Source organism: Amborella trichopoda, chromosome 1 (genome assembly GCF_054954075.1).
Source record: "Amborella trichopoda isolate Santa Cruz 75 chromosome 1, AtrichopodaSantaCruz75HAP2 v2.0, whole genome shotgun sequence".
Classification (NCBI taxonomy): Eukaryota; Viridiplantae; Streptophyta; class Magnoliopsida; order Amborellales; family Amborellaceae; genus Amborella; species Amborella trichopoda.
In genome coordinates, this window is record NC_142336.1 from 1,728,135 (window position 1) to 1,850,030 (window position 121,896).

The window sequence follows — 121,896 nt, forward strand, 5'->3', positions numbered from 1 at the left end:
TTCCAGAATTTGATCTCAATACTATTGAGAGTCAGTATCAAACCTTTTATACTACACAAGGGGAAGAACTGGACTCCATTCATCTCCCTGAAAGAAGCCTTCAAATGAAAGGAAAATCAGAAGATAAACCTGAGGCTAAGGCTTCACCTTATAAAATTACCCCAAAAGACAATGATCACCATACTCATAAAATAGACGCAATTCCACATATAATTGAGCAAAATAATTACACTAATCTCTGTCTACAAACCATTGAAAGGCAAACAACTAGGATTGAAAATATAATTAATAAACCCCAGAAAAAGGTGGTAGATCATAAATCTGAGGGGAAGAAAAGCTTTATTATTCAAACCCCCTCCAATAATCAATAGAGAACAGTTCAGCCTTCAAGGGATAAAAAAGAAAGATGATAATAAAGAATTGGTGGATGAGCTAATTAAAAAATTAACAAAGTTAAATATAAAAGAAAAGGGGGTAATTTTCAAGACTAATCCTGATCAAGGAGCTATGGTTCTTCAAGAAGAATCTTTTTCCAATAGCGAACGTAATGAAATAGAACATGCTTTCAAGACATAAAGCCTTGAAATAAATAGAATAGATTATGGAAAAAGTTTAGGCGTACTTCTCAAACAAGAATGTATTATCCTAGACCTACCCCTGTAGATCTCCAGTTTGAAGAAGATCTAATTACCAGCTCTATATCTTATTCTGAGAGATCCATTGTAAATTGGACTATTGATGGGATGTCAGAAAATCAGGTTCTTGATCTAATGAAACATATGACTATGTACGCAACTGCGTACAAAATAAGTGGTAACCAAGACCAAGAAATAGTTAAAGCCATCATTTATGGATTTACAGGATGGTTAAGGGGATGGTGGGATTTTCATATGGAAGAAAATACAAAAAATGAAATATTAACTGCTACAAAGCAGTGGCCGGTCAAGAATGAATTTGGCCAATATATAATAAATAATGAAAGTGATGCAGTTAATACTTTAATATATATTATTACTCTCCACTTTGTGGGAAGTACTGCACTGCTCGATTCTAGATCAGAAGACCTACTTTCCAATCTCAGATGCCCAACACTATCCCATTATAAATGGTACGAAGATGTGTTTTTCTCCAGACTCCTTTCTAGAGAAGATAGTAAATCTGATCACTGGAAAGAAAATTCATTTCTGGTTACCCCATCTTTTTCCCGAGAAGGTCAAGACACGATTGAAAAATAAACATGGAGGATTAATCTCATATTCTCTATATACATTGAGAGAACTATCAGCCGAAATTTGTGCAGAAGGCATTGCTCTCTGTACAGATCTAAAGCTGAAAAAACAGCTAGAAAAAAAGAGAATGACTGAAAGAAAAGAGTTAGGAGAGTTTTGTGAACAGTTTGGATTTCATACTCTACCTTCTTCCAAAGATTATGATAAGAAAAGATATAAAAATAAGAAATATAGCAATAAGTCAGGATCCAATAAAACTGCCATCCAAGATAAGTTTTTTAAAAAAATTTCCCTTAGAAGTAAATTTTAAAAGGGCCAAGAGAAAAAGGAGAATACTTGTTTGCTATAATTTTGGTAAAGTAGGATATTATAAGAATAAGTGCAGAATCAAGAAGAAAATAGATGCTTTACAATTAGATTATAATATTAAAGATCAACTATTTAATATATTACAAATTGATGAAGAATCTTCTAATAATTCTTCTGATTCTGAATCAGAGATACTAACTGGAGAAGTAGTAAACAAAGATTTAATCCTTAGCAGTTCAGACTCAGATTATAATAATCTTGATAGCACTTGTTTCTGTAACACTCTTACCGAAGAAGAAAATTTAATTATAGATATAATTGATAAAATAACTGATCCTGAGACTAAGCGGGAAGCCTTAGTCCAGTATCTAAATATAGCCAAGATGAATCAAAAACCTTCTCCTCCTTTAGTTCGTACTCAAGAATACTATAGTTTTGCAAAAATCCTTAGGAGAGTTGAGGATAAAAATAATAATCACAAGGAACCTTCTGTCTCTAAATTAAGGCAGGAAATTAACGAAGTTCGTAATGAATTAATAAGCCTAAAAAATAGAGTACATATTATAGAGTTAGCCTCTAACCCTCTAGAAGATAGTCCTATTAATACAGATGATGAAATAGAGTTTAATAATATTATAAATAATTATAAAAAACCTCTACCCCCTAAGGCAAAAGAATTTCTCTCTAAAATAGTTAAGGATAAACCAGAGTCTTCTAATACAACACAAGATTGTAATTATGTTAGTCTTCTTGACAAAGTAATTACTCAAAAATGGTTCACTATGATAAAAATAATCATCCAAAAAGAATATAGTTTTCAAACTCTTGCTCTAATAGACTCAGGAGCAGATTTGAATTGCATAAATGAAGGCTTGGTCCCTACTAAATATTTTAGTAAAACCACACAAATCTTAAGTACGGCAGATGGCAGTAAAATGATTATAAACTACAAACTTTCAAATGTTGTAGTTTGCAATAATGACAACTGCTTTGAGTTCCCCTTTATTATGGTAAAAAGATTAAGCCAATCTGTAATTTTGGGAACTCCATTCCTAAATATGTTTTACCCAATAAAAATTGATAATACCGGAATAGAAGCTAATATAAAAGGACATGACGTGAAATTTGAGTTTTTTGAAAAACCCAAGACTCGAGAAATTAATAATATAAAAGAGAAAATCTCTAATAAAGAAAAGTGTTTATATTACCTTAAAGAAGAAATAAGATACAAAACAATAGAAACTAAGCTTCTACTTCCCGAAAATAAAAGGGTAATGGAAACCTTCAGAAAAAATATTGAAACAGAAATATGTGTTGAACTCCCAAATGCTTTTTGGAGTAGACAAAAACATATTGTTCATCTACCTTATGAAGCTAATTTTCGTGAAGGGAAAATTCCTACCAAAGCTAGATCAATCCAGATGAATCCCAAGCTCTTGAAAATTTGTAAAAAAGAAATTACTGATTTACTTCAGAAAAGGCTTATTAGAAAACGCTTCTCTCCTTGGAGTTGTTCAGCATTCTATGCAAAAAAAGGGTCTGAAATAGAAAGAGGGGCTCCACGATTGGTTATAAATTATAAACCACTCAATAAAGCTTTACGATGGATAAGGTATCATATTCCCAATAAAAAAGATATGTTAGATAGACTTGTTAATGCTTGTATTTTTTCTAAATTTGATCTAAAGTCTGGTTATTGGCAGATCCAAATTGCCGAAGAAGATCGGTATAAAACTGCTTTTAATGTGCCTTTTGGACAATATGAATGGAATGTTATGCCTTTTGGACTAAAGAATGACCCTTCAGAATTCCAAAATATAATGAATGATATCTTCAATCCTTACACTAAATTTATGATTCTTTATATTGATGATGTCCTAGTATTCTCTGAAAATCTAGAAACACATTTTAAACATCTAAACATTTTTGTCAAAGCAATCAAAGTGGTTGGGTTAGTAGTTTCTGCCAAAAAAATTAGTCTTTGTCAAACAAAAATAAGATTTCTAGGGCACAATATTTTTCAAGGCAGAATAATTTATATTGATAGAGCCATTGATTTTGCCAATAAATTCCCGGATGTGATTAAAGACAAAACTGAGCTTCAGAGATTTCTAGGTTGTCTCAATTATATTGCTGATTTTTATACAGATTTAGCTATTGATGCTAAACCGTTATTTCAAAGATTAAAAAAGAATCCTTCTGAATGGACAGATGTCCATACTTCAGCAGTAAGAAAAATAAAAATAAAGGCTAAAGAGTTACCCTGCCTTACACTCTCCGACCCTACTGCTTTTAAAATTATTGAATGTGATGCTTCAGAAAAGGAGTTGGGAGGAATATTAAAACAAAAAAATTTTAATACTGAACAACTGGTTCGTTTTACTTCCCGAGCCTGGAATCCGACCCAGCAAAACTACTCCACCATTAAAAAGGAACTTCTGGGCATTGTTCACTGTGTCGCAAAATTTCAAAGTGACTTACTCTAACCAAAAATTCTTAATCTGCACTAATTGTAAAGCTGTAAAATACATCCTTCATAAAGATGTAAAAAACCTTGTCTCAAAGCATATTTTTGCCCCCAGGCAAGGTATTACTCTCTTCCTTTGAATTTGAGGTTGAACGTATCAAAGGCACCACTAATTACCTTCCTGATTTTTTAACACGAGAGTTTTTGCAGGGGGAACAAGAGGAGTTTAACAAAAAGGGGAAAATGGAAATAGTTCCTATGCCAGGCAAAGCCTTGGCAATATCATCATCACCAATAACCCCAAACCAAATAATTAAAAAACAAGCTCAGGAAATAACTTTTTCTCCTGAACCAATACCAATAGCTATAAATGCAACGGGAGAAAAAAGTAGATTCATAGAAACCTTTTTTATAACTATTACTATAATAGAGGACACTCGTAAAACCAAGGACCCATGTGAAATAGCCGCTATATACTTGAATAACCATTTGCATCCTAATAATGGAGATAAAAGCCGAGAATGGTATGAAACCATCCTTCTTGAAACAGGGTCGATTACCTTAGTTCATTTTTATAAAAAGAATACTAATATGATAGCATATTCCAAATTTCAAATACATAAAATAATTTCATACAAAGAATGGTGCATGGACCCCTTGAAACCTAGAAAATTACAAGCAGAAGGTTTCAACATAAAATATTTTCAATATTTTGAATATATTAAAGCATGGCATGAGGTCTTTGCTTTACAAAATAATACGAATTCCCATACGTGGTTTATACAAATAAAAATACCAGTACTGAGAGAATTCCTAAATTAGTTCAAGAATTGGTTCCAATTATGGGGATCCGGAACAGAAATACTCCCACCCAATATTCAAGCTTCTCAAAGGAAGTTCATAGATCATAACAATAATAATCCCAAAATAGACCTCCATATGTATTTTATGGCTTTATACCAAATTCTATGGATCATGAAGTAGTCCTATATCAGACGATTACACCAATAACTGGGAATACATCCCAGAACTAGGCAAGCAAATATATATAAAATGGTGGGATGTGTACGAAAATGAAGCCCTGAACCCTGAAAAAATAAAAATCAAAAAAATACCATTTTCACCCCCGAAGCAAAAGTTAATATGGCAGATTATGTAAATAAATTTTGCCAGCAGAACCCTAATGCCACTAAAGAAGAGCTCAAAAAGAAGCTGCTACAAATATTCGATGAAGAAGAAGAAGCCATGTCTACGTCTACTCAGAATGAAGAAAGCTATGCGCAAGAAAATGAAGACATGGATTTCGGAATATCACTATAAGAGATATCACAATACACAGGATGGAACGACTGCAACTCAGAAAGCACACGAGTCCTAAACTGCCGACAAAATAGTAAAAAGCTACCAAAATAGTTACTAATGGCATCTTTCACCCTTACCTTTTTCCTATTCACCCCGACAGCATCTTTTACTTTTTCCTATTCACCCCGACAGCATCTTTCACCTTTTCCTATTCACCGACACCTTTAGGTCTCATCCAGAATCACCGACACCTTTAGGTCCCTTCCTACATCACCGACACTTTAGGTCCCATCCAACATCACCGACACCTTTTTCAGCGGAATTGAAATAAAACTTTGGCGTCCGCAAACTATAAAAGGGGACAGGAGGCCATTCAGATGGGGGGGGTCATTCGAAGGAGTTGTTCCGAGTACTCTCTCTCTATAATCTCTCTATAATTTCTCTGTAATGTCTCTGTAACTCTACTCTCTCTCCCTTGAATATCTGGTGGTATATCTAGTCAACCAGATCTCATTTCTATAAAAGGAAAGAATGTTTGTGTATCTAAAATAGTAAAGGTAGGTGTGCTACATGTGTGATTGTAACTGGGACTTGTTACCCGACTACTGTCCGGACGAGTGGAAGTTGTTTCCCAGTTTCTGCAAATGTCATATGTAAGTTATTTGTTTTTCTTCTCTCATGCAGTTCAAAATAGTTATCTATATAAAATTCTGGCATGCTATTTATGTGTATTGTATATTTGTGTGGTTTGTATAAGGGAAAAGGTTTCTATACTTCCCTACAACATACAAGTTTTATCTTTTCCCTCCCATCCAGCTGTTCGAGTCACTCACCGTTTGATCTTAGATTTGATGTCTTAAATTATTTTATTTTTAGTTTTTTAATACAAATTGTATGATTATGAATTTTAGTACGTGCCATCTTCTCATTGGGGCGCACCTATAAAAAATATTAATGATAATTTTTTATAAAAAGGTAATGACCAAAATACCCCTTTAAACTTTCAGGAGTATTTTGGTCATTTTGTTTTATTGAAAATATTTTTTATATCTTTTATTAGTGCAAATTTAATGGAAGAATGGATGTCCAAAATTTTGGTGTCGAAATAGTTTAAAGAAAAAAATAAAATAAAATAATGTAGATACGTGATATTGTAATTGAGGCAATCTTATCCCCCCATTCAGAATGAATGATTGGATAAAGCGGAGGATAGAACTTCTATGCTGTAGGGGAAGCATAGAAAGCTTATCCTTGTATAAGAGTGCAACTCTAAATTTTATTGGAAGATGTCATTTGGTGTGGGGAATTTTTTAGATGGCCTCAAAGTCTATTTTCGAGGTCGAGATGATTGATTTAAGATTTTTCTACTGTTGAAATCACCTTTCTTGATTGATTTTTTAGCAGTATTTTATTTATTTTTAATAACGGGTGAGGCTTGTGTAAGATGCTGGATTTATACTATGCAAGTAAGGCATGCTTTATTTTCTTGTAATATGTAATTCTAATGTCGAAACCTTATGATAACTTGAAAATTCATGTTTAAATGTATTTATAAAATTTAAAATTTTAAAAGGGGAAAATATCATCATACCTCTCATTTTTTGTTTTTGTATCTCAATACACCAAAATATGGACAATACATCTCCTAATCCCCTAACTAAGTTTATCCACCCTTAACTATTTTTTAAATCCTAACAACAATAAAAAATACATGCTCATTCTAAACCCTCTCTCTTTGCATGATATATTCCTCCTAAATTTTCTCTCTCTAACTTTCACCCTCTTTGTCTCTCTAACCGGGGATGAATTCGTGCAAAGATGAAATACATCATTGAAGGAGCTTTAATGAAGGAAAAGCTTTTTGGTCCGAACAATATTTTGGTACTCCCACAGCACAAAGGACTAAATTTCCCTAAATAAAACTCTTTCAATTTATCAGAATTGTAAATTATAAAATCATTTATTTTTGGTACACATAACTCACATTGACTGTTGGCCATTGGATGTTAAGTGCACCACAACATTGGAAAAAGTTTATTTTGAACTCTATGCGCCCTTAATGATGCATCTTCAACCACCCAATTTTGCATCCAACGGTGAATAATGATTATGATCATCTTATATCAAAAATTAATGATCTCATTGTATACATTTCGCAATTTATATTGCCTTACTGATCTGATTATATATCCAATAAAACCATTTACCTTTGATACAAGAAGGTAACAATTAGTAATAACCATTTGAAATCTAATAGCTTGAGTGCGCCACAGTTCAAAAAAAATTATTTTAAAGTTTGAACTTGGTCAATAGAATAAATACGGCCATCCAATTTCATATCAAATGGTCAACATTAATTGTGACCACCTCATACTAAAAGTCAATGGTCCCACTGTACACTTTTTCTTTATTTAATGCTCTTGAATAGCTTCAAATTTCCTGGAATCCTTTCAGAATCATAGGCTATTTCCAATAACACAAGCTAAATTTTCGTTAATAGCAATTCATTTGAAAAATCACTGATCCGTGAGAATGATTGGCCTGATTAAATGAATCCGAGTTGGCCCATGTAATTTACACAAGGAATGACCTAGATCCATGTTTAAATCTTTTTCTTTTTTTTTTAATATCTTAAATTATCAAAGCACCAAAAAGATTTTTCCTTCATTCTCTATTTTTTTTTTTTTTTTTATGATTGTTTGTTCAGATTCGCCGAATCTATATCACCGATCAGGATCAAGGGAACAAGAATCTCAATGATTTTCATTAATGGTGTCTCTTGTTCAGTTACCAGGTAATTTCTCTCTCTGCATTGGGATATCTTACTTGTTTTCACCCAATCTCCTAGCATTTGTTCTCCCACTTTCACTTCTTCATGCTCAGATCTGAATACAAATCTGATTTCCTTAGGCCACCATGTCTGATTCCCAGATGGCATTTAAAACCAGACATTGACTCCAAAGGCCTAACACAGGCCACTTATCTGAAATAGAGATAAGAATTGTTGTATAATATTTCAAGCCTCTCAACTAAGTCAAATAATTTGTGAAGACATTCATCAGTGTATGAATTTATACTCTCTTTAAAAGTAATGCTATGGAAAAAAAATCATCCTACGACAAATATGGTACAAAACCAATTTTAAATTAAAGGTTACTCGCACTTGATGCAGGAGAAACTTACAACTTTGGTGGAATCCCAAAACTTTCAACTTTCAACTTTCAACTTTCAACATTTTCAGACAACCGTTTTCTCTTTGCTTTTCCCATTTTATGGGAGTTTGAATCTTCTCTTGTATCCTCTTGCATGGAATCATGATCTTTGGGCTTTCTCTCATTAGACTTATGTTTCTTGTGACTCCTGAAACACTGACAGGTATCAGCATGAGATAAGAAGACATTAGACTTCCTTATGCAAATATTATTATTGTGTAAACATTCTCAAAACCTTCGTGGAATCGAGGCACTTTCTACTTCATGAGAAGATAACCAACGAACACATCCTGTCTTAGATGGCTTCAGGGACCCAGAAATTTCTATGAATATATCCTCGGTCACACTGCACAGTACAACCCATTTTTTAATACAAGTGGCTGGCAATGCAAAGTATACTTGTGTGCATGTATGGTATTCATGTACATATTAGGAAAATTGAATAGCTAACGACATTCATGTGAATAACATCCAAATTATTCGAGGCAAACATGACCACGAACAAAACAATCTTACCTCTCAACCAAGAAACGTAACACTGTTCCAGTTCTAATAACATGGTCCCCATGATCTGTACTGACCCAAATTGGCTCACCATCTTCCTGTCAAAACAACATAAATGTGCAAGAACACATGGGAAACATATCAATCCCTGAACAAGTAAGAAGCGAGTAAAAAAATATGGCCTATACTGCCTAAATAGCTCAACATTTTGAAATTTTGTCATCACAAAGTACATACATCTTTTTCATAATGGAATTCTTCACGAATGTCTGTGATGGCAATGGCTGCATTGAAAATCCCAAGGACAATGACACCAATGTAGTCTTTTCCAAGCTTATTTACCGTTCCTTCTGGAATTCAACCGTGAGAGAGATACATGAGCATCAATCAAGCATACAGTCCTTTATTTCATGAGTCCACATTTAAACCTCCTAAAAAGTTCAAATTCCCAGCATTCTTCTGTAAATATCACAATAAATGGTGGTCCTAGTGTAGTATAATCATATAAAAAATCATGGGAAGGAACTAATACAGTTCCAACAACAATGGATACATCCAGGTGTAAAACCATTTCATTTTTCCTTTTGCAAAAATCACAATAAACAGAAAAAACAAAAGTGAAAAGTATATAGTACAAAAGAAAAACAGAGACCAATGAACAAAGAGAGTCAATGTTACATGAACAGATACGGGTGTTGTGTCTATTACGTGTCTTGCATGTCTAGTGCTTTGGTCTAAAAACCTAATAGGCCCAAACAAGCCCGTACAACTCTCTCTCTCTCTCTCTCTCTCTCTCTCTCTCTATATATATATATATATATATATATATATATATATATATATATATATATATATATATATATCATCATAGCCTTTTCCCAATTAATTGGAGTCGGCTATACGAATCCTAACTCTATTAAAGGTTATACCCTCAGTGATGGCATAAGTCCCAATATCCTTTCGAACCACTTCCAACCACATCCTTTTGGGCCTATCCCTTGCCTTTTTAAGTCCTTCCACTTGAACTAACTTGCACCTCCTAATAGGTATTATACTTGGTCCGCACCACACATGTCCAGCCCAGCTAAGTCTACTCCCTTGCATCTTATCGCCTATTGGTGCCACATTTAATTCTCCCAAATGGACTCATTTCAAATTATATCCCTTCTTGTCTTACCACTCATCGATCTCAGCATTCTCATCTCCGCTACACTCATTCTGTGCGTATAATTTTATTTTTTGTCCGCCCAACATTAAGCCCCAGAGAGCAAAGAAGGTCTCACAGTTATCCTATAGAACTTGCCCTTCAGCTTAATTGGTAGGTGGCAAACACATAAAATTCTAGTTGCACATCTTCACTTCATCCACCCAGCTCTAATTATATGTGTGACATCTTCCTCACTCTCCCCATGCTCCTAGAGTATTGACCCAAGATATCAAAAGTGCGGTCTTTTTGTACATCTTGGTCGTCAATCTTAAGTCCTTCCTCGTCTCTACTCCTATTATTACTAAAATTGCAGTCATATACTAGGTCTTAGTCCGGCTAATTTTAAAACCTCTGGATTCTAGAGCATCCCTCCAAAGTTCTAACTTTGTGTTGACGCCAATTCGGCCTTATCGATCAAAACTATGTCATCTACGAACAACATGTACCAGGGTACCTCATCTTGTAGGTGCCTAGTTAAGTCATCCAAAACTAAGACAAAGAGGTACGACTTAATGCTGACCCTTGATGTAGACCTATTGTCACTGAAAACTCACTCATCGTTCCACTAGTTGTTTGTCACTAGTTAGTGTACATATCTCTCACTAAGTCGATGTAGTGTCTGGAAACCCCTTTCTTTTCCAACACCTGCCAAATCAAGTCTCGAGGTACTCTATCATAAGCTTTCTTTTAATCATTTATTGACCATGTGAAGGTCTTTTCCCTTTACCCTAAACTTCTCAATCAGTTGCCCAAGTAGGAAAATAGCCTCAGTTGTTGACCTTCTTGGCATAAAACCAAATTGATTTTAAGATACACTCGTTTCATTCCTTAATTGTTGCTCAATCACCCTCTCACAGAACTTCATAGCATGGCTCACAAGCTTGGTCCCTGGATAGTTCACACAATTTTGTATGTCTCCTTTATTATTGTAAATAGGTACCATAATACTTTTCCTCCATTCATCTGGCATTTTTTTTGTTCTCAACATCTTGTTGAACATCTTCGTCAGCCCATCAATGTCAATCTGCCCCATGCACTTACAAACCTCTATCGGGATACCATTTGGTCTTAAAGCCTTTTCTATCTTCATCCTTTTCAAAGCTTATTTCACTTCTGATATCCTAATCCTACAAATGTATCTATGACCTCCACTCTCATTTGTACCACTAGTTCCTTTTACCGCTATGTTCCCATTGTGTTTGTCATTTAAGACTTTTTTAAAATAAACTCTCCACATTTTGTTGACATAGTCATCTATCACGAAGACCCTTTGATCCACACTCATAATGCATTTAATTTAGTAGATCCTTACATTTTCTCTCTCTTATTTTTGCTAATTTACTATAGTGCTCTTCCATAAGGTTACTTCTCTAGTAACTTTTTGGGCTTCTACCCAAAGGGAATTCGCTGGGATCCCCACTAATATCTTTCTCAGTCAGTGGGAGAATATCATTCACCTACAACCTCACAAAAACCAAAGACCTCACAATTGGCAGCCCCCTCTTGAAAATACTATGAAACTGAACTTTGATGGTTGTTCGTTGGGCAACCCAAGCCCATCAGGTGCCCGAGGGGTCTTTCGTGATCACAACTGCAATATCCTTCCAACTTATTCGAAATATGTTGGACATGGAGACTCCCAATTAGCAGAAGCTTTGGCACTTCTTATGGGCCTCAAAAGCTTTAACCCTTCATGAGGCCAAATCTTGATGGTGGAAGGAGATGCTCAAAATGTCATCTCTTGGGCGGCAGGCATTACTTCTCCCCCTTGGTACCTCTCCAGGATTTGTTTATGAAATTTACCACATTTGCAGGGATATGAACGTCTTACGGAAGCATATCTGGCGGACGTCGAACGAGCTCGCCAATCTGCTTGCTAAAGACGGAGCACGAGCACGTGTGGAAGACCCCGACCGGACCATCTCCTTTTTTGATCTGGACCACAGACGGCTTCTAGGACTGAAGTCAGCCTGTCTTTTCACCTTGTAATCGGGCGTACTTATAAGCCCCATTTTTTGTTACACTATTTTTTCTAATCAAGAAAGTGACAAGGCCAATTTTTTGTATAGGGTCTCGGGACCAATTTTTTTAGCGAGACACCTGTCCCGTGGGTTTTCTCGGTCCTCTTTACCCTCTAACAGTTGTATTCTTTCTCTTTATAGCAATACAATGTTAACATTATAAAAAAAAAAAAAACATCTTTTTCACCTTCTCTTGTTCCTAGTTTATTGCATAGATTATCATATGCCTTAAATTTAACTTTACTTACTATTTGTTTATCATTTTTCTTAGCATTTTTATATTCTTGTAAGTTTTGATCATTTCTATCACACTGCCAAGTTTTATAACATGATCGTTTTTCGCTTATAGCCTTTTGAACCTCATCACTCTACCACCAAGTTTCTTTATCAAAGTTTTTTTTTCTCTTTAGACTCTTCTAAAACTTCTTTTGCCACTTTCTTGATACAATAAGCCATCTCATTCCATATTACACTGACATCATGTTCAAAGTTCCATTTTCTCTCTTCAATTACTTTATCCTTAAATAAATATATTTTCTCACTTTTTATATTCCACCACCTAGTTCTAGGACCCCCATTACTTTCACCCCTTCTCTTCCATGTCTTTATGGAGAAATCCATACTCACAAGCCTATGTTGGGTAGTCAAACTCTCTCCTAAGATAACCTTGCAGTCTTTACATGATGGTCGATCTACCTTCTTAACTAAGAAGAGATCTATCTGACTTTTATGTGATACACTTTTATAGGTTATTAAATATTCATCTAGCTTTTTAAACTAAATGTTTGCTATTGCTAGGTCGTAGCCCAAAGCAAAATCTAGAATAGCCTCACCCATCTCATCTCTTTCCCCAAACCGATATCCCTTATGTACTCTTTTATATCGTCTACTATCCTTCCCTACATGACCATTTAAATCCCCTCCTAAAAAGGCCCCCTCTCCATTTGGTATGTCTTGGACTATTTTATGTCCTCCCAAAATTATCTCTTAATTCTACCATCTAATCCTACTTGTGGTGGATAAGTACTAATTATGTTAATTATCTCTTCCCCTAATACAAGTTCAAGTACTAAGAGCTTATCACCTACTATTTTGACATTAACTAATTTATCTTTTAAATCTTTGTCTATTATTTTGCCCACGCCATTTCTAATATTATCCTTTTCTGTATACAAAAGTTTATATCCATCTATTCTTTAGTTTTTTCTCTTTTCTATTTAGTTTCTTGTATAAATAAATAAATATATATATATATATATTAGCCTATGGGCGAAAATAAACAGTATTTTCACCCATAGGCACAGTGCCGTTTGAAAAATCATACGGCATGGATTAAACACCCGTGACGAGATTTTTTTCATGCAAAATTGATGCAAAAAATAACTTGGACCGCCATAGCCCCCATTGGGGGTTTTAGGCAATACGCATTTTTAAGACTTTTCCTATATATATATATATATATATATATAGGAAAAATATGGGAGTAGCCCACTAGCTCATATGAACATATGAGCCCAACAGCCCAGATTGAATCTGAGCCGATTTGACGATCACGGATGTCTTGTAGTGTTTGAATTTTATTTTATTTTTCTACAAATCCAAATCACTTGAAATTTTAGGCATGTATTTATCAAAAATAGGTGAATCTTCGAAAAATATCAAAAAAATATTTTACATGAAATAAATTGACCAAAATGCTCCGGAAAAGTTTTGAGGGGTAGTTTGGTCTTTTTTTTTTCACGAATAACTTTTTTTTATATTTTTATTAAGTGCGCCTTGATGAGAAGAACACACACCTAAAATTTCAAGTAATTTGGATTTGTAGAAAAATAAATAAAATTCAAGCACTAACAAACATCCGTTCGTCAGATCAGCCCAGATTCAATCTGGGCCGTTGGGCTCATATGTTCATATGAGCTTGTGGGCTAATCCAAGCTTTTTCCAGAATCTGGGTCGTTGGGCTCATATGTTCATATGAGCTAGTGGGCTAATCCCAGCTTTTTCCATATATATATATATATATATATATTCATTTCCTAGTGAATAACTATGTTTATACTATAACTTTTATTAAAACTTTCAATTAAAGCCTTTTTTTTTCCTATATTATATCATATAACTAATGAAATTGTGTGCACAAGTGTTAGCATGGCGTGGTGGTAGCACTTGCAATCCCTTTGCAAGTGCAACACGTCCAAGGTTCCAATCCCAAGCTGGCATTTTATGCAACGTACAACTTTTAAAACACATTATAAGTACTTTAAAAAGGGAGCTACTTTTAATTTAAGAGAAGCATGTCCACCACTTGGACAGGAGGCTTTATGTGTAACAATAAGTGAGGGTACTTTTATAAAAAGTGTAAACACGTACATCATCACAATAACCCGACATGTACAATTACCGTGTCGAGGCTGTGTCTATGCAAGTGTTTAGGTGTCGAAATGTCTCAACTCTCGACCGCCACACCCAGCCCCATTTGAAGCATCAAGGTAGCTCTGCGAAAAGTATGGAAAAGAAAGAACAAAGCAGCTATCCATAAAGTCTTTTCATGACCCCCAAAACCTAAGGGGGTACCTAAGCAGCAATTGGGTCTACTTGGTCAACAAAGAGAGATGATAATGCACTAGCATCTAGAGGAAAACAAGAAGCCCATTTGCTTTCATGCGACGGATTATCACAAAAGAAACCAAATTAATCTCTAATCAAAGATCAAATCTTTTTTTTACTTTCGATAAGTGATCATATCCACATGATAGCACCAGTCAATAAAAAACTCGGGGAGTCGATCTCAGATTTGCCCAAATTACTCCGAATCCGCAGGTTACGGAATCTGAAACCAAAACCATGGGAACTGCTAGAGTCCTTGATAGACTTGGGCAAGTCCAAGTTTCCTGACTCGGGTTCAGGAACCTAAAGAGTCCTGGTTTTAAACAACTAGATAGAATCATTCAATGTCATAGATTCATTTAAGTTAATTCAACATTGATCACCATCCATAAAAAAATTGTACTTTCTAATCATCCTCATGAGTTTTCGTTTGCTTCGACGTATGTAACATAACTACAAACACATACATATCATTATTTCTTTTGCAATAGGAAAGACAACAGATTAGTAATTTTCTTTGATAAATCAATGAAAACCAGGCCTAGCATGGCACTTCCCTAATAAAGAAATGTACTTAACTCCATGCACGAAAATCATACAATGGCAAGATATGCCAAAGATGGAAGCATCTCAACCCATAAACACATGAAGCACTTCTACATAGTGTAAATTAAGAATCATAAAAGTTACCTAGAAGCATTCCTGGCTTTGGGGAGAAAAGTAACAGTTTTGCTTTCAATTTCACACCAAAATATGGAGACAGCCCTGAAAGAACCACGGCCTTTTTATCCTTTATTTTCAAGTCATGAAAGGACAATACTACTCCATCAAATTTTTCATTAAACCTGAAAATAAGAAACAATAGATGAATCCCTTCAAGAAAATAAACACTACTTTCTTTTTTCTTCATCATGAATGAGACGCAATAGATCATTCCAAAATACCTAAATGAACACACTTTTTTTTAGCAAAATTATGAAAATTTAAGAGTTCATGTGAGCTTATATATATATATGGTGCGGTTTCGATAAGGTTGCAACCTTAAACAATCCAATTAAGGTGGTGCACCTCCAAATTTTATCATAACATGTAAGGTTGGTGTAAAGAAGTATTAGGATTATCTTAAAATCTATTTTCAAATCTAATTATAAAATTTTACAACTACAAAAATGATAAAATCAAGTATATCTATAAACATATGAAAATCTTGAAAATGGACGGTCTAGATAATCTGTTGCAAGATGCACTACTTTTTGGACTCAAAATCTTTTTTTTCCCCATATTCATACATCTCGATGTCAATATGATCAATTAGAGGGTTTGTCAACATTAAAACATTTTCTGATGGATTTTTGAGACGCATATGTAATTCTACATATATATATATATATATATATATATATATATATATATATATATATATATATATATATATATATATATACATATGAGTTATGTTAGTTATGTTAGGGTGCTCACACTATGGAATAATTTATTATTGTACTCAATAATTTTAGACACTTCTATAACCTTGTTTTGTACATGGAGCATTTTTTTAATAAGGGTATTTTTTGTCATTAGGAGGGGTGGGATGTCATTCACATGGGGGTGATGTCTCACCCCAATGTAGATGATGTTACACTCATCCTAATTACCAAAAATGCCCTTACTAATAAAAGCTCCATATACAAAACAAAGGTCTATATGTGTCCAAAAATTGTTCGATACACTGATAAATTACTCCACAGTGTGAGTACCTACACACACACACATATATATTCTCAAATTTTTACAAAATAAACAGCTTTTTATTTCATGTACTGTTATTTTCATTTCTTTTCCACCTTTCACCAAAATTAGATGGAAGGAATCAAATTCTTTATCCTTTGTAGTGCTTTGTTTCTATCAATAATTGAATTCAAAAAGAGTATTAATTTGTACCACCAATATTCTACTAAGACATAACATGCTAATTTTGATCACATTTTATCAGAAATTGCAATGTTCAAGTAGAAAACACATATAAAAGAGATAAATCACAAAAAATGCCTTAAAAATCAACACAATCATAAATCGTCATTTAAGTTTGCAACCACAACCAAAAGCAAAAAAAAAATACAGAAAAAGAAGACAAAATACCTTAACAATATGGAGCTCAGCTGGTGCAAAAGCCCTTTTTGTACATTAGATGAAGAAGGGGGCAAATAAGTAGTCAAATCCACCTTCGAAATCTTCAATCCCTCCATTAAAACCTTTAAAAAACACAGCTTCTTCAATGTTAAGCATCTCAAATATCTTATGGAGTGATGAATAAATCATAGGTGGAATAAATCATTGGTGGGATCCCTAATCATGGTACGAGCTTCTAGGGTTTTTCTCAAAGATTTGGGTTCTCAAGTCATGAAATTTATAGAGAGAGAAGTTTGGTTTTAAAAGGTCGAAGTTCATTGCTTGTAGCGAGTATAAAGTGATTATAACTAAAGTTATGTTTGATAACTTTGTTTGTAGCTTCCCTAAGGGCCTATTTGATAACTGAAAGCAAGTTCAAGAACTGTAAATTGGAAGTTCCTCCTTGCTGGGAAGATAGAAGTTATTGTAAGAAGTTCCTCGTTTCTGTGTTTGATAACCTCCTGGGAAGTTAAAGAAGTTCTTGGTTTTTGCGTTTAATAACCTCCTGGAATGTTAAGTAAGTTCTAAGTACTTGTGTTTGATAACATGCTGAAAGACTAGGAAGTTCTGGGTATATGTATTGGATTAGCTATAGAAATAATAGGCAAGATGTAAAATGTTAAAATTGAGACCTAGATATAATTATTTTTTTATTAATTTTTAGAATTTTATCTTTTTGAGATAAAATATCAATTGAAAGTAAAGTGCGTTGGATTGAGAGAGAGAGAGAGAAAGAAAGTTTTATTGATAAGTGAGAGAAGCGTCCTAGAGAGATATATATTTGTAGAACAATTGAAGTAGATGTTGCATGATAAACTCCATTGCACCTCAAAAAAGCACAACCTCAATTCAATATTGTGTACTAAATCACTATAGTAATCAATATATTTTCTTGACTATTGTGGGTATACAATTTGTTGAGTCTTTTTACAATTATAAAGTGGAATAGGTGTTTCAATCTCATAAGTAGGTAGTCGATGACTTTCTTCTTAAACCGAATATAAACTCTCGTGGTATTTCTCACACACACATGCACACTCATATCAATCGCCAGTCATGGCAATTATGGATTTGCTTTCATGTATTCTATTGAACTGTGCTATAATAGCTTCAGCACAACTTACAAACACACATGCACAATTAATGCATCCATATGCAAGCAATAAGAAACCAGGCCATTCAACAATAACCTGTAAAAGCTCGAACACTACTTAGACATACATTCACCACTGATGCATCCATATCCCAACCTAAAAAATATATTTCATTCAACAATAAAACAACATTGTTGTTTGTTCCACTACTCTAAGTAGGCATTCAGTGAAGCTTTAATAATATTCGTTTGACTAGAAACACTACTCTTTATAGCATGAAGTTCTAGCATTACCATCACAATGAAGCCTAGAGATAACCGAAACTATATATTAGTAGGTCTACTTCACCCTAAAATAAATATTGCAAATGTGAATGAAGCACTGATAATATGGCAGCATTGCACGGAAGAATTTGAACTACTATTGCAAAATTGGAATAGAACATAGATAATATTGCAGTACTGCACTAAAGAATTATGACAACATATATTGGTTGACATAAACCAAAAGCATTCACTTCTATAGATTATGGAACTCTAGAGTCGTTACCATCTCCAATGGTCTATGCCTGATTTAGTAGCCTCACTTGGTAAGGCATATTTAAGAATTCTTCCATCTTTCTGTTTTTCCCCTTTAATGAATCAGATTATTCCATAACTTTTATAGTGATTTTATTTGTTTTGGGAGGTTAACAATATTCAGGCTTTTCAAAGTCATGCTATTCTTCTCTTAACAAGAGTAGTTTCTTAAAGAAGAAAGCATGTTTACTTGATTTCTATATAGTTTTACTTGGATCAGTGTCTCATCATATGAAATAGGTTTTTCTCTGTGTCCGTGAAAGCTTGAAAGAAGCAACCAGCACACTACACACTACACACTCTCTATTATTTCACACAAAGAAGCAACTACTGCTTTTTGATCCCTCGAAGATTAAAGACCAATATTCTACTTTCCTAAGACCATTATTTCTCCCTGCCCCAAAACTGCATTTCTAAGGTCGTACCAATATTGATCAAAGTAGAGCAGCTTTATTTTAATAGAACTTTGAAGGAGCATAAAACTAGGCCATATACTCACAAAATATCCTAGATGTGGAGAAAAACCACCAGAAACCCTACAGAGAGAGAGAGAGAGAGCTGAAGCAATTCTCAAGAGAACAACAACATAAAAACAAATTATAAGAAAAGGCATGTTTCAAGTAATAATTCTACACAAAATATCCCTCTGACATGAAACACAAACAACAAAAGACAAAGAGAAGCAGAAAGAGAAAATATGTTGTGCACCACAACTGACAAGTCTATACACAAACTTACACTCGTTGTAACAACAAGAATCTGTTAAAATGAAACGTATCATCAAAATTAAATTAGAAGGAAATGCTCCTTCAAGCTTAGTCTCCTCTATTGCAAATATCAAACCCAGTCCTTTCTCAAACCCCATTCAATCATAACAAGATCCTTTAATTTTTATATTAAAAATCCACCAATGCTTTTCGGTCTCTAAAATAAACCCGAAGATCAAAACAAAAATAAATTCCAAACCAATTATTCAGAAAATTCCTAAATGGATTACCCTCATAAACCCGTAAGTTCATCACATGCGAACCTTGACTAAGCCACATACAACCATAGTCATCACAAAGTCAAATAAAACCCAATAGTTTGCCCAAAGATAACAATGAGCACAAGGTTCAGTCTAGAAGCCCCGAGGCACCATCAATCATGAGAAAACCCTAACATACGTAAAACCAAAAGACACCATGGATCGCCAAAAGCATATCAGAATGAATAGAGAGAGAACAAACCTCTGATATATATAGAGAGAGGAGGGGGGTCAATTAAAATCGTGAAGAAAGCATTCGAGTAAGGATAAAATGGCTGAAGAAACAATCAAAACTTCACACGGGACTAGCCTGCTCTATGGTAGATAGGGAATATATACAGTTATAAATGTGACAAGCAAATACCTCGAGAAAGATGAAGAACACAGAATCAGAGCTCAATAGCAAGGATCAGAGCTCAAAAGGAGATCCAGGGGAAAGACAGAGAAAGATGAAGAAAAATTTCATCTTGAAAACCTTGAAATATCAAAACAGGAAAACCCAATTCTGAAATATCAATCAATTTCATCCTTGAGATCTTATCAATTTCATCCTTTCAATTTTCAAATAAATAGTCAAAACAAAAAAATTCATGAAACATCACAAAAGAAGAGTATCCAAAAAAAAATCCTAGCACTCTGGAAATAATACACCGAATTAATAGATAAGCAACAATCAAAGAGAATGATTCATAAAATATCAGTACATATGTTTTGCCCTTATTCGGTGTTATAGGGTTGTTGTTTTATGAAAACCCCCAAATTTAGGGCAGAGCTACAGGACTTAGGAAGAGAGAGAGGGCATCATGCTTGGGGCCATAGGGTGGGATAGAAAGAGAGAGAGAGAGAGTGTGTACCTGAAATTTTGAAAGAGAGAATCTTGATCTTGAAGGTGGAGGGTGGAGCACTAGAGTCCAGAGCAGAAAGAGAGAGCCAAGGTAAAACGTAAAACCCTCATTTCAGCGAAGGGTCTTCACGCAGGAACGTCCCCTTTGAAGTTTTCAATTTAAGTTCCGTATAAATCAACGGAACTTTTTTTAAGCGTAAATGGGGGAAGTTCTACTGTAATGGGTAAGTTACCACTTTAACCTACTCACTTTTATCAAACACGGAACATCTACAGTAACAGGTAACTTCCAAGTTCTGGGAAGCAACGTCCTGCTATCAAACACACCCTAAGAGAATCCTAGCTGCTGACTTCCTGGATTATGGGAGGGAAGTGAAAATTGGTAGCCTGAAAGATGGGAGCCTTGTTTGATGAACTGTGGTGCTGGTTTCACCTGTTTGGTATTGAGAAAGTTGGAAACTGCCTATTTTAACTGTACATTATGCATTTCATAGATTTGATGTGAAAATGCATATTTTGAATAAGATTTTATTTCTTGTCCCATCTAATGCATTTCTTATTAATATACGATTGAGATTGAAATTAGTTCTTATAACTACATAACCAGAAACGATAAAAATATATCCATATCAAAAGGTTGCCACAAGAAATGTCATATGAAATACATAAACAAAGAAATTGCTATCACACTAGTACACCACCTAGAAAGGCATCTGTATCCATACATAATAAATTAAAGCAATTGTTCACATGGGATTCCAATAAATATGAAACAAATGCAGCACCAATAAAATAACATGTGTGAACTAGATATCAAGTAGATATGGTAGTACCAGGCACAACACAAGGCTGCTACATATGCAACATAATATCTAACATAGATATCATATAGATTAGATAGATCCATACTAAGAGCCTATCCTGCATTCAAAATACATAACTGGTCCATTTTAGTTATACACATTATTTTATCCTTCCTAATTCAAATTAAAAGGAAAGTAAAATTCAAGGCTCAACGCAATTCAACCAAACCAAAACGCTATTCAAAAAATTCACTTCACCACAAGGACCAGAAACTTCAGTTTCCATGGTAACAAATTTGATCAAGATTTGGTGCCATGAGGACCAAACAGAACAGTTTGCACATTCAGTCAAGATCTAGGCAAACAAAAGCCATGATGCCTATAAATTACCCATCAAACAAGAAATATTTCAATTTAACAAGGCTCAACAATCAAATCAAATAGAAAAACCCATCTCAGAAAGATTTAGACTATAACATCATCTACCAAACATGAACCAACAAAAAACTCACAAGAAGTCAAAAAAATCATGAAACATCAAAAATTTCAGAAAAACAAGAAGGAAGAAGAGGCCATACCACCAAAGAGACTTGGTTTCTCTCCCTCCTAAGATCCCAAAAAGGAAGACGAGGCCATACCACCAAATCGGCACATTTCAGAAAGGCTAACTTTATGCTTTAACAAAATCAAGGAGAACTATGAGATCACAAAAATCCAAAAATAGAAGTTTCGATAGCAAGCATTATCTTGATAGGAGCCTTTTAATTTAAACTCTATTGATTCACAACATGCTATTTTGCCATTCTACAAAAAATAGCTGTTTCTAACTCTTTTGTAAAACCAATGTGGATTCAACTATAAACACAAACGAATTGACCACTCCCAATTGTCAGGAAAACCACTTCAACTAGTTTCGTACATACTACGAGATATTGCAATGAGATGGAATACATGAGAAGTCCATGACAAATAGAGGATACACATACAAACAACAAGATAGAACTCGCCATGAGCTGACTTACCATATACAACCCATGCATAATATCCAACCTAATGATATTCAAGTGTTGTAACCAGAAAACAAACTCAAGACAACATTGTTATTCAAGATAGTATGACTCACGTGAAGATTGAGCCAAGTTGAACCAGGACTTGGGTATGCTGAGTACTATTCAAGCCTTAATATTCATTAATTACGAAAAGATAAAAATAACAAAAAAGATAACATGGATAAATAAACCAACAAAAAAAGAACCAGAAAGACCAGGGATGCAAGTCCACAAAAATTTAATCATGGTGTAGAGGTAAGGTGCCCTTCAAAATTTAATCATGGTATATATTTTGATGTAAAATGTTCTTAGGATTATCTCAAAATCTATTTTTATATCTAATTATAAAATTTTAAATTTAAAAAATGGTTAAAATCAAGTAGATCTATAAACCTATGAAAATCTTGAAAATAGACGGTGTAGATAATATATTGTAAAATGCAATATTTCTGAGACTTAAAATCTTTTTATTTTTCATAGTCATACATATCGATGTCAAGATGACCAATCAAAGGGTTTTTCAACATTAAAACTACCTTTTTCGATAGATTTTTGACGGGCGTCCGTAGTTCTACATTATAAGGTAGCATCCTTATATAAACTTTTTCCTATCACAAAACATGCATGCAAAAACTTATCAAAGTTCATATATAAACACAGAATTAGCCTAGCAGCTTCAATTCTAACACAATTAATCACCAAATAAAATTGAACTTTTTAATCCTTATAATAAATTCCCAGACAAGTTCTCCAAATCAAGTATCTTGTTCACTCTGCTAATACAAAGAAAAGCAAAAATCAAAGATACCAGCAAGATTCATTTGAGCCTTATCCCAACTATTTGGGGTTGGCTACACAAATCCTGTTCCGCCACTAGGTTCAGAATTCATGAAAGGACAAGGCAAAGTTTTACACTAGTTGCCTACCTAACACAACCCTCCTCTTTTACCAAGGCTTGGGACCAGCACGACCAGCATGGGGCCAATCAAGGCGGAGTTAGGTACAAGCATACTTAGGCAAAGAAACTAGAAGAGAGCATAATGAGAAGACACAAGTAATGGTATAAAAGGAATACCGGGCATACAATAATTAAACCATCTATTGTAATGACAAATCCAATTTCTTTTGAAGAAACGAATGTCATAAAAATAACCATTAAACTCGTAGGTAGGTACACATCTCAATTTCAACTTCTAAATCCCATGCACAATTTACTTTACCAGATTTTGAGCTATATCGGTTCTTGAAGAATTTTCTTCAAAAAATTTGATAAAACCGCATAATGGCTTAAAGAATATAGTATGTAATTTCACAAATTTAGGAACAGAGAAAACACTACAAGTCACAACAAAAGAAAAAACGAGCTATAGCTATTTTTTTTATCAGAAAAGATTAGCGTCATCCAACGAAAAAAACAATCCATGAACATAAAATTACAAAGGGCATAAAAATAAATAACTCATCACAAGAAATAGAGAAACTCATGAAAGCAAGAATGGACAGTATATAAAGAGAAAAAGAGATAAGGAAAGAAAAAAATCCATATTGACCCAGCACAAATGCATAACAAAAATCTAAAGTATCCATCCACAAACTCCCTGCAGCAAATACTCCGAATTAAGTGCTATCAAGTGAAAATAAATCTCAAAATCAAGTTGCAGTCCGCACTATGGATTCTTTTTAAATGCCCGAAGTTTGAGAATTCTACTAAAAAATGCTCAATTAAACCCTCCAAAATGAAGATAAAAACCTCCCATTCTTGCATTTCAATAAAAGTATAACAGATATTTGTATAAATTGGGCGACATTAAGTGGGAACAACAATGGATTTCAAACACAAACAAAAAAAATCAATGGAAGAAGGCCAATTCAGTACCCAGTCCAAGTTTAAAGCAATTTGATGCATATGTTGAAACTCATCGATACTTATATACGAAGCAAGAAAAAACGAAATAAATATAATCAGCAAGAAAAGAACATAAACTCATATAACCAGCAAGGGAAAAAAAAAAAAAATATATATATATATATATATATATATATATATATATATATATATATATATATATAGAACCAACAACAAAAAAATGCAGCAATGAACCAGGGTTAATACCCCAAAAAACCGGCTAAAAACCATTCATCCTACACAGAAAAAAACCAGCAAGAAAAAATAAATAAAATCATATAACCAGCAAGAAAAAAATAAACAAACCATGTAACCAGGAGGGGCAAAAACACAGCAATGAACCTAAAAAATAAAGACATACTCTTGCTGCGCATTTGGGAGTTTTCTTGTTTGAGCATCCCCAGGAAAGAAAGAAAAAAAATACGAAAAATAAATATAAATTCTCTCTGTAGATTTTGGATTAATTTTCTCTGAGTTTAACCAAAAAAAAAAAAAAAATCTTTTTTGTAAATTTGGGGGTTATGAGAGTTTAACAATATACAAAAAATAAAAATAAAAAAACTCACCGTATTTTTATGAGTGGGGAAGATGAAGGAACGCGAGGGTCGAGCTTGCGTGAGAGGCGGCAACTTTTCTTTTTAGGGTAACAGTGATGGAGGAAGTATAGGAGTTCCGACTTTCTGAGTTTTAGGGCGCGTTTGGTACCTGGAATCCGGAGTTTTCTGGACTCCTGAAGTTCGATATATTAATGTCTAGAATCAATAAATATTGTATTATAAAGACCCTGTTTCTATGCGGCCCCGCATATGTAGAATGCATGCCTTTTGATTTAAGACATAATTTTTAAAGACAAGTAATCTCTAACAGGGATATCATGAATATGAAAAAAAAAAAAAAAAAAAATTAAAAACTAGAAATAATAATTTTAATAAGAAAATATTTGGACTGTTAATTTCTATTGTTTTTAAATAAAACACCTACTTGCATCCATCTTTAAGATTGATGCTTTACGCTTTCTAGGCTATTATAAATGCCATCCTGCCGACATGAAACAATTTTCCTATATTAATGTCTAAAAGATTTCTAACCAATCATTAAAGATTTCTTCATGACATGGTCGCATGATTACAAGTACCAAAACTACTACTTGCATATAGGGATGGTCGAAAGTGGTGGTATCCTCCTTATGGGGATAAAGAACTTCCAATTGATATATTGTAACATTTCCGGTTATCAAACACAAAAGTGCTATAAAAAGGAGATACCTCCACGTCCATAATACTACGTTTCATAAATTAAACACACGACACTATTCTCAAACTAGGGGCTTTCCCATGTTTTCTCTGTTATCAAACACCATCTTGTTCTTATACTGTACAAGTAACACACACATCTAAAATTTGCAAGAAAAGGTAGTTCCAATGCAAGGGGGACTTTACAATGGCTTGAAAAACCACATTCAACCCTAAATGTAAAATTAAAAATTGTTATACAAATCTATTCATTGTTCTAAAACTAGGGGTTTTCTCATGTTTTTTCAGTTATGGAACACTATATAAGGTTTGTATAAGGCACCCATCTTATACTATACAAGTAATGTGCACCGCTAAAATTTGCAAGAAGAGGTAGTTCCAGTGCAAGGGGAACTTTCCCATTGCTTAAAAATACACATTAGAGTATTAGACCATTAAATGCAAAAATTAATCTTTTAAAAGATTATGCAAATCAAGCAAATATATAAATACTTGAAAATAAGTCATCTAAATAACTTCTTACAAGCACTGTTTTTAGGTCTTGAATTTTTTTTTCTCTTTTTTTATATCCATACATTTGTAGGTCGAAATGATCAATTAGAAGCTTTTTTAAAACAACATCGGATGCAAAATCTGATAGCTTGGATATGACACAAAGTTCAAGAAAAATTTTTCTGAAGTTTGAATATGGTCAATACAATAAATGTAATTATCTAATTTCACATCTAATGGTCAATATTAATTGTGTCTACCTTATACCAAATATATACTTTTTATTAATTTATTGTTATAAATTGAAAATTCTCCATTTTACTTTAATTCATGGGTTACTAATCGTCCTCTTAACAAATTCCCCTGAAAATTTTCACATATCGGCCCTTCTATGAAATTCGCTTTTTTTAAGGTAAATTCATAGTAATCACATAGTTTGTCAAATTTTTCTTGCAATCCATAATTTTTTGCCCCAGTTTGTTATCACTATTTGGATCAGAATCAATAGAGGACCCATTTTGTTGCTCACAGCTCTCTCTCTCTCTCTCTCTCTCTCTCTTTCTCTCTTAAGTGCAACTATTGTTCGATCTTTTGAGATACGATTGTATTTGCTCTCTCTCTCTCTTAAGTGCAACTATTGTTCGATCTTTTGAGATACGATTGTATTTGCATTACACTGGTTCATGATAAAAAATTTGTACCCTCTCCCTTAGTTTTAAATTTTAGAAAGTTAAAAATATCAAATATAATGAAATAAGGCCGCTACTATGAATGAGATCTTGGTGGTTTGTGCGACAATAGTACCAATCAAGACGTCTTGAGCAGAAAACCCCATCTCAAATCCACACACCGGGTGCCGCTCAAGACGTCTAAAATTCCATTCCTACCATGAGTAGAGAACCCCATCTTAGGTCCACACACTCCACCACCACCACCCCCACCCGCACCCCCAACCCCACCCCAAAAAAACTACAATATTGATATTCAAAACTTCTGCCAAACAACCACGAAAATTATCAATATGTGACCGTATGATGAAATTGTGATTTCGGAAAGTACATCATAGTGCAGTCTTTAATGGTCAAATTTTGAATCCTTTTGCTTAATTTGCTGCAACATCTCATAAAACTCTAAAACCACATATCATCGACATAGCGTCCCAAATGAAGAGCCAAATAACATTACAAATCATGTTATGAAAGAAAAAAAATCTAAAAAATCTAAAAAATTGATCCTTTTTTTTTTTAATAAATCAAATTAGGAATGCTGCTTGCCGATTCAGCGACTATTTAACCACACAATCATGAATTTACAAGGATTAGTTTGGATGCCAACCCAACCATCGTTTTGCACAGCAAGGGCGGGTCTTATCAAGATTATATGTTTTTCTAAATAAAGTTACTTTATTTTGACAAAAAATTAAGGGGAACTATATATATAAATGTTATCCTTATTTTTTGAACAAAATTTTGGCAACAAAATTGAAGGGTTGTTTGAAGATACACCTAAAAGGATCAGTTAAAAGCCTACTATTCATTTGATTAGGCCTAGCCTTAATCGCAATATTACGCTCATTAATATCAGACTCGTAAAAATATGTTCTTTTCTGTTTCAAAAAGCATGTAAATTTTTTGCATATACTTCGTTTTCAAGCGTAGTTTGAAAATACTGATATCCTTTTGGAGTTTTGGAGCAAGCAGTTTTTCTTCAATATGGCACTAAAGCTTTTGAAATGGCACTAAAGTTTTTGTTGTGAAAGAGAGTTTTCTCTCTCCGAAAAGGATAAAAATCTAGAGAGAAATTGGCTACTTTCCATGTCATCCAAATCACATGAGTTTCAACCTCTTGCCATATTTTCGTGATCTCCATCAATCTGGTAAGGATCAACAATGGGGTTGGTACATTATATCTATAGCACTTTCCGACAGTATATGAGAAGCTACAATCAATGCACGAATTGAAAACCAATTTTGAGCAAATTTGTGCCCAAAACTGAATGACAACTAGTTTTAGACTTTGATCCAATTAAAAGGCTCATAATTCGCCTAATAAAGGGTGCTTTTGGTCCATTCTTGAACCGGACCGTTCGTAAGATCGGTATACATCTCCTATCGGTCATGGATTATCAATAAATCAACAAAAACTTCTCGGAAAATTAATTAAAAACAAAAGTTTACGCACTAAAGGATTTTGTTGATTTTTTAATCGATGCACGAGCATTGATCCAGAACTCCCTCGATTTCAAATCATTTGTATAACCAAACCAATCCTTTTTTTGCATATACCCAAGTAGATGAAAGAACGCACAAAAATGCAGTGTTGTGAAAAAAAAAAAAACTGAAAACAAAAATTTTGGCCAAGCATTCCTACTCTTCGTATGAGAACTTATTTTTGCAACTTCCTCATTTGTGTAGAGAAACTCATAATCCTCTGAGAAGAAGTGTAGTAGTAGTTCAAACTACTGTGAGACTGGGAAAGGTGTGCCTTTTCTTATTATGCCCTGATCCCAAGTGTTTCTTTTCCATTGTTTAGATCGTGTGAGAATCTCTCAGGAAGAACACAATCGATCAAGCAGAAGAGCTCTTCTTTCACATTCGTGTGAGGACCAAGCAAAAGGCGGCTGTCAATGTTTGCCCAGCTCCATGGAATTAAGGGCGTTCGCCACACTAACTCTCGGTGGGTGAAGGCGCAGAATGAGGCATGCCCGTGCTCAACATATTTATTCCTCTTTTAATCAACTTCGGGTGACCGGGGAAAAGGGATTGCGAGAGGAAATGGGGAGGCATAGGGAACTGTACGTCTCCAATGAACTAAGAAGAGCATGGTTAGGTTTGGAGGCCTGCCAAAATTCTTCAATCAATTTGGAAACAAGAAGAGATTGTTGCTTATAGAAAAAGTTCAAAGAGGTACTATCCCACTTCCAAAATGCGGCATTTTGTTGATTTCCGCATTGATCAAAATGCAAGTTCCATCCAAACTGGGGGGTTAAGACAACCATAAACATGATAAAAGTGAACCAACACCCGTTTTGAAGCCCACAGATTAGCCAAGAAAACACATGAAATGGACCTTGCTTAAACACAAGCTTTTAAAATTTCAATCTCAAATGTGGTCTTGATCGCGCCTTCATAAACCGTACTTGAATTTCAGGATCAACTTTCGTAGCAAAAAAAAATTTGGGGGCAAGCGAGAGAGATCAGGTAATTGCAAGGCCTAACAGCCACAACGTTGCATCCAACAGCTTCGATCCCAATATAAACACACACAAACACACAATTTATACACACACACACAAAGCCAGAGAGAGAGAGAGAGATCCAATTCATTCAGGGAAAACAGGCTTTGTCAATTTCTGTGTGAGACAGAGGAGCAGGCTTCGTCGGGGTCTCCCTCTTGAGTCTCGACTATAGCCTCTCAAATTCAAGTTACACGACACTGACTCAGCTATAATTTATCGTTATCCTAAAAAATGACCTATAATTAGATCACATCTCTAAAATTTTCTTTCCAAAGGAAGAAATAATGTATAAGGCCAAGAGAACAAAAAGAACAGCGGAAAAAAGGAAAGTCGGGAATGGGGAAGCCGGCCTTTATGTATAGAAGTTTGAATTTAATTTTCTCGCTGTCACAATACATGCGTTTGAGGAGAGATGCTTGTAGCTGCGGCTTTGAGTAAAGGTTCCCGAATATGCTTCAAATTAACTCAAGGCAATACAAAAAACTCGAGCTTCTTCTAGTCAAAGAATGGCCGCCCAGAAACACAAAGAAAAAGACAAAGAGAGGGGGAAAGAAGGGTACCAGAATCTGATACCGGTTTCAGAAATCTCCAACAGAGAAACCAAATCCAAATTTATAATCTTTCTTCCAATGATCGATCTGCAAAGCTCCCAAAACAACATGAGAAACAATGAGAGAGAGAGAGAGATACATAGACAATCCCCAGGAGGGGGAGGGGGACGGGTGAGAGAGAGTATAGAAAGCAAATTGCACTCACCTCTGCTGAGAGCATAAAATTAATTCCACTACTTAATCTCTCCTCCAAAAGGGCACCAAAGCACCAATTCGAATCGAACTTCCCTCGAAGACGAGCCTGGCATATCAAACAGTCATAATATTACTATTAAATCATAGAATTATTTCTCATTTAGACGGAACAATCAAGAACAAAATAATGGACACTAATCTCCTCCTCCTCCTCTCTCTCTCTCTCTCTCATGCACGCACATGCATGTGACTGCATGCATGTGTGTATCTGTAACTAGTCTCTTTTTAACTCTTTTAAGCAAGACAGGAATATCTGTCATCAAAAAAAAAAAAGCAAGACAGGAATATCAGCACCCTCAACAAAATAACTTGATAAATTCTGCTTTTCTCAAGGGTGTGACTAATGAGCAGGTAAAATCACACGTAAATGGTTAAATGGTTCATCAAGGCAAAATATAGCAGAAGGCATTACCATTCGGAAAAAATAATCATAACCAACAGTGGCAAGGACATCTTTCGACATAGAGTTGTACACGAACTCAGTTGCTAAAGAAACCTGCAAGCATTGTCATCTATACATAAAAAACTCTTAAATACTAATTTCAAGTTCTATTTGAAGCCTTCTTTTTGCATCAAAGAATAGTTTTCTCACATGATTATATCATTTGAAGTTTCTTTGATAAGCAACTATTTAAGAAATATAAAGAATAAGAGAGTTAACTTGTACTATAAAAATCATATCATATCTTGTACTATAAAAATCATACTACCTTCTCAGAGACCTTCCGAACATAGGTAAGAGCAAGCTGTCCTGAATTTGCAAGTTGTGCTGTGGCAACCTGGTAATGCATTCAGCTTTTACTCTTAATCTCTCATTAAATGACACCGAAATCAATCAAGAAGGAAAAGCAGTGAGCAGCTTCTGATATTGCAGTGAAAGTGTTTCTAATGAAACTTCAACACCTCAAAAATTTTCTTTTTCAAGTGTTAAACAATACCAGTAAATTGTATCATAGTCTTTCATACCCTTAAAACATGTGTAGCCACTTTTTATGAAATTGGACATGGATGGGGGGGCTGCAATTATCTCATTATATATTCATGCATTTCTTGCAGGAACTTTTTTTTTTAGTAAATCTTGCAAGAGAACTTAAGCCTCAGTTTATTGAAAAAAAAAAGTTAAAGCACAACTATCAAAACAAAAAAAACGTAAAGCATATGCGATGAACAGCAAACAAGTTTTAGGCCTCGTTTGGATGGCCTTTTTTGGCCAAAAGCAGTAAAACTCCCCTAAAGTTGCTCTGTATTAGGTAGTGTGCCAGCTTGGGACACTACTATTCAAGGGTACAATACAGGGAACGAATCCCATGTATCCGCAATCGCTGCCAATAGCAAAGTAGCGACAAAAGAATCAAGAACCTCTTCACCGCTACTGGCCAAAAAACTGGATACTGTTGGTGGTGATTATGACCATTTCTCAATGCATATTTTCAATATTGCCGATTAAGGCAAGATAAGCCTGGGATGTTGCTACCAGGGCATCCAAATGGGGCCTTAGTGTAACGACTAAATGATACAGCTATATGCTGTCGACTGAGCAATAACATACAAAATCTATGAACATATGAAGAGTTTTGTTGAAAGTCAATGAACGCCACACTCAGACAATAAGAAACTTTTTGTGGGAAGTGCACAATTGTGCAGATGTTACATCAATGTAACAACCAAAAGGTAGACGGATGAGAAAACCTCACGAACAACATAAAATCATTAAGACCATAACGGTTATTCAACAAGGAAAACATTTTAGAAACAAAGGGAGTCATCATTCCTTCAAACAATATGTCATCCTCGTTTCTTTCAACAGCACAAATGCTAGTATCTTTTGTTGAGAAGTTCTCTTGAATTCATACAAGCTTCTTAACAAGACCTAGTAATGACACATAGGAGTACTGCGATGAAATATACTAAACAAACAAAAAAGGTAACTTAGTATATACAAGTACAGAGAGGTAAAAATGAACCAAATAATAAAGATTTGATGCCAGGAATGGATGACGAGAAATGAACGACTGACCATCTTATCTGAATTGTATCGAGCAGCAACTCCAAAGGCAGACCTCCTTTGATGGCCAAGCCAAATCACTTCACCACCAAGAGCCAGATTAGGAGTGATGCTCTGTGAAAAATATATGAAGAAAAAAGCTATATAAGATCCAAAAGAAAGGGACAGGCTTCAATTTCCAGTGTAGTTCTTATTTTCTTAATAATATTTAAAATCCAGTCACAGCTGATCGGAACAGAAATAGAAAATATTACAGCCATCTGCCATTAGCAATGCTCTGCTAAAAGTACAAGCATTTTAAGGGTTTGATATATTTACATATCTAGAATCAAGATACACAACTGAACTAATATATTTAACAATAGAGAACCTTGGCAAAATAAGCAATAATTTTATAGCATGGCAGTGGTGAACATATGAAGCTGCTGTGCTTCTCTGGTCCCAAATGTATCTTGGATATCCTCTAGCCATTAGTTATTATTAAAAAAAAAATCCTCAGAAGGATATATAAATAACACTCAAAAGGAAGTGATCTAATTTATTAAAAAAAATTCCTCAGAAGGATATATAAATAACACTCAAAAGCAGGTGATCTATACCAGTAAACTCCTTCCAGAACACAAAACTTCCAATAAGCTACAAACGCATTAACAAGTATCTGTTAAAAACAATTTTTCCAATAAAATGCAGGACTCATAGCAGGCTCGGATGAGAAGGTGCTTCACATGTAACATTTTTCTTTCTCTACAAGGGATGAGATAAATGATATCAACGATACATGAAATGTTGGGAGTGTGAAGGTAACGGTATCACCAGGACTCGCATAGAATTCCTTTTCTTTCTTTTTTGCTTGGTACATAAATGCTTTCTTCCTTTTTTTCATTGCACATCTTGCACCGTCCATATAAAACACTTAAAGATATCACGTGAATATATTGATTATCGGAAGCTTCAACAGATAGATCTCCAGTAACCATACACCCATTTCAAAATCTCCTCGTAATTCACTATCGGTAAAATATAACTTTCTCTTATTGCCTCACTTCCACATTCTCCAATTCTCATGCAAATCTATAAGCATGATGAGATGATTACCACGTCCATACAATGCATATGTTACGATCTAGATTCCCAAAGGTTTGGGGTCGAGATCCCAACCTTTTAGGTATCTTGATCCCGACCTTTTGGGATCTTGCTTACAACCTTAAAAAGTATGTATAGTCTAGCACTAAATGTATAGTCTAGGACCACATATACTCTCTTTTTAAGCGGAAAAAAAAAGAGTATACATACTTTTAGTGCTAGACTATACATACTACTTTTAAGGTTGACCAAACAAGAAAAGGTCGGTGGCAAAGATTTTTCTAATGCCAAAACAGCCCCTAGCCCAAGAAAATTTTGGTAGAATTTCCCCTTGTAAATGGGATTGCTGAACGTGAAAAAGGAACCTAAAACAAAGCCGAGGAACTCCAAAGGGACTCCATGAATGGAGTGTGAGGGGATAAGCCCAGCCAATCACTGTCTAGGAAGAACCTCCTTTTAAAAAAGAAGAGATTCCAAAAGCCCCCCAAAAGAAAAAAATCAAAGAAAAAAAAGTGGAAAAAAATACAAATATGAAAGACAAATAAGGGAGCAACTCACCATGATCGAGCTTCGGTGAAGAAACCGGCATGTATAGCATATGAAGTGGATGTGCCACCCTTGGAAGCTCAAGCCTCTCTTAGAAGTTAGAGAGAGAAAGCAAAAACCCACTTGAAGAGAGAGGTTTCAGGTTAGAAAGTGAAAAATAAAAGTTACAAGATTAACAAGCTTGTACAGATTGGATGTGCAAACTGCGAAGAACTATGCTTGAAAGGGAAGCATGATACATGAGGCACCACATATAAGAGCAGTTCCCAAAACTATTTGCCATGGACCAAGATGTGGTCGTGACAGAAGCCATTCAACTTCGTGGTAATAGTATGGTATGGAGTCCATATTTCAAAAGGGAATTAAAGGAGAAAATAAGTGAGTTCATTGCGCTATACTACCTTTCACAATGTTACAGTGGGTAGACTACAGACCCACAAGGGGAATTCTGAGTAATCCACGCCCCACCCAAAATGATTGCCTTCGGCTGGCTAGTTCTCCTAGATAAGGTCATAACCATCAACCACTTAATACTTTGAGGAACACCTAACCCAAATCAAAGTATTATGTGTTAGGGTTTGTGGCCTTTAAAGGCTGTGAGATCATGTAATTAATATTTATAGTGGATTATACAATTCAATGGGAGTGCGTGATGTTTGACTGACCAAGGGTTAAAAAGTCCATGGCCCTAATCATGTCCAAAACCCTTACCCCTAGGTATGTAGCACTACCGAAAAGAGTTTATAGAGGGTCATCGCTTGTTGAGCTCGAAGAGATGCTCAAGGAAGGATTGCAGGCCAGCAGAGTTGTGTGGCCTCTTGTGTATGGATGTAGGACTATGTGAACAAAGGTTAAATCCTCAACAAACTTATGATAGCCACACTACCGGGAAGCAGCCATGAGAAATGATACATGTACATGTGCATAGAGAACCCCCCTTTGCACTATAGTGATATGTGCTTAGCTTGCTCTTAAATGAGGAGAACTGTAATCCACATTCTGGGATCATGGTTCTACTGTTTATTGGTCAGTTTTGACAAACCAGTCATGAGCCCCTGCATGAGAATGTGGGTCATGTGCCACACCCCATGAGTGGGGCGTGGTGCCCATGAGGCCCACATATCACCCACAGGGTTGGCACGGCCCTCTACTTTCTTGGTTTAGAACTTTTATTCTAATTAAAGTATGTTTTCAAGGTAGTTAAATAACCTTTCATGATAAAAGATTATGTGTCCCTATTTTGTGGGAGTTATTTTAATATATATTTGACCAAGATATTTTATTTTGACTTCCTACAATTTTAAAGCAATAAATAAGTTCTAGAAGGTTTTTAGATTGATCTAATCCTAAATGAGTCTAGAAGTGCATATGGTTCAAATATAAAGGGGATAAATTTCCTAATATTCCTTTCTAAATCGTGATGGCTGATTTATGAGAGGGATGGCTCAGATTTAATCCTCTCACCCCATAGATTTCCCAAATTCTTATTGGTCAAGGCGAGTCATAATTGAATAGGCATACCTAGAGGGCTTGAGGCTAAGGAAGGACCTTCCCCCAAACACACACCCCCCCCCAAAAAACAAAAAAAAAATCTACACAATTCTCTCTCTCTCTCTCTCTCTGTGAAAGGCCTAACCCTAATTAGGCTTTAAACAGAGAGGGACAAGCCTAGCCCTAAAAAAGGGAGTTGCCTTTGAGGCATGCCCTAATTTGTTCCAAAGGGGTTCTACAAACCACAAATGTCTTTATGCTCTATGAAACCCGAGTTTAAGAGGTATTGCCCAAGGAAGCTTCCTAGCTCTGAAAATTCAGCAAGACCAATAGGATCAAAGAGCTCCATCAGTTAAGAAATAGGGTGCAAGGTGTACTAAGTCCTATGGGGTTGACCCTGGGCATAATCTAATAAGTATTCCCAGCTATTTAGTTGTATTTTTTAGTCATATTCGCATGTTCATTCTGAATTTCCGACAACATTATTTGTACCTAAATTGTTAGTAGAAGCATGTTTTTTATTCCTGAATCGTGTTTATAAAAGGAAAGGTTTCAATTTGTATTTAGGGTTTTAATTTTTATTTACAACAGTGTATTGTAACACTTGTAAGTGGAATTCAGATTCAATAATAAAGAAACTAAGGAAAAAAAATGGATTTGATAGTCTTGAACTCCACAGCAACATCTTTCATTATGTGCAAAGAGAACACAGACTCTGTGCAACATTTTCTCCTCCACTTTCCTGTCATAGTCGAGCTGTGGGCAGCAATATTGGACCTTTTCCACACGAAATAGATGACAAACGAATCAATTGCTGACCTGGTAATACAATGGTTAATCCACAGCTACCAAAACTCGGCCATGTACTTTGGAGATTAAGCCTAATTGCCTTGATATGAGAGGTTTGGATAGCACACAATAGAAGGCTTTTTAAAGGCAAACAGAAAACTGCTACAAGGCTAAAAAGGGAAGATTAGGGGTAGGACCATCCCTTGGGCATTGGCAAAGAAGAGTTCTGGGGCAGCTCCACTGCTGATTTGGAGTTACAGTGGCAGCTTACATTAAGATAACATACAATAGGGACTCGAGACCTAAAATTTGGACACCACCTATAAAATTTAACTTTGATGGCAGTGTTAAGGGTAAACAGGGTCCCAATGGTGCCGATGGTGATTTCAGGGACCATCTTGGAAGAGCTCTAAAAACATTCTCATGACCCCTCTCACCTTGTAAGCCCATTGAAACCAATTGGAAAAATATATTCCTATTGACAGGGATTCACTTAACATAATTACATGGGTCACCCATCATAAGGATTATTCATGGAGGCCCACTAAGTATTCAAATAAATGTTTGACATTATCAACAACCACAAAGCCAAAGCCTCATTTTAGCACTCATGGTAAGAGGCTGACGAGGTTGCTGATTCCTTGCTAAAGAGGGCGAATATAAAGCTGTTTTAATCGTTTCCAATTACTTCTAGAAACCCATTGTCTAGGGCTCAATCCTTGTACATGATACATCCACTTTTGACTTCAATAAAATTAACCATTAAAAAAAAAAAGTGGGAGTAGTTTCTTCATTTCACTCAGGCCACTGAAATCAAGCCAAATGATGTAAAAACTGCCACTAGCTTTGGGTACCAAACTTAAAAAAAGAAATTTTAATGAAAAAAGACTTCAGTTTTTGAAGCCGGGACAATTAGGGGTACTTACATCACTTGGTTCAGGCCACGTAAGTGGTGTCAAATTACCACATACGCCTGCATGTTAAGGACACTATTCCAAGAACACTGCCAATTTGGGTCTTTTTTAATAAAATAATTAAGGAGGTATTTTGAGTGAAATATGCCCTTTTTAAAAAATAGCTTGATAAATTGGTTGGTTTGAATGTGACCTTGAGATGGTATGAACATTCAATCATATTCCCCAACACCACCCCCCACCCTGTGGGGCCGCTTTTTAAAAAAAAAAAAATGAGTTAGGAGTTAGGTGTTGAACATTCAATTAGTGTCAAGGTAAGGTTGGGATGACATCTGATGTGGGAAGAGGGTGCCTTATAGCTGTGCCTTGCAGAAGTAGGAATTAGAGTTCAAGGCTACAGGTATAGCTTCGATTGCATATGAGTGTGTTTGCGCATTTGCGTGCATGGGGGAGGCTTTTATGTGGTTTGCAAGCAAACCTTGTTTCAAAAGGGATCACGGGAATAAGGAGTCCTCTGAGTTTAGTTGTTTGTTGGGTGAGCTAGAATGTGTCTTACTCAAGTAGTTGATATTGTTGATACTCTAGATGTGGCATAGAGGCCCTTACACGGTAGAAATGTTCTTTCATGTTCTATGGGGTGGCTGTGATTCTCTTTCTAGTTGTTTGGTTTGGTATGCTGGCCTTGGGATACATTGTAACCCTGACCTGCAGTTGCCTTGTACCTCCTGACATACATGGATATGCTACACAACACATTTTATATTGTATTCAATTTATAAACAAATAGATTATGTTCCACGTAAGTTGAAAAAAAATTTAATATGTAAAAGATGTGTCATATATTAAACATACACTACGAGTAAGTAAGAAATATACAAATAGCAACTCCACAGATGTCTCTTTGGCACACGTGGAGGACCAATCATCAGGTGAATTTAAAATGCTTATGAGCAATAGAATTGGCACTTTGCAAGGTATACGGGCAAATATCGAGTTCAATCTCTACAATATTTGATCATTGAGTGATTGGTGTAATGGATCAAACTTCAAATGTACCATGCCATGCATTAAAACACAAGTGTATAAGATTTCATCAAGAGTTAACGAATTTGTTTCATGAAAAACATGCACGCGCATGCGCACACAGTCATATGTATATATTCAAATGGTTGGGATAAGGCTCGGATGACGATGATGACGATGATATGTACATCTACGAGGCACGGGCTCATTTTGTAGCTATAGGCGCATTAGCCGGATTTTCTTGCTCCAAAAACTCACAAATAATCTTTATTCATCTCTAAGAACAATGTAAAAAAATAAAAGATTTGGATCTCAATAAAATTGTCCATCTGAATTCCTACTCAAAATATGATTCTGGACATCCATGTGTTAAGCAATGAGACCTAGGGTTTTAAGAGCTCAAAATCAGTTTTCTTTTTTTCCAATCGATCACAATGAGACCTAGCTAGTTTTTGACATTCAGACTATTGTAGCTATAGGCCATATGGCCTATTAAATCTTTCTCCTTTATCTTATACCCAACCAAAAGGAACTTCTAGTCACAACTGGTCGAGAAAGTTGAAAACAGAAAGTCGAACTAGTAGAGCTCAGATTTACTACTGAAATATCCATCCAGAACCAAACTAGCAACCAAGGTATAGATCAACATGCTAAGACCAGAACCATAATAAATTCAAATTACCTGGATATAGTTTGCACTATAGATGGCATTGTTTCCAATCGAGAATTGAGTCCTATAATCTGAACCCTGCACACAAAACCAGGTAACCAGCATGGTAGCAATGATAATCTAACAAACTCTCTGAAGCAATAGTCATGCAACCAATTATAAAAATACACTTTCAGTGGTTCTGCATGAGGTCATATCATATGGTTAAATGCATGACTAACTACATCCAAGTAAAAAAACTAGAATTATGATGGAAACATCATGCAGAAACACTCACATGAATGACAATGGCTTGCCAGAGATATGTTATCTAAGCGAGCCATAGCGATTCTTGTAATTATAGATGTGCAACAGCAGCGAAGCATGAACAAGTAGATAAAGAGTGAATCTACTATGCGGTGTCTATTCTGTCCAGACTCCAAATATTTGAATCTACACAGAGAGATCCAGACCCGGATAAATGCAGCATGTTCAGATTCAAACCCAATGTGACCATCGACTCTTAATGAAGCTATATGAGGTATTTCCTAGGACATACAGAAGCATGATTCATTGCTCTCCTTTTTTCTTTTTCTTTTTTGATAATTGAATAATAATTGATCACGAAGAAAAGCAGCACATTGCTAATCCAAAGTTGAAATAACTCCAACACATGGACACTAATTGTAGCTGACCGAGTTTGGGTTGACATATCAATACACTGAATTAAGCAAAACTCACACTTCAGTTCGATTTCATAGGATACCATGGGCTTAACCCATCTTCAAACAGGGTATCCTAATCTGCAGAAGTAATAAAAGTAATACAGGCTTTAAACAGACAAGTTTATAAAAAGATTGATCATTTTCTCCCAGGACTTAAAAAGCTTCTACCACAAACAAATCCTAACTATTCCATTATTAAATCCCAAATAGAGGATTTACTCCAGTATGGGATTTTTGTCAACCCTACATGGTTACTACAAAAACTGAAATGCCGACACGTCATCAGTAACATCAGTCCTGCATTAAAAAGTCCATTCCGGAAGTGGCGTACACGATTATCCAAACATAAAGAATGGTTATGTGCCTCAAGATTAAAGAAATTAAACAGAGATGAATTAGTAAAGAGCCCAAGGTAAGTACCTCTATATCTAATACAGGTGTTCTTCTGTTTGCACTAATGCATATTCACCATGGGTGTGCTTAACCATGATGCAATATATCCCATAAGGATTACGTAGTTGAGCTGCTTGGGCATGATTAAGCTAGAGCAGTTTCAGGACAGGTGACCTCTGGGAAATCATTAGGATCACCTACCTCTGCCAATGGAAAAAGGTAAACCACTAAAAGCCTGTAGACAGGCTCCAATTTCAAAAACCCACTCAAACCCCATCATGTTAATAAAGTTATTGACCAACCAGACCTACTCTCAACGAACCGCAAGATAAAACTTAGATAGCCCAAGACACCAAAGTCCACAAATGTACAATTGTATGTGTTCTTCCCAGTCCCATGTAATAAAAATACACACAACATTGAATAGCCATGTTTCTGGTATCATCTTGTGTTGCTTTCAACAAGATCCTGCTAAATGGTTCAACCCCGATAATAAAGAGGATAGGGGCAAAGGATCCCCTTGTTTCAGTCAACTAAAGCTCTGCAAAAAGATTGTGGAAATGGCCTAACCGGAAAGGAATATAATATAAAATGGCAACACGAAGGTCCAAATCCTCCTATCCACCAAGTCACAAACCGTGTCCTCTTCACCATGTGTGCTGTGAGCGAGTGACATCGCGACAAACTTCGATAAATCTATTTGGCAAACCACTTCAAAAGCCGCATCCCACCGTAGCTTCACATCTCCAGTACGATACATGATGGTAGTTGGCACCATGGCATCCTCCTCAAATCGAAAACCACTTCGAAAGCCACATCACCACCGTAACTTCACACCTCCAGTGAGATACATGATGGAGTTGGCACCATGGCATCCTCCCCAAATCGAAATATTTTTCACTTGAGAATAGATGCACATGAGTTAGGTTGGAAGAGCAGAGCACTCAATGCATAAAGGCACTCGGAGCAGACAACAAACAATGGCTAACAGCAAGATGTTGGCAGGATCATTTTTCTTTGCAATGAATGATCACATCAAAGAGAGAAAGAAGACAAAAGTGCATGAAATCAAAATACCAAAGAAACAAGAAAACAAAGGTCTCATGCTTTCATCCATCACATAAATAATTATGCACCATAGCCTTTTTTATTTCGAAATATTGACAGTATATATACTACTATGAGTATTGATTATGCATTATCGCCTTTAATTGCCCCATTTGCTAAATAATATAACATATAATATCAAAATATTATACTTGTAGCAATTAATAGTGTACATTACAGATATTTTAGTTATACACAATGTTGGTATATTTAACATTATAAAGATATATACAATAAAACTTATCCTTTTAAAATGTTCGATAACTACAAACAATTGAAGACATGATAAAGACCAAATTTTGAAACGCATATGGTTTTTTTTTTTTTTTGATAACTGTTAACTTTTGTATTGATATGAAAAGATAACTTTGAAATGCATATGTTTCAATTATAATCATATATGATAAAATGTTTAAGTAAATAATGAAGCAATTCTAAATGTAGCTACCATTGAAACGTCAATAATTGAGATACCTTTTTGAAGAAGAAGAAGAAGAATATGATGATGATGATGATTGAAATGTTTATATTTCCATTACCATTCTATAAATAACATCTTTATGCATTAATGAAACATTTCTAAACACGCATGCACATGTCATTATCATCATCATCATCATCAAAGCCTTTTCCCAACAAATTGGGGTCAGTTACACAAATTCTAGTCGACCATTCTGCTCTATCAAGGGTCATATTCTCAACGAAGCCACAAGTCTCCATATCTTTTCTCACTACATTCAACCATGTCCTTTTGGGCCTACCCATTGCTCTTTTTGAGCCTTCCACTTGAACTAACTCGCCATGTGCTCATAAATTAGGATATTACTTTCACATGCAACGGTTTTTCATGAGCAAGCATTGGAAGCTTGGGGAAGAAATATAGTTCACCTTAAGTAGTTTGTAGAATAAATCTGGCTAATGACCATACAATTTTTTGTATTAAGGATAAGCTGAAATAATAGATATTGACTTGAACTTCAAGCAAAATCAATTTAGAAGAGACATGAGAATGCATCATTTATCTTTTCTTTTGTTTGATAAGATGAATTATTATCATATGCCCACAAATATTGATTCGATCATGAGTAACATGGCACTTGCTTTAATCGTATAAAATATGTCATAAAGTATGATCACATTTCATTAGAAAATAAGTTTTCTGCTTGCCCAGTCGACAAGCTGTAAAATTTTTAATGAGAGGTACTCAGTATTCTATAAATTACTGAACAGGCAGTACAAATGCAGGATATAATATAAAACATTAAAATTTGGTTCAAACTTCGTCAACAAATCAACCTCATTAAACATAAAATATTGAAGACTGCGCCTTCAGAAAACAACAACAGTATTATACCTGTCCAACAATCTAAGTCATAGCTCATTCAAAACACTGTTAAATAAGGTTAAAGGGGATACCTTGTAATCAAGTTGCAACATTCCTTGGGAATAATGTGGTTCATGTGTCAACTGTAAAATTATAAAGCAAAAGTTACTAGGTAAAAAGACATAGGATGCATATCTTGCTTTTTCCAGCATCTATATAGTAATACCATGCATGATCTAATTCATTAATTTCATCAAGAAATCATCATCTTCAATTAAAACAACTTACGCTAACGATGATTGTGCATTAAATATTTTGAATCACATTCAGAAGACAAATGCAAAACTCGAATGTATCAAAAGCCAACTACCTGGCCATTTATCTTCAAAATTAAATTATCAGTCAAGTCACACTTGACCCTCCCCATCACCCTGCCTTCATGTGATACCCTCCCGACAAGCATCAACTTCAAAATATCAGAAAAGAAGTATTTTTATCAGACAAATATATCTTTGGTAAAAATGTGTACGGGCACAGAGAGAGAGAAAAACATAAAAAAGAAGGGGGAGAAGAGAGAAATTGAAAGTTAAACATCTTGATCAACCATTGACGACTAACCTTCGGGTCTAGGAAATTAGCTCCAAACTCATAATTGGCATTGGGTACCTTGATAACATCTGGGGTGTTTGGAACTTCCACACTCCCCATGAAAACACTAAGAAATGATCCCCAAGGTACCATTAAATGTTGAAGGAAAAACAATAAAAAATTACACATATATTCAGCAATAATGAAAATAAAACAAGCACATGCCCATGGCAATTTGAAAATAAAGATCTACCTGTGGGTTATTGAAAATTTTGGGCTCAGAGGCTTGTTAAAATCAAAACGCATCCCCTCAAAAAGCTCTGGCTTCAAGGAAACTGCATTAAACATATAACAAGACAATTAAGAATATGGAGAATAACTTTCTTTGTAGTACCTAAAGCTTTTTTTTTTTTTTTCTCTGAAACAGTACCTAACAGCTCCATCTCCACAAAACCAAGAATGGAGTCATATAGAGCACAGGTTTGCATATGGCACCCAATAGCTCCATCTCCATAAAACCCAAAAGTGAAATTCTTCCTTAAATTTGATCTTGCAACTCAATGATGAGAAGCACAAAATACCACCTCTGAATTCAGGGTGAACCAATCACGTACGTGTTATATTGAGAGCCACTGAAGTCATAAAATGAAAAAAAATCCAGTGCTTTCCTTTATAATGTAAGAACTTGAAAAAATAAATAAAAAATAAAAAGGCGGCAGTGACATAGCAGAAGTGAAAAGGGGGACTCTAACTCTCGTTGTGGATCTTCATTGATGGTCGTCATCTATTAAAGAAGAAACAAGCAATTTTGGTTATCAGCGTTTGGGTTAAGGTGCTAGTGTACTCTATGCATATTTATTGAATAAGTGCATTGTCTTATTCAATAAGGGTTATGGAATTTCCTCCTCTCTCTCTCTCTCTCTCTCTCTCTCTCTCTCTCTCTCTCCAAAAAAAATTGTGAACGAGAGAAAAGCACAGACAATCTCAAATGCACAGTAACATTAACCCCTGTAGTACCATATGAGAAACAAGCGAAACAAGCTTGAAAATGTCAAAACATGCATGAGCTGCACACCGAGCATAAAGCCCAAAAATGGGGAAAAAACAAGAAATGCACTTTATATATAGCAAATAATACATCTATGGATTAGATATGGCACAATAGAAGAAGAGCGAGGGGAGAACAGAGAGAGAGAGAGAGAGAGGGTTTATCTAAGTCATGGTACACGTTAGAAGGCACCCAAAGTTCATGGAATAAAAATTACAAAGGGGTTTCATGGATTAAAAACTCAGAGGATTTACATAGATACACACACATATATATATATATATATATATATGGACAGAATGAGACATTTACAAATAGTGATGGGGACAAATGAAATGTGCTCTATGCTTGCTTTCTTTCTTGGTGAAACAGTGACCAGAAGAGATATAAACGAAAATACTAAGCACCCAATACCAAAATTTTCATGGGATCCATCTATATAGAGATAGAGACAAAAATATGAAAATCAATATGATTCAGAAGCACACATGCAATTTCTAGAATACCCATTTAGAGAGAGAAATACATCGTTTGTTTGTGACAGAAAGATGGAGAAAGCGAGATTATTTCAGGCAATATCACCATAAAATGCAGAAACAAAATGATATGCGTTTCACCACTAGAACCAAAAACCAGAAAACTCAATCTCAAACTTGACAAAAAAATCAAGGAACTACAGACTTACACATGATTTCTCTCTGGATATCTTCGTAGGGGACTGGACATGGCAGGTTGAGATAGTCCACTTTATCACTCTTCTTACTTTCTCCCTCTTCCTTTGGGGGCTGAGCTTCGCCCCCTGGATACGTCTGAATTGGCGGAGGTGGGGAGGGAGCAACAGAGTGACTCATTGCAGAACCCATCTCAGATGAAGCTTTCAAAAGCTTTTAATGGCTATAATTTTTAGGGCAAAACGATACCCAGGTCTCTCTCTAGTAACCTGGTAGAAAGAGGAGAAGCTCACAGCCTCCTCCCTTATATTGCAGAGGAGGGCACTGCCATGAAATGGGCGGCTTCTCGGTGTTTAGGGGTTTTAGGAGGGGTTTTCTTTAGAGAGAGAAAGAGTCGGGAAATGTGAGAAAGTTGATAGAGAGAAAGAGGAGTTACAGAACTTAGGTTTTTCTCTTTTATTTAGACTTCTGAGTTTAATCCATGGACCACGGTGATGAGCAAGAGTACAGTCAAGTCAACATAGCAGTCCTGGGGATTATGATGGGCTTTCCCCTTTGTGGACTATAGTGATGAGAAAGGGTACCGGCGGTCCTGGGTATGGGTGGCAATGTGTTGGGTGTCCACCTGAGTCCCTGGTGGGTAAACCTGAACTGAGTCCATGTCTGGTTCCATATGTTAGACCCAGCAAGTCAAATCATAGCCATCCAAATAACTTGCACCCGACCCATATCCAGTTTTGGTTTGGGTCTAACTCATACCCTATCAGGTCTAGTCAGGTGTTGATTGGGTTTGACCCAAACCACCCCCACCCAGTGTAACAATGTATAAAATATAAAATATATATACTTTTATAATGTACAACTATTTAATTTTATCATTATTTCTAGACCCATGGTGCAAATGACCTTGACCCAACTTAAGTCTCGATCTGGTCTAGGCCCATGACAAACCTAGTCGAATCGGGTTGAGTTGCCACCCCTAGTCTATGAGATTGTCCTGTGCCATGCCTTTTCTCGAGAAAAAAACGTTCATATAAAGTTGCAGCATTATACTATAAACATATGGTGCACCTAAAAAATCCAGTAAAAAAGTATGTTTCAATATTGAAAACCCTTCTAATTTATCATCTCCACCTTAATAATGGGAATATAAATAAATAATAATAATTTAAATTTTAAAGATAGCATAGATTATAACAAGTTATTTAGATTGTCCATTTACAATATTTTTAAGGGTTTATAGATCCATTTAATCAGTATTGCTCTTTTGAAATTTTGAAATTTGCTATTAGGGTTGAATATGGACTTTCAAACCATCAAAAGTGAACTACATCTTTCATTCAAATTTACTTATTTAATAGAAGGTGGGTACCTAATACATACCTCATCCCTTTATTGAGTGCTAGTTACTCATCCCTTTATTGAGTGCTAGTTACGGCAGATTTACAGTAGTTCCTAGTTCAGGACCATATTAGATTATCTCTTTCTAATGTGCTTATTGTGTGGTCTGTATATTTATTAAGAGAGATTAGTACAATGGGAAAACCTTGAGTTGGCCTCGAGAAAATATATCAAAACAATTTTATGCAACCGTTGTATAGTAATATAATGTAATAACATTAAAAAATCATCTTATGTCTATTTGTTTGATCCAAATTTTCAAATATACACTATTTTTTACAAAAAATAAAAACTTGAAAACACAACCTATAAAGTATTTTTTTAGTCCAATTAACATAGGCCGTTCATTTTGGTGAGATGCTTAGATCTAGGCCTTAGAAAGATTTATTTCTTTTCTATTTTTTTTAATTGTTTTATTATCATTAGATGAACAATGTTAAAAAAGAAAAAAACGATTTTGAGTTTATAAAGGCTATGATAGTGCAATTCACAAAATAAATGGTCTAGATTCGTTTTTTAAAGTGACTCATTTTGACCATATTTAGGGTTCAAAATGATATTTTTTTTTTGTGAGGGATTAATTATTGAGATGAAGAGAGTGTATGTGCCACATTTGGGATCATATAAATACCATAAACATGGTTTTCTAGAAGTGTTATTGCATTATACTACGATACAACCGTTGCATTAGATCATTGCTCAAAATATTATACTGAAATTTCACTTTTTTTAACCTCTTATTTTCTTAAGAATCGGGCTTGGACTTGGATGGTTAACAATTGACATATAACAACACCACGTCTCGAGTTTGATTCCTACCGCAAACGAGCAACGACATGGGTTTGATCCACTTAAGAATCACAAGATACTTACTTCAACAAAAATAAATGTGGATTTTGATTTTTTTAACACTTGGATTATGTACTTCAAAAATTAGGTGGTCCTTGTTCAATTTTGAGATTATATTTTTCCACGTACATAAAATATGAGATGTGAAATTTTATTTTATCGAGGTTGGTCCCTAGATTTAAAAGGTGAAGTTCCGTGTTCAATTTTAAGATTATATTTTTCCAATAAATTTTATTTTATTGAAGCTGGTCCCTAGATTTAAAAGGTGAAGGTCCCAAAAATTGGGGCTCAAGAGATAAGGGTTTAGGAAAAAGTTTATATAATGTCTCAACCTTATACTGTATAGGTAAGGTGCACCTAAAAAAACACTAGTGACAATTATTTTTATGCTCGAAAATTATCAAATTGATCATCTTGACATTGAGATTCATAGACATTACAAAAATAGGGGATTTATAGTCGTATAAATAGTTCATCTTCTAACACATTATATGGACCATCCGTTCTTCAATATTTTCAAGTGTTTATAGATCTACTTAATTGTCACAATTTATGGAACTTTAAATTTCATAATTGGGGGCAACAATAGATTTTCATATCATTGCAAGACTTTGTGGCACCGAAACTACACTTTCGGTATAGTATTGAGGTGCACCTTACTTCAATAGGGGGCAACTCATGCAATATCTTTTTTTTTCCCCTATTTTTAGAGTTAATGTGTAGGATTTAAGAGGCAAAATATGAAATTTTCTATAGGAGTTGGCTATAACATATTTTGTTAAAAGTTGTTGTTCGTTTTTTTTCCCCTATTTTTAGAGTTTATGTGTAGGATTTAAGAGGCAAAATATGAAGTTTTAAATAGGAGTTGGCTATAATATATTTTGTTAAAAGTTGTTCATAAGGGAATCCTAATTTTAAAGGATTTAGTTGGAGATTTTCTTATAAAAATATTTATATAGGATTTAAGATGAAAATAGAGAAAGAGAGCGAAAAAAAGCCGGGGGGAGATATAGACAGTTTTATTTACTTATTTATTTAGTTATTATCCGTTTTAGTTGGTGCTTAAAGGGAATATATCTATTTTTTCAAATACATATGTTGAATTGCGTAATTTTTTTTTCTTTTTTTCTTTAAGGTTTTTTTTTTTTTTCAAGTTTCATTTCGCTCATGTATTAAAAAAATAACAAATTGTCCATATTCAAGACTGAGAACCGTGATTAAGTAACCAAAATATCCCTACTTTAAGTTTTCAATATTGACAATGGTAATTTTATCATATTTTTACTATATTTATCCTCGTAGACCATTTAAAATTTGTAATTATAAAAGTCCCATTAATTTTTGTATATTACACACGCGTCCCTTGTGTTCATCATCTAGTTGTTATTTAAACTTTGCCCCTGACTCAATGGATATCCGAAGTCCCAAATGACTTCGGATTTTGAATATCTATAGTCATATTTTAAGTTATTTTTAGGAAAGAAAACCAAAATTACATTGTAATTGAGATTTCCATGTAACTTGTTATGGATAATCAAAAACCAAAGTCAATTGTGACTTCGGATTTTCAATATTTGAAGTAGAAAATCATATATATATTTTTAAAGATGACTAATAACTTCATATTTTCAATATCCAAAGTCACATGGGTAAAATTGAAAGAAAAAGGAAAAGATAGATAAACGAGACATGTGCATAATATACACAAATTTTGAGTTATTCGCAATATAAAAATCTCGAATCAAAATTTAAATAAGATATACCGATAAATTTCTCTATTTCAAAAGGTACTAAAATGAAATGGGTTTAAAAAACCAACAGTCTCATTAGGATATTTTGGCACATTTGTAACATATTTTATTTTCTAAAAAATTCTAATAAATTCAACCAAAAATTTCGTAATGAACCTAACTATAGTATTTGAATCCCGTTATTTACTTCAAAATTCATAATGAATGTCACCACAATTTTATAATATACAAATAAATTATTTTATTTTTCTAAACTTTAAATACAATCGTTGGTACTACCCGTTAAGTTATTACTTTACATTTTGATGGTTAAAAACGGTTGTTATCGTTCTTCACCATAAAGAAACAAAACAGTATTCACCAAAAGTAAACAATACTACAGTTTACTTCCCCAGTTTTTTTAACTTATCAAGGCCAAGGCTATTTTTGTTGGGTGTGGTTTGTATTAAGTTGCAACCTTAAACAATCCAATTAAGGTGTAACTCCAAATTTTGTAAAAAATTCTTAAGATTATATGAAAATCTATTTTTATCTCCAACAATATAATTTTAAACTCAAAAAATGGCTAAAATTAAATAGATCTATAAATATATGAAAATCTTTAAAATGGATTGTTTAGATAATGTGTTGATGCACTATTTATGAAATTCAATATCTTTTTTGTTTTTTTTTGACATTCATACATCTCAATGTTGAGATGATCAATTTGAGGGTTTTTCAACATTAAAATAACTTTTTTCAATGGATTATTTAGGTGCAAGGCCGTACACGTAGAAATGCGGGTCCCTCCTTTTGATTGATCATATCGACATCGAGATGTATGACCATGAAAAATAAAAAGATTGTAAGTCTCATAAATAGTACATTTTACAACATATTATCTACACCATCCATTTTCAAGATTTTCATATGTTTATAAATCTATTTGATTTTAACCATTTTTTAAATTTAAATTTTTATAATTAGATGTAAAAATAGATTTTGAGATAATCCTAAAAACATTTTACATCAAAATTATGTACCATGATAAAATTTGAAGATGCACCTTAACTCCAAAGCTACATATGCATCAGTCTGCCAACTGCATCATTTAAAGGCATGTAATCTCTATCATGGAGATCATGAATATGAAAAAATAAATAGATTTAAAAAATTAAAAATAATAATTATAGTAAAAAAACATTTTGATCGTTAGTTTCCATTGTTTTTAGATGAAATACCTACTTGCATCCATCTTTGAAATGGATGCTTTACACTTTTTGGATGGCATATGTAGAAATGCGGTCCAGCCCATATGAAACAATTTTCTATAATTATATTAAAAAACCCCATGTTGACCATTAGTTTCAATTGTTTTTAGATAGAACACCTATTTGCATCGGTTTTTAAGATGAATGCTTTATACCTCTGGACTACATATTATACAAATGCGGTCCAGCCCCATGAAACAATGGTTCGCACCCTCTTCTATCCTATGTTTTTTGGGAAAAGTTTATATAGAGCCGAGGCTCTAAACAATCAAATTTGAGCTTATCTCAAAAATTTTATCAAAAGAAGTTGTTTTGATGCTCAAATATCCTTAAATTGATCATCTGGACATTAAGATGTATGGACATGAGAAAAAAATTGATTTCAAGTTTTGAAAATAGTGTATTTTGTAATGTATTTTTGGACAGTCAATTTTCAAGCTTTCATAGATTTATAGATCTACACTATTTTTGAAGCTTTGAACTTTATAAATAAAGATTAAAATATATTTGAAGTCTATCACTAAGATTTTCAATATTGAAATCTCATTTTTCGATACTATTTGAAGATAGGTTCTAATTTGATTGTTTAGAGCCTAGGTTATATACAAACCGCACCCATTTTTTTTTGTTTTTTTTTTTGGGTTTGCTCCGAAATCCAAAACTTAGTATAAATTTGCTCCCTCCAAAATCAAAATTTGCCTCTCTCTCTCTAAATCAAAATTTGCCTATCCTTCTCTCTCAACATCAGAATCATTCAATGAATTATTGCCACCTCTCTCTCTCTCTCTCTCAAATCAAAATTTGCCTCTCATTCTCTCTCTAAATTCCGAATTTTTTTACAAGTATGTTTGCCAACCACCTCTTTCCCTCTCCCTCTTCCTCTCCCTCTCTCCCCAAAGGCTGTATCAGAGGTATTTTTTTTGCCATCTCTATCTCCATAAGACAATAAAAGTAGCAAAAAAAACAAAACCTACTGAGACTTCAAACAGAGAGTGCAATGGCGAACGGGAAGGTCTTACTCATAGAGGGGAACCCAGAAAACCCTAACCCTAGCTGGAATGGCGGTTTAAACACTGATTTAGTGGATGCTCTCCCTTACATTGACGACGACTATGGCAATCTCAAGGTTAAGGAAGAGGTAGACAGGCTTGTTGAAGAGGAGATGAGGAATAGCACAAAGAAGCCATCGGATTTCCTGAAAATTCTACCTCCTGCTCCCAAATTCAACTTTGAGGTGTTGTTTTCCATGTCTTTTAGATATTTAATTGATGAATGTGTAAGAAGTCTGAGATTATGTAGATATTTACTCTATTTTGTGGGATTTTATTAGGATGGGATTTCTTCATCTGTTTTTTTTATGTGATATTGTGCCTATTTCTCCTGTGAATCTCTGCATCTCTTTGGAACCATTCGGATCTCAATTTCTACATGCATTTCTGTTCGTTTTAGTTGTCTTATTTTTTGAATAAAGGTGACAATATAATAAATACAATAGTTGTTACAAAAGACTCACAAGGTGTGAATAGAGGGCAGCCCACAATTCGGGTGCTCACAAAAGGGAAAATAACGAAAATAAGAGGTAAAGGAAACCAATAGAAAAGGAAGGAAGAAAAACTAAAAAAGAAAATAACAACATAGGGGGAGGGTTAGAAAGGGTTAAGTAATATAGAGCAGTGTGAGGGGATTATTATTTTAGCTGTCTTATTACTTTTGCTTATTTTTAATATTGGACTTGAAGCTCATTTTATTTATCTTATTTTCTTTTATAATTGTTGGAGTTGGAATAGCAAAATTCATAGCTAAGGAAGATGATACATTAAGGATAAATTAAATTGGCATGTGTTTTCTATTATCATGCTTATGGCTTTCTTCTTTACAGAAGCTCAACAACGGTTAAGTGCTACTTCTTGTATCATAGCAAAGTGGATTTTATTAAGAAACATAGAAATGCGGTAGTCGTATGTACTTATTGGAGAAAAACCGAATAAACCATTGGTATCCAACTTGTTGGTTCTTGATAACAGATAAAACAGTGTTATAAAAAAAAGGATAAAACAGTAGTATCCATGCTGTAGAGTTAAATCATGTCTGGTTCTATGTTTCCCGAATATTTATGAGCCAAGTTTCCTAGCTTTTACTGTATGTCAGTGTGATGTAAATTGCATCCAGGAACTAGCTGGAACCAATTTATTTAATGAGTGTGATTGCAATTATTTGGGCTGAAATGAGATTAACTTGTTGGGGATTATCTTAATCATCCAGTGCTGATTTTGGGATTTTGAGTTAATGGGGGGTAAATTGGGTTGGTCCACGAGTCAATGTAGTCCATGTTTCCACTGGTATTTTGATTTTAAAAGTAAAAGAGTTTCAAGGTGATCCACGAGTCTATGTATTGTGGGTCGCCAGCCCAAAGTAGTGAGCTCCAATGCATGAGGAGTTGCACGCATAAGGAGTTAATTGTGGGGGAAATATGGTGCTAGGGTAGTTTAGTTATTTCCTTATTTTAGTCAATGTTTATTCAGGGTTTGGGCATGGGAGAGCCCTATATGTACTTCATTTTGCTGTATCAAAGATGGTTAATCAGTCACATGAATTCTCCTCCGACATTGCCCTACTTGGCAAAGTGGTGTAACCTGACATGGTGTATGGTGTGGTAGGTTGGAAGGACTTTATATTCTTACTTCGGCAATAATCGATATATTGTTGTTGGTTGCATAGTCATTAAGACCAAACCAGACTAGCTTGTCCGATTGTTGGAACTACCAACTAGTGCCTTTGTCGGTCTAGTCTAAAGCATAAACCAATTTTGGTCACAAAATTATGGTTGATCTGTTTTGACTGGTCGGATTGTTTGCGTTGACCAGTTCGGTCTAGTCTAAAGCAGAAACCAATTTTGGCCACAAAATTATGGTTGATCCGTTTTGGTGGGTCAGATTGCTCATTTTTTACTTGTTCGACCAACTAAACAAAGTTAAGCAAATTGTTGGAGACTGGTCCAACCGGTTTGAACAATGCTTGGATCAGTTTTGACGACCAAACCCCTCACTGGTTCAGTGGCCGGTCAATCCTGATAGCATTGGTTGCCTAGAAAGTTCCTTTCCCTTTTGGTTTCTTGATGGTGATCAAGAGATCTCTAAATCGTTTTTCTCTAAATGGTTTTCCTTTCACCATGGTTGATTGACTTGCTTTCGTGTTGTTGCTGAATCGACCATGAAACTTCCCTGTTTGTGCTCCTGATTTGGCACTATTTGGTATCAAACCTAGGTCGTGAGTTGCACTGATCATGATGGTTGGTCATGGTGTAGGACATGGCCATTGATTTGGTGCTCGACTTGGATAGGTTGGTTGAAAAGGTGAACCATCTAAAAGGAATTGATGGCCTTGGTGATGCGTGATCTGGATCGGCAAGCATACCCTCGGGGCAAATAAGGTCTACAATGATAAAACTGATGCAAGCGACGGTCCTTCGGCTAGTCATGATAGTTCCCATGGGGCTTTTGACCCAATCAATCCATCCATCCTTTTATGATGATTTACATCCCAAGGTTGCAAGGAGATCCAAGACGGGAAGGCCGACCTTTTGAAGAAGTTTATTTTTAGTTTGTTGCTGTTTTTACAGTCTCTTAGTGGTCTCCAATGTTTTAATTAAGTTTGGACGATTTAGGGACCTTTTATGTTTTAATCGCATGAAGGGGCTTATGGGATATTTTTATAATATTTTAACTTAAGAGGGGGTAGTTTTGGTATTTTTTTATTATAATGTAATAAAAAGGGCTTGGGGTGTTAGGGTTTCTAACACTTTTTGGGGAATGAATAGTCAAAACAGGGTGTGAACAATAGTACCAGGACCTATCTAGGGTTTTGGGGTTTCTTTATTGTGCAAGGAAAGTCAGGTCCACTCAAATCTAGCTTGTTTTGATGGTTTACATCATAAAGCAACAAGGTGATCAAAATGATGTCAGCAGAATCAGATTTCAAAGGCCATGGTATGCAAGGGCCTTGATATAGGCGTGAGTTGGAAGATGGCTTGAATGAGTATTTTGGTGTGGCATAGATGCACTTATTGCTGGGATGATGATTTGGGTATTGACGCTGATCTCCCTAAATCTTATGGAGCTCTGCCATAGGACGATTATGGAGAGACGTTGTTGTCAAATGGTCCTTAGAACTAGCAAATCATAGATTGCAATTCTTCATCAATATTTGATGGGAGTATCTTAATGAAGAAGTGTGTGAACCTATCTTTGAAAGCAATCTTACCTTTAGTGATGATTCGATCTTTAAAGGGGATCGAGAAGAAGATCCCATCCTTGGGAGACGATTTCGTGAATTCTCATATCCTTGATGAAGAACTGGGTGAAAGTGAAGGAGGTGTTCCCAAAATGTTGGAGGTAATTGGTTCCTTAATTACCCTAGGAAGTTGCAAAAAGAGTGATTATGAAGGAAGTAAATCAAGTGATATTGCTGATATTGTTTCTCTCTGGAGTTTTACCTGAATTTGGGGTGCCATGTGAGGTTGACACCAAAGAGTTCATGGTAATTCCCCCTGAACACCAGTTGGTGAGTTTGCTGTAGGAGATGCTCACCAAAGGGTTGCTGAAATCATACTCAATGTGATAGTTTAGGTCGAGTTGTTGTGCAGCTTTGATGGAAAAGTTCAAATCTGTTCCTGATCATCGTTCTCTAAAACCTAAATCTAAGGAACCTAATATTTGCATCTCGACCCCACAAAGTTCCACAAAAGCAAGCCTCAAAGATTAGAGTTTTTTGTATGCCCTAGTAGAAGAGTTTTCCTTAGGTGTGTTTATGGCCAATAGTATTGTGCACTTGTATCATAGATGCGGTACATTTCAATGTGGAGAAAATGTGACAGTGAAATGCTTAGGAGAGGTTCAATAAATTGACACACTTCAATCTCGGGTCATTTTTGACATGAGTATCCTAGCAAATGGGTCTCAATGCCTTAGAGAGATGGCGACCCATGGTTTTCAAATTTCAACTTTCTCCATCTATCCTTACTAATGTCAATGCATCACAGTGGCCTCATAGATGCTTGGAGAGTATGGAGGCAGTCATGCAAGCCAATGTTAAAGCTCTGAAACATGAATTTAGTGGTAATATTTGTAGGGACATTGCACTCTCATCATGTCGTTGCAAGAGTGGTAGTCTCCTTTCTATGGATCCATTCTCAATCTTACAAGTTATAGAGGGGATATTTCCTATGAAATTGTTTTGGATGGATTATCCAAGGAGGCATGATTAGAAGTGTCAAAGGTCGAAATGCTTCCATCTAATCTTCAAAAAGTTGGATGTGCCCACCTAGGCGGTTTGGGGACCTGGCGGCCTAGGAGGGCGTGCCCAGGAACACAGGCGGGCTCCACACACACGCACACACACAAGAGAAAGAAAAAAAAAAAAACGGAAAAAAGAAGTTTTTAGGCAGTGGTTAGGCCACTTAGTGAGTTTTTAAGGCAATTTTAGAGCCCCAAAGCCCTTGAAAATAAAAAAAAAGGGTAGTTATGAAGACAAACATCATCAAATTGCGACAAAACTAAATTGTCATATTAATATATTGCATTACAGAAATTAATAACACATCCGTCAAAAGTCAAGGAAAATTCTAGGTCACCACTCATCACCACCCCGAATAACTTTTGACAATTCTATGTCATTACCACCATGAGTAGAATCTAATGATGATGCCATGGAATCATAATAAGAGTCATCCCCCTCCTCCACATATTGAGCATCATCCCTTGTCTCATTTGAATTCGCTTCATCCTCCTCTCTCAATCCCATCAACCTCTTGCCCTTCTCCTTTGCCTTCCTCCTTCCCTTCCTTTGGCTTTGAGATTGAGATTGAGTGGTCCGCATAGGGTTCAATGGTGTCCCAACAACCTCATGAACTTGGCCCCATGTCAAGCCCTCTCCAGGGAATACCTCAACTTTCCCCACCTGTAAGAATCATCTATATCATCAACTTCAATAGCCTCCCTTTCATTGTGCTTCAGCTCTTGATGGCGCTTCTGCAACTTTTGATTATACTAAATAAGGACAAGGTCATTCAATTTCTTTTTCTCAAGTCTGTTCCTCTACGTTGTATCGACCTATTAGACATATGTTGAATGAACAATTAAATTTAGAAATAAATAATATAGGTTATGCTAATAAATTAACTGACTAACTACTATGTAAGTAATATTTCCACTTCAAACATGCTGAAGTTGCACTCACATCTAGATGATCTACAAGTCAGATTCAATATTCGCATGGCAATTTGCAGCAAATGTGGGGTGCTTCTCCATGGCTTTCCACCATGCAGCTATTTCACATAAATATAAATGTAGTACATAGGATATCTGTATAATTGAAATTTAATACTCAAATCGTGAAATCAAAATGAATAAGTTCTAAACTCCCCAGGAAGAGATCTTGGTCCCCTATCTTATTGCCAGCTCCTTTCCAAGACGCCCAGTTGAGAGCCTATACTTTTCTAAATCCATTATGACCTTGTCTTGGACTTCGGGTGATATTGCTTCGGTTGATTGCTTCCATGAAATTAGTCTTGCTATGCACCTCATGATCAATATAAAAGTGACCAGGGTTAAGGTAGTACCCTACTAAGTGTAGAAGTTGGTAGTTCCATTTATCTTCAAATATTCTCCATACTTAGCTTCATCATTCTCAAATTTCTTAATTTCTTCCTTAACATCCTTCATAGCGTTATAAATGTGACCCATCGTGAGTTCTTTCTCAGCACGACCATCTTGAGTACTGCTATTAATGGCTGAAAAACATATATGGCATGCTGAACCTTAAAAAATTGTGAGTCCTTGATATTCTCCATCACTGCTTTCCGATCTGATTTCTTGGCCCACTTGGACTTGGTCCAAATCCTCGGATACAAACATGAACTTCAGCTATTCCTTTTGTTCAGACAAAGATTGCAAATTTAGTCATCCCAGATCTCATCAAGTCTTTACCCTCAAAGAACTTTGGCATCATGGCTAAGACCTGCCCAGCATAAATTTCCCTAAGTTACAAACTTACAATGACATCACATAACATGTATATTCTAAATAATCAAAACAACTAACAACAACGCATAGTATAAAACTTATGTTTGTACCTGAGTGTGACTGTATATATAGACTCTGATGGTCTTCATTGACTTCCTCTTATCAATCGCCTCAAGCATGAGGTCTATGCTGTGTACTACGCAAGGTGACCAAACAATATACAGTCTATTTGCCATCAATAACCTATCTGCCTCCATATTGGCTGAATACATCCCGGTCACCACTTGGACTACTTTGTCTTCCCCCACCTCCTCTATAAATCACAAATGTTGTCAAAAGCATCAATAGACCTTAAGAAAATTGCCCCTAATGGATAATTTACCATCAAATTCATAATGCTTTTATTTCTCTTATCACTCTAACCTTCAGTCTTAATAGTGTAACTGTATATCCCCCATGCATTCTTGTGGGTCTTCAAAAAGTTGTTAGTAAGCTCGACTTCTTTTCTAAGCAATGACTCCTTAAGCTCATAAATAGTTGGAGCCCTAAACCTTACCCAAACTGACCCACTGCTTCCAACATTGCCTGAAAGCTTTTCAAGTTAGTAGCATTAAAAGAAACGCCTGCTTGGTAGAACCATTGAAAGCTAATCTTTATAGAATACAATTTAGTTGGTTGATCACTTCTTTTGGAAAGAAAGGAGGTTCTTATGATCAATCAAAAAAAAGAAAAGAAAAAGAAAAATGAAAAGAAAGGAGGCTCTTATGGGTTATGAAAGTATTGGCCATGTAAATTCTGCCTTATAGAATAGAGTGGTTTCAGTTAGGGGTCAAAATGGCTTTTGAGTAAATGTGCTCAGTCTCTACTTTTGGTGGAGTGGGAATGCATTATGAGAGAAACTTCTTTGGTGGGAAGTCAAACCTCTGTGGTGGGAAGCGACTCTTCTTTGTCATGGGCATTCAATTCCAATCTCTCAGACAGCAGCCATAGGCTCGCATGTATGCCAAACATGGAACATTGGATACTTGCTAAATTGCTCAAAATGGACAACTCGATGGAGTTTTATGATTTCACCATCAGCTAGTAGAGAAGTTTATGAGGCCATGGCAAAAACTCGAGAACAAATTTTGTTCCAGCCAACGGAAATGATGCAAATCGCATTCAAGAGCTGGCTGAACCGAAATATATTTCATGGGTGCGATTGAAGTTATTTGGGGTTCAATTGAATGGACTGTTCAGGATTATCTTGTTTATTGAATGTTGTTCAATGTTTTAAAAAATGGTCCTCCTGACGCCTAGGCGCCCACCTAGGTGGCCTGGACCAAAAATCTGCATGCCTAGATTCAGGCGGCCCTACACGGGCGGATGTGCTTGGGCGGGCGCCCATGGCCGTAGGGCCTTTTTCGTGTTTTTAAACCACCCAAAAGGGCAAAAGGGGTCATTTTGACCCCCAAGGTTGTATAAAAACGTTATGGGGTTTATTTTTAACCCCCAAAGTCAAAAAATAAAAGAAAAAACCCTCAATATATGAAAACCCCCAAAGTGAAAAAACTACAGGGCGCCTGAGGTTATGGGCGCCCGCCTAGGCGCTGGGTGCCATGCAGGCTGCCTAGCGTTTTTGGAAACCTTGGTGCTGTTTAGAGATTTGTAGTTAGTGGGGGCAAATTAGCTTAGTCCATATAGTCAAATGTAGTCCATATTTCCATTGAGTCGGTATTTAAGGTGTCAAATTTAGCGAGTTTCAAAACAGTCCATGATTCGATGTCTCTATGTCAAAGTAGTTTAGTCATTTCAAAATGGGGATTTGCATGCATGAGGACTTGGGAAATTGGTGCTGCGGTAGTTTACTCATTTCTTATTTTGATGTAGGTATTTAGTCAACCTACTATGGTTTGGGAATGAGAGAGTTTTATATGTGCTTCATTTCGCTATAACAAAGGTGGTTGTCGTATATGCTTTGATTAATGAAATGAAATTTTCCTATGACATTGTATTGTTGAAATGACCCTACTTGGTGTAGTGGTGCAGCCTTATGTGATGTTGTGGTGTGGTAGGTGGAGGGGCCTTATTACCCTTTGATAGTGATTGAAGTACCATAGTTGGCTGGAGAGATCCTTTCTCTTTCCCTTTCCTGATGGTGATCAAGAAACCTCTAAGTAGTTTCCCTTTCACTCTAGTTGATTAACCATCTTTTGTGTTGTTACTATATTGGCCATGGATCTTCCAGGTCTGAGCTCTTGATTTTACCCCACAATAACGTGATTGTTGCATACCTAAATAATGAAAATATTTCAGCTCTTAAAGCTTAGTTGGCTGGTGAATATGAATGAAGAAACTTGAAGATGTGAACGATTTATGGGGATGAGTGTACCTAGAGATGCAATGAACAGGAAAATCTGGTTAACTCTGGAGTTATGTGGAGAAGGCTCTGTGATGTTTCAATATGCAGAATGCCAAATGAGTTGGTACCAATTTCATGTGCATATGAACTTGTCTTTGAAACAATGTCTTAGTACCAATTTACCAAAGTAGAGAAACCTAGATGTTTCAAGGACCCTATTCATTACTCATAAGGAGCCTCTGTTTGCTATAGTTAGCACCAATTCTGGCATAACCCAAGTAGTTAAAGTTTTGAGTAGATATACGACGCCATGGCACTAGACTGTTGTGAAGTTGATTAAACCCATTGGACACAGCAAGTTCACTTGGTGTAAATTTCCTTGGGGCTTGAGGTTACTTGATAATTGGTACACAGTGGGTAGCAATTGCTTCTAGACAATTAATCGGATTGGAAATGTGTCTTCTAGTGGAAGAATGTTGTAGGTGTGAAAGCAAGTTTGGAGGATTTGAATGAAACCCATTTCCATTAGACAGCTAAATGTTTCCAATGCTATGGTGTATCTCATATGAGATACATTTCAAAACCAAAAGATAAGGAATAGAAAGGGCCTCACTTGAATTGGGTGTTGGTCTTCCCTTTATCTTCTTTGAGAGAAACCTGGTGAGGAAGCATCTATGATGGGTTTGATCTTTGGGTATTTCTTGTAAAGAGAGAGTCCATGCGAGGCTTGTGTGTTTTCTCTCTCGAGAGAAATGCTTCTCATTAGAGAAGCCTTCTGATAGAGAAGAGTCCTTTTTTTTTTTTTTTTTCTGTGTGTCCTTTTGTTGGTTTTTTAAAGAGGGAAATATCATGTTTTAGAGTTTGTGAGAGAGAGTTTGTAGCCCTTGTATTCTCTAATGCTTGCATGGTGTTATTTTCTAACAAGTGTAAGAGAGTTGTTTCCTCTTGGATGTAAGCAATTGCTTAATCACACAATTCTCTCTTCCACTAATTAGAAAAAACCCCACACAAGCATGGAGAATACAACTAAAACATTATTTTTCTGGCATGCCCTAAAACATGGTATTTTCTCTCTACAAATTTCATCAAAGTGCTGCGAGAAAAATCTCATCTTTTTCTCTCTTGTATATTTCTCTCTTTAGGAAGAACATCCTTATTTGGAGAAACCCCTAAGGTATTTTATACGTGTGGTCCTCTTTAGACCATATCTTTAAGTTTTTCCATTTTGGATTATGTTGGAAATACATGGTTTTGAAACTACATAGGTTCAATTCAATCTAAATTTGGGAAACTTGTGAAGAGAAATTACATTACTTTCCATAACATTGATTTACTGCAAACATTTCTCCCTCTTGAAGGCATGCTTTTATTCTAAATAATTTGCTCTCAGAAATCGCTGCCCATCAGTTACCAATCATTAAGTAACTTCTAACTTTGACAGAGTTCTACATCACTTGAACTTCCCATTTCCAATGGGCTTAGTCATTATTTATGCTGGATTGTCCTCCACGGGAATTTCCTGAAAGAAAAATTTCATTTCCTACAACGTTACAAACAAAGTGATATTGAAATTATTTGTGTTTAGTCTATAGTTACCCGAATCATGTACTAAGGTGGCGATCTGGTTCAAAATCGTGATTCTGCGTTTCCTAGGATGAATCACGATTCTCGGAAGATAGGAATCATGATTCCAAATTTCTCAAATCTTGTTTGAAATTTTTTTTTTTGAATACGAATTCCTGGAAATTGGGTATCTAGATTCCATCTCACAAAATTTGTGATTCATAGGTGCATAAGACCGGATTCGACGTGTATGAGACCTTGATCCCAATTTTAGGAATACGGAATTTTTTGGAAACTAGATCCACAAGGTCAAAACCTGGGGTTCATAGATGCACTGAACATTGTTTCGATCAACATGGAGTTGAAGTTCGAATAATACAGAATGAAGATTAAATGCAAATTTCTAAATTTATAGATTTATTAGCGAAGTATGATAGTAATGTCTTTGGCAGGTAAGCATCAATAAGAATCTTCAACTTTCAACTTGAGCCTTGCGGGTATCAATGGCAAATACTTAAACAGTTCATCACCCTCCTCACAAATGAAAATTGTTTCTCACATCTAATGGACGCCGATGTTGAAAGGGTTTTGAAATAATGCATCAAGGCACATGGTTTTCTAGGGGCTCGAGTTCCAACACACGGACTCGTTTTCGATTGAGAAGATGCATATCTTCCTTTCATCATCAAAAGATGCCTGAAAAACACATAAAACGATTTGTTTTGGTGTGGCACTTTTGATAGACCTCAATGTTGAATGGGTTTTTCAATAAAGCATTAAAGTATATGCTTATACGGTTCTCTAAGAGCTCAAGGTTCACATCTCAGAGGCTCTTTTCTAGTTAGAAGATGTAGTTCCTTGTTTCGTCCTTAAAATAAGCATGAGAAAAACATACAACATATTCTTTTCTTGGAGTTCTAGGAACTCCAAGAAAGTCGATGCCTAAGGGAGCTTGACCTTGTTTTCATTAGTTGTGGAGAGCTACGTCCAAGGGCGCCCAATACCTGAGACCATGGTTAGGGGAGGGCTGTCAAAGACATCAGTCCGGATAATATGGGAGCCCTGGGCAATCATATTCAATATATGGAGTCCAGAATTCAAGATTATAAATAATATAGAGCTTTAAATTAAAACTTCTGGCATGGTCCTGAGTGGATTGGTGAGTGATTCCTGAAAGGTAGAAATCTTGATCCCAATTTGATGGGCCAATGATTCCAACGACATAGGAGTCACGATTCCTATTTTATTAGATTGCTATTTTGGATGGCATTGATAGCAATGGATTGATGTGTGATTCTAGAAAGGCAGGAAACTCAATTCCAACAAGATAGGACACACGATTCCTATTTTTTTGGATCGTGATTCCAATACAGAGGGAATCACACAACAGGTGATTTGCATTGTACGGACGGCGAATTTGCTATAGGAATCATCTAACACCCACGATTATGTGATTATGGTTCCTGAAACAAGTCAGGATCACATGTGTTTTCAACAACTAAACTTTAGTCTAAAACTGGATTCTTTGCTAAATAGATACTTTTTTTTGATAAATTTGCTAAATAGATACTTTGGATATCACAATGAAGCAATATCCCTTTTCTCGTAGCATGAAATTCTCTTCAGTAGCTTGTTTAGCCAAACTTCTTCTTTGGATGCATGTGTAAGTGATATGTATCTAGTTTTTGTAATAGACAAAGCTAATATAAAGTGTAACCTCGATAACCGGCTAATTGCATCATTGACCAAGGGGAAAAACATGCACAGTGATAGACCTCCTTTTATTTAAATCAAACGCAAAATCTTCATTGACAGAACTAGCAACTTCCAAGTCCATCCCATTGTAACAAATACCAACATTAGAAGTTCCCTTTACATAAGGAAGGATCCACTTCACAGTAGTCCAATGATTATGGTTTAGGATTTGCCATATATCCACTTATCATTCTCGTTGCTCTTGCTATACTGGTTCTGGTGCTAATCATAAAAACGTGAGGTTCCCTATTGCTGATTAATGCGGTACTCGAGACATTCATGTTTTGATTGCTTTGGTGTTAGGAGTCTATGATGTTGTTTCAAAGGCAACTTCATGTGCATAGGAAAAGGTGTGCATCTTGAAGTGCTACAAAACCTTCTCTACATAACTCTTCTAATTTAAGTAGATTATTTTTTGTTCTTCTTTTCTCTAAGCACATTCATGCTAAGGATTTGATTCGTGGCTCCTAATTCCTTGATTTCATATTCCTTGACTATTTCTTTCTTTAAGTCTGCAACAATTATGTCATCAAGATACAATTACTTATTCAAAAGAAAAAAATAATACCTACAATAACTAGATAGTTAAGCTATCATCACATTCCTACGAAAGTGGCACAATGATCAGTGTCACTTTTATGATAATTCTTTCTCTACATGAATGAATCAAATTGTTTGTACCAACTCCTTGGCCTTGTTTCAACCCATACAACAATTTCTTTAGCCTACAAATCAAATAATTCCGACCGTCCTCAACAGCACCACCTAGGTTGGGTTATAAAACTTTCTTATAGTAAGTCACCTTGTAAGAAAGTAGTATTTACATCCAATTATTTCATTTTTAAATAAAGAACATTAGCCATAAGCAAAATAGTTCTAATAGTGGTCATGCACACATCAAGAGGAAAAATTTTCATTGAAATTGTGCTATATACCTTATAACAACATAATCAAGACCTTTCTTCTTCTTGAAGACCCTCTTGCAAATTGCAGTTTGCCCTTTGGTAATTCGATAAGGTCCGATGGTTTTTCTCAGGATCTCCATATTCTCTTCCATGGATGCCCTCTGCACTCCTTCAACTGGTTTCATTGACTTCACTTGCCTTAACATGAGAAATTGACTGATCCTCCTCTATTAGATAAGCATAAGTCTACATATAGTCATTGAGCCTCAGAAGAGTCCTTTAGTTCTTTCAAATCTTCTTAATTCAATACCACCTAAATGTTCTTCTAGCTCTTGTACAATTTTAGGTTCTAACTTGGGTGTGTTATACATCAACTGTTTTTGCATCTAACTCTCCCTTATTTTCTGCATGAGTACTTGTCAGGAGTAACATCTCATTGTAGTTAGTAGGATCCCACATTCTATACCCTTTTGTACCATCTGCATAGCTAAGAAAAATGCAGTTATTGGATTTGACATCCAACTTTGTTTTCTTCTCCTTAGGAGTCAAAGCGTATGAATCATAACAAAAAACACAAGAGAAAGAATAATCCACATGTTTTCCTGTCCAAACCTCTTTTGGCATATTGTTGTCAAGAGCAACACTGGTTATCTTGATAATTGACAAGCATGTCTTGTACAACTACTTGATAGGCTCACATGTCTCATACCTTCACCAAGTGTCCAAAAACAGTAAAATTTTGGCAACACGTTGAGATGCAGATTTCCCTTGGCTGTGTAGGTGTCTGCTGTGTCAACATGCTTGTTAAGTACGTCGAGTGTAGGATTTGTCTAAATCCATGTGACATGTAACAATGATACATAGCCCCTACCTTAGTTTTCAACAGGCCAAAAGTAAATGCCTTAATTTTGCTGAATGATGATGGCTGTGCCACTCATCTGACTGCTCATTCACAGCAAGTTGGTCTCAGGCTTATTCTGACACTGGTAGACTTGGGTCTACCATATTCTCAAAAACCATTGGATTTAGTAGATTAGGGTTCTAAGAGTTGGGTTTGATGGAAACATGAAAAAAAGAAAGTTCTTTGAATATTGTGGTTATGGGATTTTAGATGGATCTTATAGTTTGATAGAGTAATGGTTTTTGCAGGTAGCTGTTGATTAATGAAGTTAGAAATACTTTTCTGTTCTGTGAATATATTGTGTGAAATTCTGAATATTATTTGGCGTTCTATTTCTCATAACCACCTGATAAATATCATTGGATGTCTTATGTTGCAAATTATATTTCTCAGAACAACCCTATGCTTGCTCGAGAATATGAGCGCGTGAGAGCAGGCAAGCCTCCATTGGCCATGGACATGTCAAGATATGGATTGGAGCCACCGCCTGTGAATAGGCGAAATGATGTCACTGCTTGGAAGAATGCTCTTCAAAATGCTCAAAGTCAGCTTCAACACCAAACTATACGGTAATTCTTGACTCTAGGATCCCATATTATCAGATCATTTATATTTTTATCTCATGGGTTTTGTCCTTTTATAATTGCTGTTGAGGTCAGCCGGCTTAATTGGTAAAATCATGGTGAAACTTAGTAAGTAGACATTGGTGAATAGCATGAGTATTGTTACATGTGTGATCATTTATCTGGGTAAATCCTTTGGTGTTCCATTGTGTATTCATAGACTAACATGTGCATTTATGTTTTTAAAAACACAACATGGATGCATCAAAATGCATGAAATCCTGTCTTTAGAAAGAAAGAAAGGGAGAAACTAATGGACGATACACTTGTTAAAGTAATGATTGAGAATTTGGGATCTCACGACATATGACTAAACCATTCCAGTACATGTTCATTCAAATTTAGAATGCTGCTTTCAGTCCTTTGGAATATTTATTATAATAGTTCACATCTTTTCAATTCCCTATTTTGACAGTGACATCTTTCAATGACCTACTTTATGAAAACACAAATTATTAATTCGTAGTTTCTCAGTTTTTTTTGGGGTATATATTTATGAACCTTTTATCAAACATAAATGTTTTCATGCACCAAGGTAGGTCGCATTTGTGGTGGATTGGCTAGCAAATCTGGTTGTATCTTGGAAAGGATGGGATATTTTTCTGTCTTATGAATTTGTCCATACTATTTCTTGTTAATCCCTATGTTCTATCTTGATTATGTCATCATTTACCGAAATAGAAAAGGGAAGAAAGAAATGCAAATAATATGACAAATTACATTATAACATATGCCCTCAACCATTAGGCTTTCGTACTATTTTTTATTTTATTTTTATTTTTATTTTTATTTTTATTTATTGATTTATTTATTGGGGGTGGGGGTGTGTGTTGTCCAACTTGGCTTAGCTATGAGGAAAAAACCAACTAGGAGTCTATAGCATGGTTCCTGTTAACTCCTTTGAATATGAAAAAAAGGATAGGTAACTCCTTGAATACACATTTGAAATATTTTAACGTGTAGTCTCCATCTTTGATACCTTAATTGATGAGTTGAATACTCTAGTGGTGACAATACTCAATGTGCATGGTGTTCTTGGACCATGGGCTGAAATTTGTAATTTTTAGTTCTATGAGTGTCATCAGAGCAGAAATGTATTTTGGTAAAATATTTCGGTCATTGCATTTCTGACATGGGGGCCTTGTCAGTTCACTGCCCGTCCTGCATGCATGGAGAGGGTTTCATGCTTAATTTCCCAAAAAATGTCATGTTCTATACTTCCATAATGCTAGCTTTTTCAATTCTTTGACATTCATGGTTGTGTGAGAGGCTTAGCAATTGTTTGATGAAGGTGTTTATAGCAGTGTTATCAGGATTGGACTGGTGCTCTAAACAACAAAGGGGCTGGTCTAATCAAAATCAGTCCGACTGGTGGTCTGTCTGGCTGGATCTTTTTGCAATATTAAAAATAGAAAATTGACTAAAAATTAAAAAATTCAATAAAAATAAGAAAAATATTAAGTAACCATTGAAAAGTTAAGATTTGCGGTAAAATTGCATGTACAGCTCAATATTTGTTTGTGAAAGAATTCAAAGAAAGTCACTGTTCACATCAAGCTAATAAAAAGGTCAACAGTTCAAGGTTGCAAAAGCAATGAGGATGTGGATGGAACAGCTGCAAAATCGATCGTTCACAGCTCAGTATGCTCTTGTGCTTTATTAACCACACGTGATGCATCTTGTATATTATTTGATTTAGGCGCAACAATCAATTCCTAGAAATATTACTTCCAACAAGTTGAAGCTGCTTTCGATGGGTGCCTGGCATAGAGTGAGGGTTACTGCAAAAAATGTGGGGTTGAGAAAAGTGTGGAATACCTTTCCTCTCTGGAGAGTAATGACGAAGACGTTTTGCAACAAGCTTAGATGATTCATGGTTATCGAAAGAATGCATAGAAAAGAGAAAAACAAGCTTAGATGAATGGGGTAGATCACTGCTGGCAGCTTGCTCAAAATTAAAGGCTAGAGAAGCTTGGGACGATTTCCTGGAAAAGTAGAGAGTATGAGAAGCTCAAAACTAGTTGAGTATGATGAGGGTCTTGTAGGAAGAATAAGGTCAATTGACAAATGAGGAGCTTTGTTTAGAAGACCTTGGGGGTGTCACTAAATTACTAATAGCATAATAGTTTGAGAAATAAAATATGTAATTTGATAAAATGCTATACTTTTGGAAATGAAGAAGCTAGGTATGATGAATGACCATAGCATTGGTTACCTTTGTGAGATGGGGCTAAATAACTTAAAACACATTTAGGATGTCTAGAGCCCATTGGAGCTGGATAAATGAGAAAGAATCTGCTTCTGTGTGATTCAGTGTGCCTTTTGACCTTCTTGATCCCACAAGAAAAGAAAGTTTCAGCATAACCTATGGAATCAGTGCTCATTCAAGGACATTAATTCCATCAACAGTTTAGATTGTTCGCTACTTCTTAAAACAAATAATGTACATGGTTCACCCTACATGTTTGTAGTTTCTTTTACTTTTGAGTCATCCTTATCAGGATAAAGAATTCTCATGGTTCTTCTAATATTTCTTGTTTGTTAAGGATTCTGTATTCGATGACTGGATGGGTCAAATAATAATGTAAAAACATTTGTACGGCCACATATGTTTAATTGTAGAAGAGTTTTCTTCTCTCTGTATGTTTGTGTGTGCATGTGTGCTTGTTTATGCCCACAAGAACAGATGCCCTTTTCCTTCTTACTTCCGTTCTTCTAAAACAACCCTAAAATGTTACTGAAAGTGGATCCTTTTGTTCTCTTGTTGTTGTGCCTCTGTTTGGGTAGTGTATTTTTATGCATTGTTGCATGCATCCATCTGCAACCATTCACAAACCACTTGTGCCAAGATGCAGTAGTGTTTTGGGTTTATTTATTTGTTCATTTTATATGATATCTGAATTTCCTTCTTGCTTTTTGCAGACTTGAAAATCTTGATTTAATGATGAATCATGGAGTGAACATATGGAAACTTAACAATCAACGCTTGGAAGCTTTCTTAGCAAGGTTTGTTATGGAAAATCTTGAAAAGACTTATAAAAAACAATATATTGATATTTTAAAACATTTCTGTGTGGCATTAGAGCAGATAACATTTATTGTTCTAAATTATACATTTTAGTATTTTACTAAAACTCAAAATGTGATGATATTTGATATTATTTGCTAAGTTTTTATCACTGTTAGTCCTCCATTTAATATGGTTATTTAACACTGTTATGACATTTTTTTTTTAAAAATACTGCCTTGTTGATTTTTCCCAAATGTCGTCAAATCTACTTTGTTGTTGTTGTTGATTGGCTCCTCACTCCATTTAGTTGTTTATTCTATTAAAATGTTGAATCTAACCAGTACCAATCTGACCAATACATGGGTATTAGCAATTTGGAGAGGACAATGAGTTCCAATTTCATATGTTTTTATCAGGATTCAACCCTTTTAATGCAGAGAAAGTATCATATAAATCACCTCTCACATTGTTTTATCCATATCTAGCCTATGCATGAAATTTTCTTCCATTTGGAATATGCGAGAAATGCAATTTCCTTTATTTCTCACACTGAAGTAATCAAGTTGAAATTGTTGAACCAACTTCAAATGAAAAACTATTCAACTAGTTCTGAACCGAACCATTTATTTATACGAATGAATCCTTTTGGTTTGAACTTTGTTGTAGATTTATAATAAAAAATTGACCTTTCAGAAGTTAAAAAAAGGTCTTGTTTTCAATTGTCATCACCTAGTCACCATTGGCTTTACTTTGAGAAAAATGACAAACCTGCCTTCCACAAATTTTAGAATGTCCCATCTAGTTATTTCTCTATAATTTACCAGTCTTTTGTTGTATTGAATGACTTCCTTTATACTTTTCTTTTTATCCATTCTATTTCAACTTTTCTTCTCTCTTTACGTTAGTTTTTTTGTCTCTCTCTCTCTCTCTCTGCATCTCTCTCCATTTTTAAAATTTATTTTCCAAAATTTTTTGTTGTTTGATTTTTTTTTTTTGGTATTGCACGTCTACTTTTCTATTTTCACTAGTTTTTTTGAACCTCTCTCTCTCTCTCTCTCTCTCTCTCTCTCTCCACTTTTTAAAATTATTTTCTGAATTTTTTTGTTGTTTAATTTCTTATTGGTATGGCAACTATCGGTTCTTTTATTCTGTTTTAATTATTCTTTCTGACCTCTTGATGTTACATTTCCTTCAGTATTTTGCATGTCTATTTTTGCAGGAAAATATAGTCCTTGATTTAATATCTTTCGTTTCCAAATGCGCTTACTGGAGATCATTCTTTTCCCCATTTTGAGCAGTGCACGTGCAACCAACTTGTTTCGTCTAAAATCCATTTGCAGTTGATGTGGTGTTCTTTTATAGGATGCAGGCAAACGTGCAGGAATACAATGAAAAGATAGAAAATTTGAACAGTAAAAGGAAGTTTCATCAGGTGATATTCTCTATATGCTTCTTCATTTATCCATGAATGCCTTGGATAACCATCTTTCGTCTCAAATAATACTGATGATTGTAAGATTTCGGGATTCCTTGGCCAGCAAAATGCAGTTTCTGAGCTCAATTATCTGGCTTTGCAATGGAAGGAGCTTTGTGAAAAGTATATAGAGATCGAGTCTGCATGTGTTGAGATGGAGAAACATATTGAAGAACTCATGAAACAGGCCAAAGACGAGTACACCAACTCTTCTTTTTGTTTGTGTGTTCATATATATATATATATATATATATATATATAGAGAGAGAGAGAGAGAGAGAGAGAGAGAGAAACATGCCAAAGACAAGTATACCAACTCTTCTATTTGTTTGTGTACTCATATATATATATATATATATATATATCTATATATATATATATATATATATATATATAGAGAGAGAGAGAGAGAGAGAGAGAGAGAGAGAGAGAGAGAGAGAGAGATTTATCTGGCTTGTATATTAAAGCAACGTTTTTGCATGCAGGGGATTAGAATTGGAATTGGAAGAAGAAATAGTGGATGTACCAAGGCCGCACTGAATATGAGGTACGCCTTCCAATTCATATCACATTACAATCTGAGCATTGCAAAAATGAGTGTTCCAGATTATTAAAAGGGATCGTGCCCTTGGAAAATGCGGAGCTGTTCATCATCATTTGGTTTTCCTTCTATGCATTGATTTGTTTGAATGGTTTGTACTAGAAGAGAATAGCGTATGTACATCGTGACATGCTTTTCATAATGCAGTGTTATAGATGTGAAATTTCAATCCTCTAAATGTTTATTTGAGAATGTGAACCAACCCCTCTCTCTCTCTCTCTCTCTCTCTCTCTCGCAATTGACACCCTTGTAACGACTAGAATCGGCCCGGCATTGAAAAAACCAAGGTTTGGCTTTAAAGTTTGGCCCAAGGGCTTGGCCACCACGGCCTGAGGAAGAGGTTGGGTTCAGCCCTGGCGAGGGCTACGATAGGGCCTGCTTGTCCTGGCCAATTTCGTCTTTAGTTTTGTACTTTTTTTCTTTTGAGTCTATTAGGCATTTGGCTTGGACCAGACCAGGCTTGGGCCCCTTTGGTTGATTCCAGGTAGGGCTCGGCTTGGGCCCCTTTGGTTGATTCCAGGTAGGGCTCGGCTTGGGCCAGCCCTACTGGGATTTGTGCCTTGCTCGGGCTACAGTTGGCTTGGCTGAAGCCCTGCCCTTTGCGAACCCGATTGAAACCTATAATGGATTCTCCCTCACCTCTATGCTTCTCTCTCTGTAGCACGCAAAGCCAAGCCTGCAGAGCATTCTTAGTTTTGTGTAGGAACCATATTTTAAAATGTGGTGCTTCTTGATTCAGATTGGGAATCGACTGGGACTGAACTGGTTCAAGGATGATATTGGTCTGTACCCTGTTTTTCTCTAGAACCCCCATTTCTTAGTTTTTTCTTTTGCCTTTTTAAGCTTATCTAGTTTTTTTTTAGGACCCCTTAAATCTCCACCCCAGAAATGTCTGCTTTAATTTTTTTTATTAAATTTTTTATTTTATTATATATATTTTTGGATCACCGCTTCAAACAGATTTAGACGGAACTGGATTGCCGATCCAATGATTGGACACGGATCTGTGGGGTGAACGATGCACTCCAAATTATGGGCCGACCCTATTGGGGCTCAGGTCATGCTCGAGCTAGGGCTGGCCTGGTTGCCCTTTGCCAACCCTATTGGAAGAGATTCCCTGTCCCACCTTTATGCTTCTTTCTTTCCCTCTAACATGCAGAGCCAAGACAACAACGCAACATTCCATGTCTTAGTTTTGTATATAAACAATTTTTCAATATTCGGCGATTCCTGATCTGGATTGGGAATTCGTCGGGATTAATATGGTTCCAGAATGGTATGGATCCCTACCCTTGTTGTTCTTAGAATCCATCCTTTTATATATATAATTTGTTATACAATCCAATTAAGACACCATCAAAAGTTTATGGAAAGATGTAATTTTGGTGTTCGAAATTTCAATGATGATATGAAAAACTAGTTCACATATAATTATGAAATTTAAAACTCAAAAAATAGTATAGATCGAGCAGATTTAGAAACACATAAATCTTGAGAATTGACGGTTTACAAGATGCACCATTTTTTGTGCTTTAAATTGTTTTTTTTTTTTCCCTTACATCTGTACATCTCAAGGTCGAGATGATCATCTCGAGGTCGAGATGATGATCATCTCGAGGTCGAGATGATCAATTAGAGGGTTTTTCGTCATGAAAACAATATTTTTTGATAAATTTTTGAGGTGTATTTTTTCTACATTTTAAGGTTGTGCCCTTATATAAACTTTTTCCAAACTAAAATTTAAAAATCATATATTCATCCAGAGTCATATCCTCGGTCATATTATAAGTTACCATATATCTTCTTACAACTTCCATCAAATCTCCTTTTGGGCTTTTTCTTTGACCTTTTAGAGCCTTCCATTTGAGCCAAATCACCCATCTTAATTGTTGCTGTTATAAGTTGACTATGCACATGACCAAACCACAAGTCTATTTCCTTTCATCTTATTTTCCCTTATCATATTGCCTATAGTGGGCTGCTATTGATTTATCTTGGATGTATTCATTCCAAACTCTGTTCTTTTTTGTCCTGCCACTTATACATCTTAACGTCCCCATCTAAACTTCACAAATTCTATGGATATGTTGTTTCTTGATTGCCTAATATTCTATCGTATAAAACATGGTTAGTCTTACAATCGTCCTATATAGAGTTTTCTTTCAATTTCATTAGTATACGACGATCACATAAGATTCTAAAAGTACATTTCTACTTCATCTACCCCAATCTACTTTTATGCGATACATCTTTTTTAATATTTGCATCCTCATGGATTATCAACCCAGGTATCGAAAATAATCTCTTTTAACCAATCCTACATAGTTGGGATAAGACTCAGATGATGATGATAAGGTACTTCTTGGCCATCAATCTTAAATAATTTCTCGTTTCTACTCTTATTATTATTAAATTGCATTCTATATATTATGTCTTTGGCTAATTTTTAAAACCTTTTAATTCTGTAGCATCCCTTCAAAGTTCAAATTTTGTGTAGATGTCGTTTCTAGTCTCATTAATCCAAGCTATGTCATCTTTGAATAGCATACCCTACAGTACCTCATCTTCTAGAAGTCTAGTTAACTCGTCCATAACCAATGTAAAGAGATATGAGCTCAACACTACTCCTAATGTAGACCTACTATCATTGAAAATTCACTTCTCTCTACTAGTTGTCTTTAAACTAGTTAGCGCTCCCTCTACTTACCCTTTACCATATCAATATATCTTCTAGAGACTCATTTCTTTTCCATCACCCACCAAATTAACGCTTTAGATACTCTATCATATATTTTCTCTAAATCAAAAAAATGCGATGTGGGGATTTTTTTTCTCTTCTCAATTGATTAAATAAGAAAGTGGCCTCAATGGTTGACCTCTCGGGCAAAAATCTGAATTGATTTTCAAATACACTTGTTTCATGTCGTAGTCATTGCTCAATTACCTTATCCCATAGTTTCATAATATGGTTTATAAGTTTGGTCATTCGATAGTTAATACAACTCTGGACGTCTCCTTTGTTCTTGTAAATAGATACTATAATATTTTTTCTCCATTCCTTTGGCATTATGATATTTTTGTTGTTTTCAAAATCTTGTTGAATAGCTTGATCAACCAGTATATGTCAATATCTCCCATGCACTTCCAAACTTTTGTTGGTATATACGTTTTGGTCCTAGAGCCTTTCCTATCTTCATATTTCTCAAAACTTCTTTTATTTTAGATATCCTATTCTTACGAATGTATATATAGCTTCCGACCTTATTTATGTCAAAGGTTCCTGCTACGGCTATGTTCCTAAAGTGGTTGTCATTTTACAATTTTCAAAATTGAATTCTCCACCTTTCATTGACCTCGTCATCCTTCACCAAGGCGTTATAATCCTTGCTTTTAATGCATTTAACATGATCTAGATCCCTACACTTCATCTCTCTCATTTTTGCTAGTTTGAAGACATTTTTTTCTCCTTCTGTTATCCTCAATTTTTGTATATATCATCATGTCTTAAGCTTAGCCTTCCTACTTTCTTTGCGTTCCTCTTGTCGTTTCTATACTCTTCTAAATTCTGATAGTTTCTATTCCCTTGCCAATCTTTGTAATATGATTGTTTTTTTGCTAATAGCCTTTTGAACCTCATCATTCCACCACCGAGTTTTATCTGAAAGTCTTTTTCCTCTAGATTAGCTTGAAACTTCTTTTGCCACTTTCTTAATACAAGCAATCATCTCATTTTATGTTATATTAACTTTGTCCATAGAATTCTATTTTCCTTCTTTCATCATTTTATTCTCAAATAAGTTTGTAAAGACTGCCAGGTTCTCCCAGGAGAGAGTTTGACGACATAACATAGATTCATTGTTTTGGATGTTTACATAAAGTGATGAAAGATGAGCAACATTAATAGGTGTCCATGATTTAAGTGATGGAACTTAAAAAGGGAGAAACATGATGATTGTTCTTCCTTCTTAACTAGAAAAAAAAATCTTTGCGGCTTAGATATGAACCTCTTTTGTAAGTTAGTCAATGGTTTTTCTCACTCTATATATTATATGTTTTTCTCACTTTTTATATTACATGTTTGCTTGCTAGGTCGTAAGTCATAGCAAAATCAAGAATAACATTACTCATCCTATTTCTTTCTCCAAAACCATATCTTATATGTACCAGTTTATGTTCTCTACTATCTTTTCCTATATGACTATTTAAGTCCCCTCCTAAAATTCCTCTCTTTATATTTTTTTGGGTAATTCAGTGGGGATTTGGGCCCCTACTCGATTTTCATTAATAATTACGATGGTACAATTCTTTCATGCAAAGTCCTGGCCATATTAGAGGAAATTAGAGGAGAAATAAAATTAGGTGGCTGGGCACGCGAAACTGTGGCCTCAGAGAGACTTGTAGTGCTCTTGGCCAAGTGATCGGTCGTCGAGTTGGCCTTTCAGTAGACATGCTTAATACTCCAGGGGCGGCCATCCAGGTGGTAAATGCAATTTACGGTCATAATACTAAGATTCCAAGGGGGCTTATGGCGGCCGTGAAGGGAATGCATTAGAATATGAGAATCGCTTTCAATGAGCAGTCGAAAGCAATGCAGATCAATAGCTAGCTGAATGCCCCTTTCAAGGGTTGAAAATTCAGCAACATTGTTGGATGTGTGCCCTAGAGGAACAACGAAAGTGGTACAAAGCCCTCCCATATCATTTTTGATAATTCTTCCACAACTAGCTGCTCTAGGGTTGTCAAGGGACGATCCATCAATGTTTAGTTTATAGAGACTTGCTGGGGGGTGGAGACCATGAGACCAAAATCAAAGTTTTAGGATGCATTGGGTGCCACTGGATTTTGAGGTTATTAAATATAGGCTTCTCTAATGGGTTGGAAAGTCCATCCTTTCACCTTTGCTAAGCTTGCAACAATAGAAATGATCTGGTGCAACAATTGCTCTCTTTTGGGTCTCTTTCCTTCAAAGATACACAAATTCATTTCAGTACAGAGGAGCCAGATGGTTGTGGAGAATAGAGAGATCCAAACATTATGTAATCCTGCTAACGGAACCGGAATTTGACTTAGCTCTCAAATATTGAAGGTATTGATGGGCATATAGAGAAACTTTTGCCACATCGCCACATAATAGACCGCCAGAGAACTGAGAGAAAGTACATAACAAAATAATATGGTTAACATAATCACCTTCAGTAAGGCACAAAGGGCAACGGTGTATTAGATGGATCCCTCTGCATTGTAGTAGTTCAGATGTAGGGAGGCGAAAATGAAGGGCAATCCAAGTGAACCATTTGGCCCGAGGATGGGAATGAGAAGCCCATAAATTTTTGAAGATCTCTCTGGTGGAGGCCTCGTCTCCAAGCGTAAGGCAGACACCATTGTTGGGGATTATCAAAGAGAAAATCAGCTAAACTAGACGTCACAAGTAGAGGCAAGTCCTTATGTATATTATGTCCAAACTCATCCCTGAGAGAGACCTCTGAAAGCCATGGATCTACCCAAAATTTGAGGGAATTACCGTTACCCACAACCCACTTAACATTGCGCTTGAGTCTATTTAAACCACAAGAGATGCCCTTCCAAGCGTGAGATGCATTTTTGGTTTTAGAGAGCCATATGGAGGAGTTTCTGAAATACATGTGTTGGAAAAATCTAGAAATAAGAGAGAAGGGGTTTGCATCTAGCCTCCAAGCAAGCTTCATCATGCCAGCCAGTTTTACATCTTGTAGATGTCTAATACCAAGACCACCCTCCTTAAAGGGAAGACAGATAGTTCTAATATAGAAGATGTAGTCTCTTCATATCTAAAGTACCTGTGCCCAAAGAAAGTTTTGCTGGCATCTCTCTAAAATATTGCACGTTCGAACTGGCAAAAGGAATGATAGAATCCAGTAGATTGAGGAAGCACTTAAGGCCGATTTAATCAATTGAAGTTTGCCTGCAAAAGGTAGTGTTAAAGCTTGCCAGGAGCCAATTTTAGCAATTGTCTTCCCCACCAAAGCCTGACAATGGGAGTGTTTTAGAGCGTCATGGAAGAGAGGTAACCCAATATATTTCTCTGGTAGGCCCTTTTTATGTGATATTCTTGGACTAGTACATCCATGTTCTCCCAAAATTGTCTTTTAATTTTATCATCCAGTCCTAGCTGTGACGTATAAGCACTATTGACATTAATTATCTCGTTACCTAACACAAATTTAATTAATAGGAGCATATTATTGACTCTCTTAAGTTAACATTTACTATAGTTTCAATTTTTGTCTACTGTTATGCCTACGTCATTTCCATTATTATCTTTTCCTAGATACTAAAGTTTATATCCATCATTTTCTTTAGCCATTGCCACTTAGTTTCCTATAGGTAACCTATAATAACTCTCCTCTTTTTGCCTTATTGTATCCACTAAACATTTTACTTTTACATGCTAGAGGTCTTATATTCCATGTGGCTTGACGAATTCTATTATGGATTAGTTTTTTTTACTTACGCTTGTCCAAACTAGCATGGAGCCCTTGCATATTTATTATCGTGATTGGACGTAGTTGCAACACGTCAATTCTATAGAGCACCCTAGTTAACACTTGCTCTTATCTCACTGCACTCGAGTACCGGCACAACATGTGGCTCGCATAGCACCATATCATAAGTATATAATATTGGATCAGAATTCATGATAAAGATGTGGTGAATGTTTTATGCCAATGGCCAACCAAACACAATCTTCCTTTCTTATCGGGCTTGGGACCAGTAGAATTATAAAAACTATCTATTAAAATAATATTATATGTTGCACACCATATAATATAGTATATATTAAAAAATATGAGGGCTTGCGAATTTCAGACATTCGAATTTCAAATCTCACAGAAAAGATTTATTCACGCTACCAAAAAAAGCTATATGCTTTATGTTAGGGTGTGGTTCTACAAGTTCCAACCTTAAACAATCCAATTAAGGCGCACCTTTTAACATGACATGTAATTTTGGTGTAAAAAATTCTTAAGATTTTCTCAAAATCTATTTTCATACTTACTTATAGAATTTTAAACTAAAAAAATGGTTAAAATGAAGTAGATCTATAAACATATAAGAATCTTGAAAATAGACGGTCTAGATAATGTGTTGTAAGATGTATTATTTATGGGATTCAATTTTTTTTTTCCATATTCATACATCTTGATGTCGAGATAATCAATTAGGGGATTTTTCAACATTAAAATAACTTTTTTCGATGGATTTTTGAGGTACATTTGTAGTTTTACATTTTAAGGTTGCAACCTTATATAAACTTTTTCATTTATGTTATTAGTTATTTGTATTGTAACTTAAAAAAAAATAACCGACCAATTTAGACCAAGAACCAGAACGTCCTTTAGGCAATTTCTGATCCTGATCTATGTACTTTAAATCATTGGTTTACAATAGGGGTGGCGATGGGCTAGACCCGAAAAATGATATAGCATATGGATCTGGATCTGAACCCAACCCAAAAATTAAAATATTTATTTAATTATATTTAAATGTATTTTTTATATTGGGACTAAAAATATATTACCGGACACGGACCAGAATAGTGTTTGGGTCCAAGATTTGGACCTGGACCGAACGGGTCCAATTTTTAGACCCATACCCGAAGCCGGATTGGGTCTACCTCTTACGTCTTGGCTTAGGTTTTTGAAGTATATAAAGGTTGCAATTATTTTTTATTTTTGTACTTTTATTGAGGTTAATTTATAGGCTGAGGATGTTACATCCCCGAATTTTGGAATCCTAAAGTTAATCCTAGATTGGGTTTTACTTGAGGGATGGCATACTCCTACATGAGTATTATAGTTTGGGAAAGCTATCTATGTTCCCCTTACCATCCAACCATCTATTTTTTTTTCAAGAGAGCCACTCATCATTTGATCTTAAATCCGATGTATCAAATTATTTTATTTTTAGTTTTTTTAATACAATTTTTCTGAATATGAAATTTGGTATGTGTCATCTTCTCATTGGGGCACACCTATAAAAAATATTAACATTAATTTTTTGATAAAAATGACCAAAATACCCCTTGAAACTTTCAGGGGTATTTTGGTTATTTTATTTTATTGAAAATAGTTTTTTATATTTTTCGTTAATGCAAGTTTAATAGAAGAATGGATGTCCAAAATATGGTGTCAAAACAGTTTATAGAAAAAAATTAAAAATAAAACAGTGTAGAGATATGCCATTGTGATTGGGGCAATCTCAGCCCTCCATTCTAAAAGGGACTGTTGGATAAAGGAGAACATCGAACTTCTATGGTGTCGGGGGAACATTCAATGCTTTCCTTTATAGTCTATGGCAAACTAAATAATGTGAGTATTTTTATGTTAGAAATCATTTTTTAAAATATAGGGCTTGGGCTTCAGCTTGCTACATGTCTGAGCCCCAATTCCACCAGTCTCACCTGTGACTCAGAGCCCCCACTACGTCATTCTCAAAAAAAAAAAAAACTCTATGCAGAATCCAGTGCTTCTATTTTTTCTAACTTAAAATCATCTAATAGGTGAACTTAACTAAACTCTGAATGATTTTGAGCCAACTCCACATAACTATCGAAATTAGGAAAAAGTTTATATAAGGGTAAGGCCCTAAACAATCAAATTAAGGTACACCTAAAAAGTTCATTAAAAAAGGTTGCATCGATTTTGAAAATCCCTGAATTCGATCATCTCGACTTCAATATGCATGGACATAAGAAAAAATGCATTTCAAGTCTTGAAAATATTGTATCTTGTAATGAATTATTGAGATGGTCAATATTTAAGTATTCATCGATACACTATTTTTTAATTTTTAATTTTTTAATTAGAGGTGAAAATAAATTTTCAGTCCATCATAAAGATTTCTGATATTGAAACAACACATTTTGACACTATTTTAAGGTGTGCCACACTTTGATTGTTTAGGGCCTTGGCCTTATACAAACCACACCCTTTAAATTAAGCTTTAGTATCTCCCTTTCAAGATCTTGCATGTCTCTCTCATTCCCCATAGAATCTGTTTATACTTAGTGATATTTAATTAGTATGCAGTTCCTGAAAAAAAATGCATATTTGAAGCCCCTCTCTCCTTGTCCATTTCATGAGAGACAAATTACTCAATTTTTTTTAAGAAGCCATGATACTCAAGTTTAGAAGACCCTTATTTTATCAGATAAAATTTGTTAGCTTGCATAATGCCATTCTAGAAAATGCATTAATAATTTGTCTCTTAAGTAATGGACAAGGAGAGAGTAGGGGGAGAGGTCCTTAAAATATACATCAACCTGGCCCTAGAGCTACTGAGAGGGAACTATGGGCTGCTGGTTAAAAATTAGGTTTGGGTGCCCCTAGAGATATTGAGAGGGAGCTATGAACCACTAATTAAAGGTTAGGTTTAGGACTTCAGGTGCGGGAAGCACATAGTATGATGAGTTCTTGACCTCATGAAATTATATAAATAAAATTTTATCCTTTCATGTCTATAGAGAAGCAAATGATTTGGGGGATGAGTTAAACTAAAAAGGATGCTTCTCTAACTGATTTGGTGGTTGCTAATGATGTACGTGGGATGTTATAATCTGAATTTTGTAATTCCTTGATTGATTAATAGAAGTTTTGAATATTTTTCCAAAAAAAAAAAAATATAATCTTTGAAAGTTGTGTATTTTGTAATTTTTTAAGTTTTTATTTCAAAATTTTCAAAGATTATTTTGATCTGCACAATCTTTGGAGCCCCAAATTCTTGAATTTTAAAACCCTTAAAAAGATGGGGCCTACACATGAGTTGGTGGTGAACTCTCCATGAGTTTTTTCTTCTAATTAAAATATACTATAGTATATATGGACTTGAGATAATATAACCAAAATCTAATTAAAATATACTATGGTATCCATCAACTCGATATACTATAACCAAAATCATACTACATTTTTAATAAAGGAAAAAGCTTATATAAGGTTGCAACCTTAAAATGTAGAATTACATATGCACATAAAAATCCATCGGAAAAGATTGTTTTAATGTTGAAAAACCTTTGAATTGAACATCTCGACATCGAGATGTATGAATATAAAATAAAATAAAATAAAATATTTTGAATACCAAAAATAGTGCATTGTGCACCACATTATCTAGACCGTTCCTTTTCAAGATTTTCATATGTTTATAGATCTATTTGATTTTAATCATTTTTAAAGTTTAAAATTTTATTATTAGATATAAAAATAGATTTTGAGATAATTCTAATTATATTTTACACAAAAAATACATGTTATGATAAAATTTGGGGGTGCGCCTTAATTGGATTGGATTGTTTAAGGTTGCAACCTTATAGAAACCACACCCTTCATTTAATAAATGGTTCTTACGCAACTCGTGTTTGTACAATTTCAAAAACCGTGCGTCTCTTTCATGGTTAACACAATCAACTTCATATGAAAATCTAGTGTTGAAAAACCTTGTAACAGCTAACTAAGCCCTCTTCATATTCGACTATGAAAATTTGAAGCTCAAAAAATGGTATAGATTCGATGGATTAGTGAAAACTTGAAATTAATGGTATAAAAAAATATTATAAAATAGACAATTTTTAGACCTTAAAATCTAGTTTTTTTAGATCATCCAGTCTTCAAATCTGCTTTCTCTGACCAGGCCAAAGAGGCCTCCATGGCCAACAATAGCCCTATTGGGTGAGGTTGTGTTAGATAAAAGAAAAATAAGTTGAAAGGAAAAGTTAAGAAAGGAATGAATGGTGGGCTGGGCCAGGTTGGCCCTTTTGTGGCTTGGCCATGGCCATGGCCCGGCCAGCACAGCCCTCAAACCACATTTTGTGTTTCAAACCCTAGTTTTTTAGGGCCAGGCTGGGCCACCTAGCCTATTGCCACCCCTACTGTTGCAAACACACATCTTACATGCGTCGATGTTGCACGCATCATGTCCCGCCAACTAAACTTTGCAACTTAGGCCCTAGTTTCTCTAGGACCGGGCTGGGATGGGTCATCGGGTCTATTGCTAACTACTACTACTATTGCAAATGCACATTGTACATATATAGATGTTGCAAGCATCGCATCGTACTAAAAGTTGTAATATGACCATGTATTTTTGGTTCAAGAAGGTCGCACTTATCTTTAGCCATCAAATATGAAATTTAATGGCTCAAAGTGTGTCACATAGTTCGAGAAATTTTATTTTGGATCTTATGCCTAGTCAATGACATCTCCAACAATCCAATTTCACATCCAACGGTCAATGATGATTGTTTCCTTTGTATCAAAATTAAATGGTCTTATTATATATATTCCCTTTTATTAATGATTCCCCGTGCAACTAGTGTTCAGCTCAGGGCCATTCACCCTAGGGAAAGATAACCAAATCTTGAAAACCCTTGCCCATATCGAACAAGACATTAAATCTATTAGAAAACTATGTGATCCAGTCACCCACAAAGACATTAAATCTATTAGAAAACTATGTGAACCAGTCACCCACAAATGTGACATATATTATTATCAGATATAACTTTGATTTATCTAATGCTAAATTTAATACCATTCTTAACATGATCCTATGAATACATGTTCAAATGCACAAAACTATGGGAAACTCGATAGAACAAGACATTAAATCTATTAGAAAACTATGTCATCATTCACCATAAATATGATTATATTATTATCAAATATAACATTGATATGTCTATTGCTAAATTTAATACCATTCTTAACATGATCTTATGAAGACATTTTTAGAAGTGCACTAAAACTACGGCAAAAATGGCCGCCTCCTTCCCAATAATTCATTTACTAAGGGACAATTTATTACCTTGTCCATAGAAAGGGAAAACACCTAGTTTTTACCTCAAACAAAAATATACCATGATCCATACGACCATATTCAGATATGTGGTCGTGGAGGTTATCGTCATCCAATCGAGGGGTTTTATGGCGATTGAGCGAGTGGGACCTATCAAATTTGCCATTAACTAAAGGAAAAAGCTTATATAAGCTTTAGTCCCTAAACAATCAAATTAAGGTGCACCTTAAAAAATCAGTAAAAGATGTTTGGATGTTGAAAAATCGTCAGATCAAATCATCTTGACTTTAAGATACATAAACAAAAATAAATGTCTAAGTCTTGAAGATAGTACATCTTATAATGCATTATCTAGACCGTCAATTTTCAAGATTTTCTACTGTTCATAGATCCATTTGATATGCACTGTTTTTTAAGCTAGAAGTTTTGTAACTAGAGATAAAATAAAGTTTCAATCCATCATAAAGATTTTTGGTGCTGAAATCTTTCGACCCTATTTGAAGGCAACACTTTGATTGTTTAGGGCCTCAACCTTGTACAAACCACACCCCCTAACTTTCTCATCGCTGACCAAATTAGGTTGTGTTCTTGACTTCTTCACATCACAACATTGCTGCAAGTGTGGCATTGCAATATAGCACTATCAGTGATTGATTGAAAAATCGGCCGAGTACGTTAATTACTTGAGCTCGAGGTCTTGCCGAGATTTAGTTGTTCCGAATTGGGTGTCTAACTCAAGGATATTAAATTTTTTTTAAAAAAATAAAAAATTATAAAAAGATAAAAAAATAAAAAATTATTTGGAATATATTTTTTAATGTCTTTGAAAAAGGTTGGAAAGTATTTTGGCCATAAATAATTATTTTTATATTTTTCTATCTTTTTTGGATTATTTCAAAAATACCCCCCCGTCACAAGTTAATTTTTAAAATATATTTTTTTGCTATTTGTTTAGCATTTTTTTGAAGTATTTTGTTTAATCTCACTTTAAACATATATTTTCTATTTTTTTTGGATTTGTTTTTGTATTTTTTATAATTTCGATTTTTATTTTTGCTCCATCAATATGGTGCACTAGTCAAGCCCAATTATTTGGACTAAGCCCGGTCCGAGTTGCACTTTCTAAGGCTGAGCAATATCACAAGCAGGAATCACGGATGGTAATATCATTATGTGGAGTTGCATGTTATGTGTGGCATATTCAAGTCAAGAATAGCGATGTCACAAGAAGAAGACGTATGCAGTGACGTTGCAAAACTCACTACATCCGTGAGATTGAGATGGATTCCAATCGTGTGCAATGACTCATTTAGCAGTTATGACTGTTGGGTATCCATATGCAAGATGAGCGATTTAAAAAACAGATCGGCAGCCTCGGTCAGGGATTGTAAAAATTGGTATGGATCAGTGAATTGGCCTTATTGTGCGGAAAAAATATCGATATGGCAAAAAACCGGTTCGTATCGGTAAATCAATGTTTCTATTGTAGCAAAAAACTATTTTATTGTAGCAAATCGCCGGTTCTCTTCTAGACCTGGATGATTTCTTATGTATTGATAAAATTGATATGAGATGATTGATTCTCGAGTCGAACCAAAAAATTTTATGGCGACCCGATGCTTTTAAATCATTGGTTGTAACTGATGAGCTATGTATGATTTGAGCAGCAACTCCTCAACGTTCAGTTACAATAATTGAATATCTTATGCTTAGTTGCCCAAATTAGAAGGGCACTTTCTGTCTCTCTCTCTCTCTATTTGACTTTTGGATCTCAATTTCGTGTATGATTGAAAACACTTGGTTTTCGGTTTGCAATATATATTACTTTCTTATATGAAGGCTACTTTCATGCTCTGGTTCTTTCCGTATTTGTATACTTATACATGTAAGGTAAATATTTTATAGGGTGAGGTTTGTATAAGGTGTTCGAAGTAAAGTGCACCTCAAAACTATGCCGAATATGCAGTTTTGATGCCGCAATGTCTTGCGATGATATGGAAATCTATTGTTGCCCTTAATTATGAAATGTTCCAAAAATATTGACGATCAAGCAGATTTATAAACATTTGAAAATCTTGAAAATAAATAGTTCAAATGATGCGTAGAAGACGAATTATTATTAAGATTAGAAATCTCTTTTTTTCATGTCTATGAATCTTGAGGAAGAGATGATTGATTTGAGGGTTTTCTAATATAAAAACAACCTTATCTAGTGGATTTGTTAAGTGCACTTTACTCGTATAGTATAAAGTTGGCTTTTATTCCTACATTATAAAGGCTTTTATTCCTACATTATAAGGTTGGCACTTTATAGAAACTCTTTTCTTGTGTTTATGTTTTCTGATGACAAAGTTGTCTAGAGAACTTAAATTAGCAATGATAAAATCAGTAAAAAAATGGATATTATTTTGATTTGTGCCTAAAAATAGAAAAAAAATACTTGGACAACTAAAATGTACACTTTTTAAACGGTACAACTTATCAAAAGTTCCCACTACAAGATGAGTTGAATCACTGGCTTTCAGCTATCCATATTGACTTCGGTGGGGCCGCTGGATCATATAAAGGTGACGGTGGTGGGGCTCTCCTAATGTTTGTCATTGTAAGGTGATGGTGATAGGGGAGGTTCACATTAAAAACAAGTCTGGTTTTTAGATATTTCCTGATCAAGAAGATATTTTTCTTCGCCTTCCAAGTCCCCCTTGCTTCAACTTTATCTCAAAAACAAAAATTAATGGTGAAAACAATTTAAAGGGTAAAATCAATTTAAAGGTCCAAAGACTAGGACAAACAACCACATATACTTAAGGAAAAGTACAGCGTTCACATGATCTAGACTCTGGCCGGCAAACACCGTGTTTTTTTTTTTTTTTTTGGACAAATATTATGAATTTTGATTAAAGCAATGCTATAAGAGCATGAGATTACAAAGATTGGATCAAATCGTTAAAAACCTTTAAAAAGAGAAGAGAAACACCATGTTTAACAAGTCACATCATTGGCTTCGCGTACGGTGTGGCGGAAGCTTATCTTCAAATTAGGCTAAGCACATAGGTCTTGAATTTTTAACCAAAGAGTAACTATGGACCATGGGATCTTTTGCTTTTTTCTACACCACTTGATTACATTTAGGGAATCCTCTTCAATTATAATATATGGTGGGCAAGCACCTTCTCAGACCAATCAAGATTATAATAAAGAAATGAAAGATGAAGTTTCTATAAGGCGTAGGTTTAATGAAAACAAAATAAAGCCATCTCAAATCCTCATTGGGAAAGCACTTTCGATAACGGAAATCTCCATGATGACTCTGAAATTAATTTTCAACACCAACAATAATATTTGAAACTTAAAAAAAAGTACAGATCTTGTGGATATGTGAATACTTATTTGAGGCTGAAATTGGCCGTCTAGATTATTTATTACAATATACACTATCTTAAAAGCTTAAAGTCCAGATTTTGTTTTACAACCATAATACTCAAGGCGAGATGATTGATGTAAATGTTTTCCAATACATAACTTTCAATTTTATATGAATAATGCGGTGAGGCTATACAATCCCTAAAATAATTTTTATACCTCTCTTAATCACAATGTCTAATTGAGCTTTATAGGGTGATTTTGCTTCAATTCCCTGCTGATGTATTTAAAACTCCCACAAAGTTTTCAACACTTTGGTTTTGGCATTTGCTTCAGTGGCACTATCATTACAGGACAAGTTTTTGGTGAGTCTGCCGGACTAGTGAATCCACTGTCGTAAAAGTTAGGACCTAGTAGACTCCCTGGACAACAAAATGTTTTATTTCTGTTTCAAATCTATGAACTCAGAACTCGAATAACAATGCCGATCGAATTTTTAAGAATTCAAGTCAATGATTAAAAAAATCAAAATAAACTATTTATTACTTCCCATACTCAATGTTAGGGCTGGCAATGTACTCAATGTGAGGGCTGACAATGGGCTAGGTGGCCCAGCTCAAGTGGTCAGGCCTTTAAAAGCTAGGGCTTAGGCCGGGGTTAGGACTACGAAAGGGTCGGCCATGGTGGGGCTTTTTTTTCTCTTTTTTTTTTTTGCCCTTTAAAAACTAGGGCCTAGGCTGGAGTCAGGACTACGAAAGGGTGAGCTTTGGTAGGGTTTTTTTTTTTTTAAAAAAAAAAATATATATAATGAGATTATTTACCTTTGGTACAAAATAGTCACAATTAATCGATTGGATGTGAAATTGCGTGGCTATATTTATTTCATTGACCAGACTCAATTCAAAAGAATTTTTTCAAATTTTGTGATACACCCAAGTTACGAGAAGTTTATAATGAGACCATTTACCTTTGGTACAAGGCGGACACAAATAATCTTCACCATTGGATGTGAAATTTGGTGGTTGCATTTATTTCTTTGACTAAGCTCAAATTTTTTTAAAAAAAATTTCGAACTTTGTGAGACACCCAAACAATCAAATTTCACATCGAATGGTTATAAGTAATTGTGACCACCCTATACCAATGATAAATGATTTTATTGTATAAAATCTTCCAAGTTATTAGATTTCATATCATATGGTTATAAATAATTGTGAGCTATTTATACAAAAAATAAATTATCTCATTGTATATTTATATTTTTTTTTCTTTTTCGTTTTTAATGTATATGAGGCCTAGCACGGAGCGGCTCTATCGTGATAGGGCTAGGACCTTGGGATGGGGTCGGGCCAACCCTAAGTGAACCCTAGGGGTGGGCCTAGGGCAGTCCGTTGCCAGCCTAATTACTCATGATTGCGATCCAAAAAATCTACAGACCTAGATAAAATTTAAAAACGTGAACTGACTATGGTCTTATATATTAATATAAATATTTAAAAAATAATTTTTCAAAGCCATCTTAACAGCCTTCTAGAAATGGAGACTCTTCCGGAGATGCACGTGGCACCGTTCCAATCATATGGGGAAATATGCCACGGCCTTTTAACTACATAAGTAAGCAATTGGCCAAATTGAATAATTTAGGAATAAGCTGACACCTTTAATAAAAAAGGGAAAGTTTATATAGAGCTTAGTCTCTAAACAATTAAGTTAGGGCCTTTCTCCAAAATTTCATTAGAAGAAGTTGTTTTTGATGCTCGAATATCTTCAAATTGATCATCTCGACATCAAGATGTATGGACATGAAAAAAAAATGGATTTCAAGTTTTGAAAATAGTGTATTTTGTAACACATTTTTGGATTGTCAGTTTTAAAGATTTTCAAGTTTTTATAAATATCATCGATCTACACTATTTTTGAAGCTTTAAACTTTATAAATAAATATGAAAATATATTTTAAAGCTATCAAAATGATTTCTAGTTTTGAAACCACACTCTTCGATACTATTTGAAAGTAGGCTCTAATTGGATTGTTTAGAGCCTAGGCTCTATACAAACTGCACCCAAAAAAAAAAAAAGCTAACTCTGCAAAAAAAAATTGGTAGGGGCGTGTTTTGCCATTGTATTACCCCCCCAAAAATAAAAAAATAATAAATAAATAAATAAAGTAATGTGATTGATCGAAGCGATCATTTCCTCGAAATATTATAATGAATAAATAAAGGAAAAACTTTATATAAAGTTGCAATCTTAAAATAAAGGGTACGGTTTGTATATAGCCTAGGCTCTAAACAATCAAATTAGAGCCGAACTTCAAATAGTATCGAAAAATGTGGTTTTAATATCGAAAATCTTTGTGATAACCTTAAAATATATTTTTATTTTTATTTATAAAGTTTAAAGCTTCAAAAATAGTGTCGAAAATTGATGGTCCAAAAATACGTTACAAACTACACTATTTCCAAAACTTAAAATCTATTTTTTTTCGTGTCTATATATCTTCATGTTGAAAAGATCAATTTGAGGATATTTGGACATCAAAACAACCTCTTCTAATGAAATTTTTGAGGTAAGCTCAAATTTGATTGTTTAGAGTATATAAACTTTTCCCATAAATAAAAAGACGTTATAACTTCTAAGGATTTCAAATTTCAGCAGGAAAGGAAGCCAAAATTTTAGCATTTATCAAATAAGACAAATTACGTTCGCTTTAAGGTGGTCACCTTTTTGGACTTTACACAAAGGCTTTATCTATCTATTTAAAATGACACACAAGGGAAATTATGATCTTTTTACTTCTTTTCTATGATTTTAAAATACTCCGGGTTCGTATAGAATTGGTCCGTCCAACCTGGAATGCAGTCACCTCGTTCTGGTTCTGTGTATATATAGAAAAATGATTGAGTCCAAAAAGGAACCGACAGTTCCGCGTAGAATAACAATAATTATCTACAATAAAATGATAATCCAAACTGTCTATTCACCGACCCATACCATTTCATTAACATGTTTTCTTCCAATTCACTATTTTTTTCTCAAAATAAAATGACAATCTAGACCGTTGAAAATTTAAATCAGACTGGCCTTTTAGGTGCCCGAACCGAGTCACCAATCCATTTTTAAAAATTTAAATCCTGCTTCTTTCTATTACCTGACCTGTCACAAGGGGCACCCCTCTTTCTCTCTCTAAGATTAGGGAACATTGGGATCTCTCTCTCACTCAGTCTTATGGTCTTCTTTTCTAATCGAGTAAATTTTTTCATTATTACCATCATTTTAGAAGTCCTCCAAATTCTTCCCTACGAAAATTTTCAACACATCCCATCTCTCTCTCTCTTCCCAGCGCATGTGATCTCTTTGTCACTTTCATTCTAGAAGGCCTCTAAAATATTCCATTGGATATTTCAAGATATCCAATCTCTCTTTCTCTATCTCTCCCCCTCTCTCTCTCTCTCTAAGTTATCTATACTTAAATGGAACTTAGGAAGGAAAAATATCCTCTTAGGAAAAACTTGTTTTAAACAGTACTGTTTTGAAAAATTATCCAATTAGTTTAGAAAAGTTTTGATGATGGTGATAATATAAGTGAGATGAATAATTTAACAATTTGTGCATATTTTTTATGATTTAATTTTAAAATGCCCTTAAAATAACACATGATAGTAAGTTAAAATATTTCTAAGGGTGCAGTTTGTAGAGAGTCGAGGCTCTAAACAATCAATTAGAGCCCACATTCAAATAGTATCGAGAAATTTGGTTTCAATACTGAAAAGTTTTGTGATAGCCTTAAATTATATTTTTATATTTAATTATAAAATTTAAAGCTTCAAAAATAGTGTAGATCGAGCAATCTATGAAAATTTGAAAATCTTGAAAATTGACTCTCCAAAAATGAGTTACAAGATACACTATTTTCAAAACTTAAAATCCATTTTTTTTCATAAAGGGGTAGAATATTAAATTGTTCATCTCTTAGTAGACCATCCATTCTCAAAGTTTCCTTCCATTCACTTAATTAAATAAAAGAAAATAGTTTGTTAGGGCTGCAGCCCCATCAAAATAAATAAAGGCTCACTTAATAACTCATCAAAAATTGCAAGTCAAGCATTGGTTACATCAATAATCTTGGCTTGAGATGTAGAAAAAAGTTAGGATTTCAAGATCTAAAAATAATGTATATCTTAACAAATTATCTAGACCGTCCACTTTCTACCAAAAAATAAGTGTTCATAGATCTACATGATCTTTACATTTTTTAAGTTTCAAGTTTCATTGTTGGTGTTAGAAATTGAATCTAGAGCCATCATGGAGATTTTCATTGCCGAAAGTGATTTCCGGATGAGAATTTGAGGTGAAGCTTTATTTTGTTCTCATAAAGCCTACGTCTTATAGAAACCTCATCCTTAAAAAAATATACAATGACTATTCTCAAAAACAAAAAATCTCCATCTAGAAACCCCCTCTCTCTCTCTCTCTCTCTCTCTCTCTCTTGAACCATTTTAGGGGAAAATTGACCTGGACAAAATTGAAATTTGGTTTGGATCCAGGTGCAGGTGGATCTAATCTGGATCCAACCCCCTTTTTTTCAAAATAGTAAATGTTTATTTTATATATAATATAAAAAAAATTATTTGCAAAAATAAAATGACCAAAATACCTTTGAAATTTTTGTGGGGTATTTTGGTCCTTTTATTTCATGTAAAATATTTTTTTGATATTTTTTAAATATTTAACTATTTTTTATGAACATACTCCTAAAATTTCAATTGATTTGAATTTGTAGAAAAAAAAATTAAAATTCAAACACTACCGAACATCTGTGATCGTCAGATCAGCCCAGATTCAACCTTGACCGTTGGGCTTATATGTTTATATGAGCTAGTGGGCTAATCCCAGCTTTTTCATATATATATATATATATATATATATAGAACAATCCGGATAAGGATTCGATGTATACTATTCAGATTCAGATCCGAATCTAATGTATACTTTTCGAGTCTGGATCAAAATTTGGTTGGATCTGGCCCCGACCTGGCCCATTCTCACCCCTAATTCTTACAGGATTTGCTTTATTGTGACCGAATTTGGCGAAGTCTTCAGCTGTAGCCCTTTTAGCAGAAGCAACACAACCCAACTTTTTTTTTTTTTCTTTTTGACCAATGGTACTATTTTTATTGATAACTATGAAAAAGAAATTACATCATCAGATATAACTAGAGAAAGGATAGAAGCCCCACCATTCGCTAACAAATCAACAACACTATTGACCTCACAATAAATATGAAAAAGGAAGACCGAAACAGTAGCTCTAATATCTATCATTTACAACCATAAAGACCGAAGTTCCCAAGGTACTTTCTGTTCCGTATTGCACCATTTAACAACATTCAAAGAATCTCCGTCAAACGTACAACTACATCTCATATTCCTACTGGTGAAAATCCTCAAACCACAAAGCAGAGCACTCAATTATGCAAAATTTACCATAGCAGAACCTATCGGACTGATATAGTTAAAAAGAACATCACCAAAGCAATCACACATCACACCTCCAATTCCTGCTATTCATGGGTTGCCTAAGGAACTACCATCAAAATTGAGCTTTAAACTTCCTGAACACGGGGCCAACTAAATACATCTTGGTCTTGAGCAGTCAATTCCAAGATAGAAAAGATTACGTAGGTTAACCACCACACCCACCTTGGAGGCCCCACCCCTCTTAAACAAAACAAAGTAAGGCACATATCTAAATCTTCCTCAAAAATATTAGGTAAAAAAAAAAGTTTATATAAAGTTGTTACCATAAACTATAAAGTTTATTTTATGCACATTCATAAAATAAATATCCTTAATACAAGGATGGGTTTTCTATGAGTCAGTTGACTTATGTGGTGCATATGCGGGCTCCCACTTAAACTTATATTAAAAATGGATTTTTAATCTAAAATTATATGGATTGATGATTTACATTAAGATTATTATGAATATAAAAAAAAATTAATATTCAAAATGTGATGTTTTATGAAAATTTTCTATACTGTCTAAATTTGTTTTTGCCCTGGGAGTTTTTTCACAACGTCCATCTTAGGGATGGACGCTAATGAGTCAGTGGGCTCTTGCACACGCTGTGTCTGAGTCTTGAATGACTTTTCATTAATAGAATTCAGGACAAACAGAGGGTACTGGACAAAGAAAGTAAAGGAAGCCAGGAGCAAGCATAATATGTGCCCATGGTAAAAAAGGGGCTCTACAAAGGGCGCCTTTTGGCTTTTAGGTGTCAATATTATGGAAAAGATTGGACCATTCCCTCAATAAAGTGGGGTTGGGTTTGTGGTGGTAACATAGTTTAGGCCCAACTAAGGTTTAAGCTTCCATTTTCACCATAGCTATTTGTTATTCAAACTAAATTACCTGAGCTATTTGTATGTAAATGGGTTGGATTAGGTAAGGTAAGCTCAGATCAGGAATAGACTCAACTGGAAGACCCCGTTCAGGTCAATCTCATGTAGGACCTGACGAGAAGGTCCACACTAGAGCTAGATCCAGATCCAACTAATATCGACGTTAAGCCATATGGACCTTGACTTGCCCTTCAGATCTATGGGTCTAGTCTAAACCAATGTTCGAAAAATCGAACCGGCCTAAAAAACTGGCCACGACCTTGTTCCGCGTAATCGATAAACTGGCCGATTCAACCGACCTAACCAGATAAGTTCCAAGCGGTCAAAAAAGTGTTGAAAAATTAAAATAAAAATAAAAAAATAAGAAAAGTATAGTTAAAGAATTTGAATAAAGTACATCCAAATGAAGTTAAAAATTTGTGAAAAAATGGATTTTTTAAAAAAAGATGAGACTTCTATAAAGCCTAAGCTTTATGGAAACAAAATAAGTTTCACCTCAAATCATCATCCAAAAAGTACTTTTGGCAATAGAAATCTCCATGATGGCTCTGAACTCAATTTTCAACACCGACAATGAAATTCGAAACTCATAAATGCTACAGATCTTTTGGATCTATAAACACTTAATTTTAAGGCAAAATGGACGGTCTAGATAATTTGTTATAATAACCATATTTTTAGAATTTGAAATCCTATTTGTTTTTCACAACCAAAAAGTTCAAGCCAAGGCGAATGATGTAAAGATTATCTAATGCTTGAATTGTAATTTTGGATGAGTTATGAAGTGGGGCTTTACTTACTTTGATTTGATAGGGCTACGGCCCTACAAAACCATTTTCTTTTATAAAATCGATTTGTGCCTAGAGGTGTTTTTTAATTTTTTTAAAAAAGATACAAAAATGTAAAAATTAAGTATTAATAGCCAAAATACTTTCTAATATTTATCAAAATTATGCTAAATATTCAAAAACACATTACAAACAAATCTCTTATATTTGAGATTTTAAATAATTTTTTTAAATTTTTTTTAAAATATCCTACCATAAACTAGTAAGTGACCAGATCCGATCTAACGGGGCAATTCTGATTTCAACCATCCAATTTTACTAAAACTGGTCCAAACCAAATCCAAATGAGGTCTGCCTACCGAGCAGCAAGTCGACCAGGCCGATTTGACACCCCTTGAGAAAGAATTGGGGAGCAAGCATGCCGACTCTGGCGCCACGCATTGATGTCATGTCTAACCTCAAAAAAAGAAAGAGAAAAAAATAATATTTTTACTGTAAAAAAATGACAAAAAAAAGGTCATAAAAAGTCCTCTCTGTAAAAGTCACAAACGCAAGCTGGCCTTTTTGGATAAAAGCCATCAGCTAGGAAGCCCCTTCTAGATGAGCTCAAATAAGAAAAAAATATGAAACCATGGGTGTCACCTAACTCCTCATACAAAACCTCTTTTTTCACAGATCTCTCTACCTACATGAAAGCAAACCCTAATCTAATCAGGGGACAATGACCTTAACTGGAATGCACGCCTCTCTCTCTCTCTCTCTCTTTCTGTCTCTTTCTCTCTCTACTTTTTCGAAAAAGTTTATGTAACGATTCTACCTTATAATGAAAAACTACATATGCCTCTCAAAAATCCATCATAGGAAAAGATCGTTTTAAGGTTGAAAACCTTTTTGGTTCATCGGCATTGAGATATATGACTGAAAAATAAAAAAAATTTAAATCTAAAAAATAATGCATTTCACAACATATTATCTACACTATTCATTTACAAGATTTTCAGATCTACTTGATTTTAATTATTTTTAAAATTTAAAATTTTATAATTAGATATAAAAATAGATTTTAAAATAATCCTAAAAACATTTTACTTCAAAATTATATACGCGCACGTAACGTCTAAATCTACAATACATCCGTATATCAACTGTAACCCTACTTTTTATAAAGAGAAAGGGCCACTTCAAAGTTAGGTGGACCACCCCACATGCACAAACAGGCCCTATATAAGGGTCCAAGAACTGCCATCTCCAAAACCACTCTCCCTCTCTGCAAAACCATCTTTCCATTTCTCCCACAACCATACTCTCTCTCGCTTCTCTTGCAAAACCATCTTTCTATCTCTCTCATACAACCATACTCTCTCTCTTCTTTAGTTGCTGCAAAATTCTCTCTCTTCTTTAGTTTCTACAAATCTCTCTCTCTCTTCTTTAGTTTCTGCAAATCTCTCTCTCTCTCTCTTCTTTAGTTTCTACAAATCTCTCTCTCTTCTTTAGTTTCTACAAATCTCTCTCTTCTTTAGTTTCTACAAATCTCTCTCTCTTCTTTAGTTGCTGCAAAATTCTCTCTCTTCTTTAGTTTCTACAAATCTCTCTCTCTTCTTTAGTTTCTACAAATCTCTCTCTCTCTCTTCTTCAGTTGTTGCAAAGTTCTCTCTCTCTCTCTCTAAATTCCACTATGCGCCGGCAGTACCACCCGGCCTCCTCCATACTTCCAACTTCAAAACCACTGTTGGTCCCGACCAAGCCCAAATCAGTGGTTTCCCCCAAGCCCCGAAGGCTAAGGCTCGGAGCCAGGCTCACAACCGCACCTCAGGCTCATGACACCACCACCATGTACCAACGGCTATCCATACCTGACACAGCAGGCTTGGAGGAGATCAAGGCGGCATACAGGCGGGCTGCGCTCCAATGGCATCCCGACACGTGTCGCTCCGAGAACCGTCGGCACTGCACAGAGCAATTCATCAGGGTTCAGGAGGCCTACAGGGTCTTATCCGACCCTGTGTTAAGGGAGCAGTATGACCTTAACCTGGAGAATTACCAAATTGCCCACAGCAATTTTGGGGATGGGTTCTTGTGTAGGCAGAGAAACAGGGGGGACAGGATGAGGTATTATGGGAATTGGGAAGGGCAGTTGGAGGAATTGGGGCTCCGGTCCGACCAGAAAAAATCTTCTTGGGGAGCTAGAATGAGAGCTAATCAAAACAAATCATGATGATTTTATTTTAGGATTATGCAATAAGACCAGGGCATACATGAAATTCGATAGTTGCAGTGTGTCAATTTCTCATGCTGAACAAGAAATGCTTTTTTGGTTGCAAGCAGTTGAATTATGTCGGTATCAAATTTAAACAGTTGAGAATGATTGTGAACTTTTTTTCATCTTATCAGATTGTAACTTTTTTTGTTTTATCTTTGTAAATTATGTATATCGATATTTAGTGGTAACTCAAAAGTGTTAGTTTTGTTTTTTCACGTTGTACAGGAAATGCTTTTTTGATTGCGAGCAGTTGAATTATGTCGGTATCAAATCTAAACAGTTAAGAATGATTGTGAGCTTTTTCTCGTCTTACAAACAGTCAATTGTAACCTTTTTTGTTTTATCTTTGTAAATTATGTATATTGATATTTAGTGGTAACTTAAAAGTGTTAGTTCTGTATCAGGCGAATTAATTGCAATTGCTAGATAGGAAATAATATCATGATCCATTCAGCCAATGGATCGTGATATGATGATATCATAAAGTTTCTCTAACAGTTTTTTTTTTGGATGTTAGGCATAATTGATAACACATCTCCAACTACTTGATTACACATCTAATCGAGTTGGTTGTCGCCTCTTTGTACTAAAATGAATTAGTCTTTGTTAAATGTGAGCTTGTATGCCTTTTTCTTTATGATGCCATAAATGAGTTTTTGGCACTTAAATATTAGTGAAATGGAAACTTTTGGCAAAGGGTATGGTTTGTATGGAGCCAAGGCTCTAAAGAATCAAAGTAGAGCGTACCTTCAAATAGTATCAAGACATGTAGTTTCAAAACTTGAAATCTATTTCTTTCTCATGTCCATACATCTTGAGGTCGAGATGATCAATTTGAAGATATTTAGACATCAAAACAACACCTTCCAGTGAAATTTTTAATGTGCACCCTAATTGGATTGTTTAGAGCCTCACACTTAAATAAACTATCTTTTCGCAAAAGACTCAGTTAAAGTTAGAAGACAAAATAAAAAAAAATAAAAAGGCCAAAACTGGTGGAATCCAAGTGTGACCTTCACTTACCTTAATTCACAAAAGGAAAATCAATCAGACAACTACATACATGCATGCGAAGATACCGTTAAATAGTTGTCTTGGAAAACATGATGATGATGCATGTTGACCTACATATATTGTACAATTGCACCAAACATCCATAAATCCATGAAGCTCTACTCCGTCAAAAATTTTCATAAATTTTGAATCTAAGTTAGAGGATGAAATTCTACTTATTTGATATTCCATAGTGGGCTCGATTAGTTAAGTTGATGAATCACAACATTATAACCATATTAAATCCTATTGTTGAAGCTACACTAAGGCATCAAAGGTGTACAGTCAAATTCTACCAAAAGATGCAGTTCCAAGGCCAAAAATCCCAATGATAACCTAGATATACATTGTCATCCCTTATTATGAAATTTAAAGGTTCAAAAGTAGTCCAAATCGAACATATCAATAAACACTTGAAAACGGATTACGAGATGTACAATTTTTTTTGAGCATTAAATCCTTTTATTTGCATATCCATACATCCCGAAATTGAGATGATTGATTGGTAAGTTCCAAATATATAAACTATCTAATGATGATTTATGAGGTGCACCTCTCACTCAAAAACACATGCAATTGATGGAATTTGACCTGGTTTAGCCAATTTGAACCCCTACAACATTAACTCATTTATGGACCAAATTATACTGACATAAATTTGAAATACCCCTCCATTTGTGGATCGCAAATTGGGGTTTTTTAAATAGCTCCCATTGGATCATGAATCCATATAATTCCTCACGTAGAAGGTCACCCTAACATAGCCAAACTTAGGGGTGGCAACGGGTCCGGTCTGGGTTTTGGACCCTGACCCGATTTTTCGGGTAAAAAATTTGGACCTATACCTGGACCCAAGGTCAGGTCTAGTCATCGAGTCTCAAGTGAGATCGCTTCCATTGCCACCCCTAGCCATAGTGTATTTTGGGGTGGCATCTAAGTGAGGCATCAAATGGAAACTTTCCTTGGGTCCTATACTATGGGAAAAACTAGATGGACAGAGCGAGACATGCTTAGAGAATGGCCTGAGGGTCTTGGTGGTAGTATTGCTAAACCCCATGGTGATGTATCTGACTCCATTCTTTTCAAATAGTAGGGGGTTTAAATCCCCACTGACTTACCACTAATTATTTCTAAAAATAGGTAGAGGCCCATATTTCCCACTGATATGCCTAGAAAAAAGAGCTAGACCTGCCCGATCCCTCTTTTTTTTTCTTTTTTCCTTTTTTTCAATTTGGCCTAGTCAACAAGGCCAAGGTTGCCCCTTCAGCCTGGTCCAAACTCGGGCCGACCCTATATCGACTAGGGCCAGGCTGAGGTGTGTCCTGGCCCAGCCAGACCCCGCCTTTGCCAATCCTATCTCCCGAATTCCCTGAATTCAATTATTTGAAGAAGCCAAATTATTGCTATACTCTCTCTCTACCTTTCAATATGCAAAATTTACAAATACCCAAGCTCATTAGATGTAAATGGACTGCTACTGTATCGAAGTTCCAAACAACTTTCTAACAAAGTTTGGAAATTTTTTCTAACTGAAAGTACAGTTATTGAATCAGATTTGATATCTAAGGGTCGCGATAAGCTAGAAGGCTCAGCCCAACCCAAAACAACATAGGGCTGGGACACTAAATTTGCCTCAAGGGCACGGCCCGAGTCTAAAATTTAGTCCCAATTCAGGCGGGGCCAGAGTCATCTCCTAGACCAGCCTTGCCCAGAACTTTTTTTGTCATGCTTTATGAATATCAAAAAGTTTATATCTAACATTTATATCACAATCTAACTCCAGGGCCGAGCCGGGCCACCTAGCCAAGTGAAGGCCGATGCCAGATCCCTTTGGCCCAATCCAGACTGAAACGGGCATGTAGTGCCCAGGCTCTAGCCCGACCCACCTGCTCTCCTACTGACAGTTGTAACATTATCTTTTCTTTGTTTTCCTCTTTTTTTTTTTTTTTTTTTTAAAGATAAAGTAATCACACCATACTTTCCCTCTCTAAATATATGTGTAGATCAGAGAACAATGCAAATGTAGTGGACCACCACTACATTAATGCAAAGTAGCAAGCATGAAAATCACAAAACACAAATGCATGTGCTTGTACGTGTCGAAGAACATGGAAAAATGTATTATGACCTTTACAGGACCAATTGAAGAATGCATGACAAAATGGACTAGGCAAGAGCAATACGCAAATAAACTTCAAATAGTTGGAATAAGTCTCAAAAATCAATTGTACAAAAAATCAGTGGATTAAAGAAAGCAAACATTAATGAGTCAAAAGAAAGGAAAAAAAAAAAACAAAGTTCGACAAAGAGCATTAATTATAGGACATGGTGTTTATAAGTCCATGTAGAAATGAGTTCACTCTTAAAATTTTATTTTTGAAATAGATTTTCGAACCCAATTTTTAAGGACATGTAATCTCTAATATGGAGATAATGAATATTAATAAATAAATAAATTTTAAAAAATAAAAATAAAAATTTTATGAAAAAAACATTTGAACTATTAGTTTCAATTGTTTTAATATCGATGCTTTATAATGCAGAGGGGCAAATGTAGAAATGCGGGAAGCAACGCTTGAAACAATTTTCCTTAATTATCAGCTTGGCCAGAAACAAGTAATATGCCTATTAGAATGTATACGCTAATGTTGTTGAATAAAAATAAGAATGAATACCAAAATTTTATGGGCCTGAGAAGTTCTGTAATTCATGTAGAAGCAATGGCTCTAGCAAGCGCCATATGTGTTTTGCCAAATTTTATTACATAAGCTTTTAGGGAGAAGTTACCTATAAGATTGACCGTAGTGCATTACCTAAACCACATTCGGTATTTATGTTACAAGAAAATCATTCATCAAAGTCTTTTGTAATTGGGGTCGATTACACGAATCCTGATCCACCATGCTGCTCTATTAAATGTCATACTCTCAATGAAGTCATAAATCCTCATATCTTTTCTCACTACTTTCAATGATATCATTTTGAACATACCCTTTATCCTTTTCTAACCTTCCACTTAAACTAACTTGCACCTCCTAACAGATACTGTACTCGTACTAAAACCAGTTTCTTTACATAATATTAATTTATCAAGCTCACCTAATTTATCATAACCGTGCTCATTATATAACACAAATGCAAAAACATTAATCTCAACATTGGTATATATATATATATATATATATAGAGAGAGAGAAAGAGAGAGAGAGAAGGAGTGGATTCAATACGCCACTAGCTAACTGCTAGTGTAAACGCCAATGATTCAAATTGAATCTGAACCGATCTGACGGTCACGATCTCTTTTCGTATTTTAATTTTTTTTTCTATAAATCCAAATTACTTGAAATTTTAGATGTATGTTCTTATCATCAAGTCGCACCTAATAAAAATATATATATAAATAATCGACAAAAAATTGACCAAAATACCCCTGAAACTTTATAGGGGTATTTTGGTAAATTTTCATGTAAAATATTTTTTTTTATATTTTAAAAAATTCATCTATTTTTTATGTACACACTCTTCAAATTTCAAATCATTCCGATTTGTAAAAAAAAATTAAAATTTAAACACTACCGGATGTCTAGGATCAACTCAGATTCAATCTGAGCCGTTAGCATTTACTATAGCAATAAACCATTGGGCTGACATGATCTTTACCCATATATATATATATATTTGAAATCACTGTGACATGACATATATATAGGCCATTTAAACAAGGTTAGAGTATGGATATCTCATATTAGTATTGATATACATCATTACTGAAACATATCAGTAATGATATGTATCTTTATGGGTATATATCTCTTGATAAGATTAAGTGTCTAAGATTAGTTAGTAAGTATCAATAACGGTTGGTATCTATCCAGAATTGTTGTTAACAATATGTTTATACGGGTCTTGTATATTCTTTACTAAATCAATAAAGAGAGTTATCTACCGTGTTCTGAAATAATCCTCCATGGGGACCTAAGACCCAAATATACAAAAATACAGATGAGGTAAGACCTTAGATAAGATTTATATATTTTTATAAAGAGATTTCAAAGAACCAAATTGTCATAAGTGTCCAACACAAATATCATATCATGTCCTTAATGCACACAAAACTTATATAAATGCTCATGTCACATGCTACCCAGACAATACAAAGTCACATACTTCCATCTCCGTACCCATAAAAGCTAGGAGGCATGCGTTTGATCGCCTAAAAGCTCCCATCTCTTTAGATCATGCAAAATACATTGAACTATTGCAAAAGGAGAACAAAAAGGCTTCTCTTTTCTTTCTTTTTTTTTTTATTATTTTTATATATAAATATCTAGAATATTTATGTTAAATTTTAAAAAAAAAAATTCCTATATCTTCTCCTGAATCAGCTGAAGCACCGACTTGCTTCATTTTTCTCATCCAAAACAAATTTGACAACATTGATTTAAATCATGCAAAACACATCAAATAATTGCAAAAGGAGAAAAATATTTCGTTTTTTGTTTTTTTGCTTTTCCTAGTTTTACGCCAAATTATTATTAAGTGAGAATGGAATGCAATACATCATGTTGTAACAACTACCACCTCGATGACCGCCTTATTATCAAAAAAAAGTTCACCTATATCAATACAAAACGTAGCTTATAATGTACTCTCTCTCTCTCTCTCTCTCTCTCTGCAATAACAAGAACATTCTCTCAACACGTGTACGTACATCAAATTTGGAAGTTAAACTTTAGGCCAAGCTTTCTATACTTCCCCTACCGAATAAAACTTACAAATTTCCCCTTATCCAACAATCCATTTTGAATGAATAGTTGAGATGGGCCTAATCACAATCTCACATCTTTACACTATTTTATTTTTAAATTTTTTTTACAAAACATTTTGAAACCAAATTTTGGACATTCACTCTTCTCTTAAACTCATAGCCGTAAAAATAAAAATACAAAAATAAAAAAATAAAAAATAAAAAATAAACTAACCAAAATACCCTTGAAAGTTTTTAAGGTATTTCGATCATTATATTTTATCAAAATAATAACAATATTCTTTTGAGATGCTTCCCATTGAGATGAGGCACATACAAAATTTCATATTCATATATAGAAAATTAGAAATAAAACACTCTTAAGATGTCAACTCTAGATGAAAAAGTTAGTGACTTGATGTAAATTGGACAGCTAGATGGAAGGGGGAGAATATATTTTCTATACAATAGGGGAGGCATAAAATTTTATATATTGAAGGACACATTCTTTGTGTGGGTATGCCCGCTAACCTGCATAACTTATCTGCAGTCCTATTTTGATTGGAAGATGGACAAGTCATGTTGGCCAACAGGCTAGCCCACACAAAACAATTATCCTATATTAAAAGGTGATTCTCTTTTACTTAAATTTTCTCATATATTTCAATTAATTATTAATTTACGCATTTATCTTAAGAAGAGAGATAGAGATTGAATTTGGATTAATAGCGAGTTACCTAAGTTATTAGTACTCAATAGACTAAGTCTAAGCTCTTTTTTTGTAAAACTTCCATTAATAGGTACCCTGCCCTAATGCCTTTGTTTCCATATTGTCCTCTCCTTGAATATTGCTCAATATATGTAGAATAATTGCTTGAAAGAAAATATCCCTCAGCAATCAAATTTACTATTACACATTGAAGTGATGAATGAATGAATGGGATTGAAGTAAACTAAGCACCATAGGTCTATCCTCTCCATAAGGATAACTCTGGCTAAATGCCACATTACTCTACCCTAAACTGTAGCATGCAGAACACATAAAAAGATTGAAAGAAAAAGAAAAAACCTATATAAAGTATAAGCTTATACTATTGAAGTACACTTCCCCAAAAAGGAAAAAAAACTTGTACTGTTGAAGTACGACAACATCAAAAACTCATAAAAAAAGGTTGTTCCAAAGCTTTCAAATTGATCATCTCATCCACAATATATATGGGTATGAGAAAAAAAAAAAAGGAAAAAACAATGTCTCATGCAAAATGTACATCTTGTAACCCCTTATCAAGAGCATCTATTTTCAAAAAATTCAATTTATTTATAGGTCTGCTCGATCTACATATCTTTAGAGCTTTAATTTCATAAATAGGAGTGACCATAGATTTTCATGTCATCAAAAAAGCTTTCCAACACCGAAACTGCATCTTTCAAACACTCAAAACGGCATCTTTCAACATACTTTTGAGGTACGTCTTACTTCAACAATACAAGATGCCTTACAACTCACCCACTAAAAAAAGCATGCAAATTAGTGTGCCAAATGCACGTATACAGAGAAACGCATAAAACCACCATGACTATGAATATAACAACAATATTTTATTATATTTTTATTCACCCACAGTTCATTTTAATTATTTAAAGATCATCAGAATTGCAGTATTTCTAGAGCACCATGCTTATATATTCAAGACCGAAATGGATTTAACGTGATTTGAGATGTATCTCAGGTCCTAACAAGGTTTCCAAATGCTAGGCAGCCGGCCTAGCACCCATCGCCTAGTCTAGCGCCCAAAACCTCAGACACCCTGCAGTTCAAATTCTTTAGATATATACATCATATGTGTTGTCTAAACACACATATATGCATAATACAATTTTTTTCCAATGAAAGCATATCACATGTTAAGAATGCACCCGTTCAAAACTTCAAAATTCAAATCACAAAAAAATTTAAAAAAAAGTTAAAAGTCTAATAGTCTCCAACTCTTCATGTTCCATAATAACACGGACTCCAACTCTCCAACCTCCAAAAGCACCCTAAAAATAATTCCAAGAGATGAAAATTTTAGGATGTTTATTCAAACTACAAAAAACACTTTTGATTCTAAAAAATAAGTATAACTAAAAGATTTACAGTTCATAGAAGTGTTCTTTTAGTCGAAAATAACCCCCATAATCTATTTAAATTTTTTGGGGTCAAAATTACCCCATTTGCCCTTATGAGAAATTGGTATAACTAAGAGATTTACAGTTTATGGAAGTGTTAATAACCCCCATAAAGTTTATTGGGGGTCAAAATTACCCCCTTTGCCCTTTTTGGGGCACTGGGTGCCCACCTAAGTACAGCCGCCCAAAATGGGATGCTACAAGCTTAGCTGTGGGTGAGGTCTCTTGGGCGCCTAAGAACCGGGCGGACTGTCTTTTAGATCCTAAATCCCTTTGAAAAATCGAGCGTACATGAATCAGCAGACTCACCGACAAGTTGATTTCAATGGAAAAGGTCTTGAAGGTCAACAATATCAGCCAGGACCCCAGCTGCTGTGGTGTCATTGCCAGCCCCAGCACCTTGTATCACTAATGGCAATTCTCTGTAACACCTACTGTATATCTCAATCTGCAAAAATTTTACCATACCATCTGTGTCATGGCAATCTCATTTCCTTAACTATTGAAACCAAGATAGAATAAAGAAGTAACCCCAAAATCTACCATAAAAGAATTGGGAAAAGTCCATTACCCAAAAAATGGGGAAAAGGTTAAAGGTGCAGCAAGCCGACAAAAAAGAAAAAAAGAAAAGGTGCAAACGTCCCCACAAGCTCAGCCATAAAAGAATTGAAAAATTCATGTAACTAACTTACACAAAAATCACAAAAAAGGTGTAGCAAGCCACCCAAAAAAAAACAGGGAAAAGTGGAGTACCTAACTTATTCAAAGAAGAGCAAACCAAGGCACAGTATCTAATTTTGCAAAAAAAAGGGTGCTAGAATAAGACACGGATAGAGATAGCCACTGCACTTGCTTCTAGTATTACCCCAAACACACTTGGATCCGATATATTTATGTATCTTTCAGAGGGGGTCAGAAACCATTGTTGAAATGCCTTGACACTAGTGGAGAAAGTTTATTAAAGAAGAGGGAGAGAGAGAGAGAGAGAGAGAGAGAGAGAGAGAGAGAGAGAGAGAGAAGAGAGAGAGAGCATTAACAAGCACTAAGTGCTTAGAGCAGGATTAATCTGGGAAGGAAAGGCTCGAGAGGGATTAATCCAAGAAGTAAAGGCAAGAGAGAGAGAGAGAGAGTGAGAGGTGACAGAGTGGGAGGCAAGTCATGCAAAAGCCCGAGATAGAGTATTCGGCCAAGAAAGACTAGAGAGAGAGACTAATCGAGCAAACAAAGGTAAAAGGGAGTATTGTAGGAGGTGAAGGCTGGAGAGAGAGAGAGAGAGAGAGAGTTCAGCAAAGAAAGTCTGGAGGAAGACTGATTGAACAAGCAAAGGTGAAAGCAAGAGTATTGTAGGAGGTGAGGGTTGGTGTGAGAGAGAGAGAGAGAGAGAGGGAATTCAGCAAAGAAAGACTGGAGAGAGACTAATTAAGCAAGCAAAGGTGAGTATTAGTATTGTAGCAGACGAAGGCTGTGGGAAAGAAGAAGAAATAGAGAGTACTCCAGAAACTAAAGGCGAGGGAGAAAGACTATAAGAAAAGGTGAGAGAGAGAAAATTATCAAAACCTGGAGAACAGGCAACCCTAATACTTCTAAAAAACAAAAACCCCAAAGCTTGCCCTCATTTCAAAAGGGATTTACAATACCAGGTAATTGTTTTTGAGTATCTCAAAAAGATGCTATCCTGGCAATCTTACACATAGGAAGAGACACAGTCTCAGGCAGGGTCATAAGACCCGATGAACTGGTTCTTGAATTTGCCTATCCAACTCAGATTTAGTGGATGGACGATCAGAGTACAAATCATCCCGCCCCCCCCCCCCCCCGCTCCCCTCCCCTCCCCTCCCCTCCCCTCCCCTCCCCTCCCCAAGGAATTAATGATACTATCTTTGCACTGATTCAGCCAATCCAGTTCTTTGATCCAGTGGGCAATCCAAAACCCGATTCCAGGTTTTAAACTCCAGTCTTAATTAAGCATTGAAATTGAGGAAACCTTCATGTGACTTAAACTTTTATAACCACTTATGCATTTAAGATATTTGAGGATTTGTGCTATATTGGAATCAAACTTACCAATTTACCTCATGTTCGTCCATGTATGCCTCCCAGTTGTTTAAAGAGTCAGATTCAAGCTCTGACTCACCAAGGGCTCATGACTAAGTGCCCCGTGTTCTGCTCACACAAGTCTGAGCCAGACTGGGGAATGTTTAATAGGAAAAAATTTAAAAACTACGAAAACGAGGAGACTTGAGCAACTCTAGGATTTCTCGCCTTGGGATCGCTTGGCTTCTGATCCAAGCCAACATGAACGAGTCCCTAGTCACACTGAATATTTTTTAATGTTTTCTCCAACATACTCCCTCTATCAATTATGGAACCATCATTACATGCATGGCCAATCTTTACCGGTTGGATTCCATTGCTTTCTAATATATTTCGATCAATCATCACTAAACGTGAATTAAAAGAACGGAAACTTTTGTATGGGGCCCCATAAAATACATACAATTTATATGTTTATGGGGACCAATGATTGTCCAATCTTGATCAGACATCTAGTAGTGAACCAACAACAATGTTTTAGTCTAGTGCCAGCTGCTCTTGTCATACTATAAGGTGTGTCATTGTAGTCAGCTCACATAAAGTTGTCTGATCAAGATTAAATAGTTGCAAGTCTTTAGACATACAAATTATAGGAGTATGGGGACCCATTGAAAGATCGCAAAATAGATGCCCCTACACAAGAATTATCTTAGACACATGGATTAGGGCATTTCTTGTCAATAAAAAGTGTGAACCTTTAAAAGTTCACCATAACAGTGACATATAACCCCTAAATATGGAGAGGCACATAAATACGTAATACAGGAACAAGTGGAAATGTATGTATGCATTAGTATATGTGTGTGTGTATACCATAACCTTAGAATTGAATTATGTAATCCAAAATTAAAACTTTACCACATTTGGCTAATTACCACAATAAAAATCATATCATGCTATGTCAAACCCAAAATGCAAGCAGCATGAACAAGGTGAGAAATTACCAAATTGTCACTCCCTTTCAATCTCCCCAAGGGTGAATTTTGAGGAACCTCCAAAAGCCCAACTTGACAACTGGTGAGCAAGAGAAAACATATGTTTATAGCCGGAGCTAGGAATGAAGAGACATAGTTGCACGAAAATCCTCATAGAGGTCTTAATATTTCCTAATTCGCTGAAAATATGAGGCTCTCTGAGACAAGAGTAACTCATTGAAACCTCACATGGGGACAGTAATGCTAAGATCAGTTGAGAAAGAACTTTACATTTATATGCAATGAATTACTATTCATTTATTATAGGGTGTGGTTTGTATAAGGTTGCAACCTTAAACCATCCAATTAAGGCACACCTCCAAATTTTATCATAACATGTAATTTTGGTGTAAAAAATTCTTAGGATTATCTGAAAATCTATTTTCATCTCTAATTATAAAATTTTAAAATCCAAAAATAATTAAAATCAAGTAGATCTATTAACGTATGAAAATATTGAAAATGAACGGTCTAGATAATGTGTTGCAAAATGCACTATTTTTGGGACTCAAAATCTCCTTTTTTTTCCATATTCATACATCTCGATGTCGAGATGATCAATTAGAAGGTTTTTCAACATTAAAACAACCTTTTCTGATGGATATTTGAGGTGCATCTTTAATTCTACATTTTAAGGTTGCAACCTTATATAAACTTTTTCCTTTAATATATATACGAAGTGCAAAACAAAATAAAGCAATATACCAAAAGTAAACCACATGAGACAGTACTTTCAAAAATCTGTATTGTTTTATTTCAGAAAGCTGTATTGTTCAAATCCAAATTCAGGAAGGGACAAAGACGTAATGAGTATGATTTTAGTGATAAAAGAATTAGCACATTTAATGAAACACATCCCAGGCCAAAAAACCCTGGAATTGAAGACTCTCCCATTTTGCCAATATTTTCAATTTTCTTTGCTAGAACTTCCGTGGTCCAACTCAGACTTACCCCATTAGGACCAGGTGACTCAGGATTGGAACCCTAGTGAGTCCCTAGCCAAGTCCACCTTTTTAATCACCGATAGAATTCCACACCAAAAGTCCACAATTGGGCTCAATCCCCAAAGCAAGTGAAGTTGTAGAGTCATGTACTTTATGACTGAAGTCAAGAAATCAGACTATTCTTAAAAGAAGTTTCAATAATGTGGAACCATGAAGATTTATAATGCCCATAACAGCTCAAACAAACCCATCCAAATGTGCCTGCTGATAGAGGATACTTGTTGAGTACATACTATTTTATAAACATTCCATTTAGTGTGTCGGAGTTATCAAACAGGTCAGGCTCTTAACCATAAGTAAATAGTTAGAGGCATATTATTCAAAAGAGAACGGACATAGTGAGAAATATAGTTCGAGAAACATAAACAATCATCTGAAAAACTCCACATCAGTTAAGAATATAGACCTTGAGCCCTCGATCACACAGACATATCGGAGAACGTTCCCCGTTGAAGAAGCCACATTGACTTTCTTTTTTAGTTCATCATCGAGCATTTCAAGGCCATTATCGAGAAAATCTTGTGTTGACATTTTTTCAGGTCCCATCAGATCTGAGTACAAGCTTTCCACCTGCATATTGGAAGAAAAGCACAAACACAATTTGCTTTGAAACCTTCTTTATCAATTGAAATGTAGTTACACAGTAAAACATAGAACAGATAAGTAGTGAGAATAGACCTTGATATTTCCTATGTTAGTACGCCCGCCAAGCAGCCGAAATAGGATCAAAGCCTGTTCAGAAACCATAGCATGAATATAGTATTTCTGCTCATGCAAAGATTAGTTGCTAGGGAAGGAATCATTGTTTAAAGGGATAGATTGCAGGGCAACCCCTATCCCTTTCAGATTTACAGTCCTGCATATGGATATTTTGATAAATTTCCCACTAAAAACAATAAGTAACATCAAGTAGTAATTTTCGTGGTACTTTGGTATAATATATTGGAAAAAAATGGTACCCCAATTCATACGTGTTCATAGTTCACAAGACGCAAGTATTATGGTTTCATACCTTCCTAGCTACATCCATTCCGCTAAGGTCATCGCGTGGATCTACCACATGAAGATGGCAAATAAGCAACAGGGAAATAGTCCAAATAGTATATGCATGTTTTTTTGCAAGTAAAGCATTTCATCAAAAAAGGATCTAAATACTGCAGAATGTAGAACATGACTGGTGTGCAAGTTGGATTTTAAATGGATAATCAACAAAAATGGGTTAATGGATGGTAGTAACCTTTCTAGAAATAATAGCCATGTGAAACCAGGTAACGCAAGTAACTTGAGTTTCTTTCAGTCAGCGTCTCAAAAAATGCTAGGCAGCCAGCCAGGCGCTAGTGCCCAGGTGCTAGGCAGGCGCCCAAGTTCTTAATTTATTTTCTTTCCTATTTTCTTAATATTTATTAAAATTTATTTTCTCTGGTATTCTTTTAAACTCTAGACATCTTGGTCATTCTGAGTGTCTGGGGTATGCAGGACTTCCAAGGCAATCACTAATATTTTATATTATGGTGCTACCGTTTCTAAATGTCCAATGTAAAGTGTACGACCGATACATAAACATTTTGCTATACCTGGGGGTTCTTTTTAACAACGAAGTTCAGGTAATACTTAAAAATGGCGTTCTATGGAGTGAAACTATGGTATTGCCTGTAAACTGTATTTATTGTGGTAATGGTGGCCCTAAATGTTATTGGATTAATTACACATTTTCATCTGCATTACGAACTATACAGTGGTTTTAATTTATTGTGACTTCTTTGGAGAAATAATGGAGATCCACTATTGTATTTTGTAATGGCAATTGGGATTTGAATTCTTTGGTAGAACTTTTTCTGATAAAAATTGTTGCGGGTGGTGAAGATATACTTGCTTGATGGTTCGGTATTCTTCCATTTTGTGTGGAAGGGGTATTCTATGTGCCCCATAAAATGGGTTCAGGTTAGTGTTTGCTCAGCCTGTGGTGTTTATCTTACAAATTAGGGAATCCATGAATGGGTCGACTCCTTGGAAAGGTTTGGGAACTAAGGCCTTTGTTGATTATCTAGGTTCCAATCACTGAAACATACCTAATTATCTGAGATCTAGATATGCAATTATTTCATGGAAGTTTCAACTACTTATCTTTGTTGAAGGTTTGGTGGAAGTTTCAACTTGAGACTCATCACTTAAAATCATATTTTTTTTTAAAGAATGCCTGGCTTCTAGGCACAAGTTATCGTTGATTGGAATCAAAGCCCGCCAAGGCACCCTCCTTGGGGAATTTGCAAGAATTGAATTTCCAATTTTTTTTCAATTTGGGGGTTTAGAATACTCCCAAAGGCCTTTTATGAAAGAAAATCATTGGTATGAAATGACCCAAAGTGCCCCGAAAGGGCACTTTATTCTCAAAAAAAGGGCCACAAGCACTAGCGCCTGCCTAGGACTAGGCACCCGCCTAGGACTAGGCGTTCCTAGGACACCTGGGCGGTTGCCCAGGAATTAGCGCCCAGGAAGTGATGCCCAAGCCTGGGCATATGCTTTGGGTTCCACCAAGCGCCTAGGCGGGAACCTAGGCCGGCAGACCGTTTTTTAAAACAATGCCTACAATTAACTTGCCTTACTCCAGCTATTAGATGTCAACTTGGATGTATCATTCCTCCGCTCAAAGTCTTTCAAACTTTTTTGACAGACTTTAAGTGGAGGAATGACACACCCAGCCATCTTCTGTTGATATTGGACAGTTGTGGTGATGCTAGTGAACTGTAGGAAACTTAAGTTCTAGCATTGTATGTGAACCCAATGTTTAATGTAAGAGGCTTTTGCCAAATAAGATTAATAATAGTGGATCACCTCAATAATAGTTTTTGTTTTTTGATGAATTGATCACCTCAATAATAGTTTATCACCTTTGAGGTGATGGAGTGACAGGGAATAATGCAGGATAGACTCAAGAGACATACTACTAAAAAACAAAGCACGCATTATGTACCAGGAAAATCTGACATTAAGAAGCAACTCCTAATGCAGCCTATTCATTCACAAAAATACAAGTCTTTTCCATTGGAATAACTAACCACAATAACTAGCTATTTCAGTCACATTCAATGGAAATCTTCTGAACACCTATTCTAACATTGACCAACATGTTAAGTTGTCCAACAATTTGAACTCTTAACTAGGATTTTTCTATTGGATAGCAATTTGATAACACATTCACAGACCTATTCAATTACTCAGAAGGCTCCATGCACATGAGTCCGACATTAATTAGCTGCACGTGGAAATCGCAACACTTGATACTAAATAGTGAAATGAGAATTTGAACAACTGCAGGGAAATGTAAACCACTGATCCAAGTTAAACAATCCATGGCATAAGGATGTACAGAGTTCAGAAAGCCACAATGATACCAGCAGATCTGGAGAAGTAAGACTCAAATGCCTCCATGATGGTTTTTTTTTTTCCCCTGAGAGTGCCTCCTTGTGGGTAGTTCCATTATGGAATTTTGGGGTACAACTATGCAGTCACCGAAGCCCCCTACTCTTCAATTATCACCAGTATGAATTATGTGGGAACCTTTGCAATCGTCCATATTAGAAGATGCACAAGCAGATTAAAATGGAGCACATCTCAAATGCTACAGCAGGGTCAGAATAAATTAGTGATATTGCTTGGAGAAATTGAAATATCCATTTTCTTTCATGTCATTATGCTAATCCATTTTCAATTTTTAAATATATTTATTATCTTGTTCATAACAATTGTCCAATTCTATCCCATTCACTGTTTACACTGGAACATATTAATCCTATAAAAGATCATCGTTCTACCATGAATAATGATTTAGAAGTTAGTAGAACATGATTATTGCCTGATCAAGACAGTAAAATCTACATTTTGAGTTTATAACTGTTGTCTTCAAACTAAGGAAATATTCTGCTTCACATTTTCTTTTCTTTTTTTCTATTCTTTTGGAGGAATTCCACTTCACATAATTATTCGAACTGCATGATACAAGCACAGAATAAAGAATCCACCTGGTTCTGTAAACCCAAGTTGTTTAGCCGCTCGAACAACTTCGCTGAATGGTTTTCCATCTTCTAGTTCACTCATTACATAGCCAAGTGTACCTGGCACAACCAAGTTTTGGAACCAAAAAGAGAACCACTATATGGGACAGCATAACTAAAATAAAGAAAACAAAATCATTTTAACAATAACAGTATTATAATAAGTTAAGAAAGGAATAATAGCATACCACTCACACTCCCAATAATGCGGTGGACAGGGTCGCCTGATGTAAGTAGACGGTTTAAAGACGTGATCACTGGAAGGCCAGCTCCTACCTAATAACCAAGAAAGAAGTCTATATTGTTCTGATATAAGCAATGAAATTCTTAAGAACAAATAATATTTTGTTCTAGCATTTACCCATCTTTCCAGATAATATTTTTGCTGCTTTATTTTCTTTATGAAATACCACAAATCGCAAATGAAACACTGTTTTTTCACAGGTAAGTGCTTTATTTCCTTTCACACCATGTTTCATCGGTACTAGATGAACTAATTTCCAACTCTCCAGGTCAATGGCTCAATGCAGAAATATATTACTTCCATATTGGCTTGGTGCTAAAATACTTTACCTTATCACATTTAGGGAAAAAGACATATACCCCCTCCCTAAAATAAGAGGTCCCAGGTGAGGAAGAAAGAGAAAGAGAAGGAGAGCTTTTCCAGGATTTAGCTAGCAGGGTGATTAAGAAAAAAAAGAAAGGCAAATTCTGTAATTTGGAAAATGGAATAGGTAATGAAGGGGTTAAACGTCCCCTTTTTGTTTTAACTTGGGGGTTCCATGGGATATTTATAGGACAAGGAGATTATTTAGGATTATAATTTTAGAGAGGGGGGTTTATATCTTTTTCCCTATCATTTATTGAATTGTGGTATCAGTTAGCTCTGTCATGGAATTCCCAAGGCAGCCACTACTAACTAACAATTCTAAGGCACTCCAAGGTTTCCACCACCAAATAAGTGAAAGTCAAGCTCCTAAGATTCACAAATGCTCTAGATCATCAATCTTATATTAGATAACACCAAAGAAGAGTGATGGTTCTGTATAGAACTCCAGTTATTGTATAAACTATCAAAATCAAACTTATCCGGACAACTCATAAGCTTGAAATAAAGGAAACATCACAAACCGAAAAAAAACATTCCATTCACAAGTTACTATAAGAGCATGAACTAATCTGAGTAATTGTATCATTTTGTTTCCATAATTTACAAAACAAATGGTGGTGCATATTAAAGCTTGATCAAGGAATAAAAAGAAAACCTACTGTTGACTCGTATCTAATGTGACGAGGGCATGAGACCAATTTATCATAAATATCCTGCACACAAGATGATAGAAATCATCTCAACATTCTAATTTACTGTTATGGTGAAAAAGAAACGGAATATACTTATATCTGTGTAGAAAGAAATAGAGAGAGGAATTACAATATCAGATGTGAGTGGCTTCTTGTTTGCCAGGACAGCAAAGCACCCTATTTCAATAACGCTTTTCAGTATTATAATGGTGTCAGCACTTGCAGAGCAATCAATATAAACCAAGCCTGTTAAGAAAAGATGGACAACAAAGATGCCATCAAAATTTTAGACTGCCTCTCCAGTTAGAATATTACACGAACTCTAAAGTGACGAAGTAAAACACCAAATGGGAGCTAGAGAATCAACCAGAAATCCACATGCTCTCTTTGAATATTTTTTTTCTGAAATAATTTTTTGAATATTAAAAAAAATGAGGATTTATGGTAACTCAAAGATCCATGCTTGTATTCAATGGTAACTGACACCAATAATTTATTTGGTATTTTATACTCAAACTTACTGTAACTATCCCCATGAACTTGAATAAGCATTATGTAATAATTTTTCCAAAGCATAACAAAAGTCAAAAAAAGAAAAAATGATAATAATAATAATAGAGCTGAAGCGATGCCTTGGTTAAGTATACTAATTAGTACGAACCAGTTGAACTTGCAAGAAGGCCTCCAACTTCAATGAGCTTCTTGTCTACTGCTGGATACTCAATTACATGGCATCCATCTACAACACCAAAAAATAATAAAGGTAAAAATGGAAATTGATAAAAGACTACCAATGTCAACAAGTATATGAACTCAAAACAAAGGACGGTGACAATAACAATAAAAAATAAATTAAAGAGATTGTAGATTAACTATGAACAACTGATTATCACTACCATAAGAAGAAATGAACCCAAATCATAGATAGATCAATTAGCATGCACCATCAAATAATAATAATAATAATAGTAGCTATAATAATAACAATAATAATAATAATAATAATACTAACAAAATGAAGAAGAAGGACAACAACAACAATGGTGATCGTGAAATTTACAGAAACAGAAAGACAGGAGATGCTAACCATAATTTAACGTGGATAGATAAGATCCAGAAGACTTTACTCGTCGAATCTCTTCTAAAGCATCTTCTCTCAATTCCCCCTTTGAAAGATCATTCACTAGAACCAGAGAACGGCTATCACAAACCCCAATGAATCTCAGCATCACCCCCTGATCAACTACAACAATCAAAATCCATGCAAAATATGAACCATAGATGAATGTAATTAGCACATGTCGTGCAATAATTGAGGTCAAGAGTTAATGGCAAGGGCATAAAGAAGAGAAACAACCCCAATTTTTACTGAAGTAATTTTGAAAATGTTAACCACAAGAAAACCGGTTGTAAAGCCCTAGTTGAGCTTGAGAATAGCAGGCAATGGTGGGAACTAGAGAGAGAAAACCCTAGTTTCCAAGTACATGCAATGGACAGAGAGAGAGAGAGAAACCCTAGTCTTATGATACCTTTATAGCGTGCAATTCCCGGCAGGTGATGATGTGGTCTATGAGTTGCAGGCCAACGCCACCACAACCCATGAGAATCAGCGGAATCACCTTCATCTTTGCTCTCTCCCTCTCTTCACTGTCTCAGTGAGGTTTCTCTCTCTCCCCCCACTGTTTCAGTGAGGTTTCTCTCTCTTCCCCCCTCACTCTCTCTCTCGACTTACCCCCTCTCTCTCTTCACTGTTTCAGTAAGGTTCCTCTTTCTCTCTCTACATATATATCTGTGAGCAAGAGCACTGCCTTCCGTCGTTATGGTTGTTTGATCCCAGAGGCAGTATAAGGATCCGCTTTGTATAGGCCCTAGGTTGTAACTAATCAAATTACAGCCTGCCTTCAAATAGTATCGATAAATTTGGTTTCAATACCGATAAACTTTGTCATAGCTTTAAAATATATTTTTATTTTTATTTATAAAGTTTGAAGTTTCAAAAATAATATGATCGGCAAATCTATGAAATTTAAAAATCTCGAAAATTGACAGTCTAAAAATAAATTACAAAATACATTATTTTCAAAACTTAAAATCTATTTTTTCTCTCATGTCCATACATCTCGATCAATTTTGAGAATTTTTTAACATAAAAAACAACCTCTTTTAGTGAAAATTTTTAAAATAGATTCGAATTTGATTGCTTAGAGCCTCCGCTCTATATAAACCTCTCCTTTGTGTAATGATATGATTAAATCCGTAACGGCGCAAACACATAATTAACTTTAAAAACTGTGTTCCCGCCATTTGAAAGCGGAGAAACGCATGGTGTATAAACTGAGCGCAGTTAACTTTTGGAAGGGAAATTCACGTTATCTCAAGCCGTCAGATACGAACTTGGACGGCTGTGCAATGAATAGAGGAATTACACGCCCTGAGCCCTTAAGTTCACATTTGACGATGGTTTGGATGAATTTCCGATTCAAGAGTTAGTTGCGCTCATTATAGGTTATGTGTAGTACTGAGGCGGGACAAGATACCTATTATTTTAAAATTTTCTTATAAAATTTAGTGATATATTTTTAGAACTTTCTAGAGTTATGTATAGGATTTTTAAGTTTTTTCAGGTTCAAACATAAGTTGGATACAAGTCAATGATTCACTTCAAAATTTAGCATTAATGGTGGGTCATCTCCAGCATCCATTGAAGAGGATGGACGGTGAATGACTAATTTGTGTTCTGTACATCATTTTAGTTCATCCATGGAGGACAAGCACGGATACGGTAGTCATGTAGGGGAAGCATTTTGGTCTCATAGGAAAAGCACAATGGGGATTGTCACAAGTTTAAGCTTTTCATAACATCTTTGATTCACCTTATTGTCAAATAAACATCTTTGATTCACCTTATTGGGAAAGAACATCATCATTGATTCATCTTGCAATCAATTTCAAAATTGAGAAAATTTTCATTAGTTCTTTGGGGTGGCAATGGACCCGGACATTATCTAGGACCCGAGAGGTAGACCCATATGTGCCCGTGATTGGGTCCAAAAATTGGACTGGGCAGGATGGTTAGGATCCATATTTTGGACCCAAACACTATTCGGGTCCGGGTTCAATAATATTTTTTGGGTCTATATAGATACGGTTCAATGTATAGAGAGTATTTTGAATACTCAAGTTTGAATAGGAATTCATTTAGAGAGTATTTTGAGCTCATAATTTTTTTTTTTAGATGGATCTTCTAAATGAATATGATTCCCGAGTGTGAATCAAACTTCGGCTTGAGTGGTCAACTGTTGCTGAATAGCCGCATTACATCTCAAGTTCGATTCCTACTGCCAAACTACCAAGAGATAGAGAGGATGCTTCCCAAGTAATAGCTCCGCCATGGCCGGTCTGCCGGTTCCTAAGCTTTGAGAAAAGAGGGTATTGTTAGACAGCTAATGTAAAATATTTGCCACATCTATTTTCATGCGCTTTACTCCAAACGCTTGGGATAAAATGCATGTGATGATGAAGATGAGTACTTGAACTCAAACAATTTAAAATAAGGAAATATATATATATATAAGTACGAGACTCTAAACAATCAAATTAAAACACACCTCCAAATCTTCTCTAAAATAGGTTGTTTTGATGCCAAAAAAATCCTCAAATTGATCCTCACGACTCAAGAGGCATGAACATGAGAAAATAAATAAATTTCAAGTTTTAAAAATAAAACATCTTGTAATACATTTTTGGACAGTTAATTTTTAATTTTCATAAATATGCTCGATCTACACTATTTTTGAAACTTTAAATTTTATAATTAGAGATGAAAATATATTTTAAAACTTTCACAAAAATTTCCAATATTGAAAATCAACGCTATTTAAAAATGCACCGTACTTTGATTGTTTAGAGCCCGGCCTTATACAAACCACACCCTTTAAATAAACAAGTCAATAAGACCTAGAATAATGTGAGAATTATGCCATATATTTCATAATAAAAAGGCATAAGTGACGGGCGAAGGGTAATGAGAAACAAAAGGGAAGAGAGAAAAAAGGGGAGGGAGATGTATTAGATATTTGAACCCAATCCATTGAAAAAGAAGGAAGAAAATTATTGAAAGAGAGAGGAAAATAATAGAAATCAAGACGTCATGTTTTAGCACCCTGCAATCCAAACCACTACGGGCTTGTACATCTTCATGCACATATATACTTTCTCATAAGATTATACAAAAATGTGATAAATATATGTGATTTTGCCCGAGCCTATTGTGCGTGTGTAGAGAGACAAATAGCATACCCCTCTGAATCAAAGAACACAAGATAGAGCAACCTATATTCTATACAGCAAAAAGCTATAAAACACAAATTCCCCAGCATGCGCTCAAAACAGAGAGATAGAGTACTTTTTTCTACTCAAATATTTCTCCCTCCTCTCTCTCTTTTTCTGTGACCTTCCTCTCAACAAAATCCTCACCTAAATGGTCCAAACCCGCATCCCCTTCTCTCTCATTTCCACTGCTACAGTATCTCTCATCCTCATCCCCATCACCCTCAACAACAGCACCACTGGATACCAAACCTTCATTTGAGAATTCTCTCTCTACCTCTTTGCCTTCACATTCTGATTCTCCCACGACGCACACAGGGACCTTCAAGGATTTATCTGGCCACTCCTTAAAGAAAGAATTCATCACCATGAACCTAAAAACCTGCAACAAATGGCTCTTGTCTCTCTTGATCTCTTTGCTCAACAGTTTCTGTAAAAGGGTCGGACTCCGAGTCAAAACTGATCTCGGAGACTCTTTATTCCCAGACTTATGTGATTTTCCCTCTCTCCTCCCAGCCTTACCTCTCTTTTGGAACTTATGTTTGTTCCTGAAATTCCTCTTTTCGTTCCTGTTAAATTTCTCATGTCTCCTGTTGGGAGGTTGTTTTTCTGACTCAGAAAGATAATTTGGAGGTACTTCAGCTACCTCGATGCCTAATTCAGCCTGCTTGGCTAGGATTTCCTTTAGCCTCTGCAATCACATTCCGAAATGGCTAAGAATATCAGCGTCCGAATTATTGGCTAATTCCGAAACGCTAAGAATATCAGCATGGAAAGGGCTATAGCAAGAACAAATTTATCTTTAACTAGGCCCATAAAAATTGGTCAAGCTCAACCAGCTTTATAATTGCCAATAGACATTAGAAGAACAAATCAAAACAACCCAATAATTTGTTATAGACTAAAAGCAATGGCATGTCATCTTTGACTCGAATGCCTTACGAACACCATAAAACAAAGAAACGGCCCTTTTCTATAATTGAAGCTTATGATGTTTTATTTATGTATAAATATGGTTTTTTTAAAAGAATCTAGGTAATTAAGGTTATTATCAATTTTTTATACTTTTCTATATACTAAGGATTTTTTATTTATTTTTAATCTCGACAGTTCATGTAATCACTAAAGAGGACACCAAATTTGCAGTTTAAATTCAGCAGGAACATTTACACCGGCAGTGGATGACCTCAGATTTTAAAATTCTTTAAGCATTTCTTAGCTTGATTCAGTTTTAAAATAAATTTATGATAGATCAACCACAGGCCACCTGACAATGTAAATTATGACAATAGGGTTCACGGAAAGTATGCAATAGTCCTATGAACTATGCAAAATCATAGTTCTTTGGCATCATCAGAATCCAATGAAATGAAGGATGGTAATGGAAAGGGTGAAGGATGGTAATGGAAAGGGAGTGGAACCCACCGGTGGAGTCATGTCCTATTCTAGTGGCCCCTCTTCCTCTCCCACAGTTGGATGGCAATGACCCAAATCTCCAACAGTTTCCAAGCCCATTGGATTACAGTATGCTTTCTCTAAGGTAAAATGTCCATCTTTTAGGAATTTTGTAACTTTCAAAATTCCATAAAAAGCTACTAAAAATATCATGCAACATCGTAGTATCTATAGGGAGCGGCGTCCTGAAGAAAAAATGATTCAAGTAAAGAAAACAATGAAGAAGAAAAACATACCTTACGCCTTAATTTTGCCTCCGCATCTACAAGATTATTACGAGACTTTCCAGCCTGCTAAAGACAAAGTATAAGGATGTGTCCTAATTGAAGAAGAAAAAGAAAATGAGAGGGGCGGGGGGGGGGGGGGGGAGAGAGAGAGAGAGAGAGAGAGAGAGAGAATCCTTTGTATAGTACAAATAAAGCACAGCAAAATGAAAGTAAACCTTCTTTTCTACATTTGCGTTTGTGGGGAAGTTCTTCTTACGCTCTTCCCGCCATTGCTTTATCTCGTCTTCCGTATAAATTGCAGACAGAGATGGCCTTTAATAAAATATACAAGAAATAAAGTAGAATCAGAAATAGAAAATAACAATTAAAACAAGTCAATAATCAAAAAGTTTAAACTTCAAACAACCTGAATTTTACACTCCATCTAGATAAATTATTGATTAGTTATCGTGGAAAATACCTTTTAGATTCAGGGATACCTTCTCTATTCCAATTATTACGATTAGAATTTCGTGCTCCTTCCCTATGTTGGCCTGTTTATCACAATTTTCAAAAGTTGATTCTTAACAATAGTTGATGGAGCAAAATGTGAGTTTCATTGCATAGCTTATACAGGTAGTAATAAAAAAAGAGAGCACAAAATACCCATAAGAAATAAATTATTTAACAGTTTACCCTTTTAAACCTATTCCCACTCAAGACCCTGTGTTATTTTATGGGTATTTGAAAATTAAATTAAAATATATGGGCAAAGTGTTCAATAGTTAATCTCTCATGAGTAATTTGATAAATTTCCCATGAAAAGAAAATTCCATCAAATTACTTCAAACATATCCTACGTCATGGGTTTGTTATTCTAAAAAGGGAAACAAAAGAGCATAAAAAGAAATTAGCATGCCTAAATCAATCAGACATTAAATTTATTTGGCAGGACAAGCATAGTTCATCAATGATATCTGAAGGAATGCATTTTGTAAATTGCTTCAAATCATTTTTATTTTGATGGGTGTAATTGTTTTAAGGAATTAACTGTAATGAGAACCCTATCGTTTCTAAATAAACTTTCAAAAAAAAAAAAAAAAGATTTAATGAAGTTCAAATCCAAACTCCTCATTCCATCAAATAAATACATTATTCTCTCCTACTCAAAGTATACTAAAATAAATCCTAAAATAAATCAGAAACTTACCATGCACAACACCCTTAAAGCATTTCCCATTTCTAGTATCATGCTTGAATTTTGCCTTAGAGTTTCCTATGCCATGGAGAGAAGGCGTCCTTAATCTACAATGTAAAATAGTAAAAAGAATGATCTCATGGTCATATGCATAAACCACCAAATCACACAGTTAAGACTAATTCTACCTAGCATACCTTGATTCACCTTTATCAGAATGATGTGGAGTATTGCCAAATTTCTTTCCTTTAGGACCGTCATTCATAATTGGAGCATTATGTTTTCCCACATGATCGTAAGAAATTTCCTAAAGAGTGGACATGAAAATCATGATGGAGGCAGAACAGTAGTGATTGTTAGGATGAGTATGAAATTCAAGGCACAAATACGAGTTAATGATGGGAAAATATGCGATAAGTGCACTAAACTTTCCTACATAAACTCACACCCTACACGTCAGATGGGGACAGTGATCGCTGGGGTGTGTCATTCTTTCCGCTGCTTGAAGTCAATCAAAACTTTTGACAAACGTTGTGCAGAGAGAAGACACATCCCATCCGTTACTCTCCACAACTAAAGAATTGAGAGGGTGTGAGCATTAATTTAAAATGTTGTGCACATACTGCATACTTTCTCATTAGAGATACAACATTGCATCTTAAGGAATATATTTCCTCACCCACACAAACAATAGGAATTTTTTAACATGTATACAACCCAAAACCTGTAGAATGTGCATATGTATATACATGCACACCTCCACACACAATAGACGCATACAAGTAACTAAATGCATGTTTATGCAAATCCGTACACAGCTATGACATTGACAGGCGCATGAGTGCACATCAGTGAGTATATTTGTTGAATATTTGGTGGAATTTTCGCCATAACATGTTCAAACTCTTAATAGGTTACATGCTTGAACTTTCAGGTAATGGTGAATATATGTTGTTGGGCATTATATATTTCAAGCAGGGGATTCATTCTTTTGAAACTTAAGACAACAGTTACCCAGTAGATTTGAACTGCAAACTTAAGTATGAAACATTACCTGTGGCTGAAGAAATCCTTGTGGTTGCAAACTCTTCTGCATTGGTTGCATTTGGGGTGAAGTATTCAGTTGTGAGAACACATTACCTGGAACTCCTATGGCGCTTTGACCCAGATTAGGCAATACTAATTGATGGAAGTTTTGATACGGTATTCCCATACAAAGCTGAGATTTCTCAAAAGAACCACTGCTGACATGGTTTGAAGAGCTTGTTAGAGGTTGGAAGTTTCCTAAGGCAGGGCAACCCACTGTTGAAGGATTGTTTTGTGGATGAGGGACAAAAGTAGGATGAGAAGGATTTACAGTAAACGTAGTCCCAGGATTAATGGGATTTTGAGGACATTGTGGGATTTGATTAGCAGCATAAGCGTTAACTTGTGGGTGGTTATGAAACCCATTCGGATTAGCAAACTGAACCGAGTAACCTATGCCATTAACAAAAGCATTAGGCATGTGATTCGAAGGTAATGTCTGAGCTCTATTTGGAAACATCACTGAAGGGTTATGGGTAAGCCGGTTTTGGAAATTAGTGTTTTGATTATTGAGTGGGTTATGGAAATTAGGGTTTTGAGTATTGAAGTTCGCTGGAAATTGGATGTGATGTTGCATGGGAAGATTCTGTATATGTGGTTGCAAGCTTGTGAAAGCTAAATGATTAGGCTGGGAATATGAATGAGGGATGAGATTACTGTTTTGATTACTGTAAAATTGTGCAGGCTGGGGATTACCAACATTTGAGCCGGGCATCATTTCCTGTTGTTTTCGCATGAACAAAGCAAAACATTAGAGGATGCATCATTGTATAAAAGAGAATAACAGAGCAAATTTTGAGAGAGAGTGCATCGACCACAGAGGAGCAGAGAGAGTACAAAACTGGTTTTTCAGAGTAGAGAGAGAAATAATAAGTGTAAAAACTGAATTGCAGAGTAGAAAAGGGGGGGGAGAGAGAGAGAGAGAGAGACTAACTACAAATACTGGTTTTATGGAGAAGCACAGATAATAACTGGTATATAAAATTTGCAAGCTAAATGAAAATCCTAGTATAAAAAATAATCAAAAGAATGATACAGTCATGTCCAAAGTTATAAAAATTAAAAGAAATCACAGCATAACACAGAAGAAAACAATTAATCTCTAAATTTAGCAAAATAATAGAAGCATCGCATAAATACCTGGTTGGGAAGAGAAGACTGAGGGTTCACCAAAGGGATCATGCTTTTGTTAAAGAGGACGATGCCCTAGCTACACAAAACCAAAAAAAAAGAAGAAGGGTTTCCAAACTTGAAGAAGCAGTTGTACAGAGCCACGGCAGAGAGCTAGGTAAGACCAAGTATTTATAATTGGAATATGCACTTCATTTGAAACATAAATTATTTTATACAGTTTAATCGCTATTTTCCCTGGATTAGGGTTTTGAAGCTTCATACCTTGAGGCTTGAAGTGAAGACGCTCAGAAACCATGAAGGTTTTTGGTGAGGCAGCATATATTTCATTTCGAGGGCCACGTGTAGGTTGCGTGTCACCGTGTCCACTCGCCCGAATCATAGCATATAACCGGCGATTCTTCTCTATACACACCCGATTCACTGTAGCATATTACTTAGAACCGATTCTTCTCTAGACACGCCCGATTATCTGTATTATACTGGAATAAGTAACCGATTCCTGTGTCGACTCGGACGTTTTTTAAACCACT

General features: G+C 35.2%; 6 protein-coding genes across 67 annotated transcripts; 2 read left to right on the forward strand and 4 right to left on the reverse strand.

Annotated features, from left to right (window-relative positions):
* Positions 1-8,048: 8,048 nt before the first annotated feature.
* On the reverse strand, positions 8,049-25,070 carry LOC18425224 (DNA-directed RNA polymerase I subunit rpa43). Of its 44 annotated transcripts, XM_088872430.1 has the most exons (11): positions 24,895-25,012; positions 22,959-23,030; positions 21,952-22,048; positions 19,199-19,235; positions 16,998-17,110; positions 15,549-15,703; positions 9,261-9,373; positions 9,036-9,121; positions 8,755-8,865; positions 8,491-8,667; positions 8,049-8,290 (listed from the first exon to the last, which is right to left on the reverse strand). In XM_088872430.1, exons 5-10 carry the CDS (start codon positions 17,102-17,104, stop codon positions 8,529-8,531), a joined length of 711 nt encoding a protein of 236 aa, XP_088728556.1. In that variant the 5' UTR covers positions 17,105-17,110; positions 19,199-19,235; positions 21,952-22,048; positions 22,959-23,030; positions 24,895-25,012; the 3' UTR covers positions 8,049-8,290; positions 8,491-8,528. The 44 variants fall into 44 exon arrangements, with proteins under 44 accessions (XP_088728556.1, XP_088729021.1, XP_088728207.1 ...); XM_088872895.1 differs by lacking the exon at positions 22,959-23,030 and having other exon boundaries at positions 15,549-15,623; positions 24,895-25,070; XM_088872081.1 differs by lacking the exon at positions 22,959-23,030 and having other exon boundaries at positions 24,895-25,070.
* A 4,328-nt stretch (positions 25,071-29,398) lies between these two features.
* Positions 29,399-44,819, reverse strand: LOC18425225 (mitochondrial import receptor subunit TOM40-1). Its single transcript, XM_006829791.4, has 11 exons — positions 44,488-44,819; positions 43,008-43,089; positions 42,785-42,881; positions 42,537-42,632; positions 42,259-42,309; positions 38,651-38,716; positions 32,135-32,236; positions 30,828-30,896; positions 30,530-30,613; positions 30,068-30,163; positions 29,399-29,949 (listed from the first exon to the last, which is right to left on the reverse strand). The coding sequence occupies exons 1-11, from the start codon at positions 44,663-44,665 to the stop codon at positions 29,890-29,892; spliced, it is 981 nt and encodes a 326-aa protein (XP_006829854.1). The 5' UTR covers positions 44,666-44,819; the 3' UTR covers positions 29,399-29,889.
* A 5,747-nt stretch (positions 44,820-50,566) lies between these two features.
* MOS4 (modifier of snc1,4) lies at positions 50,567-83,492 on the forward strand. 6 transcript variants are annotated; one of them, XR_016060244.1, is made up of 8 exons: positions 50,567-50,958; positions 64,602-64,777; positions 67,754-67,837; positions 69,204-69,273; positions 69,380-69,513; positions 69,801-69,862; positions 72,205-72,271; positions 82,897-83,492. XR_016060244.1 is itself a non-coding variant. In XM_088873121.1 (7 exons), the coding sequence occupies exons 1-6, from the start codon at positions 50,722-50,724 to the stop codon at positions 69,853-69,855; spliced, it is 756 nt and encodes a 251-aa protein (XP_088729247.1). In that variant the 5' UTR covers positions 50,567-50,721; the 3' UTR covers positions 69,856-69,862; positions 82,897-83,492. The 6 variants fall into 6 exon arrangements, 3 of the variants coding, with proteins under 3 accessions (XP_088729247.1, XP_088729330.1, XP_088729208.1); XR_016060275.1 differs by lacking the exon at positions 72,205-72,271 and having other exon boundaries at positions 69,061-69,273; XM_088873121.1 differs by lacking the exon at positions 72,205-72,271.
* Positions 83,493-93,978: 10,486 nt separating this feature from the next.
* On the forward strand, positions 93,979-94,518 carry LOC18425228 (chaperone protein dnaJ 20, chloroplastic). The gene has a single exon (XM_006829794.4). It carries the CDS (start codon positions 93,979-93,981, stop codon positions 94,516-94,518), a length of 540 nt encoding a protein of 179 aa, XP_006829857.2.
* A 7,507-nt stretch (positions 94,519-102,025) lies between these two features.
* LOC18425229 (Glyceraldehyde-3-phosphate dehydrogenase-like family protein) lies at positions 102,026-113,863 on the reverse strand. 9 transcript variants are annotated; one of them, XR_016060673.1, is made up of 15 exons: positions 113,488-113,863; positions 113,046-113,193; positions 112,620-112,697; positions 112,089-112,204; positions 111,922-111,979; positions 110,845-110,928; positions 110,624-110,716; positions 109,997-110,162; positions 109,808-109,857; positions 107,617-107,657; positions 107,283-107,336; positions 107,011-107,174; positions 105,571-105,640; positions 102,842-102,980; positions 102,026-102,171 (listed from the first exon to the last, which is right to left on the reverse strand). XR_016060673.1 is itself a non-coding variant. In XM_088873521.1 (13 exons), exons 1-12 carry the CDS (start codon positions 113,581-113,583, stop codon positions 102,855-102,857), a joined length of 1,128 nt encoding a protein of 375 aa, XP_088729647.1. In that variant the 5' UTR covers positions 113,584-113,863; the 3' UTR covers positions 102,026-102,171; positions 102,842-102,854. The 9 variants fall into 9 exon arrangements, 3 of the variants coding, with proteins under 3 accessions (XP_088729647.1, XP_088729618.1, XP_088729711.1); XR_016060635.1 differs by having other exon boundaries at positions 102,026-102,403; XR_016060550.1 differs by having other exon boundaries at positions 102,026-102,403; positions 109,997-110,223.
* A 2,248-nt stretch (positions 113,864-116,111) lies between these two features.
* On the reverse strand, positions 116,112-121,691 carry NUFIP (GATA zinc finger protein). Of its 6 annotated transcripts, none has more exons than XM_088873372.1 (9): positions 121,628-121,691; positions 121,373-121,442; positions 120,201-120,953; positions 119,344-119,453; positions 119,159-119,253; positions 118,430-118,502; positions 118,185-118,281; positions 117,979-118,032; positions 116,112-116,978 (listed from the first exon to the last, which is right to left on the reverse strand). In XM_088873372.1, the coding sequence occupies exons 2-9, from the start codon at positions 121,412-121,414 to the stop codon at positions 116,370-116,372; spliced, it is 1,833 nt and encodes a 610-aa protein (XP_088729498.1). In that variant the 5' UTR covers positions 121,415-121,442; positions 121,628-121,691; the 3' UTR covers positions 116,112-116,369. The 6 variants fall into 6 exon arrangements, 2 of the variants coding, with proteins under 2 accessions (XP_088729498.1, XP_011629285.1); XM_011630983.3 differs by having other exon boundaries at positions 117,979-118,035; XR_016060389.1 differs by lacking the exon at positions 118,430-118,502.
* Between the last annotated feature and the right edge of the window lie 205 nt (positions 121,692-121,896).

What these genes read in the sequence shown, in the direction of transcription:
- LOC18425224 (XM_088871452.1), bottom strand. Translation starts at nt 17,104, where the DNA reads ATGGAGGGATTGAAGATTTCGAAGGTGGATTTGACTACTTATTTGCCC. An exon ending in TTACGTTTCTTGGTTGAGAG is followed by an intron (nt 8,866 to 9,035) that starts GTAAGATTGTTT and finishes TGTACTGTGCAG; the next exon opens with TGTGACCGAGGATATATTCA. An exon ending in AGTGCCTCGATTCCACGAAG is followed by an intron (nt 8,676 to 8,754) that starts GTTTTGAGAATG and finishes GATACCTGTCAG; the next exon opens with TGTTTCAGGAGTCACAAGAA.
- LOC18425225 (XM_006829791.4), bottom strand. Translation starts at nt 44,665, where the DNA reads ATGGGTTCTGCAATGAGTCACTCTGTTGCTCCCTCCCCACCTCCGCCA. An exon ending in ATAGTGCAAACTATATCCAG is followed by an intron (nt 32,237 to 38,650) that starts GTAATTTGAATT and finishes TATTTTTCACAG; the next exon opens with AGCATCACTCCTAATCTGGC. An exon ending in GATACAATTCAGATAAGATG is followed by an intron (nt 30,897 to 32,134) that starts GTCAGTCGTTCA and finishes ATGCATTACCAG; the next exon opens with GTTGCCACAGCACAACTTGC.
- MOS4 (XM_088873121.1), top strand. Translation starts at nt 50,722, where the DNA reads ATGGCGAACGGGAAGGTCTTACTCATAGAGGGGAACCCAGAAAACCCT. An exon ending in TTGGAAGCTTTCTTAGCAAG is followed by an intron (nt 67,838 to 69,203) that starts GTTTGTTATGGA and finishes GTTCTTTTATAG; the next exon opens with GATGCAGGCAAACGTGCAGG. An exon ending in GTAAAAGGAAGTTTCATCAG is followed by an intron (nt 69,274 to 69,379) that starts GTGATATTCTCT and finishes TTCCTTGGCCAG; the next exon opens with CAAAATGCAGTTTCTGAGCT.
- LOC18425228 (XM_006829794.4), top strand. Translation starts at nt 93,979, where the DNA reads ATGCGCCGGCAGTACCACCCGGCCTCCTCCATACTTCCAACTTCAAAA.
- LOC18425229 (XM_088873521.1), bottom strand. Translation starts at nt 113,583, where the DNA reads ATGAAGGTGATTCCGCTGATTCTCATGGGTTGTGGTGGCGTTGGCCTG. An exon ending in TCTATCCACGTTAAATTATG is followed by an intron (nt 112,698 to 113,045) that starts GTTAGCATCTCC and finishes TTGGTGTTGTAG; the next exon opens with ATGGATGCCATGTAATTGAG. An exon ending in GAATGGATGTAGCTAGGAAG is followed by an intron (nt 107,337 to 107,616) that starts GTATGAAACCAT and finishes GTTTCTGAACAG; the next exon opens with GCTTTGATCCTATTTCGGCT.
- NUFIP (XM_011630983.3), bottom strand. Translation starts at nt 121,414, where the DNA reads ATGATCCCTTTGGTGAACCCTCAGTCTTCTCTTCCCAACCAG. An exon ending in TCTGATAAAGGTGAATCAAG is followed by an intron (nt 119,254 to 119,343) that starts GTATGCTAGGTA and finishes TTTACATTGTAG; the next exon opens with ATTAAGGACGCCTTCTCTCC. An exon ending in GGTATCCCTGAATCTAAAAG is followed by an intron (nt 118,282 to 118,429) that starts GTATTTTCCACG and finishes ATTTTATTAAAG; the next exon opens with GCCATCTCTGTCTGCAATTT.